Here is a 123,887-nt window from a genome sequence, read left to right on the forward strand (position 1 = left end):
ATGCAGCAACTTAAAAACAAAGCCAGCGAAGAAATAAAACATACAAAGAAAGATGTTAGAGAGATGTAGTGAGCTTCTAATGTAGCTATTGGGGAAGTATTCAATACACACCCATCTTTGCAGAGCTACAGTATGGGACAGCATCAGATGTGCCGAAAGGTGAACAGTTTAAGTTATTAGGTTACATTCTGTGTTAAAGCCAATCCGTAGGGTTTTCATGCATATGAGTTAGGGGGGCATGTTTCTAATAGACTCTTTGTAGAGGCAAAACTAGAGAGCACAATTGTGTTAGTTGCATTTCACACAGCAGGATCTGCCAGGGCATCATGGCACTATAAAGCAGGAAAAGAGGCCCTGTAACCTCTCGCCATGACAACGGTGTATGTTTGGCATGTTGACAAAACAAGGGGAATTGCGTCAGCACGGCAGCACATGAACCCATCAGACAAAAGCATGCTGGACTAAAGAGGAGTAACATTCAAATTTCTGGAATAGATTTCCCCAGGCCTTGTGTAACAAATTAGTTTGGGCCATATGTTTACTTAAGAGATGGGATATATCTGGGGAAAAAAAAAATACATTTCGCAAACTAAATTAGTCTACCCTCACCAGCATCATTCATAATATATTATAGCCATGGGTGTGATTCAATTCCCATTATTATTTGTCTGAGAGAGTCTACATTCAGTGTCAGTGATAGTCTATTATAATTCATTTGTCTTAGCTACACTGAGACACTAATATTAGGACGTTTTTTCACAGCCACAAGTGACCCACTGCAGTTCATGGTGTAATATGGAGATAACTTGGACATGGTAATGGTAGTGGTAATTTGTGACTTGATGAATGCTCATTCTCAATGGGACAATAAAGTGGCACATGTTTGTAACATGGACATGAGATGAGCAGAGACTGATGACCATACCACTGAGGTGGAATATGGTGAGGATGGTCAGTAAAATGTGTTTCAGCCATTAAAAAAAAAAAAAACAAACAAACAAAAAAAAAACACGACAATTCCTTCTCGAAATAATTAATACCTCAACTGAGCTCTGTATGAACACTGTGACTAACTAGTCATGTGGTGCACAAACATGTGAAGAGGGCACGGGGAGTTGAGAGAGAGAGAGAGCATCATTTGCTGTACTGTCCTCCTGTTATGCTTGAATACTACTACAGTAATGCTACTACTACTATTAGAAAAGAGAAAAATGACTAGCATTAAAAAAAATTAAATCGGCAAAACTGTAAAACATATCTTAAACTGTACAAGCCCCTTCAACATAAAAAAAAACAAAAAAACAAACAAACAGAAAAACAAAACACAAATCCTCCACCTCTTAGAGCAGAGCCCACAGGACACACATGTCATTGGAGTACATGAGGTATGAGCACCATTTATTAGCTCCAGGGATATATCATTTGGGCAGGAACAGTGAAAAACCACCCAGATCCTGACACAAAATGCATCAGTGATTCTTCGTGAGGTGATATCCAGGTTCCTACCTGTTTCACTCGTGGCCTCCCAGGAGAAAACTTCCTCTTGGTAATGGCTGGCTTTCCCATTCCAATCTTTGGGGTGAGTGGTATGAGGGTGGTGGTGGTCATCACGCTGCTGTGGTCACCCAGTGAAGGTAGGATATGGGTCTGTGGTGGCTCTCTCGGAGATGTCCCTCGGAGTAGAGGGGAGGAGTGGGAAGAAGAGGAAACCATTTCAGCCAACCTTTCCACAGACGTCTTGAGGGGTTTCTCCTCTGAAGACAGGCTGGGAAATGACAGATTAGGCTTGCTCTCTGGTGTAGTGTCCATCTCCTCTGATGTAGTGGAAGCTGAGGGCTTAACAGTCTCTGCCAGATTCCTGTGAAAAATACCCTCCCTCATCTCCTTGTTAAGTTCTTTTGGAGCAGTTTCCAGAAAAGAAGCCCTGACTACATCCATACTTGAAGGTTGGGGTAGTGAGACTTCCATTGGTTGGTCCGTGAAAGGTACTGATGCAGTACTTGGTTCTTTGGTGGCTGAGATGATGGCCTTAAAATCCTTTGTGCTGGGGTTGGCCATGCCCTGTTCAGAGCAGGCCTCTGTCTTTGCTGGTTTGATTTGTAATGTGGTGTCCGGTGTCTGTAGAGCCTCTGTAGAGAGCTGGGCTGGAACAGACTCCGGCTCCTGGCTGGGAGTCGCTGAAGATGCAGGACTCTCTGTAGATGTGAGCTGGGTTCTTGCTGCTGGTTTTGTTTCTGTTGGAGGAAATACACAGTGGTCAGAAAAAACATATATTGATATATTCACATCATGCACATCATTAACAAATGAAAAATGATAAAGTGGAAACCAACATAATACTAAGCTAATGGACTTCATGTGATCAGCATCGCAACAGAAATGTTTATCTCATTAATGTAAATGACACATGGATTTGGTGGGAAGTGGTCTGGTCTAATAGTAGTTGTAAACAATGTTTACACGGCATTTTAACAGCATGAATAAACTGTGAGCAATATATTTAACACAAACTTTTACAACAGCAATCACTGTTATATTATTACAAATCAACATGAGGTTCGACAATGCAGATTAATTACTAAATACAAGCTGTGAGTACAAACCTGGTTTGAATTCTGTGAGGAGTCTGTTGACAGAAGGTTCAGTAACCTGCCTCTCAACATCTGCTTCCACTGAGACATCTAAAAGAAAGAAGATTCATTTAAAAAGGAGCTTCTGTGAAAAAAAAAAGGAATGCTCGTATGTCAATAGAGAAACTAAAGAATCTAAACTGAAGACACTGGATAGACTTTGAGCACATTAAGATTAAGTGGTAAGGCAATGAAGAAATAAAGAAAGCAGACAGTACAGAAATGTCAGGCTTGGATGCCCAGCAGTAACCCCGATGGAGAAAAAAGATAAAGACATTTCTGCTCGCATCAGTTCTAAACCACCTCTTTAGAGCTGCAGCTAACAATCGTTTTCGTTATCAATTAATCTGCTAATGATTTTTTCCAATTTATCATTTAGTCTTATATAGATAAAAAAAAACGTTGAAAATGGCCATCACAATTTCACAGAGCTGAATGTGACATCTTAAAATGTCTTGTTTTGTCTGACCCAACGTCTGAATACCTCAAAATATTTGGTTTACAATGATGTGTGACAGAGAAAAGCAGAAAATGTGCTCATTTGAGTGACAGTTTCACTATTTTCGGATGAAAAATTACTAAAATGATTAACTGATAATAAAAGTAGTTGATTGTTTTTCTGTCAATTGACTAAATGCTTAATTGACTCTACACAGATATTTCAAAGAAACTTAAACCAAACAAGACTGTACTATGATATGAATCCTGAAGTTGTGGGAAAAAATATTAATGTCATCTGCTTTTAGTAAAATCACAGTTTTTCTGTGAAAAAGGTGAACAATTTTCTTTATAAACTCTCATTTAACAAATAAAACTATTTGTTGCAGATCACCAATTATCTCTTCAACCAAAAAAATAATTTTATATGGTTCTTTACAAGTGCACGTAGAAAAAGATTAGACATTATATAGGGATGTAACATTAATTTTGCTGTTCATACTTAATGAACTGTTGCACAAGCCTTGAAATGGAAGTGACAGAAGTGTTACTGGAAGGGGGGTGGCTTTCCAGTTACAAGCAGTAGAGACGAGCTTGTATCAGGCTACATTTGGTATTAATCTAGGTTCTCCTACTCTCTCTCTCTCTCTCTCTCTCTTTGGCGCTGTAGTGTCTCCTATCCTCTCTCTCCATTTGGTTTTGTATCAAAGACATCAATGCATTTGACTAGTCTGGCATGAATAGAACTAGTCATTCCTGGCTATCAGGCATCCACACATCGAGCCAATATACTGCCAGACAGCCTCTGACAGTACAGATAGCCTAGTCTTAACGAGGCACCCACCATTTCAATCCACAAGTTCCCATGTCACACTGATCCTGACACACACATGCACCTGCTAAGCATCTCTGCCAGGGAAGGGAGTAACCATGACAACCAACATCCCAGGGTCTGTGTGCTCTGGGCTCATGACTGTGCAGCTTGCAGGTGCTCATCCGGTGCCGATGCCAGAAAGTCAATTAGGAGATGGGCTTCCAACCATCTCCAGCCTTCAACTATTGACCAAGCTGAACACACATTCTCATTCATATTAACACCCTGCTTCCTATATCTCCTACTGTGAATACTGTGATGGTTTAGATAAATACTTGGCTTTGATTAATGCAGCAGAGGCCTTAAGTCAGGTCTAACTTGCCCTCACTGAATGGATCTGTCAATTGAGTCACGGTAAGCCTGCTGTTAAACCCTGAGAGGTGGAGAATCCTGGCAGGTAATAACAGCTCTGGTTAATTACTTTAATTACATTACATGTGTGGGCGGGTTGGCAGTAAAGTCATGATCTCACATAACAAAACCAAAATAAATAAATAAATAAATATATATATCAGAAATTTTCAGCACATTATCAAAATAAAGTCCTTTCTCTTATTTGGGGCAGGAATATCAAATACAGTGCAAAAAACACAATGAAAACTTTAACCTTCAATTCGAGAAGCTAGACCCCACATTCCTGAACAACATCTACTACCAGGTGCAGAGAGCATTAAGACATGCATACTGGGAAACAGGTAAAGCTTGACTGAATCTTGTTTTCGCTTAACAAACCTCCAAAAGCTCACCTCAAATCAATACACAGCTCACGTGTACACTCAACACATATTTAAAACCACAGTAGGGGAGGCATTGCATTGACAGCTACATCCAATGATAAAGCAGTTCATGACCACAGGAAAAAGCTAGTAAAATGTGAGCACATGTGTATGGTAAGCAGAGCGAGCAAGCTGTGTGAGCAGCCAAGAATGAGCCAGTGTAGCTCTAAGGCAGGTTTGCAGACGGGGGATCTGATATCATCACCATCATGCTGCTCCAACCCATTTTCTCCTGCCACTGGAGTCTGCTGTCTAGACAAGAGTGGGCAGCCTAGCTACCACTGGCATCCCCAGCCAGATCTCAGACCGCACATGAACGAGAGTGGAGGTGCAGCCCTGAACTTCAGACAAACAAATACCAGCATCATGTAACTCTGTTTGTCTGTACAGCTTGCACTATAACAAATTACAGAAATCCTGTGACCAGCGACTGCGACTAAATACCCTCTATCTAGAGATGCTTAACACTCTGCATTTAAGTTCAAGTCGAATGACAAAGGGTTTTGACTTGAAAACAAGATGGCTATTTCTAGAAATTTCACTGAAGGTGAGTTAAAGAACCATAATTACTGTTACTTTAAACAACACAACTCTTGTGTTCAGCCCAAACCTCAAGTCCCTGAATCCAAAGGCCATAAGTCATAGTCTGAATCTTGTTGAAGCCACTGTATAACAAACAAACCCTGTTGTATCTTGATTTACTGTCACACACCTGGTACTGGCAAGCGCACACACAGCGATGCACGAGAGGATTGTAATGAACAAAAATTAGCTTTGGCAGACATGGCCATAGAGCCTTATCAACCTCTCCCTGTGCTAAGTAGTATCAACAACTCTGGCCTAGTCTGAGAGTCAAATTGAAAGTCAAAAGTAAAGTTAAATTACAGTAGTATGAGCAGGTAACTCAACTGTCCATCTCTGCCTCAAGCTGCACTGTGTAGTTTCAATTCCCTATGAACTAATTTAAAAACCTAAAAAAAATAAGTGTTCAAGTATCAGTTTCTCATTCACATTGATGGGCAGCAAACACTACTTCCCCCAGGAGAAAGACGGGAGAAACAAAGTACTTTCATTTTTGAAAACACAGAATTACAAAGACAATGGAGTCACTTTAATCTGACGCTAGTTGGACACCATCTGCTTATTGGGGAGTCCTCAGAAAATGCTCCAAATAAAAGACTGAGTGATTCTCCCTGGTCCTAGTCCAAAAAACTCTCTTCCCAATCCTTTCATCTGCAACAACTGTGACTTTCAAAACTTTATCAGTGCTGACACTACGGCCCAGTTTGGTGTTGCACAGCCAAAACTTTCAACTGCTTCTGCATGGCTAGAGGCTGAGTCAATGGACCCTCAACTACAAAGATTGTCTTTAATTTCCAATCATATAACCTGGTGCTTCTGTGGATTCTTTCATATACATCAAAAGAGTTACATTCCTTGGCTTGTCCTTGCACTAACAAGACATGATTAATATGGTGATAAAACAGATTAGATTCCCAGGAGGGACACTTGGGAATAAAGGAAAATAAAACTTCAAGATAAAAAATAAAAGACAAGGAAATAGATCAGAGCAGTCATCTTCCTGTGTATAATCTAACCTTTTTGGAACAAAGACCCACCAGGCTTCTGGGCTGACGTGGCCAGCTTCTCCTCCTGGACAGTAGCCTGAACAGGCTCTGGATCTGAGTGCAATGGAACAGCAAGTAATTCCGGTTTGGGGTCATTGTGCATTTCAGGAGGCAGCTGAGTGCCAGGTTCTAGGTCCGTGTGCTTTTGAGCCAGCTGTAGGCTAGTCTCAGTGTCTGTGTGCATGGAGGCAGGCTGAGGGCTGAGCTCTGGGCCAGTATCCATATCCTCTGCCTGTAGCGTCTGCTCTGCAGCGGGAGACCTGCAGTTGGAACAGACATAGTCCTCTCTGGGGTGGATTTCTGCTTGGCCTGAGTTCTGACGCTCGCACTCAAGGTGTAGCCATCTGAAAGGAGTGCAAAGGAATTTAAAGGATTGTTCGACAGAGACCTCTGTGCAATGCTAAAATGTGACATATTTATTACTGCGGTTTTCCTAGTGTTTCCTTAGTGTTACTAGGAAACATGAAAAACAAGATCGTTGCATTCATTATTACATATCAGCGTTATAAACAAGTGTTCATTACCTTTTACAAGTGTGGCAGAATAGTAAGTCTTTGTGATGCTCAGGGTCCAGGATGCAAGAACACGTAGGACAGCATAGAGCAGGGTCCTGGTTTTGGACGCAGTTCTCGCACAGCAGGCTGGTGTGATGCCATTGCCCGCTGGTTCGTGTTCCACATTGGATGCAAACTCTGCAGTTCTGCGGAGCAAAGTAGGCCTTCTCAGTACCATGCCATTTAAAGTCATTCAGACACAATGCAGTATGAATAACAGTGTGTCTGCAATGCAGATTTGGCACTTTCGTCACAGAATGGGAAATAAGCATGAAACCTCTCGAGGCCCATAGTGAGTTTGTGTACATTTAAGACTCTTTCCAACAAAATTTATGAGGCAGTACTGGGGAATAAGACTGAACTAGAACTACCGCCTTGTGGTTGTATGCCTCTGCCAACCAATCAAGTGGCAGGAAATATGGTCACAATCTCCCCTTCTTGAGTTACGGTGTTGAATAATGGTCAGAAGTCATTTTTAAATATATAACAATATGAAGTCAAATGGTCATCACTTCTTCATTTTATCCTATTAGACATTTGTGCTACATTTAGTCATAATTAGAGTATAAATTATGGAGTTATGCCCAAAAATGTGTTTAGTCAGGTCATGGTGACCTTGACCTTTGACCACCGAATGCTGATAAGTTCATCACTGAATCCAAGTGAACGTTTGAGTCAAATTAGAAGAAATTCCCTCCAAGCGTTCCTGGAATATTGTCATACAGACGAATGGACGGACAACCTGAAAACATAATGCCCGCAGCCACGGCTGTCGCGAGTGCAGAGGCATAAAAATAACATCAATATTTTCAGAGCTTCATGGAATGAATTTACAAGGCAATGCTCTAATCAGAAGGTTCATTTAGAGTAGCTGGTTCTGAGTAGATGCCATTAGATTTACACAGAATAGTACAAATAGTCTATTTTTGAACATTAACACTGGTATCAAAATAAATAGGTTTCAACTACATAGCTGCATAAGGGTGTGACATAATGTTACAAATGATCGTCACTTGAAATCTAAGCAAGCTGTCAAAATATGGAGCACATCTATGAACTTTTTCGTTTTCTGCTTCGTCTTAAACCAATTTCATTCTGTTGTTCTTTCGGTAAGCAACTTGACAAAAAAATTTTAAAATACTGCTTTACAAAAAATACTGAACAGTTTTGTTGACCATAGTGCTGTGAGCAACAGAACCACAGAGTGGCACAAGCAAATAAATACCAGCATTTTTTGATGATCCACATTGACAGCATGCGCCAGCAAGCAGAGCTGCTTTGGGTTTAAAAAAAAAAAAAAAAAGTGATCATTTGGTTTCTATCTCAGCCGCATGCCTTATAAGTTTCACTGTTCATTTAAAATGGCACTTGGACTTCAGTATTTTATTCATACTAGAAATAAATAGAAGCTGCCCAAAACACTATATATTTAAAAAAAACAACAACAATAAATGAACAATTAATGTAAGGCTACTAAACATACTCTAAGCAGCTGTATTATGAATGGAAAACATCTCTGTAGTGTCTTTGTCCTCAGCAAGCTTGTGATAAAATAACATAATTTTTAAGATCATAGAATAATTATGAGAATTATCATAGTGCTGGTTGTTTCCAGTTGTTCTCCTTAATTTCCGCAAGAGAAACTCATAAAACTTGCACAGGAAAAATTCTCCAGCCCTTGCTCTCTCTCAGCAAAATAGTGACTTTGCAGTGCAGTAGACTAGCCAGCCACTCAGCTTGAGTAAGCTTTTTTCCCCCTCAAGCAGAGCCTGCCATTCTGGAGCTCATACATGGCAGACGACATGAAGAGGAAGATGACAGAGCATTGAAACTGGAACTATGACTCATTTTCATTGATCTCTACTTCACCAAGACAATTGGACTCAGAACAAAACCACAGTGTGAGTGGGGACAGAGGTTGGGGGCTGGTGCTCAGGAGAGGCAAGTGCCAAAGATGTGTGTGGGCTGTGTTCCTCCTGTGCTGAGTCAGACAGAGAAGCAAAATGTGAAGACCTTTCGTCACCTGCTGCGTCTATTACACTGGCTTCCTCCGACTGCTGCAGAAAATTGGGCGGTGGGTTAACCAGCTGCCTGAGTGACAAGCACGCCATTTACGCTGCTGGAGGATGAAGGGCGGGGCTGCTCTGAGAGATGCGTATGATTAACATGCACCCGCATGTACACACGCACACACACTACATTATCTTACAGCACTGAGGCTGAACTGAAGCCTTTAAAGATCAGCCAGTGTGAGTCATTTCTTAACCACAGGAAGTGCACATATAAACCACCAAAAAGGCATATTCACATGGGTGGTAGACATTTTACTCACACAGAATGAAGATTCATATCTCGAAAATTTTTCCAGTGAATATTATTGTCCACTCACAGCGGGGATTTTGTGTTGCAGTTTGCTGCAAAATCATATCTGATAGAAAGAATCTGGGCATCATGTATCAGTCTGGAAAATTAAGCCTCTTTACATATGAGCCAGAATAACCTTTGTTTTGGTTTGTCTTTAATGAGCCATCCAGCATCATATGAGGTCTTTCCTACCTTACATCTCCATCCATTGGTGGGAAGAGAGTCCATAGCAGGTTGCAGACAGAAGGTATGGTAGCCTTTGTCACACATGTCACACACCAGCATTTTAGTGTCCTCTCCTGGATTCCTACATAGACAGAGAGAGATAGAGGTTGTGTGAAAAGAGACAATAAAGGACTTTGATATACTGCACAAAGCTAGACAGGATTTAATTTACAGTAGTCATAGTTGTATTGTTTCTTTTTTTTGGGATTGTCATATTTAGGTTTCCTAACATCCCAGGCAAAACAACATTAGGTGTATTTATACATATATACATATATATACATATTTATATACTTTTGCCAGAAGAACAAGAAGACTTGCTGAGCACACTGTCTGTCACTTACTAACTGACTACCCATTGTTGATAAACACATACACAAGATGATGCCTGCATGCAACAAGTTGTCCTGATATATTCCATCCTATGTCAGAGTGATTATCTCTGGAGAACATTAAGAAGCCTTGTTATACATTTAACTAGTAAAGATTTATCCATTTCTGTCCCTACATTGCTGATTACATTAGTGTTTCACGTGGCTATGGTAATGGTTTGATGATTATTGTGACAGTAATTTCACACATAATGTCTATCCTCAGTCTGTGATTCTGCTGTTAGTCTAGCAATGCAATTTTTAATAGTCAGTGAAGTTGGCGAACACAGCTGGTTAACAGAATCAATAATCTAACATTCTGATTGTTCTGTATAAGAAAGATAAATGCAAGACTGTAGTGCTTGCTCCTGCAGAAATGTTAGTATGCTAAAATATTAGCCTAGCTGATATGTAGTAGCTCAGGGCATGTAGCGGTGCGTCATGGTGTGCGGGGGTGCTACATCTCTAATTGTAGGGTTGGGAATGAGTAAGGCTGAGGAACTGGTTGAAAAAAGAAAAAAAAAAGAAAAAAAAAAAAAAAAAGAGCGCCTGACTTTTTTTCTGGCCAACACTGGATGTCATTTCCATTATTTTCACTTCCATAAATATTGGTAAGTTTTACCATTGGTGTAACCACAATAAAAGCCATGTTGTGCGTGTTGTCCAACCTAAACCATTTAAAGGAATCAGACAATTTGGAACCAGTCTCTATTCCCATCCATCCATCACAGTTTGTGACAAAATATTGTGAACCCCATCTCATCTTGAAAAATACCATGCTATCCATTAACATCATGCAGTACTAGGGTTTCTATGTAAATATGAAACTGAAAGCTCGATGGACAATGTTCACCTAAAGCAAACAGGCCTGGTTGCTAACAGATCTGTGCTGTTTAAATAAGGTCAGAGGTTATAAGACAGAGCTTCAGGGTACAACATCCAGTTAGCTGCTCACAAACCTCCGAAGTAAACAAACCAGCAGTGATCATCATGCCCGGCAGCTATAGAGAAAATTAGTAGGAAGAACAGAGAAAGATAGAAAACAGTAGAAAAACATTCAGTATGAGATACATTATTTAGGGGTCAGGAAGGTGACTCACTTGCATGTCTGGCAGATTTTGCACTCAGGGCACTGCCAACCTGCCCTCCTTAGAGGGGTCACGGCCATGTCCAGGCACATCCCATGGTAATGCTGACCACAACTGGTGCAGAAGAGCTGGTCCAGTAGGTCCCCCGGGCTATCGCATAGTGCGCAATTTACATCATCTACAACTATGGGCGGGAAAATGAAACAGAGACAGGCTTTGAGTGGGGGAAATATGGGAGATAAACTTATTACAAACAGTGCAGTTGATACAATGAATCAAATCTCTAAGTTATTTTTACCATAGCTTTTAAATTCAATTTAGTGTACCCAATTCCCCCATTCCCCAACCCCATCTCTACCCAACTTACATTTGTGAATGGCCAATTCAATGTGTTCTGGGCAGAGGAGCGAGAGACTCCTGATATCCTGAAAGGTCCCAGCTGCCCCCGCACAGGGGTAATGGTAAAGTTGAGCACATCCTTCAGCACAGCACTTAATGGATGCTCCAAGGCGCTTACAGTATGCACAGTGCTGCAGAAAGAGAGACATCACAAAATAAGTCCAAAATGTCTTTGTCCTCATCTAAAATGAATAATAAAAAAAAAAAAACCCCAAGGGAACAACAAACTCATGCCCACAGCATTTTTTATGAGTGACTTATCTTATGGCAAGTCCTTTATCCTTTAATGTCTCTTTGGAAAAAATAGTCATCTGGTTTCTCAGCTCAGGATGAAGACCCCTGTTTAAACCCCTGTTTTGGTCCCCTGACGATCAGACTGCTGACAGATCCTCATACAGCTCCTATTTCTCTCAGTTCTACGAGTGTGCACTAATAGCCACTCTGGAGATGAAGTAGAAGACTCGCTGATGGGCTACACGACCAATGGGCTGCAAACGCAATCGGAGAGCTGTGAGCTGTGCCACCGCTAACGCTAGGAGCTAAGCTGCCATGAGAGCTCAGCCCTGTTGAGTGGCGTGACCTTTTCCATTTCACAGCTGAGAGATCCACGCTGCCGGGCCGACCTTTACCAGCCAGTCTGATCCATCAGCTTTGCTGTGCCTCACTGAGGCAGACCCTCCCTTCTGCCCCAACACATTAAGATGGTGTTAACACCTATTAGTCCATGGATGTTCTTCCCTGACTCACCTTTGTGCTCCCTGAGTCAATGGCTCTGTCCACATTAAGCAGAGATTGTCCCTCGCCCTCACAAACACCTTCGGACCACAAGGCACAACTCTGATGTGCCCAGCATTGCCCTGAAATTTCAAAACATAAAAGATGTGACGATGAAAGACTCAGAGTCAAATTAATATATCTAAACTCACATCAACATATAAAGCATTTAAAGATGATGCAAACTTATCTAAATGTTAACTCTCCATAAAGGTTTAGTCTGTTGGTATTACCTGACTCAAAGACAGACTGGACTTTAAGATCTTGTGGAAGGCCGACATGAGAAAGCTCATCCCAAAATCGACTGGCTGGGTCTGGTTCTTCCTCGCAGCTTTCAGACCCGCTGAAACAAAGGAGAAGGTTAGCAAAGAAAACAGGGCAGCACAGGTTTTTTTTAAAAGAAGAAGACAGCTAAAAGATTTGCTACGCAAGAGATGGACAGAATGAATCAACTTAAAAATGAATCGAAACCAGAGAAATAAAGGGTAGAGGACGATGTGCAGTTTTTACAAAAGCAGAGAGATGAAGACAGAGAGAATGAGCTGGGGGAAAAATGTTAGAGAGCAAATAAAAAGCTGTGGGGGAGGAGGGAGAGGAGGAGGAGGAAGAGGGCCATCTTGTTTGGCGTGTGCACAAGAGGCTGGCTGTTCTGTCTCATAAAATCTGTTGAAAAGGATGTGTTTCTCTGAGTCCCTGGCTTGAACTAGTGAGCCGCATAGCATGCGGAAAATGTGGAGAGGGAGCATTAGCATTTAAAAAGGACCTAAGTTCCAGTAAACAAACCAACGGCCAAAATCAAGAGACTGGCTTCTGGAAGCATGATGGCACAAACATGACAAATAGCCCTGACAGCTTGTTGTTTAGAGCCAAAGTTTCATCACCAATTATGAAATGATCTTCTCCCACCTCCTCACATTTCCACAGTTTTCCCCTTTGTCCACCATCACTGCTTCTCTGACAAATCAATATATAATTTCTCCCCCTGCCCTGGGCTCCCTACTCTGCCATTGCGTGGCTCAACCGAGGGCTGGCCCCAATGACCAATCGCACAGCAACAACACAACAGCTACTGGTTGGCTTGGCCTGCTGCCAGACCCGTACTGCTCACACTGCCGATTACGTCACTGGGAGCCCAGAGAGACACCCAATTGGTTCCAAAGGACCAAAACAAATTAGGCAGCTGGCCAAAAAGTGTCCGAGGAGGGTCCTTTGTTGGCACAGTGTGCACACATGCAAGCGCTCATGCATGCACGCACGCACACGCAGACACAAACGCAGACATACACACACGCAGACACACAGACACACAGACACACAGACACACACACACACACATAAACACACACACACACACACACACACACACACACACACACACACACACACACACACACACACACACACACACACACACACACACACACACACAGAGGAGAGATTCATGTCACCTGATGTGGCATCCCTGAGCTCAGGGCACTGACAGATAGTATGCCCGCTAACGCAAGGTGATAATTTAGCCTTCAAATGTAGGATGACAACACAACCTGCTAACTGAGGGATGCCCATTGGCTTGTGCAGTCTGTGTAGGTGTGGTAGGTGATTGTGTGAACGGGTGAGTTTGTATGTAAAATTGTGGGCATTTAGTAACAAGTTTATTACCATTTTAAAGAGGATTTTCACCCAACATAAAGCCAAAGTAATTTTTTTGCCACAAGTAAGACTTCCCCATAGCGTCTGCTATTTCCCCACCAGCGTTAAGCTTGTACAGGAACTCAGGACAACCAAACAATCAGTGAAGTGAGGCCATAAGCAAATTCTGATTTCATGCAGCTCATTAACTTCCTACAGGGAGACACCACAGACAACTTTGCTGTCCTGATCAACACTGACAGCCAAACCATTTGTGACAACACTGTCAGCCAAGCCTACTTACTTTGTCTTTTCCCTCGGTCCTGAGGTGGTCTCTCCAGTCATTTTTGGCTGAGTGGTTTTATCACCATCAATGCTATCACTCGTCGAGCCTCCTCCACCCTTGTGGCTGAATAGTGCTTCAAACTGAGGCGTGGTGCAGAATACTTGCAGATCCCCCTGACCCAGTAGGCTACGGCCACCGCAGTAACAGAAGGCACAGAGTCGCTCACTGAAACAAAGAAAATGGGTGGTAGGGGGTGTTTAATTATATATACCTACTGTGACTTAATACAGTGCCATGCATGTCACCATGAATTAAGGCCCCCTTTTTATGGCATTAGGACTGTCTGGGCACAACAGACATATAAACACACAACGCTTATGTGTGTGAGGCAAACGCTTAATTTTAACCACATAAAGCAGTTAATTCAGCATGATTTTTTTGTGAAAGACCTGAGTTGGAAACAAAGACCATCACCTTACACGCATAACTGGTCATGGAAATGTTGCGTATTCCATGTGAGAAAGGCTTTTTAGAGAAGAGTGGTAAACAAAGAATAGTAGTCAAGAGATGGAAAGTTGAGAAATAAAACGTGCGGTAAATATTTATCACATTTGTAAGTGATAAGATGGCCTTGTTAATAGGATCCCCTAGGAAGCTGCTGGTCTGCCCTCTATCACAAACATCAATAGCAGAGACAGGCCAGAAGATTGATTATAACCTTTAACAGAGTGACACCTGGGAAGAGAGTGCTGCCTTAACCAGCTGATGACTCCATTTGAATCCATTCATGCATGTGCACAGAGCAAAGCAAACAGCATGCCACATTGCTGGACACAAATGCATAATTGCATACTAGTGCCTGTGCATGTAGCCATTCATATAAACACTTTTTAAAAGCACTCTCAAGACTCTTCATTTCTCATTTAACTGTGGTCCGGCGGAAGTTTAGTGTTTCTAACCTGCTTTTGACTTCTCTACTTGCTGAGACAGATGGTCCTGCTGAACTCTCGGCTGGAGGGCTCTGGGCCAGAGGGGAAGAGGGCTTGTCCTCCTCTGGCACCTCACTGGCCACCACTTCCACAGTTTCCACTGGCTGGATTTGTGTTTCTGATGACAACAAAAAAATTAAATGATCAGTTTGTCAGTAAACAATTTATGAAGCATTACATCCCCCCCAGTAGATCAGTGAGTATTACAACCCATTCCACACTTGCCTCTATGCCATTAGTTGCTCTTCAATTCATTGCCAATTATTACTGTAAAATCAGCATGCAGCTTCTGGCTGATACAAGCTGTCATAGGGCAGGTTGACTGCATTCTAGTCAGTTTCCTCCAGGTCAAAAACACAGCCTTTATTAGTGAGAAGGATGGTAAAATATGGGGACCATATGCTCAAGCACTGATTACGGTAAACCCACTGGGAACATCAAGCTCTGGTACAGAATAGTAATAACAACAGAGGCATGGAAAAAAAACAAGAATTATGGCTGCCAAAATGTCTCAAGAAGTGAGGTTTAATATTAATGGGGAATATTTTGCCTGAAATACAACTCAACTCAATTTTGTTGCTATCATGAGTGCTTTTGATCTAAATTACAAAAAAGGCCAAGTTCACCATACTAATCAGGCAAAACAACTCCCAAAAGTACCGCTCACTTAGACTTTGGGCAATGTAACAATTTTATTAACGTTACATTGCGATGCAATTAGGCTAATACCGTAATGATTCAGTGTCATCCAGTGGAATTACACAAGGACAAATTCAAGCTCATTACCTCCTAATAACCAAATCTACCTGTGAAAGGCTTCTTACAGTCTTGGCATATGAGTGAGGGATGTAACCTTTGTTTTTATAACCTAATATTTAACAATATTGTGATTAAGCATTTAATATGTCACTACAACTTTCAATGTAAAAATGTGTTTAAATATGTGGTTACCAATAGTTTCAAGATTTTTAAACAGAAAAATCAGAACAGAACACAGATATTTTCTGCTTGACCTCAGCTGCACAAATATCACTTTAGGGACAAGACCATATAGAATCGTAGATTTCATTTTGCCAAAAGCCTGGAGGCAGAGAGAGCCATTGAGGTAACCACTGGGGTTTAAGTGGACAAGGGAGTAGCCTAAAAGACAAAACCCAATAATGGGTTCTTTCATTACAGATTTTTTTTAACCATATGTTTTAAAACTCATAAGAATTGGCTGTTGTTGGTGTAAGGTAAACTACAACTAATAAAAGAAAAGCTAGCCACTGGCAGAATTTGATTCCCCAATATCTCCACCACAGCAACAGGGCAGCACTGAGATGTATGAGAATGGGAGGCATGGTCACATGATGTGAGATGTACACATAAAAAAAAAGCACATAAATGGGTCTGGAGAGACTGATGGGATTTTAAAAAGCTTTTAGAGGGCATTAGCCTTGGGCTCTTTCCCACTGCACCTCAATGCCAATCTCAGAGCAGGAGGAGAGATGGAAGCAGTAAGGGGTGAAAAAAAAAAAAACACACCCACTGCAGCTTCACAGCTCAAGCTAAACCCTTTCAATTATAGCCCTGAAGTAGAAGCATGAGGTGCCAAGAAAAAAGCTCTCATCTATTCTTTTCCAGGAGAGGGAGACTCCTTTACCTTTACCGAAATATCCTCTGAAGCACTCTCTGCATGAGGCTGCCTGGATGTGCAAGTTCAAGTCTTATATCACTCCCAACAGAACCAACATGTACATAATGGATCAAAAAAGAGCATCGCAGAGTCTCACCTGTGTCCTGAGGGCCTACGGACTCTGTTATCTCAGTCCCATCCATGCTGTCCTCCTCATCCACAACAACTCTCCCTCTGGTGCGACCCCTAGGGTGAGGAAGAAAAACAAACAAATAAACAGAGGAAGTGAAAAAGAAAAACACAAGGAAAAGTGTCTGGGTTCGTCTCAAGAGAGGGGGTAGCGATGTGGTCATAAATTAGTTAAATATAGTCACAGCTGTCACTGATTTTTAATGGAGGCACTCAAGCCGCTGGGCAAGGCAGTAGGGCAATAGATTGGGGGTGGGGGTGGGGGTGGGGGGTGGCTCAATACAGACTGGTTGTACATGGATTTTAAAGATGGAAGATGGCCAGTTTGGATAACTCTGCTCTAAACATCCAGGTAACTGGGAGCTAAAATAAAGAGACACTGTGGCATTCATGTAACGCAATCCACAAACCAATCAAAATGTATTGCTGCTCGCAACGCCAAAATTAAGACCCTCATGTTCATCTTCAGCGCAACTTGGAACAAGTACCTTTATCATTTCCCTTGAGGAATAACAACTCATTAGAGTCTAACTGAACATGCTCTTATTGAATTTCAAATCAGAACACAGACATCACTTATTATGTGATAATAGCTCTGTAATTTAGAAGACCACAAACAAATATCTCATCATGAATGTGAATGAGTCATGTTTCAAGTTTTCAATAGTCATATGCTCAGGATTATTTGTGCAATCAAGAGCGGCTGCATGTATATCACATAACAATATAAATGGGCATTATTGATTGAAGCTTTGGATGAAACCAATGACACAGAGGACAACACAATTGTTTAAATCATGTTTCTGACTATGTTTTAGTGTTTTTTGTTATCATTCCGAAACTAAAACTAAAGGGAACAATTGTTTATGAGACTGAAAGCAAATTCCACCAAAATTCATTCTCCTTTCATACTGACACATTTGATTATTATGGTGTTTAAAGGGAAAAAGGGAAGTCCATGGATAGGTAACTACTGTTCTAATGATAAGGAAAGGGAACAGAATTACCATGATTACACATACTTAAGATACATTTCTGAATACATGAAAATATCAGCCAATAAACACACAGACACACACACACACACCCTCTCATTATCATTTGTAATAAACAGCTACTACTTGAGGTATGACAAAAAAAAAACATCACAGCTGGGTTTGTAGATACATCAGTAATACGGTGCTGGTTGTTTTCAGCACTGCAGCTTTGTGAAAAGGTCAGTGCTCTAGTTAATTTTCCACTGACTAATGCAAAGTAATTAATAATAAATAATAATAAATTATATTCAGTCATTTTTAGAAGGGCCAAGCTGAGATTATAAGATACAATTTATCACTGCCCTGCAACCTTGTCTTTAAAGACAAACAATTTATTACTATGATGCACTTTACATGTCTGAAGTAATGATACTGCTTTATATACATAATGGCGTTAAAACAAAGTGAAGACACTGTCATGAAAAGCTTTACCCAACTCGATCACTGTTTTTTTTCAGATTCGTGATCTAATATTTATTCTTTATTAAATAGTTCCTGATATAAATGAAAATGTTTCCAATTATAGACTATTTTATTTGGGCAAAGTTCTTGGGCAGCTAATTGTGTTTAGATAACGTTTCACTTTCTTTTGAGAACTTTAGTGCCTTTTGTTAAAATGAAAACGTCGACATTTCCAACCATATGCCTGTGTGACAACTCGTACAGATGCACATACACCAGTCCATACCCGTACGGAGAGATCTGTCAGCGTCAGCATCCGCCAATGGGAGCTATGTTAACCAAATCTTGGAAGCGCCATGTGGAGGGGATAATTGTCATGGATACAAATTAAATAGCAACGTCAAGTAATGATGTTGTGGGCAAGGGGGGGTGGTGGTAATTTTCAATGCCACTGGAGAGAAAAATCACAAATGGCTGGATGCCAAATCAACCCCTCCCTCTTAATGACTTCCATGTCAAGATAAGGAGCAACCCAAAAACCCAAGAATGATAGAAGAGGCCTCTAACAAACCTTGGCTAAACACATAATTACCTGTAAGCATGAGTCAAACATAAATATGCTAATAAGGTGGAAACAAACGATCAAATCTTAACAGAGAGCTCTTTTCATGTTGTTGAGCCAAATATGGGCTGTCTTGCTGCTTTTGGATCACACTGAGAATTGCACATGACAGAATCTGAATTTACACAATCGTCATGAGGAACAGGATTTTTTTTTCCACAATTAATTATAATTGATGACTGAATGTGATATTAGAAAAATAGACCAAGAAAAACAACTGCGACAAATCAGTTGTGTGAAACATCTGCACTAACAAGCAAAAGAATCAAAAACAACTTATCAATATACAGTTTGTAATAAATCTTAGATGCAAAATTTGACAAAATCAACTCTCATTAAATTTCTCATTAAACTATTGAAAGTCTTTGCTCAATGTGCTACTGATTATGAGACAAGGAGCTTGAACAGTGTAAAAAATAAAATCAATGAAGACTGCAATTATGTACATTTTCAAAACTGTACTGCACCTGATAAGCATATGTAAGCAGGTCAGACAGCTACGTACCAGGACCAAGCTAAAAATGTTTACCACTGCAGCAGAATAACAAACCTTTTACATCTTTCAGCCATATACTTACCACACCTTCTGTATCACAGGCTTTCCTTTACATTTACATAGCAAACACTTTTACTGTCTATAACTAATGACATTTAAGTAACTGTGTGTGACATTTTCATCTATGACCACAATCTAGTGTATACAGACAAAGTAGTTGGTGGTGACCTCTTTACATAGACAGCTACACAACATTCAACTGTAATTACATATAACTACGCTAAAGCCATCAAATTTCAGCACTGAGACAGCCAGTTATTTCACTGACAAATGCTCAAGACTAACATTCAACCCCATACCCTGCACAACTTACCCCCTTCCCCTCCCCTCCCTCCATAGTCCCACCACAGGGAGAGAGAGGAAAAAAAAGAAAAGGTGAAAATAATGCCATGGTAAGTAGTCCCAGCCAGCAGACTGCTGCCTGGAAAACCTGACACGGATCAATGCCATTCTGAAATGGACTGAATAGCAGATGGAGCGTGGGCAAATCGAGTAAATTCCAACAACCAGGTCTAGCAGAGCGATTTATGACACATCTTCCTTTGTCACAAGCAAACTGGCTTTTACAACACTTAACACTGGTAATTTTAATATTTATTTATACATATTGCTTATATCCATTAGAAGAGGCAGCCAGTTTGTCTGAACACAAAACTGAGAGAATGTTGTGATTGAGCATAGTGTGTCACATAATAGTGTAGTTTGGTCCCTAACCTGCCAAACAGGTAGTTTTAAAACAGGGCCATGCATTTGCCTTTTATTTTTATGAGCATTTTTATTAGATATTAGGGTGTACTGAATTAGCTGAAAGCCCACAGGAGGTACAACCTGAGGTCCATCCTCAAAGCTCTGATCATTGTTGAGAGTTGGTGGAGGTAGAGGACTATTGAGCTTTCTGGAGGTGCTGTGTTTCAAATTCAATGAATCTGAGATTAGATAAATATTTGTCGATATGGGCTCAGTAACTGTGATAACCATTTCAGCATTTTAATCTACAGCCTTATCACAAACCTGTTTTTACACAAGCCCCTACAGTCTTAATTCTGACCACGACAACACTGACCATAACAACAACATAAAGAACCACATGAGAAGCTCATTTCTGCTGATGGTTTGTTCTTGACCTGTTCATCAACATGATGCAATTCAAGTCTGTCCCAGGTCATCCTTCCACTGTGGCATTAACGCATCATCTGGATGCTTGCAGATTAAACGATCCATTGGGAGGCAGGGTATTAAGATTGATTGAGAGGACAGACTGAGGAGAGAGTTAAGAACCTTGCGGGCATTTTATAACAGAGCAGCTCTAAGCTGCATTATATGTTGCTATGGGAGTCACAAAGAACCCAGGTATCTTGTACAATGCCTCATAAGAACTTTCTGTTGGTGTTACCTAGAGCTGCAGTGGAACTGTAATAAACCCTATATCAGAAGGACTTTTAACCATAATTCCTACCAAAAAACCTGCTGCCAGCTAAATGACCTGGTCAGGACCAGGCAATGCTAGAAACACCAACAAATATTCTGTATTCCACCAAGAACACCATAAATTTGCCACATACTGTATACTAATCCATGTTACACTAGTTCTCAGAAATGTAGACAATGAGCTGTAGTAATTGAGGGCAGATAAATAAATCTGCCAATAAGAAAAGACACATGATAAGGTGTTCTAAATTTTCTAGATCATAGATTTTGTAAAGCTTGTTTGTAGTCCATTCAACCCATATTTGTTCAGGTTTACTAAGGTTAATTTAATATATGATGCCTCCTGAGCTGATGTAGAATTGTGGCCATAACTTTGTTTGAAATGTTTTGATACATAATTTAAACAGACAGCTGTCCCATACTGGTTTTTGGGTTATGTGCCCGGTTCAATCTTGTTTCACACTCAAGAATGGTGAACTTTTAAGAGGGAATAATTTTAAAATGTCATTCCCAAGGGAGTGTTTTCATGGCTCCATACATGAATGGCAATCTCAATGCGTCAAACGCACTACTGCCTACTTCTATATCAAATGGACAACCCTAAATATGGGGACAAAGTGTAATGGGCCTGACACCTGGCAATGGAAAATTACTGAGATATATATACATATGTCAGTATATATACATATATATTTTTAAATCCACATTATTTTAGCAGCACAACAAAGTCCTACTAATTCAAGGAATGAAAATTCCCTCTGCCATAAAAATACAAAATCATTTCCTTGTTGAGGTAAAAACCTACTTCTTTCTGTTCTTAGGCGTGGATGAGGGTGGTGCCTGGGGTAGGATGGCAGCAGCATCCTTGCGTGGCCTGCCACGTGGTCGCTTGTCTGCGTGGGCAGGACTTCCTGTGGACGTGGCCCCTACACTGCTGGAGGGCGGTGAGGGTCCCTGGTCAGAGGGCTCCACAGTCTTATCCTCTGATGACATTCTAAAAAAAATGGTAAGAAAGATCATGATAGGTGTTTCAATGGCAGGTAACATAAGCTTGGAAAATTAGCTCAACTATTTAAACACGAAGAGAAAAAGTAGGTTCTGATTTTCCCCCCATTTGATTTGATATTCCTAAAAAGAATGAATAGGAAAAAGATGACATTTCATGGGAAAATTCAAACCCTTAATGGTAGGAGAACGAACCTGGGTTGCAACTTCTTTCACTGAGCTATTCAGATGTCAATATATTTTCAAGCATATTTAACTCTTTAACTCTAAGACTCGAACAACCTGGAGTGTCTAAATGAAGAGTTGAGGTAGGCTGTAGCCTGTTCAATGGCTTATATTTGATAATGTGCACTTTGCTGGAAATCATTTCTGATAAATTTTCCCAAAACTTTATACTTTTCTTAGTTCTACTTGATCCTGTGTCACCAGGCTAAAACTCCCTGGGCATCCATCTTGGCAGTGGAGACACTTAGTAGTGATCTCATTCGCTGGGTTTGAAGCATCTTGAATGCTGTTTACATGCCCATGGTGCATTACCTTTTATCCAACCTGCAATTCCTGCATTTCTTGCAGAAAAACCCTGTACACTTAAAGTTGAAAAATGTTCAACTCTGAGCAGAGAAATGTTCATCAGCTTAGCGTTCGACCAATGTGAGCAAAGTGGAGTGGCAGCAATTCCACCTCTTTCTCGAAGCTTTCTGCAATCACTCCACATCCAGCTGCTCCAGGTTTTCTATTTTGCTGCAACCCACCCACTAAAAGAAAACCCACTACAAACCACTCAATGGTACATATGGTGAATGCTACCCTTTAGCTGCATTTTACAATGTGAAGTGAAATTTAGAGGTGGCCCAAGAGTGCACTGGAAAAACAATGGTAAGCTGAAGATTTACTTAAAGTTGTGCAAACCATGGTTGGGTGAAATAACAACATGATAACAAAAATTTGTAAAATGCAAACATTTTCTATACCAGTCGTATCATATCTTTGGCCATTGTGGATAATGTTGCAAAACCAGTAAGAAGGACTGCCATATGACATTGTGATTGAAATTAAGTGAAAATGTCCATTGGCTGCTTGCATCAACACTCCAGCAGGCAAACTCACACAAATAAAGCCAGACAATAAATGTATTTGCATTATACGTCAATACAGTTTTTTCATGGGATGACATACCCACTTTACACTGCTGGCACAATCATGCCACTCTGCACCTCTCACATGCCCCAGTCTGATGTCTAAGTCTATGTCTAAAATAGGGGAAGGCCTTTCTTCCTTTAGGTGTTGGGGGGGGGTATTTTTCTGACTATCCTGTTTTGTCAGTATGATTAGTCAGTATTGTTATTGACCAAATGAGTGAGTTCTTGTGTTCTAAATAGAAAACAAAACTTTATTAAAATCTTATCATTTAGCCACTGAATCTATAGCTGGTGAGGAAACACGTCCTGCAAACCAAGTACTGCAACCACATCCTAATGTTGACCCACTGGCCATTTCCCTTGGATTTCTGACGGTATTTTATGCAATTCAATTGCACTGTGAAAAACTCACCACTGCAACTAAAACCCAACAATAGGTCCCAAATTAAAAGGAAAACTAATATTAACTGCCTTAATAAGGTGTTGGGCCATCAAATGCTGCCATAGCAGCTTCAGTTCATCTTGGCATGGATTCTATGAGTCTCTGTAACTGAACTGGCGCGATTCTTTCATTCTTTCACATTCCTTCATTAAGCAATTTGATGATGGTGTTCGACTGGTTTTAAGTGCGGTAAGTATAAAGGGTACATCGTTTTGTGCCCTACCCTTTGCCCTGTATGAAAGCCTCTTTGTTTGTTATGTTTCTAAACCCATTTACAAAAAGATTTTTCTTTTAATTTGTCACCTGTCTGTATGTTTTCTGTTCATGTGCTGAGCAAGCTGCTATGAAAGGTGTACTTGGTCAGTGTCTTGTGAACATCAACTTTCTCTCAACAAGGCAGCGCAGTTAAGACTTTGTGCTGTAAGCACAAGTATTTTGTTCATCACTGAGAGCTAAACTGTGACATGATAAATAAAAGTTTATATAAATTAAGATTTGCACCAATTTATAGTTTTGGGTGGGGTGTGCCCCAAAACATCAAATTGTAAGTGGTTGTTTCCAGTAAACAAACTCAGAAAAGAAAATTGTGTCCTGCCCAGCCCTTTATGACAAAGGTCCAACACCAAGTTGATGCATTTCAGCTGTGTTTTTTAATTGACCATCTCATGTGCATCTGACAAAACAGACTAGCCACATTTTTGCTCCCATATTGCGTGCAACTGATTGTTTAGGCTTCAAATCTCTTTTTTTGCGACTTATGTGCATGAATCCAATGATTCCATATTGGTCTGCGAGCACTGTCAAAGCGCTAATTTCACATCAGAACCCATTTAGAACAGACAGTGATGATTGCCTGCAGCTGTTGCCGTTGTGCTGCTTTCACTACATAACCACCTTGGTCAAGAACAAAGTTAACAATTGGCTGGTGAAGAAAATTGAGCATCTAGCAAGCTAAAGATTGTGTTTCTTAGAATTCAGTGGAAAAAACAGGTGAAAGGCAAGAGAAGACTGAATGATCAGTACCATCCAATGGTATGCTCATGTTGGTTTGTGTCTATATACGAGTGTCTATGATATGAGCAGGTGACTGTTTGCCAACACATTAGTTATAACTACTTAATAAGCCCAGGTTGTTTCAGTGACTTTGTTTTGCAGTCTTGAAAAAAACTTGCTGAAGGGGCTTTAAAATTAAAATAAACCAAATAGATTATAAAGCTAATTAATATATATATATATAGAGAGAGAGAGAGGGAGAGAGAGAGAGAGTAAATCATAATGATATCTAAAATTGTTCCATTTTTGATTTGACTTCTAATGCATGATTGAATAGTAACATGAGACTTTATGGTTAACCAAGTCTTGTCACCAGGCTGTGATGCAGTATGACAGATGTGAAAGTAAATTATGCTCTAATAAACCTTTTATGATAAAGCTAACTGTGATCCAAACATGTAATTTTCACTTGTTTACCGATAGGCTTAAACCTTAGGGAAAGATAGAAAAAGTACTAATTTTGGCAAAACATCATCCCAGGCACCACCCCTCATCCATCCAGCAGACTAGTTCCAAACAACAAATGCACCATGTATTTACCTACCAGTAATGATTTTTGATGGATCCTCTTTATAAGTAGATGCAAAAATCCAAGACTCTTTCTAACTTGTTTTTCTGTACCAAAGTGTAATTGCATCAGACTACATTGTGACTAATATTTAGAATGAGTCAACTTTCAGTAAACCAGTAAAATAGTAAACCATGGCAAACCTAATTTGCCTCATTACACTGTAACCTTTGCAATGTAGCTTATTGCACATCTGTGGGATGCAGTATAACTGCTGAGGTGATATGTTTGTTCAGCACCACATTACATTAACCTGTTTTTAGCTCATGTTATTGTACTAAACAGTTATTTAAAATCACTAGCACTGGTGGCTAGTCATGAGCTGTGGATTGGAAGGACATTGTGTGGCCTGAACTTATTTCAACAATTAAAGAAGCATTTTTATTCAGAGAGCCAGAAGAGGTCTCAATTTGTAATCTTCGATATTGTGGAAATGACACCATCTTTTGCTGCCGATCTGTGGTAATTCTCTCTCTCTTAATGTCTATATTGGACTCCACCAGCCTCCAGGCTCTGTGCACAGATGGCTGTCCAACAACACCAAACTCCACAAGAAATATTAGTCATTACAACAGTTAGATTGTCAGTGCAATCATCTATAAATTATGAATCTGAGCTTACATCCTTATATCAGAAAGAGGGACTTAGACTGTCCCCGAAACACAAGGTAGAAAATTTAGTGAGATAAGGACAATTTTATAACCAGATTTACAACCAGGTAAGCCTCAATTGAAAGTGATGAGAACAACGATTATTGTTAGGGCATCCGAGGTTAGGATCTGGTGACTACTAGGCAGTCACGACCACCATGGGCACAATTGTAGACATGCTAACGTTAGCTTTTGTTAACTCAAGCCTGGGCACAAAGCAGTTGCATACAGCTAACGATAGCTAGCCTGTTGTGTTGAACTCTGTCGCCTTTTCTTTGACGACCACAGACAAAAGTAACATTGACATCGTCTAGACAGAAAATGCATAAACAAATGGATCCATATTTCATATTTAACTGGCAATGGGAGACTTATTTCGGATTTGAGACACATTTCCCAGTAAACTTTCAAAGAGGTTCACACAGCAAACAGGTTACCCATGGTTGCAGTTAGTTGGCCAACTCATCGCACTGGCTTGTAACGCCTACGCCAAAACACCAAAGATTAATGCTTCAGCCTTTCATTGTCCCACGGCTAACGTTCAATATAATAGTCTTGAGGATGATGGCAAACTTAACTTGTAGCCTTAACCACACTATGCGTTAGCCAACTTCCCACTGGGTACGAGGCAAGATGAGCATTTGTGCCCAACACACACAAAGGCTCGGTCTATTCAACGAAACGGAACTGTTCTGGGGAACTACAATGCTACACAAAAAGTGAAAATGATACGCTATACAATGACGTAAGCTTCAATTTTTGCTTTTTGTTACAAACTAACGATAGTTGTGTGTGACCATTGAGCTCATATATCATGTTTAGCTATTAACATATGATATTATCCTTCTAGTACTGATTATATAGCACCCATGGATCGTTCTATTCAATGTTCCGTTCCGTTTAATAGTCTGAGTCATGAAAGCCAAGGCGGCGACAAACCCCCAACATCAGACTGGAGGTGGATAATGTTGGCTCAGCTTTACTTCAAAAGGTGATTGCCAAACAAATCTAGCTTGCATGAAAAACAATTGAAGTTCTCATTGGTGCTTACCTTCCAGCCCTATGAATAGCGAATTATCCTCTTCATGTCCAAAATACTGGGAGATGAAACGTCGCACTTTTATCACCCAGCTAGCTAGCAAGCTAACTGAGCTAGCTAGCCTCTCTCCAATGAAGCAACACCGCAGTTCTCAGAAATGCATAACGCATATCATTATATTCCAACGTTGCAATGTTATTCCCAACTTTGCCCATTTGATGGAAAGGCGGATGATGTAAATCCAACAGAAAACCGCTTCACTGGCAAACGCATTTGGGGGGATCACTTTCCTTTCTCCAATGACAGCTGTCGTCGCACGAGTTAGGGTTATATAGCTAGTTGGTGTTAGCCACCCAAGTCTACGGCCAACAATTTTACCATTAACGTATGAACAAATCAAAGCCAAAATCCAAGCGGCTGCAAAAGTCAATACTTCGTAAATGAAACTTTAAACGTGAATCCTCAGCGAATGTGCAGCGACGCGCAAAGCAAATGTTGGTTGCCGACCGCTTGGTTGGCAACTGGTTCTATTTTCTTCAGCTGCGACAAGCTGCGGGACCAAGCGGCCAGTTAGGAGACTCTCGCAGCCAGCCTGCCACGCAGTAACAACCGCCTGCCTAGACATGTAAAAACAAACATTAGCTTGCCAAAAACAATATTCCGCCTGCCACACTGGCCGAACTGTGAATTTACTATGAATTATCACAAAATTAAGTTGAAGATGACGCTTCAGCGTACTCTGTAACGGTGGCCATATCTAATGATAAGTGGCACCGAACCACAGCCCCTCTAGGCTCTTCAAAAACTAGATCCACCTCCCACTGCCACAACTACGGCACACAAATCTTTTCAAATCGGTGTGACTCGTCGAGAAAGGGATGTTTCGTGAGTCTGGCAAACGTTTAACAACATCGATAAGACAACATGATAAAAATAATACCACGCAAACCATTTGACAATTTCTTCAAAATACTCTCTGACCCTGCGGAGGGATATGGGCATTTAGTAAATAAAATAATGGCTTGGGAGAGTTCAAAGAGATGGAGCCTGGATTTTGGAGTTGGTGGAGGAGGATTGTCAACCGTTGGTGCTCCAGTTCATGCAAATCTTCGCCGGCAGCAGCAACAGCAGTAGTGACTCCAGCTGTCATCCGCCTCCTCCAGAGCAAGGGGAAACAGAAAAATTATTAACTTTAATATGTACCGTGGTCGTTTAGGACTCATAGAGATACCATGCATTCAGATAGACCACGACCAAATGCATCTTCCAGAGGCTACCCCATCACAACGTCTCCCTCCCTGCTTTGTTTCTCTGTCATACACACTCGTCTGTGCACTGATGCAGGCATTGCATTAAGTGTATGGCAGAGGTAGCCTGCAAACAGGCCGACATACTGTACATGCAGGGGTTAAATTTCGGAAAAGCCCCCAGGGGTCGGCTTCCAGCGGCTGTACATAATATCTTATAGAACCAGTGGGTATCTCGTATTTACGTGTATTTTTCTTTTTTGATCGTTTTTCGTCACGACTTACTGATTCTCTTCGACTGAAGCCCTCAGAAAATTAACTGGAAATAAACATAGCCCTATTCCTTTAAATGGTAAACCTGGTAAACCTTGGCACCTCTTTCCTATAGACTATGGGCTCCCCCTGCTGGCTCATACAACGCAAAACACACAAAGTGTTTGCGTTTTTTTATTATTATATTTTAATTAATAATAATTTGGAGACAATTCAAACAAATCAAATAGTTGTATACAGATGAGTGACAGATTAAAGGAAAATCTGAATAAGTGCAGAAACACAACATATGCAGATGCATCCATAAAGGGCACAAGAGGTCACTGTTTTGATAAGTATAAAAATGAGCATGAATCTCTCCTATGGCCTTCACAGTCATCAGATTAAATCAGATCAGGCAGCGCCAATCAATACATCAATATGAAGATCTTTTGGAAGAATGGTGCTCATCCCTTCAAAGACATTTTTTTTAAAGGAGCACTTTGGTTCTGTAATCAACATTTTAAGCAAAAGTAGAGCAGAAAACAACTATATTTTATGCAAAGAAGTAACGGCGTTCTCAGCAGAGAATGAGGTCACACCTTCATAGTATGTTTTACCTGAATTTCTCTGTTCAGTGTTTTGGTATCTGGTCTGGCAGTGTGTGCATGTTAATGCATGTATGTGTGCATGTTAGTGCACGTGAGCCCCTCTTGTTAAACCCTCCCCAATTTTACAAACACACAGCCACCGTCCACATGCCAGATGACACTGCAGTACACAGCAGTCAGGTGAAAGCTACAAAATTTCTTCCACTGAAGAAAGCACATTTTTCGGCCAAAAGGGCCTCAGACAAAGAAAGAAATAAGACCAGAGCACAGGTGGACTGGCCATTGCTGCTCAATTTCCGGTGGGCTGGTGGCCTATCAAAACATTCATAAAGTTTTTAAAGTTTTTACCGGCTTCATCGGTGTTGATCAGCGGTGCACGACTGAACTTCTTTCCCAGTTCGACTAAGGAGCCAACACTGGTCCGGCTTTATGGAGATGAAGATAGATGAAGAGCCCCATGAGTGTCCAACTTGACTCGAAACAGATCTTTCTTCTCCTTGATATGTGAGTACCTTGATGGCTACACAATGTTACATGTCTGGTTTCATTAGTGACCAGCTACAGAAGGCATGATAAATTAGCTAACTTGCTGTTACCTATATTATGAATGTGTTGGGCGAATGTTGCTAGAGCTAGCTGGCTTATCACGGCAATGCTAGCGTGGGCTAACGTCTGAAGCTAGATTGTTTTTTGTTATGCTTCTTGTTGTGTGTTTAGGGGGAGGGGGGGGGGGGCTATGGTAAGGGGTTAAACAGCACAATTGTCAATGTGTCAGTTTCAAGAAAGGACAACACAAGCTCCACAAGTACAGAGTGGGTACTGTCAGCAGAGTTATTCACCAACATGTTTCCTTTTGAGAAAAGGAAGAAATCCTCACATGTGAGTGAAACTTTACTTTTAGATACATCATAAACATATATATGAAACTATTTGTTTGTCTTTTATAGTAACCACAATTGAGCTTTGGACCCATGGTCAGAATATTTATCTTGTAGTTCAACCCACGGTATAGTTTAGCACTTGGTTTGAACCCTGGGCCTTTCTGTGTGGAGTTTGCATGTTCTCCCTTTGCCTGCGTGGGTTCTCTCCAGGTACTCCGGTGGGTATGTGTGTGTGTTTGTCTCTATATGTCGACCCTGTGATAGACTGGCGACCTGTCCAGGGCGTACCCCGCCCTCAACCAATGTCGGCTGGGATTGGCTCCCACCCACCCCTGTAAAGATAAGCGGTATAGATAATGGACGGATGGATGCAACCCGGAGTTAGTACACTCTTGTGTTATTTTAGTAGAAATTTCAGCTATTTTTGCTTTAAAATTCATGGATTAAGCACAGAAAATGTTTGCTGGAGTTTGGTTTGGATTGTTGTTCATCACCAAATTTTTCATCAGCATTGTGACATGAAATGGAAATAATGCCTGCAGCAACTTTTCAGTCTTGATAGATTTATTTAAGTCAACAATCACAGTTGAGTAAGTAAGAATAGTGTTTGTTGATGTTTCAGGAGTTATGGGTGTTAAAAATACATTCATAAACACTTGACAAATGTCATTACAATAATAATGCTGCTTCTACCTACATTATTGTGTTGCTATTTTTCTGGCGTTTTATGCATTTATTGAGAGAGAGAGAGAGGGAGAGAGAGAGAGAGAGAGACAGTCATCAGTGTTGCCTGATGTCAGCGAAGTGTGAGACACAGTATGGACAGGAGTCCCTTTCTAAAGTATGACCTTTGAGCTGGTGTATGTTTACACCACTAACCACCATTGACCTAATTATCTTGAAACACACCGAGCTGCTGCTTAGTGATGTATCAGTGATACTCTTGTGAGCCTAATTCTGAGCCTAAAGCTGGTGTAGACCTACTGACCTAGACTCAAGACTGTAGTTACTATCAGAGGTGCTCAACACTTAATATTGAGTTGAAGGGACTGAATACTTATGCAATAAATTATCTTATGTTGATACCAGAACTTCATTTAGACAAATTTATAGACTTTGCTTCACTTCACTTCCATGTAGGCTTTTGACATTTTGACATGTCATCATTAGAAAAGCAGAAGTGTTACTAATGACATCATTGATGGCGCTTTTAAAGTGTCCTAGTAAGATGAGTGTGTGACAGTGAGGCAGCATGAACAATACCAGGACTCTCAAACTGAAGCAGCTAAATGGAAATCAGAGATAATTTAATCATTTGCAACTTAGCTTCTCTTTACTGTAAAATGTCAAAATTCATTTTTTAAACTTAAAAAAACCTCCAAAAGGCATTGTACTATGTATTTGTATTTCCACTTAGTATTTGTTGTGGATTTAAACGTCAGTCCTTTACATTATAAGTCACAAATCACCACATGAAATGTATAAACTATGCTGTAAGATTTAACAGCATATCATTTAATTTACATGTAGAAAACAGACTAGAGCAGAGGTTTCTCCTGAAACAATGTCAAAAATGTTCATTTGTTCAGGGTAGAGATGTATTTTGGTAAATTACAGACAGAGGGCAGCATGACTCTGTTTTATACAACACTGGGAATAGTCAAACTGCCAAGTACAGTTCAGCATAAAAAATGCAGTCTGGCTTTTTTCCCTCTCTCTGCCTCACTTTTTTCTGGCCTTTTTTTTTTTTTTTGCCATTGTTTATCTAAATTTTCTGGTGATAAACAATATTCGTAATCAGTTTGTAGTGGTTTTTTTCCTGTACTTGAGAGGCATTCTGTCTATGAGTAAAACATTTCTTTATCGTGAGATATTTGACTGTTAGAGATGAGATGAGCTGCTGGACAAGCAACAATAAGCCATGTGTAAGGTTTTTATGATGTGTCTCACCAAAGCTCCCCATATTCCACAAAGTTTTGCATTTGTTGAATGATGTTCAGGCTTTTTGTACAAGGTAAACTATCGGAACACATTTTACTTATGCACACACTTCTATACGAGACTCTCTGCACCTTTTCATGCTCATCTAAATCTCTACATAAATTTATAATGTAGTTTTATATAATTATAAGTAGACAAATGTGTTTTAATACAGTAAGTCATTTCAGCAAAAATAAAACATAATTACATGCTGAATGGATAAATGCTCGAGGATCTCTTTTCTGGTTGTTGAGCGTAATTGATGCCCTTTGGCTATCAGCATTAAGGACCAATTTTCAAGAGAATACCAAGGTACTGTGTGACTGGGAGATAAAATAGGCGTTTTCAAGGCTAATGACCTACACTTTACTAGCCATGCAAGTCATCATGTGGGTGTAAAGCCTTGAAATGCAATGGATCTGCTATACTGTTCTTTCTAAATAATTGCCTTCTGTTTATGTTGGTGGTTGTTTTCCTTATGGGGATTTGAATTCATGCCATACATGCAATTTGATGATCATTATATGCAAACCCTGACATTTGCAAAGCATTCCATAATGCAAGATAATCAACATGTATAAAAGATGTCTAAAATACACCATTACTGAAAAGTGATGCAAACTACATAGGCAGACTCAAAATTGTCTGGAGAAATATCAGGTCATTATTTTGCTCCTGCAGCAAGAGTGAAACTGCTGATAACATCAGAGTTTCAGATTAACAACTACCTTACTTTTCAGTTCCCTGCATATTTCTTATAGGAGGCTTTTAGAGACAAAGCACTGATGCTGCTTGAGGGAGCGCAAAAGGCAGCTGCAAAGGCAGTTGCAGGATAACAGGACAGACAGCTACCAGGTGAGCAGATGGATCATATTAACATAATAGGAGAGACAAGAAACATGAAACCAGATGCTGGCTGGGCTCTTTGTCTGCAGAAGAACAGGTATCGTAGAATCCAGCTCATATGCTTTCACTGCACACCCAGACAATTATTTCCTATAATTACATGCAGAACACACTTCAAAACTTTAGTATGTTGTAAAAATTAGGCTCAGTGTGAGTGCCAAAAACCACAGAGAGTACACAAACTTCAAAAGGCTCCAGGATAGGGAATCTGTTTTAATCTTTAATTTCAAAGAGATAAAATGTTTAAATATTTCAGAAACAAATCTGCATCATAATTTCTTCTGACAACTGGGAGTTTAAGCTCAGTGTGGAATGACTGTTACTTACCTTTAAAAAGAGAGAGGTTTTCATCACAGCCTAATTAAAGAACAAAAATGTGAACTTTTAAGAACAAAACTTTCAGAGGGACTTTGTTTAATTGGGGTACATTAAACAGGCAAAATTGGGAGAGTGGATGTGAGAGAGAGAGAGAGAGATAGTGAAAGGGGGAAGGAGTGTCTCTTCCTCTGGCCGTATCTCAGAAATCAAGTCTTTGGTCTTGACAAGCTTTGAATAAAGTGGAAAGAAGTCGGAATTGAAAATTTTAGGTCTCAGTGAAATTACAAAGCGTATCAAATGTGCTTAGATGTTATGAACAGATATTATTACTGTACATACTGTATGAGAAGCAATGTATTTATCATCAGCCAATCATTGAAGAGAAACTTGGGGGGGGTTGATGGTGAAGTACTGATTCTCATTTCAGCAGGGTAAGGGTATATTATATAACTAATTGACTGCATTTATTTTTAAATCTGTGACAAATGTATTTCATTACTTTTTACCATAACAGTCTTCTGATTTTGTGTGACTTTGAGTCATACGGTTTAGTTGACCTTTCTTAGTCCTTTTGAACCATGAGGGGAAATTGATTGCACCGCAGAATTATTTGTGAACTGATAAAATATAGGAAAATTAATCCCTGCTTTGCAGAAAAAAAATTAAATTCAGGCAGAGGGGATTTGCGATTCTTCTGACTTTTGCACAAGCTTTAATGTATAAAGGCTTCTGAGTGCAGTCCCTACTTGATGAACAATTCTATTGCCCATGGCTGGAGGAGCTAATTAGAATCTATTTATAATCATAGGGGAATATATCCAAAGAGCTAACAGAGAGAGAGTAAGAGAGGATAGAGAAAGAGAGAAGGGGCTAAAGGGGAGGGTGGGTGTCATAAAATCAGTCTGCACGCTGTGATATCTGAAACCAAGAAGTTCACATCCAAGGAGCCAGACAAAACCAAATTAACAGGTTCTCACAAATAAGACAGGGTTTCTTTTTTTCTGCAGGACCAGAGCAGCAGTTTCCCAGACATTCTTGAGTAGCACAAGGGGCATAAGTGCAGTGATGAAGGGGAATCACTTGATTGCTTTAAAGTTACAAGTTTAAGAAACTTCTTGAGCAGCTTTCAGCTCTCATGTGGGCAGTACAGAGAGACCTTTCTCATGAGGACAAGAAGAGAAAGTGAAGAAATAAAATGTGTTGGCTCTCATTATCATACTATCACAACTCATTTGCCAAGATAATATTATGATACTATTGCATATCAAAAAAGAAATATTGTAATTCTCTACATCTCTCTGACTAACCTTCATTTGCACTCTGCAGTTGCATCATCAAAGAGCCAGGAACAGGCTCAGCTTCACTGCTTTGTGCAAAAAACCTGACCGAGCTGTCGGCTCTCTGCAGCCAGCCACTTATGTTTATGCAATGATATGACCCACAGCAGATGCAAAGCAGCGAGTTCAATGTGGCCCACCCATCATCCACTTATATGGAGGCATTAATAGTCTGACTGGACTTGTGAATCGCTAAAACACCCGGTCACATGTGTGCAGACAAAGTGGGACAAAAGCATGAGCAGACAGGTCAATACACTATGCTTTAGTTGCTGTCATATGAGTTGTGTATGTCACATCAACATAGATGAAAAACACATAGGTCCTTTTCTCAGCCAGTTTTTATTTAACCCTCATTTTTAATGTTGTTTTAATTACAGTAACACAACTTTATCTATATATCTAACACAACTTTATCTATATATCTATATCTATATCTATATCTATATCTATATCTATATACACACACACACATATATATATATATGTGTGTGTGTGTGTGTGTATATATGTGTGTGTATCATATGCTGTTGTGGGGCTTTTACACAGTATGTCATTAATATCTATAGACAATGATTTATGAGCATACGGTCAATGAAAAGGGCACAAATCACTTTAAATCTTTCTTTCTTCCATCTTTCTGCTGAATTTGTGTGTATAAATAGTGAAACAATATTTTTTTACACCCAGAACTCTTCTATAATAATATTTGAAAGATTATGACTAAAGATTTTTAGATTTTACAGACACCTGGGAGCTTTATACTTTGATAAATTGACAAAATGCGAAGTCAGAATAAGTTCGGGCTGAAAAAAGAATGCCATGCATGTGGGGTGAGAACAGTTTAAAAGGTGCAAAACTAAAAAAGTCAGCAAAAATGAACCAAAGTCTATTTAGAGGGTTTATTTAAAGGTAAGGATACACAAATAGTACAAAGTGAAATAGCCTCTGATCCACTTATAACATCCTGATTCGCTCCGGCAATCATTCATTGATGTGACAGAGTGAAAATATCTTGGCAGCATATGAAACGTGACTTTTTTTTCTGTCAAACAAAAGTTCTTCACCATTCCTCCCTGTCACATCATCTCCATGTTTCCATCTTCTCTCTCTTCCTTGAAGTGGCCCTCTATTCCACTGAGGAGAGACTCAGCCCCTGTCCACTTTCTCTTTTGGAAAAGAACCAAAGAGTTGTTAGACAGTGGGCTCCCTTGCAGGCACACCCAAGAGGCCTTATTATAGCCAAGGTTAAATCCCACTCTGCTCTGTCTTACACTTCATACCAGTACCCACTCAAAGAGTTCTCTAATATCCTGGATTCTCTGCCGCACTTGAACTCCTCAGAGACACAGAGGGCACTGTACAGGATGATACAGTAATCCTGGTGGTGTTGCAATGAGCTGAGGTGAGATGCTTCTCTGTTTTTGCTTTGAATACCCAGTGGAGAGGAAAACAATAGGAATCTTAAACTTGTCTGGCTTGGGTCGGAGATTATTTCACCTAATTGTGCGTTATTAGAAGTTGTTTTCAGAGGAAGGGGGCAAACGATGTTCTCGCAATCCCAGACGAGCCTTCAAAATTGTCACCTTTCCTGTAGAGATTTGCTCGCTCATAAAAAACTGCTACAGAAATCTTCCTTGTGAAATTCTTTTGTCCCAGCATTATCTCATGTACTGTATCTCAGAAAATTTCATTAGGTCATATGGCTCCATAAAGCAGCCTCTGTGCTGCATAAATCAGTTGTCTGACTCAGATAATGCCTTATGGAATTTCTCGAGCCAGCAGAGATGAATTCACAGGGCTCAAGCTCCCATATAAACCCGGGAGAAAGGGTAGTGGGCCGTGAGACACCAGAACTGATGCTCTGTCCTCAAGCCGAGTGAATGTGACAGAGAATATTGAAGTGGGCTTTGCTCTGAGATCCAAGGCCTGTTGACAGTACAGGGCTCTCACTCACTTATCAAAGGAGTGTAGAGGGTGGGGGTGAGGAGGGGTGAGGGTGGGGCTTTGTTTGGGGCACCAGATAGTATCCTATTATTCACCCTTTTACTTCTATTAGATGCAGAGTATTTTTACGCATCAGCATATACAAGTACATTCATTTTTGTTTGTTTTTGTTTTGTTTTATGTGTTAATTCTCAGCACCAGTACAGTCAGTGGGTCTTAATGCTAAGCTAGGCTTACTGCCTCCATAGTTATGCATAGCCGTGAGAGTGGTACCAATCTTCTCATCTCACGCTTGGTAAGAAAGTGAATAAGCATATGTACCTAAATGTTGATGGACTATAGATAAGGAAGTGATCTGTATAGATCAATAAGAACGTATTTGTTCATTATAATAATCAAACATGACTTGAACTGTAATTTTGCTCTTTGCAGTCATTCCTTTTTGTGCATGTTTTCTTAGTGGGCTTGATAGGAAGAGTTTGATTGCAATATTATTCCCCAGTCTGGTAAGATAAATGGGATCCACACACTCTATACTTAATTATTCTTCTTATAAGACAAAGTGATGGCAGGTTTATGGATTGAATTTTTCAAAGTTTAAGATCATGGATGATGAACCTGTTAAATTGCTTTATTGATTTTTGGAATTCAACTTTTCATGCAATTTTTCATATACTTAGATTTAAGGATTGTTGATGTGTGTGAATAGGCTATAAGTCACTTGGTCAGTGCACTTGGTCCACTTTCTTTCCATCTTTCTCTTCTCTTCTCTTTTTTTTTTTTTTTTTTCTTTTTACCATTGAGCTGTCATGAACTTCTCACACATACTGTTCACAAGATCAAGAATGAACATCTGTGCTCTTCAGGCTTACTTTTAAAAATTTAGTTAAAGTTCTAAACGACGTCCCTGCCTGTTGAAATTTTAGATAATTTCATTCCTTGTAGCCTGTTATGACAGCCACCTGACATGTTTTCATAAATAACCAAAGACATCAAAGGGAAATTGGATGTATCTGTGTTTACAGTGTCTTTTTTTTTTCCACGATGAGAGTCCAAATGCATTGAATATTCACTGCACTGATGCTTGTCAAACCTTTTGGAACAATGCTATAACATTACAGCACAGATCACACTTACGCTTATATCAGTGTGCCAAAAAATGTCACACCATCCCTTCTGTTTTTTGCTTCTGTTATATTCATTTTTTTCCCTCTGCCCAGAAATATGAATCCTGGTAATAGGCTTGTCCTGAAGGGAGAAATCTATGACAGTTTGTTGCAAGTGATTGTGAATACCTGACAGGAAATACAGCAACTCACCCTTTGTGTTATCAAGCTGTCATGTTGTTTGTTGACATAGCAATGAACTATGATGAAGTGTGGGTATTGTTTTGGAAGTGATTTACCGACATTCGTATTTCTCCTCATTACTGGTATAGACTTAGAACAGCATCAGAAATCATGGATAAAAGATTGATAACTCTTAAAACAGGGGAGGACAGAGAAAACCGAGGTGTTTGATATATGTGGCTTTGTCCTATTCTCCTGTACCTTATACTGTAATTATCGTGTTGTGCATATAACTGATAGGTTAACATGACTTGTGTCTAATAGATTTTGGTATTGTGTAGAGAAAGTTTAAATTTTGTGGAAAGGACAAGCAGCCTGAAAGAAGATCCCAGTATCCATCCAGCCATCTGCTTATGGAGCCTTTCCAAGCACACACTGGGTGAGAGATGGGGTACATCCTGGGCAGGTTGCCAGTCTACCACAGGGCTAACACAGACCTCAGTACAGCCAATTAAATGCTGTGTGTTTCAGTGGTTTACCAAATCTCCATTGAGAGTAGTAGCCAGAGTATTAGATGATGGCCTTTTTGCATTTGAATAATCTGCAATTGTCCACACAGCTTTGGTTTCATTCTTTTATTTGATGAAGTGCTTTTCTTGAATTATGGGTTGTAATAAACTCTGACTGAATGTTCCAAGTAATAAAATACCAGATACCTATTGATGCATTAACAGCATTCAGCTAGAGAATGTAGGCAGTAATAATGGTTCACATTGCACTGAGATACATAAAACCAAGCAATGATATGACTCCTATATGTTAACAACAGCTTGAAGGCTACAGGGATAGGGAAAAACATGTCATGGACCATCATGGTTTTTACCCATGCAAACAACAGGGAGGTCTGTCTGTTGATCACCACTTCAGCCCAGATTGAAATATGTCAACAACTGCTGAATGGGTTGCAATTTGTACAGACATTCATGGTGCTAGGAGGAATCCTTCTTTGCTGATCCCCGACTTTTCATTTATGTCCCTCTCAGGATGAAATGTAAATTAACAAATGTTAGTACGCATGCACGCTAAATCAAGATAGTGAAATCTATAAACACAACACCAGCTTAGGCATTTAGCTCAAAGTACCATTCTGCATACAATTGTGGCCTTGCAGAGCTGCTAGCATGGCTGTTGTCTCTCTTCATGTCTTTTCATACACTACAGCAAGGTCGGCAAATAGTTCCCCTTGTTGTTGAAAGTGTGCCGATCAGTGAACGATTTCAGTTGCACACAGATCCACAGACCCTCACATAGCAATAGAATGACTCGCTGTCCTTCCTGCAGGTTATTGGCGCAGCTTGTGTATGATCAAACGTTTCAGTTTGTGGCAGCAAACCGAGGAAAGGCATACATTTTGAGGGCATTTCATTAAGTTTTGATATCGGTGCTCAGTCTAGCCAGCTAGTAAATGACATCCCTATTCCTGTTCGACTGTGGGTCAGAGCACTCTAATTAATCCAACCTTTCAATGACAAGCTGACAGTTGTAGGACCATTAGGGTCATGAGTGTTAGATTATGTTTTCATCAATCTCCATCTTGTTAAATTTGCCTTCCCTTTACTGTCTGATCTAAGGGTCCAAATGGATTATTTCCAAGGGGAACAAAGCCACCTTTGAAAATAGGCCAGTTTCTTGAACCAGTAGATGCATCTGTCCTAGATATCTCAGCTGGGAAAGAGTGTGCAGGAGTCCATCTGTCAATAATGAAGCGTGTACTCATAAGAAATGAAGTTTGCAGGTAGTATTTAGGTTACGCAAGGGTTGAAAACATCCTTGCTGTTACTGTAATGTGTGTGAAAAAAATCACAGGCCATTCAATTCATGCATCACCAAAAATAATTTAGCAAGTTTAGTGAACTCCCAGCCAACTATTAAGCAATAGGGAGAAATGTTAAGGTCTGCAGCCCAACTCAGAAATCTTTATGAAAAGGAATAGGCACTGCTTTATCATTTCTGCTGGCTCCTAGATATAAATCATAAATCAGTGTCTGTATTTGTTTTAAAATTAATATCTAAATACGTCTGTGAAGGTAAATGGAATTATCAAAGAGACTAATTTGGATAGTGTACAAGCTGTCTAAATGAGGTCACTTGGGTTATTTGCACAACCCCTCCAGAAAACTGTCAGAAGTCCATGCTACAAACCTACATGTTTTCATGTATTTTAGAACAGGCTCTTTCACAGTCCAGGGAAAGATGCAGTGAACCAACATGAAATGGGTGAAAACTATCCCAAATTCAGGTGCTGGGCTGAATGTGAGACTGCTGAATAAGTGATGGTGTCCAAGTCCATTAGGGAATTGCCAGAATTCTCTTTGCTGGCAACCAAGGGATCACTTCAAAGTTTGATGAGGCAGGTGATGAGACTGCATACGTCACAAACCTGACAAAAGGTTTTTTCAGGTGTTTTGAAGCTATCTGAGGTGGCAAGTAAAAATGTGTGATGATTGTTTTCAGTTCTGCTTTTATAAACATATTCATCTCTTGCATTGACTAACATAGCTAGAGTTAGATGTAATAAAGAAGGTGATGAAGACAGTTTGGTGCCTATGTGTACGGCAGCAACACACAGACAGAAAGAGATAGACAGAGAAAGAGAGAGACACTTTCAGATTTTCCTGCTAAGGTTCTGCATGATGTCTGCAAACAGCCAAAAAGAAAAAGCCCTGCAGTTTGGCAACTCACGGGCTCTTTGAAATGTTAAATATAATCTCAGACATAAAACAGTAATGGTCTTCTCTAATCCTCAGACAAACAGAGTGGTTATCAGGCCAAAAATAGTGCAAGAACAGTGTAAGAAACAAACTGTCAGCAGCTGAGGCATATGCAAAACCCCAACTGATTCAAACGAAATTTTCCTCAACCAGCCATTATTTTATGTTTGAACAGAGGAAGTGTGGTTTCCAACCTTTTTCTCTCATGGCCGCCGAAAGCAAAACTACATCTGCATGCAACCCCTTGTGACTGGTTCAGTCAAAGAGTGATTATGCTAGCAGCTTGGCTCCATGGATGTCAGTGTTGGTCTGTCTGTTGGTTGGCCAGCTGGTCAGTCCATTGGTTTGGGCTGAAATAGCTCAACAATTTTTGCATGGATTTCCATGAAGGTGATCCCATGACCTATTTCCTAGTGCCACCAGCAAGTAAAATATTTCACGTATTCTGTGAAATATGTAAACATCTACTGGATAGACTGGCACGAAATGTTGTACAGACATTCCCAGACAATGACAAGCTCCATAAACCTCTCATTTGTGGTTTTGGATCAAATGTTTTGACAACTATTGGATGGACTGCCATGAAACATTCATGAAGACATTCATGTCCCTCTCAGGATAAAATGTTATTACTTACTTTGACCAAATACTTGCAAAAGTATTAACAATCCTGTTAGCCTCTGCTGTACTTTTGTTTAGGGCTAATTAGCAAATGTTAGTGTGCTAACATGCTAAACTAAGATGTTGAACATGGTAAACAAGATATAGTAGTTGTAGTTGTAGTTATTTTTATACTTCTTTGTAGTTAGCAGTGCCCTTGTAGTAGTGGCCATGTGGACACAACGAATTGGAGGGTACGCTGACATCCACAGAGAGCCTTGCATACACCCACTGACAGAAATTTACATCACATGGACCCTCGCATACTTGCAGATGCGGAAAGTAAAATACTAGCTCTACTCAAACTTTGTTGTACAATGTCATCTAAATTCCACCTTTGCTCCTGTCATAATTACTATGGCTGCTAGAGGTCACCTACCAATAAAGTGTTACTATGGGTCGTAATAAGCTGCTTGCACAGACAAGAGGACACTTCTAACTTCTTCTGTTCATGTTAATCATCTCAAGACCCATCAGATTTATTTTTTGCAACCCCTTGTGGTGTTTCGATTGTGACGATAGTATTGTAACAGGAGTAATCTGAATAGCTACCGACCTGGTGTGGTGCCCCTGACCTGTTCAACTTACCTCAGTGAACACAATTAGAGAGTACCAACTTTTTTTAAGAGTGAAATATTTACACATGCAGGACAGACTTGTTTTCCAATCCCAAAGAATCATAAATCATAAACCACAAATCACCACCGTCAAGCCAAAGATGCAGCAGCACTGACAGTGGCTGAATATGCTGAAGTACTGTACAGTAAAAATTCAGTGTCTCCCTCCATTCATGGTGATGAATGGTCCCCCTCTTTTTGTCAAAACAACAAAGCACACAGAGACAAAAGGTTTTGATGATGAGTAATTGTTTTTGAGCTGGTATATGACCTTTGTGTAGGCAGCATATTTCTGTCCGCGTGAGATATTTGGCTCCCTTTTCCCTTTTATAATTCCGCTTTATAAAGCACACAAAGCTTAATGTGCTGCCAAAGTGATGCATGAAGATGGGTGTCCACAGAATAATGTGATAGAGCTATAGTTTCAGGGTGATGCTTTCCTGTCTCGAGGATCTGATTGGAGTGTAGCTACCATCTTGACCTCCTGACGCCTGTAATTGAGAGCATTTTAGAAGTATTGTAGCAATGGCAAATAACTGGGAACGCAGCTCAGACGGGAAAATGGAGAGATTTATCCGTGCTGCATGTACCTTACATGACAGCCACTTACTCAGTGTGTGTGTGTGTGTGTGCACATAATGTTGTTTGCTTAGCTCTTTGGTACAGAACACAATGCTGTGATCCCACACAAATGTGTCCAAATCAAATCTCTTGCAGGCTCATTTTGTGTACTATCTGTCCCTTCTCATCCTCATGTTGACAAATTCTATAATAAAATATGACAGTTTGCACATAGACCATGGAGATTATTGAATTGTTGGCTCATTCTGAAGATTAATCTGGGCCAACATATTCCTTGTGGCGTTGTGAAACAGCATAGCCACTAATGGAATGATTTATCCCTCTAATACAACCACAACACTGACTCTGGGTCGAGAATTCCTCACACCAATGTGAGATTGTCATATTAAACACTATTTGATGAATGTTTACCATACAGGGCAACCACGAAAACTCTGACCAAATCCCATAAACAAATTTGACTGTGCCTCACAACAAATGGCCATATTGCATGCAATTGAGCATCACGAATATCCCCCGGTGGCACAGAAACAGTTCCACAGAAGCTTTAGCATCTCCTACTCTAGAGTGTTTGTAGCATAGGCGACGGGTGCTTATTTTAATACAGAAAGTCACACTTTGTATCTCCCATCGGCCAATCTTCCCATCTACTCTGCAACCAACAGCTCAGGAGAAGAAGTTTCACTATCCGCCAGGCGCCAGGGAAAGATGAAGATGCACATTTCAATTTAAATATACAGACAAGATATATGGACTAGTTCCTGCACAGCCTGCATGCAGTCTGTACACTTTATGTAAATTCTGAGATTGTTGCCTTTTTGGGGTCAGTTGTAATTACTGTGTGGATGTCAGTGGAGTGGTAAACAGGAGCTGTGTGTAACTGCACGACTGAAAGGAAATACGACAAGAAGGCTTTATGTTGCTCTTGACCACAACCGGAGATAAAGTGGCTGGAAGTCTGAGACCTGGCCCTGAAAGCTGATGCAGGCTGTGGGTCTTTGTAATGCTGTGTGTGTGTGTGTGTGTCTCGTGTGGTAGTGTGGGTGATGTGGGTGAGATAGTGTGTGTGTGTGTGTGTGTGTGTGCGCTCCTGTATGTCTATCTTTGTGAGTCCTTTAAAGGACTGTTAGAATTAGGTTGAAAATAAGTAAAGGGTAAGAGTTGGTTTGTCATTTAAATGTGATATTTAAGGTTAGCAGTTACTTAGCAGACTCGTTTTTTTAATTACTGATTAAAGGAATTGTTCGGAATTTTGGGAGACATGAGTATTTGCTTTCTTGTCAGAGGACAATGACTTTCTGGAGTCTTAGCGTCACCGCAAAGTTGCCAGGGTACAAAGAGAGACTCTTGGAAGTCACTGCTAGCTTCCAAGAGGTAGTTCAGCACAGAACCAGCTGTAAAAGCACAACTTGCTGTTTTTACACTTTAATGTACAAATTGAACAAACAAGATTGTTAATTATTGAGCTTTAGAGGTGCTGGTAGCTGGATTTTGTTCCATACAGACAGAGCCAGGCTAATCGTTTCCTGCTGTTTCCAGTCTTTATGCTAAGCTAAGCTAACTATTTCTTGGCTCCAGCTTTCCGCTGAACATGGAGATTCCTATGATCAACTTAAGTTTAAAGGATAATTCTGGTGATATTTCATGAAAAGACCAAAATCAACAATGAATTTATCATACTAACAAGTGTTACCTATACTTGCAAAACCCAATATATCATATTCCTTTGTGCTATTGAGCTCCATTTTTTTTCCAGAAACCATAAAAACAGATCAATGACTATAGTGTCCAGCTGTTTTAGGAAATTATTCAGCCTTTTTTATAAAATATGTGTGACCTATTTTTTTTTTATAGATTTATGTCTTCAGTAGGAACAAAGGCGCTTGTTGCTGAGAGTATTGAGAGGCTGTCATGTTTTTGGTTTTGGTTTTTCCTGCTGACAGTAAAAAGTAGATGGAACCTTTTTTTTCTACAAGTAGAGGACATTTGAACTTTTACATTAATACAGCTCTTTTGTCTTTTTAGTTGTTCTTCCCCGCTTTTACAAGTAGATTTTTGGAAAGTGGTTCACCCTGTAAAGTGCTCCTCACCAAGTCATGCGCTACAAATGGATTTTAGTGGCTTCATATGACCCATGTTCCTGCAGGCAAATGTATTAAGTAATTTCAGGCAAAGTGGAGGAGTGGAAATGAATGTTAAGGGCAGGGGTGTTGGTACTGCTGCCTGTATTCAGCCTTGTGTTGGTCCAACCTCATGTCAGCCCTTCAGCAGCCCACACATCATTAAGTGGAGGAGCTTTTTAAGCTGATAGCGCTGCTTCCCCTGGTCATTCAGGTCATTATCACTATAGGGCCTGGCTTTCCACATGCCGCCAGTGATCCCCAAAACGTACACTTCCAACCCCTGAGGTCTTCAGGTCCATTAAATCAGCGGTGCTCAGAACAGAGATTTATGTATCGCCCCACAGCTCATGTGGTCAACTTGTTGATATTCTAATGAGGACAGGGGAAGGCCAACTGGGAGAAAGAATGGATTTCCAGCAAGAAGTCTTATGATTTACTCTGCGTCTAGACCACTGTTTCAGAGGTGATGATGGAATAAATAATAAAGTTATATGCAAATCCATGAAGCCCATTTTGAAATCAACTGTCTTAGCAGACATTTTGGTTTCTTTCTCTTGCCAGTATCAAAACTATAGGAACTTTGGATGTGTCTTCCAAAAGATGAAATCCCAAAATGTTAAATCATGTCAAAGATTTTCAAATTTTTAACTTTTTTGAGCTGAGCTGATAAAAACTGCAGATTGTTTTTAAAAGAATCCAAGGGATGACCTATATCTTGCTGTGTTAGAAGTCTTTTTTTTTTTTTTATGTCCGAAGCATATTTGGCTTCATCAAATGCTTATAGACCACAGGGACTGAAACAAGATCTGAAAATGCAGCACAGGATCCACAGCACTCTGACAGGAAATGTCTTATTGATAACAGGATCTTGGGAACACTGATACTTTGTAATAGTCAGCTTATTTCTTGATGTAAAGATGTAATTCAGTACAGATAATCCTTCAGCTGACATGATGTGCACAGGGAACAGAGAGTAATTATAAATGAAGTCTTCTTAGAGGATGTAGTGATTATTCCTATCATTATCACCACATTCACATTTTGTGAGTTTTTTCACATGAAGTATGAAAACAAACACACGAACAATGACTCTAAAAATGGAGGGTTACGTTAGTGATTTCAACAAGGTTACTCTTAAGTAGAAAGTGAATCATAAAACTACTTTGAATGAGCTTTTGCTCCAACCTTAGATATTACATTAGATTACATAAATTCTTGAGCATTTTATGGTCATCCAAAGTATTTGCCCCAAGTTTTGATTACTAAGGTAATACTGGGCTTTAATGAATTTACTTTGAAACCTTCATTCATACTGTAGGGTGTTAATCTGTTGGTGATAAAACTACAAAGCTGGTCCATACACACAGACGGAGAAAGACAAAACGAGAGGAGCGTTGTAAGGCACGATTTCCTTCATTCAACAACAACCCCCCTGATTTTTTTGGCTGATTTCCAGTTTATCTGGATTCAGTGTGTAATTCAGTTCCTGGTCTAAAACCTCCTCTCCACTCGAACATTTCCACAACAGTATAACAACTGTAATTGGTCTCCTGTGGCTTTAGAGCCCCTTGCCTGTTCTTCCATTAACACCACCACAGAGCTGCCTGGCTGCTGTCCATGGTGGTGATCTGTAAACGATGGCTTTGTGATGGAGGATGCCTCCATGCTGTTCAGCCCTCTGTCACACACACTTCTTCATACTTTCTCCTGTCTCATGCATGGTTGTTATAATATGTTTTGCCAGGTTATAACAGCATCATGAAATGTGGTTTGGTTTTGTGCTGATATGGTTTCCATATTTGAATAAAAAATAAATAATGTACAATTTAAATGATTTTAACATGAAATTTGAATTTGAATTAATTTGCAACTGGCACTTCAAGGTTACCACTAACATCATAGCTGCCTGAACGAGACCACAAATTGTGCATTTGTTGTTTCTTCCTTAAGACACATGAGTGCTTGTTGATGCCTTGTTGCTATTTCGCCAACGCAGCCCAATTGGGATTTGTCATACCTACACAATGTCTTTGGGTATTATATACGACATTTCACTGTTCAATTATTTATGGTCCAACATCAGTGCAATGCGGCAAAGAAATAACAGAAAGAAAGTTGAGGGTTGCTGCACAGACTTTATTGTTCTCTCTACATTTCTTCAAAGCTCCACAGAGAGCAGTATCAAGGTTGTCTTCACTGGCCACCCACTGTAATCAGTCATGTGCCTCAGTGTGATTTCAGCATGGATATATGTGATGGCAGGTCTGTGGAGGGAAAAAGAAGACAAAAAAATAGGCCTACTCTGTGCTGGGTTCACACAAATACCCTTAACTAAATATCAATCATATATTTCTTGTTAACAAAAGCAAACTCTGTCCTTTGTTCCCTTTAATTAGCTGCAGCAGAAATTGGAGGAAATTCCCCAGACCTGGATCATTAGTATCTGCAGAGTGCTCTGCCACTTAGCTCCCTGTGGTTTCACTAAATTCACACTTTACTCTCTGTAATGAACCCCTTTGCATCCCTTTCCTCATCAGGCCTTTTGGTTTAAAAAAATAAATAAATAAATAACCGCAGAGGGAGCTAAAGGGTGCCATATTGTCGCCTTTCACCACCACCCACCGCTAAAAGCTTCTAATCGCCGGCTTGCAGTGGAAGTTTGTGCAGAGGACGTGCAGGGTTACGCTGTTCATCCAGCTCATAACTGGATCAGAGAAACCAACAATTCAGAAACGAGATGTGAGAGCAGAGTCAGAACCTCTCCAGATAAACAGCAGCCATAGATGCTGGTCTGAGTTGATTATACAATTCGCCCCACAAAAGCACCCAAAGATGTTATGACAGTCCTAGACGGGGCGTGAACATTTCAAAAAAGGAGGTGATGAGATGGCCAATAAAGACTCCTATTCAGCTAAGTGGATTCAGACCGCACAGTTAAACGTGGATACTTTGAGGTTTGCAGTGGATCCTCACTCCTTGGAATAGAAACGCATATGCAATTCGCTGATAAAGCGGCTGCTCCTCTTCTCATCTTCTCCTTTTTTCCTCTGTAAATGCATACCCTGATCAGGAGCACCAAAACTGGCCGTGGATCAGCTCATTAAGAGCAACACATCTGCACGTAACTACAAAGGAAACTTCAGTTGCTGAGTTGAAATCGCAGTGACTTGTCATCGCGCGGAAACTTTCTGCTAAACGCCTGTCTCACTGCTGCAGGCAGACACAGCGCAGCACAGTGTACAGCCGGTATACAGTAGACTGTCTCTGGAGAGAGGCTGCGCCTATAGCGCTTTGATTACACACCGGACAACTCTTTTTGAATAGCATTACCACAGGTGGGTGGCGTTTAATCTGGCTGGAATAGCTGGAGCTCAACTGCATGCAATTTTCAGTGAGCGATTATCTACACGTGAGGCTATTCAACTTGCAGGTTGCGAGAAAAAAAAGACGCAGATATACTCCTGGTTATTACCAGTGTGTGTGTGTGCGCGCGCGCGTGTGTATGTGCGCGCGCCCGTTCTTACTTGCATGAGTATGTGTGTGTGTGTGAGAGAGAGAGAGAGATCAAAGTTGCTTGTTCGGGCGGCTTCAGGTGAATATTCTTGTATTGCAGACTATTGCTGTATGGGACCATGAACTCATCTGCAGGTGCGGGAAACTACCGTAGGGGATCCGCCAAGGGAGAAAAGGTAAAATAAAATGTATTTTAAACCTACTCTTTGCACTTCTTGTTCACATGTAGCCGGCATTTCTTTTTTTTTTCCTTTTTTTTTCTTTTTTTTTTGTCACCAGGCTTAAAATGCACAAAATGGCACAGCGTTGTTGGAGTGCTAGTTTGATGCGCAAGGAGACAGTTTGATTTCCTCATGTGGACTCTCTTTCAGCAGTAAAAGAAGATCACAGTCGTGTGACGTGTTGTTGAGATGTCGAGGTGTTCCTGTCCGCTGTCTTTTGTTTTATCTTGATATTAACTTTAGACACTTTTCAGATCAAATCCAGAGTTTCCATGTGTCAAAGTGGCGATGTCTCGATGCGTAAATGTTAGTTTTAAGTGTCATTTCAGTATCATACGTGACACAAATTTATTTCCAGTGTATAGGATCATTTGTAAAAATTAGTTTTTATGGACGTATGAACAGTACGTGTCAGTATTGTGAAACAAACCCATCTGCTGGTATCAAGGCTGGTAGTTTCACTGGTACTTTCACACTTGCTTTTAGACTCAACTGGAAAAAAAAAAGATTTGATGAGATACTTGTTTGTAAAGTTCATGGCCTAAATGGAGTGACTGTTCACAGCTTCTCCATGTGCAAACAAAATTAGGTTGTCCTGATTAGAGTCTGCCTATCATTTTCTATTCCCTTACAGCTCTGATTTGCTTTGTACATCTGCCAGATTGTGTGCTGCCTACTTTGTTTAGCTGAAGAGATTGGTCCTTTTTTATGTTCCCACAAAGAAAACATCAGAAGCCCAACACACAGGGGGGGGGGGAGAAAACATCTTTTTTATCTAGTCTGCTCAGTAATACCCCAGCAATAGCATTCCCATAATGCCATTTCTGAGCAACACTCACAGAAAGGATCCAAAGTTAACTTGAATTACACAGGGGGTGGGGGGGTATCGATTGTGGCTTCAGTAAGGGACAAAAATATGTTGAGGCGTGAATCAGTTTCTCCCCATGTGTGACTCTGTGGAGGAGCTGTGAAATATTTAGATTGTGACAAATCTGTCTGCCTCTAGGGGGCATGTCATCCCAAAAAATGTTTTCTAATCACAGGCTATTTTTAGATATTTCTAAAAGGTGAGTCAGACTTAAAGCGCCACAAACCAGACATTATTTGTTTGAAGATATATAGTCTTTTAAGCTTTAGACTAGTTTTTCTAAGACGTCACTGATGCAGTCCACATACAATGAGTCAGTGTATTAATGTAATGTAATTGTAATGTAATGTAATTGTAATATAATGTAATTTCTGCATGCTGTGTTATAATAGTGTGTAATTCAGTGTTCAGTCTGCTTTTTGTGAGCATTGACTCATTTGTCAGGGCTGCTGGATTGCCATAGATTAGACTGACTGATATTCGATGTGTTCAGGTCAACTCATGCTGGAGTTAGTTTGCCCTCTGCTGGAAGCACAAAGTCACATATTCACTCAAGATCAGATTTCCTTGCCAAGCTTTTCCAATTTGTCGGCATCTTGACAGATTTTTTTTTTCTTATTGCTTTACAGGCTTTACAAGCCTCTAGTCAGTTCCTTTCAAACAAATTTTCACCACTGAGAAGAGAAGCCCTCCCGCTGTATGTGACACGTTTCCGCTGACACCGTATACTGTACGGATGAGTATTATAAAAGCTTGCACCCTAAAGTCATGAAGTCTTAAGTTTCTGTGACCAAATTTTTGACTCTTTATGGACTCCCAGGCACAGCCTATTAAATTCTACCATAATCTGTGGTCAATTTGCATAGAAAAGAAATCATTAAGTCAGGCTGTGGATATCCGAGCTTCCTCCCCTTTTCTAGGGGCAGAACAAATTTGGAGGAAATGCAGACATGTCTTCACTAAAACTCATTACATCTGATGTGGTTGTTATGATCCTGCCCTTAGAATGAGAGAGCACTGAATCATAGTTTTCTTCTTCTTCCTTTTTTCCTTTTGCTCCCCTTTTTTTTCTCCCTTTAGTTTTTTTTTTCTTTGATAGATGTATTGAGTAATTGCAGCAATCATCAGCATTATAGTCACAACCAAGCTGCTCTTGACAGAGAAGTGTCAAAATCTCAGGTCATCAGTCACTTAGTTACAAGCTTTTAATCCCATCAGTTCTTTTATGTTATTACATCACTTGTAATCGTACCCTTTCAGTAAGTTAAAAGTTTTTGCAATTTATATAAGAGATACGATGTTGCGGTTGGTGGGAATTGACCTTAGCAGAACACAAAAGTAAATTGTTCTTACTATAATATTGTGATTAGTGGCTTTTATCATGCAACATGTGCTAATATGCAAAATATTTCTACGGCTTAATTTTGAGCCATTTGAATGTCCCAAATTGATTCCTTTGGATTTTAAATTAAGTTGTTTATAACCTCGTCACTTTAAGCTTTTTGCAGTGTTTGTTGTCAGTTTTTAAGTTGCAGTCAAGTGTTTTTGATGTTTTCTGTGGCAATTATGTGCCTGGCATCTTCCATAATGAAACGTTACCCAAGAGGATACACAAATCCAAAATAGCTAAAAAATGCTTCGTGGAAACTAGGCTGTCACATGAACCTTTGCATCAGCAGATTCTAGTATCTTGTAGTGTTTTAGGACATCACACACACACATTGCTGTTGTAATGCCACAGAATCCGATTAACAACCAGATTTCAAAGTGCATCTTAGAGCCACAATTTGAAATGCATTAAAATCAGATGGAAAGGTTACACAGCATCATTTAATCATATTGAGACCTGGCCTTGATTGAATCATTGGCATTCATTTGTACTTCAGATGCCATCGAGCTGAAAATACGCTTCATATTTTGCCTCACGGTGTCTTGTCTCATCTGTTGTGCTGGCTGCTTCTGGTGTTGCCTGATGCCTGATGTTTTCGAGGCCAGTACCTTTCTCCAGAGTCTAGACTTCCATCATTTGCATTTACTGAGAGGCAGTCAGTCAGCTGACAGTGCTCTCTGTTTCCAAGATACGAATGGCATTGTTTCAGTCTCTGCAAAAAAACATTCAGGTTTGCCGTACTGTTTCAAATGTTCAGGCACACAAGAGTTTGTAAAATGTTTTTATAGATTTATTTGTACGGTCATGTTGTATTGCATTATTGAGTTTATTTAAGTTTAGTTTTTTTTTTTTTTTTTTTGTGGAGAACATGATGATAGCTTGAATCTGTTTGATCAGGTTAGTTTGGAGTGAATCTGTATCGGAGCTGCATGAGAGTGTGTGTCAAGGATTTAGTGGTACCTTGAGCTGGAGCTGAATGTTAAGGTTCCCCGGAGTAGAATCACATAGGCAAACTTTCACAGGAACAATTTGTATGCAGCAGGAATATGTACGGATGAAATGCCTTTCAAAAGCATTCTGTATTCATCTAGTGAGCCCTCTGTATTTCTGCACTGAACCATTGCACTTTGAATCGCCTGCTTAAAATGTTTGTATTGCTGCCCACAGCCACTATTAGCTGTTACAAAATGACTTTCATTTTCCTGATCTGCACATACGCACGATACTCCGTCCACATTTTGATACCATCTGTTTATTTTATCCAATGACCGTATTGAGAGTGATAATGCAGTGGCGAACAATAGCACATTGTTCAACGAAATGAAATTCGGAGACAGAGAAACAACCGGAGACGCCCGGCAGCCAGGGACAACACCATTCAACAGCAGTCGTTTGTCACCGCTAACTGCTGTGCTGAGGTTTGGCTCTCCGGGGAAGGTTTGCTGTAGATGAGAACCATGTTTATGAAAGCTGCACAGGTTTTGCAGCTCCTGGCCACCCTTGAGCACCTAAAGCTCTTCATCCTGGACCCAATCATGCTCTTGCATTGCTCCCTGGGGTGCAGGGTTCATCTGTACCTGTCACCTGTAACAGATGACCTGATAGAGCTCTGTCTGTTGTAAACCCCGCTTGCATCTCGCTGATAAAGACACATAGTCGCCCGATATGCACGTATTCCTGGACTCATTCCTATTCTGACAAACAGCGTTGTGTTCTCTATTCATATCCTTGCACCACTGCCCTTCCCTGAGCTCAAAGAGGAGCTGTTCTGAGAAGCATACCAAGTACAACGGTATGCATCTATGGGATCCACAGGGAGGGGTGCTGGAGGAGGAATGTTGGGGCCCTTTGAGTCACTTTGCCGGGGACAGGTAGTGTCGTCTGGCTGAAGGTCAAGATCAGAGCCGGGGGTGGGTGGGCTGAGGACATGAAGGTTTGATGCCATCATGGGACAAGGTTGTGAACTGTGTTTAGATTACACGCTCAAACTGCACAGAAGCACACACAAAGAAATACTAATACACGTCTTCACGTGTACTCTCATGCACATCGTCACATAAATCCTGTGAATGTGTCCATTTGGGTTTAGACCTCTGTTTTATGAGGTTGTCAAGCCTAATCTTTCCTGCAATGTGCGTCTCACAGAAAAAAAGCAATAGGAACACACTATCTGGGATTATTTGCTCTTTGCAATCCACATAGAGTTGTCTGGGATTTAACAGCCTTATTTATTGATCAGTTTATGATTGATCAATTTAATTCAGCAGGTAGAGACACTGGTTAGGCAGGTGCTCTTAGATAAGCCAGAACCTGAACTGATGCTTTAATTATCCCCACCGTATTGAATAATAAATCCAGCTTTCTCTTTGGATCTAGAGAACCATATATGCTTTAGGCGTTTACCTTGAAAATGCTGATGTGTCTGATTTGGAAAGAACAAAATGCACACAATCATTGGGATATTTAAGTTGTGGTATTAACCAATACGTCTCCCTCACTTTGTCTGTGCCATCGATCATAGACTTAATTAATGATTTTGTTTTGACAACAGCCCTTGAAATGCTTTAATGGCGGCTCACGTTCTGCCAAATCAGCAGGAGGTGACAAATGGAGGAAATTAGTAAATGGATGTAAACGGTGCTCTACAGGAAAGTAAATAAGTAAGGAAATTCTAGCCGTGCATTGTTAATCTTCTGTCAGTATGATAAAACACTGCATCACCTCTGTGCTCTACAGCAATAACAGCGCTGACCTTTTACACTAATTGCAATTATCGTGACTTACTGTGAGCCAGCAATGTCCATGATCACAGGAGTGTATGTCATGGCTGTTAATGTGACAAAAATGAATGTGGAAGATGACCAATCAGGGGCCTGTTTAACGGACCCTGGGGAAATGTCATGGCACAAAATCGGCTTGTTAACAGCAGTGGCTATAACTACAACCAGCATGTATTGCATTAACTCAAAAGACTTTATTATTCCCTGGTATAGTCCCCAAAGCAATTATTCTCTCAGATGAAACCTTATCTCCTGTGGTGTGCATGCAAATATGAAATATACTTATCTCTAACCTCACTGTAGAGTATGGCTTCACATGTTGGCCCGATTAACACAGTAAAACCCTGTATGTGCAGCTGTCCTCTTTTGTTCTTGTATTTATTAATTAGATTTTTTATTTTTTATCATCTCATGTTCTGCGACTTTACTGCCTGCCTTTTAACAAAGTGCAGCTCTTTATCAACTCTTGCTGTCACCATGGGTTTGTTGTCTGCGTGCAAATCAAACATGTAAAATATGAGCTAAGCCTGGCAGCCATTAGTAATAAACTGCTGCAGCTGCAGGGGGGAAAGACTTACTTTAAACGGGTCCATGAGTCACAGTTGAAAAGAAATTCTGCTGACTTTAAATATAAGTATTTATGAACCACTGTGAAACCTCAAACCAGTTCCTTCCACAGGGTATAAAACATACCGCTGTCCATGAAATAATAGGCATCCTAACTTTACTTTATTCACTTTCCCCATGAATAATTGGCAAGGTCATATTGAAATAGTGCACATTTTGCTCATGAATCTTAAATTAAATCCCAACTTCCATATCTGTGAAGTGTAAAATGTGAGGCGCTGTTCTGCAATATGATAGCGCCTTGATGACCTTGCACCACATATGTCTTCCATGCTCGCACCGCCTGAGCATCTTGATTTCACACACAAGCCAAAAGCTGGACAGCAGCATCAATACAAGCCATGATTCAGCCCCTGAGTCCATAACTGACCGGGGATTGACTGTGGCTCGGCTTGTGATTCACTGCTCTTGGAGCTCTCCGCGAACCATTTTTAATGAATGAGTTATGAATGTTTTGCTGTTCATGCTGTCTGTGCAGGTCTTCTCGAGGTGCGGTGCTTCTTTCCTCCGGCTTGTGTTGTATCCAGTTGAGCAGATGAGATTACCGAAGGAAAAATATCACTACTCCTAGTTTTATGAAAAAAAAAAAAAAAAAAAGGCCATTTCATTTCTCTTTCTCATGACTCCATGCTGTGGGTTGGTTAAACAAACTGGTTACTCAGTTCCAGCCCTGGGGTTCAATACACAAGGCACAAACCGTACATAAATAAAGCAGCACTGTTGCCCGTGCCAGGCTTCTGTCCTGTTAGCATGGCTTGATGGGCGTGCGTGTGTGTAGCAGGGGGGTTATATTTTATGATGTGGAGGACAGGCAGCATAAATATTACTTGTGCTTAATCACAACCCAGCTGCAAAGTCGACTTGAATTGATCCATTTCTCTGTAATATGTGCACACACTCAGATTGGGAAAACACACGCACCCGCACCCGCACACGCACACGCACATGCACACACATTGAAGGAAAAAATGCCTAACAAGCAGTATGTGCACTGATGTGCCGAGGAGCATTTTGTATTTGTTGTTTATACAGTATGTGTGTGTGCGCGCGCGCGTGTGTCTAATTTACTTACACTATTGGACTCTTCACCTTCGCTGGGAAAACTCTTATTGAGAGAGTTTACGTGTGTGTGAGAGAGGGAGTAAGTGAGCGAGCCAGGGAGGGAGGGATAAGGAGCGGTTGGAGCAGCCTGAGCGGAGGAGATGCCCCCCCCCCACCCAATACACACACACACACACACACACACACACACACACACACTCCCACTCCCGCACTCCCATCCCACCCAGTTGCCCCCTGTGGAGGCGATGCCAGTGTCTGTGTGATTGATTCACCCTGGAGAAGAGAGAGGGAGGCGTTCTGGTCGGGCTCCTGGACCCCCAGTTCATCCTCTCCCTTAGCTGTGAGGGGAGGGAGGGAGAGGAGAGGAGGAGGGAGAAGAGGGGGAGGGTGGGGGGAGAACTTCTCAGACACCTCCAGCAGCCCCAACTTCACGGCACAAAGGTGTGAGCACAGCGAAGGGGGGGAAAGGCAAGTGGCACTTTTCAACATGTCTGTACTCATAGCCACCCAGCTGAAGATAGACACCAGCACTCCTTCCAGAAGGGTAAGGGCCCCTTTTTAGCATGCATGGCACGCTGTAGGGGGATGTCTGTGTTTATGGGTGAGTCTCCTGCTCCTGACAGAAAAGGCTGCTGGCTGTTTCTGATAGCAGCTGGACAGGCAGGAAGGGAGCGGCGGGTCCTGATGTCCCCTCTGAGGATCTTGATGGACAAACGCCTCGCCCGTTTAATTTTCTTTCAAGCGCTGACTTCCAGTGAATGGTTGGTAACATATGCTGTGGAGAATGCTTAGTGCCTCATTGTAATTCTTTGTGATGTGTTGCCATCTAATGACTTCAGTGAGAACTGGCCATCGTGGGGGAAAAGTTGGATAGAAGTACATGCATTGTTGTGTAAGAGATTTGGATGTTTTTTTTTAATGAATGATTTGTGTTCCTCGCTGGCATGTTCTGAATTTAAACACTTTGTTCATTCTTTGTTCATGTGAAAATCCATTTGATGGCTTTGAAGTTGGCTAATTGCTCAGCTTTGACTAAATGCTGACTTTATGCTGTTCTCATGCTTACATGCAAATGGACTGCAAGGGGCAACTGATGAATTGAATAGAATAGAAGTTTAGAATAACTTTTGTTGTTCTCAAGCAATTAAAGTGATATAAAATGTAAAACCACAATCTTTTTATTTTTATTTCTTGTTGTTATTAGATAAAGGAATGGCTAAATCAATCTCCAGCAGAGAAACACTTACATGTGCAAGGTAATAATTTCTCCGCGCCCGAGAGGGTCAAATCTGCACTTGAGATCACAAGAATGCATGTGAATGATGAATGTAGAGCCGTAAGGAATATTAATGGCTAAGGGGATGTTACAGTACATTCTGAGGCAACAGGAAAACCATGCAAGCAATCATTGGGGGAAAAAAAAACAGCAGGAGAGGCAGAGTGGTTTAGATTACTTTTCATGTGATAAGCTCTTATTTCATTCATCACATCCTCTTCTCAGCTCTTGTTTTGCCCCACACACTTTCCATTTCCACACGGAAACACACATGCGACAGTACATTTTTTTTGTTTGGCGTATCCGCTGCCTGTCTCCCTCCTTCCTTCTTCCTCTTCCTCCTCTTCCTCGTCATCTGCTGCACCCACAGTCCACAATTGTATTCTGCTGCTCCCCTCAAACATAGCCACAGTCTATTCTACCACATCAGCTGACATTAAACTCCATTTCCTCAGTGACTTATCTGCTGCCATTTCAATTACTGCTCACTACATGGCTTCCCTTCATCTGTAATTTACTGGAAGATTCAGCACTCATTTTCTGTAGAAGATAATATGCCAATAGGAAACATGCCCAGCTAGTTTCAGTCATGGAAAGTGTACCATTTTATTTTATTAACATTTATGTGAATTTATGGAAGGGTTTTCATAACTATCTATCTATCTATCTATCTATCTATCTATCTATCTATCTATCTATCTATCTATCTATCTATCTATCTATCTATCTATCTATCTATCTATCTATCTAAAGTTCATATTAATGGATTTTGTCTCTCCTTTTTATTCCCTTTCTTACCTTTTCTCTAGCTATGTGAAGTATAATTTTGCTCTACGTTTTGGAAGTACAGTCCCCATAATTTTAGGCGGATGTAAAAGGGAAGTAGTCTACAGTATAATATCACCAGTTAGTCAGATGTGGGTCACAATTTCAGCCACATTTTTTAGCCTACATATATTTTTGCACTTAGGTAAATTGGCACCATTCAACTGGATTAGCTTGTAGCACTTTCCCCGGGATGTACAGACAACTATCAACTAAATATTTCTCAGGATTCTCAGGCAAGTTCTGTAGTATTGAAGAGCATCTTTTTTCTCAATTTTTCTTTTTTCGCTCAATGGACATTGGAGATGACACCACATCTGAAATCATGTCTGAGTGTTCAGATTTGACTGAGTTATGACTCGGAGGAGAAGTGAGATTTTGGACGCTAAGTGCGGCAGACGAGCACAACTGGATGTAAAGTAGCCTAACTGCCTCCATGAATTATGTGCTTCACAGCGACTGCTGCTGGGGTTGATCATGTTGGTAAGTGGGACAAATCAATGGGACAAACTAAGATAACTAAAATCCCTTTGTTTTTAGAACATAGCATGCATCTGTCTCTTTCACCTCATGCAGTATCTTTGCCTCACGTCTCTTCCCCCTTGGGGAGGCGCACATCACACTTTGAAAACCTCTGATATAGAAGTATTATGATGATGTGTAATTCCTGCTTGAAGACTAGTTCTGATAATTAGACAAATTGAACGCACATAATTCATTTTAAATGGCCTTGTGATTATTGTTATTCAATATGAGAGCAAAATACTTACAGCTCAGTAATGGATGACTTGAGGACAGCCTTAAGATAATATACATGTTTCACGTCCGCAGTAAAGCCGAGCATGTAATCCGACACAGGCAGCAGGATGATAAAGAAACTTGTTGCCATGGTTGGCTATGCTCAGCATCAAGGGAAATCATTAATGTCCGGCTAATACCAAATGGAAAATTGTGCAAAAATGCGATTATGGTGGGCTGTAACTAAATCCATTCTGTTACATGTATGTAGAGAGGCGCAGTCATTACCTTGTTCAGCTGAGTGATGTTTGGAGGAAATTAGATATTACTGCGCTCCCACTACACATTGATTGATCTGTTTACTCTTCCATCCAATTAATTTTGTTGTGGTGTGTAGCATGCTGATGGAAACAAGTTGGCTTGCAGTGACATTTCAGTTAATGCAAATGCATTAATGTGTGCATTTAAAGTGAATTACAATATATATGATATTATGAATCATGCATAAGTGCGGCTGTGGTGTGACACTGAACTGCACCTCAAGCTATTCACCCCAATCATGCCTCAGTTTTACATATTCTTAAAGAAGAAAATACTATAAATGGGTTTAATATACAGTTTTCACAAGGTGTGATAGTAACTGTTCAAGCTTAAGCCGAAAACATTACAAAAAGCTTTATTTGTTACAATACCACTTTCTTTTCCATGTTGGATGACAACTTTCTTGGTTCCAGTTTAGTATTTTCTGTGAACAAAACTGGTATAAAGTTGCTGTATTTTTTACGCAGAGGTGGGATTTTACCTGCAGTCTGCCTCGGAGTATTCCAGCTTTCCATGGAGCACGTGGTCACTAGTATTTTGGCATTATTTCATTTCCGCAACGAGGGAAAAGTAAATGGCTTCCCTCTGGTCCTTGTATAATAAAAATAACAACCGTGCATTTTCAGGTTGTAAATTTTCCGGTAACTTTTGTGCATAAACCCCTCACGGAAATCAAAAGTAAACTCACCCGCGGGATTTCATTGCATAGCAGAGCCTAATGGCCATCATGTCAGTCGGATTAAAATGCAGCTGTCATGTCCCATATCACAGTTGAAGTAAGTTTTAACTTGTACTGGCTCCAGCAGCTCCATCAGCTACCCGCAGAGGTATTATGTATGCTCCAACTATCATCACCATTATGGCTGTTATTACACGCCGCTCCAAATTTGTACCACCTATAATGCAGGGCTTGACTGCAGTGATGTTTGCGAGAGCAGGGGAAAGGCATAGCTCCAGTCAGCTGCTGTATCTGCTTGGAAGCGATATGAGGAGTCAAGCTGAGCCCAGGCTCCCCGGCATGGTCCTGGGGGGAGCGTTAAAGCAGCCAGGCAGTTCACAATAGCTCCCCAACAAGGTGAGGGAGATTAGAAAACATCTATCAGAGAGGCTGAGATGGATGTCAAGTGACTCGGACCTATTTCCCCGCGGGTGCGCAGACCCAGGAAAGGCATTTATGAACTAGGGAAACAAATGATGACAGGGACCGAAGTGAGCCACTGTGGAAGAGGAGGCCGCTGGAAACCCAGATGTTCAGCTCCCCAACATAAATCTCTGCTGAAACTCCAATTAACGAGCACGCAAAAGCATCAAACCAAGTTGTGATTGAATTAATTTATGAATCGTACTCACAGTCAAAGGAAAATTGATTTTAAAACGAAAAGCAAGAGAAGGATGGGGATTAACTTTAATTAGGCAAAGGCGGTGATGTCCTATGTCCTTGTTTTTGAATAAATGACCAAACCTTTGAAATCGATACTCTGTATTCCAAATACATATCCTATTATAAAGGTTACATTCATAATTCAGGCCATGAATCAATGAGCCTCCGGCGGCTCTTTCAGAGTTTGAGATGACTCACCATTTGGAAGAAAATTTAATTGAAACTTACTCTTTGTTCAGACTTGAATACAGAATATTTCCATTTGCACTGTTGTAGTCAGTGTGCCTTAATTACTCTTACTCTGCAAACCTTTACGAAATGAACTTGATTTCACCAAATGGGGGGCTGTTTTGAGCTGTGCTTTAGTACTGCTTTGAAGTTGTACTACCCCTGTGAAGATGACCTATTTCCCAGAAATACAGCTCCGAGTGATAGTTTGAGCTGTCACGGTGGGAGGCTGAGGGGTGTTCGCCTGTGGCATTCATGACAGGGATGGCACTTTGACTCAAGACCCCCCCCCACCACCACCACCACCACCATATATAAACCAATATTCTGCATTTACAAGAGAGCAGCGTTGCTGTGGCCTCTATGAGCATTTCAAGCTTGAAATCACTTGCATTGGGTAGTGTATGAGCTGAATACCACTTTTGAGTGTGAACTGACTGATAATGTATGATAGAAGGAGGGAAACTGCATAAATTAAGGGGAGGAACAGACTCTGTGATGGTTTGGATTATTTCTCTAAAATGGGATTTAAAGAAAAGTATTTTTGAGATTTGAAAATGCTGAGGGTGGGGGGGGGTGTTATGTCATTTGGAATAAACACAATAAATTCCTTTTTGCCTGTTGTAGGAGAAAAATATTTGACAGTGCAATTTCTGGATGTTTTAGAAAAATGGGAACAATCTATAGGATTATTGATCTTCACTTAAGCTTCACACCATCCACTCGATTTGTGAGAGCTGGATTTTTTTCTTTTTTTCTTTTTTTTTTTTTGAGCAACAAGAGCAAAAACATAAGAACATTTGTTGTTTTACAAGCGGAGCAGACTTCCTCTGGAGGTGGTGTGTGGTCAGCCTGCCCTAATGCAGTGCGCCACGGAGAGGCACTCGAGATCCGTCCTGGGACCGTGTGCAACCATTTGGGAGAAAAATGTATGACCCCGTTCATCAAATCATAAACGAGTGCGATTTGTCAGTCCAGAGGTTCTAGATGAAGGTACATCCAGGTGAAAGCCTTGCAGCGATGGCCCATGTTTGTGCGTAAAGCGGCACGCACACGCGCGCGCACACACACACACACACACACACACACACACACACACATACACACACATACACAGGCATAGAGAGAGGTGCTGCATGACAGTAAGCGCTACAGTAAAGCTGCTCTCAGTGCTGGTCACTTCTCATGCAGCGCGCGTCTGCGGAGAGTACACCGCCGGGCTCCCTGCGTCTTCCACACTCTCTGTGCTCGAGGAGGATTTTTTTTTAAAAAAAACAACAAAAAAAAAACCAACACGCAGAGCCGAAAGTGTGGACACATTATCTCTCGCTCTTTTGTTTTGTGGACAATCACTGCGGGAGGGAGTCTGGTGGGGGAATCGAATATCTTGATCGGAAACTCGGCGCATCCGCCTGCTATCTCGCTGTGAGGAGGCATCAGGAAACTGAAGAGGGCAGACAACGTGTTGTGAATACAGAAGAGAGCAACTATTGACACCTACAGCCCACCAGTCTGCTGCGCGCCTGGACAAAGCTAAAAGGACATCGGCGAGAAGGATTTAGCGTTATATCGGTCTATCACTTCAGGCTGTGTCTCATCCACTATCTATAGAGGTTTATTTACTAAGTATCTTATCTTTTTTTTTTTTTTGCTCCATCCCGGAGGTGAAAACTGGCTGCCTGCCATCGGTTTTGCTCGAAGCGCACAGAAAACCAATAGATCTGACAAAAAAAAAAAAAAAACGAAACAGGCGAGATCCATTTGTGGCTCTGACATGCTGTAAGTTGTTTTACCTGGACTGGACCTATATTATGGCTTCGCTGTATCAGAGATTCACTGGGAAGATCAATACGACCAATTCCTTCCCGCACCCACCTGAGGCCAGCCATCTCCTCGGTGGACAGGTTGCAGACGAGGAAAACGCAGCGAAGACCACTCAGCAACTCGTCGATGGCAGACCTCACGTCCAGTACCGCAAAAAATGCTTGCGGGAGGATGAGGATGTAAGACACTTATGCTTTACTTGCCAACATAACACCCCCCACCCCCCCCGCCCCTTATGAAAAATCTCCAGATGTATAGTTTAGATAATTCCCTTTGAAAGGTACTCCACACACTCTCAGACAAATATGCACGTGCACAGGCCATTATAGTCTATCCCTGGAGATGTGGAAGCTCTCTCATTGGTTCCACTTTTACAGGCTGTCCAAGAAAGTTTTAAAAGGCTGATTTTTATTCTGTGGCAGCTGCATGTTTGCTCGAATTGATGTTGTGTTTGGTTCCATTTCACTGTTTTGTTTTTTTTTTGTTTTTTTTCTGACAATGTGTCTTTAGACAAAAAAAAAAAAAGAGGGGCTTGGCATGGTCGCTGTCTGTGCGTTTTGTCCAACATGAAACCAAAACTAGGAAATATCATCAGATATTTTTTCAGAGCTGATGATGTGAAGCTCATCACCGCCTGATTCTCTGGAGTTTTTGTGTGTCTGTCTGCAGGGAGACTGTTGCTTTCACTCTGGCGCTGTCTGTGGTGCTGAAATTGCAAAGAGCAGGGTGTTTTGGTCACACAAACACTGTGGTAAAATCACTCAGAGGTTCGAAAAGTGATCTTTTGTAGCATTGATTTGGGTTTGATGCTGGTCACTATCGTGGCCGCGACTGTACCGGAGCCAGAAAATCAAAAACGTTGTTGAAACGGGGGGAAGAAGCCTGTGTGGCAGATTAGGCCTCTTGGATGAGTGCTAACATCCTCAAGACCAAACACCAACTCCAGAAGCCTTTGTCTTGTTATTTCTGGGAGTCTGGTGTCTTTTTTCTTTTTTTGGTTTTAGAATCAAGCAACAATCAGATGACTGGGCGTTTCCACTTAGCCCTGCTGGATTGTGTTCGTCTTTTGTCCGGATTACTTCTGTACATCATTGCTGTTGTAATTTTTCTCATTTTGCATGAGGCACAAATGTAATTTATGCTTGAAATTTAATACTTTAGATCAGCCAGCAGCAGATTTATATTATCTGGACCAAAGAGAAACAACGAACAAGGGAAAACAGTTGCTTTTGTGTTTGGTTTGCCTGAACACTTGTATCCTCTCTGTGCCTCCACCCGGGCCTGGGGAAGCGACTTGTTAACACGTGTGTTGCTTGTTGCAGATGACACCAGTTCTAACCTCCAGCAAACACCAGTACACTTCTCTGGCCTTTCATCTTCAAATGGCTGCCAACACTGCGATCCTCCTCTGAATTATTGATATCTGCCACATTGAGAATCAAGTGATAAGGTTGGCATCAGCCTGAACGCTGACACTGCTGTCAACAACAACCCTAACCCTCCCAACATCAAGCTTCTTATGTTATGAGGAAAGATTTTGAAATCATGACAGTTAAACCTTGGGATTGCATTTTTAGAGTGTGACCAGCTGTTGTTGTACTGCCGGATTTCCAACATATTTGTTAGCTTTTCACTGTTAACCTTGAGGTCACCTTTCGTCCCGATGTCCCCCTGAGTCGTGCTGAAGCATGAAATTGCCTTTTGCCTCAGGAGAAGGGCCAGTCCATTTCAAGGAGTGCTATTTCCAACCCCTCCCTCCTCCAGTAAAAGTTTGAATGAGCTATTGTTGTTTCCTTTTATTTTGCAGAGGTGAAGGGTAAAAAAATTGACTTGGAAATGTCATGTGCTTATTTTCATTTATCCAGATGTTTAGCTGCACAGTCCTTCAGTATGTTTCTATAATCCCGCAGTTCCAGGTGCAGGTTGAGCTGTTCGAGGCAGCGTTTTGCTCAAAACTGGGGAAAAAAATAGAAAGAATTCTTTTGTAAAACAGTTTTTATAAACAACTGTTTAATTTGTTTACTGCGGCATTTTTCCGAGCTCACAAAATGCAGGCACTGCATCTTTGTTTGTGGGAGAGGTGAGTGTGTTGTAGGATTGATTAATTGTTGTTGTGCTCTGTGTGTAAGCATCAGTATTGTGTGGTAGAGTTTGAGTCACAGAGGGAGATATCAGCAGTAGTCCTTTCTCCTCCTCGCCACTCTTTACTGCAAATAGAATCCTGGATTTTCTTAATTCATTGCTGTTTCATGTAAATGTGAATTACGGTGAGATTTTGCCTTCAGACTGGCGCCCAGCGACACCTTCATGATCCCTCCTGTATTGACCTTTCCTGTGTGGACGGATCACAACAGGGAAAATGTAAACACTTCTCTTTGTGTTTAACTTTGGAGTAATGAAAGATGACACATGCGTCTGCGGGAGTCATAGTCAACACATTGTCTGTCGAGTGACACATATTGATTCATGCAGTTTTTCTTTGAACATTGCAGCTCAACGCTCGCTCGTGAATATCTGCCAACTTCCCACTGAAATAGTTTGATTCAATCTTTTTGTAATTTTTTTTTAGCAACTTTTCCAACAGACTGTGATGCAACACCAGACAACATCTTACAGTAAATCATAAAAGATCAAATCTGTGTACAAAGCAGCTAGTATCAATAAATTAATATAGACCAATAAACATAAAAAATAGAAATGTAATGATGTAGTGATATAAGTACAAGAAATGGAGCAGCACTATTTACAGTAAAGCAGCAGGAATATTACCTTCTGTTGCATTTCCTTCCGTATTTCAATTAATTCCCTATAAAATTATTAGTCCTTATACAATGAGAGATTCAAAAGAGGCAATGTCTGTCATTCATTTTAACCACCCGGCAAAAATAGTCTTTGTCTGATTCTTCCAACGGAAGAGAACAATACAGAAAATAATGATAAAAAAATCCATTAAAAAAACTTTGACACCTTGCTTTTCAGTCAAACTTCCCTCATGTCAAAGTGAAATTCCTCATTATCCTCCATTGTGGAGTTATATTTTTAGGATTTGGTGATCTAAACAAACATCTGCTAAGGGAGACTGTTTTTTGAGTTATGGGATTTATGACCTTGTCAGTTTTTTTTAATGAGTTTAACATTTTACTGCTTATAGCTAATTAAGGCAGATCACAGATTCTTCCCTCAAGCTACATCTCAAAGCTTTTAACACCTTCTTTACTTTTAATCACTGATTTCAGCTACTGACTCATATCAGTAGATACATTTATATTTGATTATGTTATATTGGTTTTTATGTCATTTATCATCACAGACATTTAGCATATATTAGAAGCAAACATAACATTTTTAATCAATATAACTAATAGCTGCTGCTTGCTTATTATGATGCATGTGAGGGCAACTGTGAATTCATATGTAACTATAAGCACCAGACAGTACAGATAAGCTCATTTCCCACTGGGTTACCTTAATCTGAAACATGCATGCTGCTCTTTAATGTAGTAGTCTTTTTTTTCTGCTCCTAGGCCACAGATTTGATTAAAAGTTCACTGGAAAAGTGTTTTAATTTTACTGTTGAATGGCTGCTCCTGCATAAAAATTTCCAAACCCTATACACCAGTGTCCTTATAACATAGAGAGAGTGCGATATTCTCCCTGAGGATGCCGGTGGCAAAGAAGAGGTTTTGAAATGGTGAGGTTACACAAGCTTCATCTCTGGGGACGAACACAAAGAGCTATGAGCTCTATGATTTCTTTTAAGAGATTACTGGATTGTTTTTGTAGTGTAACCATTGCATTTTTACGATGCATTTCCAGCCTTTAAAGCATTATTATACCAGCATGGTTGTCATCGTTTAATTAACTTAAGTTTCATGTTGGTAAAACTGTACTTCATCAAAGGTAAATTCCCTGTCTGCATAATTTTGTTATCCTGGTTTGGATCTCAGGGAATTGGAGTTCAAAAGAAGTAAATCATAAATCACCCAGACTGCGTGACTTCAGTGTAAAATTTAATTCACATTGGTTATACTTCTGCCCAGGGCAGACACACACATACACACACGCACTGTCTGTGCTCATACGCACTTAACTGTGCCTTCTACTTAGAGATACTCCAGATCTGAGTTAGACAGTTTGGCTCGGTTCCCAAGTCTTAGTTTAGCTCTGTGCTCCAGCCTTTGTCTGTAAGGTCCGGTGCTTGTATAAATCAGCCAGATGGAGCTCAACAAGAACAGCCAGATAAAAGAAAGAGAACAGCGAGATGATATAGGCTGTTCTCATTATCTCTGTGGCCACACTAATTGTGTGCTTCAGGTGATGACTGCTTACTGAAGGCGGCCACTGGTTTTATTACCTGCTGCAATCATCATCAAAATGACTATTTGTCCCGAGATTACCCTCCTCTTATAACACAGGCGGGGCCAAAAGCCAGAATGTGAATTTTAAGATACTGTTTCTGTTTTTTGTGGCTTGGTTAGCAGTTGAGCGATCACAGGAAATGAGGGGAAAGACAGATGAGCAGTGACGTACAACAAATTTCCCTAGTAAGTTTCAAACCACATGCGTAGCAGTTCAAGGTAGTCGTAACATAAAGGTCTTGTGGTCACATTTTACCTGTTGTTTCATCTGACAGTTACTCTTGTGACAACTTATTATACTGACACAGTTGTAGAACATAGTACATACAGTGGATGGTAAATTTGACATGATCTGTGTTCAAAACAAACCTCTTTAGTTAAGAAAACACACACAGCAGTGAAACCAAGCTGCGAACACAACATTAGCATACCATCACTTTAAATTGATATGTTGATGTTGCTAGCGAACAGTTGCCTATTTACACATCCAGCAGTTACAGAGTAGAACATCACAATTTATTTTGAGTTGTATTTGTGTTCATATGATGCACATGAGTCTAATATTCACTCTCCTTTTAGCTCTGTTTTAGTCTTCACCAACTCCTGAGGGAAATATCTGGTTCTTTAGCTATTTGATATACCCCACTGTTTTCACCAGCAAGTTGCTAACTGTGTGTATGCTAATGGTTCTGGGCAGGTTGCATGACGAGAGCTGCGAGACTGAACCATAACAGTAAAGTTGCAGGCCATAAAACCTAAGCAATCAGCTGAAAGACGGTGAACCGCTTTATAGAGCTAAGAGGAGCTGTAGAGTCAAGTTATAATTCTCTGTGGGTTCGTTACTATGAGCTAACCCTTTCCCATAACATATAGTCGTCTGATTCATTGTTAATAAAAACATATAGGCTGCAGCAGGTTGAAGGACCTGGATCATAAAGCTGATCTCAAAACCTCATTGATCATTTGGGCTGAAATGCAAGATGCAAATGATGCTCCACACAAATTAAAAACCAAATATTAAAACCTATTTACAGGTTGATAGAAGATAAAATGGATAACATTAAACATAAAATAAGTTGAAACAAATGACGATTAAAGACAATTAAAGAAAAAATACAGCTCAGTTTAAGGTCACTGACCATTCAAACTAATATACAGCAAAGGCCCCACACGGCAATTCTGCTGTCACCCAGTGCAGCTCCTCCCCTCAGGACAGCACAGCATCCTCAGCAGGACCTCTTGCTCAGCGTTGCCATGGTTGCAAAGGTGGAGAGGGTAAGGCTGTAAGCTCTGGGAACACACACACACACACACACACACACACACACACACTGCTGCTGCTGCTGCTGCTTGCTGGTGGCTCTGACTGCCATCTGGAGATGACGCAGGTCTCACACTGCACACTGGGCGTCCTCAGTCAGCTGTGTCACGCAGCACACTACGTCCACCGTAACGAGCATGACGTGTTTATTTCCCCCTTTCAGTCTGAATAACAGTTGTTCCCCTCTGGCTCCTGATGAATATAAGCTTCCACTCCTGTTTCTGAGGTTGCTGTTGACAGACTTATTCACTATCGACCTGTTTTTTTGGGGGTTTTTTTCTTCTCCAGGTCATCCATCCCCCGCCCAGCACCTCAACCCTCTGTTGACACACCATCGATCATCCCTCTCGCCACACTGCCCCCCCCCAGCCCCCACCCCCCCCCACCCATGCACCTCCACGGACCTGTCAACAGCACATCAGCAGGCCGCTCCGCCTCTGCTGCCTTGCTTCGAGACTGTCCCTCTTCCTCTTGGTGATTTACTGTATTATTACACAAGCTGACAGTGGTATTAGTCAGTGCTTAAATACAGAGAGTCTTTGTTACCTCATGATGAGATGCGGATCCTGCTGAACGGCTGATGCCGAGCTTCAGTCTCTTGTGGTAGCTTTATTTGCTCTGAAGATTCAAAGACATCAGCTGTCATTAAGCCTCCATTTGCACTTTTAATCTTTTCACAGATATTTTCATTTTAACAGCAACTGTAATCATTGTGGTCGAAATTTAGCCAATTAAATATTCATGCAGCCAAAAGAAAAAAAAAATCCACCCCTTTTGTCAGCCTTTGTTTTTGATCTTCTGCTTCGGGATGGCAGTCACATCCTCACTAGCTCAACAGCAACACTCCACAGACGTAACTTCACTGTGGATCTTAAAGATTTCTGCTGCTTTTAAACAACTTTATGAGTGTGCAGCTAAATATAACTGTCTTTTAACCCAGCTTGTTCCCTTTTCCTTTTCTCCTGGTGTTTGTGTCTCTGTTTTTTTTTCTTATTTATAACTTCAGGCGATGTTCTCAGTGTTTTCCTTTTGAGAATTAGCTTTAGTAGTTGCGTGGTTGATTATTAGCAGTGCAGCTCCTTTTAAGAGAGGAGGAAAGAGCATGTATGGTACATCAAGCATTGGTTTAGTTCTCTGTCCCCTATTTGTTAAAGCTACAGAGTTTTTATTCAGTGGCATTTCATTGATGTTTTAAATACCAAAGATGCAGGAAAACTTCCCATGCATTGTGTCTGTTTTGCCACTAGAGACTGTGGTGTTCCAGTCATTGCACCACCTCTACACTGTACAGTACACATAGGTGAGCTCAGGCTTTAGTTGGTGTGAGCATACCACATTAATGAAAGACTGTGCATCAGTACTATTTAGGCAGAAAAAAAAATCAAATCTTCTTGTACCAAAAAGCAAAAAAAGAACAAAAAAATTCAAGTTGCTTTCCTACACAGCTTCTGTGTAGGAAAGCAACTTGAATTTGAAACCAACCAACTGGCACAGCTAAAAATGTCTCATCCACGTCGAAGAAGAGGAAGATAATGTCACCTCTCATTAGGATTGGAAAGGTTACACGGTCACCTAGCAACGTCTGCCACATTGAGGGATTGCTCTGACCTGTGAAGACCTTTGTCTGACCAAGAAAGATAAAGAAAAGAATCATCAGTGGCGTTGCTTAATTGCAACATTTCATTCAAGAGTGGGGGGAAAGATCAAATTATCATATTGGTTGCAGAGGTAATGTAGTGAAACGACAGCGTGCATTTCAGCTGCCAGCAGCCGCAGTGTCCTTCGTTGATGTGTCTTTGAGCAAGGCACTGGATCCTCCCCTTTACACTTCTATGTGTTAAAACCAAGACTCTCATCGTCTGTTACTGTGCAGCAACACTTCACGCTCACAGATGTTAGTTCCTCTAATCAAAGAAGAAAATGAATCGAAAATAAATCATCAATAATGAAGACAGATCTTTAAAGCAAGTGAAGGAAACTTTTGCTACGACATTTTCTGTCAGCTGGAATTAGAGCAACAGAGTGGAGCTACCATCTCTCCCGAGTCCTCTCACAGCCTTTTTCTGGGCTGAGACCAGGCAGCAGTAATCTGTTGTGTCACACGGGCAGATTCTCTTATCGACCCTGCCATGATACAGCAGCGACACACCCGCGGGAGACACATGCACGCAGACACACAACCACGTAAGATGCACGCAGAATTTGAAAAAGAAAGGCGACGCTGCAAAGTCAAATGGGGTCATAGTACGGCGTAGTGAATCCTGGACGGAGGCAACAACAAAAGCAACAAGTTAGCTTTTGTACATTTGCTGCAACTGCATCGCTTCAGAGAAAAAATAAAGTTCATGATCCTTGTTAGATCTCTGTTCTGATGCAGTGGGAGTGGGAGTTGAATTCAAGAGAATGTGCTGGTTAGCTCTGTCGTCATTGTGTTGTCTTTGCAGCAACACCCATGGCCCTGTTGGCTCATGCAGATAGACAGATAGTGGTACTGCAAAAAAACAAAACAAAAAAAAAAACACAAGCTAAGCTAACAAGCTGCTGGTAGTAGTTTTATATTAACTGTACAGACATGAGACTTGCATTTATCTCCTCGTCTAACTCTTGGCAAGAAAACAAATACACATACGTATGTCTGAACATGTCTAACTATTCTTTTAAGCACAGCTCTCGGAATTATTTAAATGACAAATTTTAGCGACTGCTCCACAGAGGAGTCAGAGTAAAATAAGGACTATACACTGAATATAATTTTAAATAAATGCAACCTGCACAGTCAAACGTTGTACACTTGTGGTGCAGCTCTTGTAGATACCGCATGTTGATATCTTTTTCACATCAGGCATCTGACTTGTCACTACATGAAAGGCCCAGATGTAACTAATAACATTAGCAAGGGCTGTGTTGCATCAAGGCATGCCAGTGATCCATGCCATTGACTCAACAGGCATAATACCAGGGCCCTGGAGCTTTAACGCCTAAATGAAACGCAGCCATTATGAATGTAGTTAGTTACACCTGTGTTTGACAAGCCAGAATGTCTGCTGTGACAGAGCTCTGCTGGTATTGGTTCGCTCTCAAAATGATGCCACGACTAAGCTGGCCTTCTGCTGCCTCCAGGCTCTGGTTTAGTCTTCGGATGAATAACACATGAGATAGGTTTTCACGTTGCAACCTCGCCAGACCTCTTGTGCGCATTGTAGTCTGACAACCGGTGACAGGAGAGAAAAGTTTTGTCCCTCCAGTCATGAAGGTGGGTTTTCTAGCTTGTTACTTCTGCTAGGAAGCTCAGCGGGAAGTTGGCTCCAGCACAGAGTAACAAGTTGTTTGCTGCATCTCAGCTCTTAATTAGTAGTGTGTTGTGTGTGCGAGTGTGTACATCCGCTGACTTACCTCTTTGTGTGCAGGCACATGTAGGTCATTGTCACTGTAGAAGTGCTTTCTCTGTCAGGCGCATTTCGGTATGGTGGAGCTTTCGCTGCATGTACATCATCATCTCCAGTCAATATTTCTTGCCTGTTCCTCTAAGCCAGGAGTCAGGAGTCTGAATGAACCCGGAGCTCTGGGAACGCGGGGAAGAACATTGCTTTTCCCCGAGCTGGGAGTCGAGCACTGACTTCTGTGATGATGTTCAGTGTGGAGCTCACATGGAGCAGAACAGAGATGGGGGAGATAATGATTGTTTGATGTAGCAGAGGTGGAGAGAACGGGGAGCGCTATTGAGTGATTCGCTATTCTGAAGCTGGCAGCCTGTCAAATCGCACATCACCAAAGACGGGAAAGCCAAAGCGTGATGATTGATGTTACTCCCCTCACCAGATTGGCTGTTGCATCATGGGAATACAGAGACTTTATTGCTGGATGTGTTTAGGAAGGCATCTTGCTGCGCTCACAATATGGTTTGAGTGCATGAGACAAACATATTCGTGGTATTAGTGTCAACCTGAATAACAGCTGATTCGATTTTGGTGAGGATCCAAATCTGGACATTGTTTGTTTGACCTCTTGATTTTTGAGTAAAAATAATGGTTTTTTTTTTATTCCACTGGCCTATTTACATGTCCAGCAGACATGGAGCAACATTTGGAGTCCTATTTCTGCCCATCTGATGAATGTTAAGTGCATTATTCATCCCCCTTTTAGCTCTGTTTACGTCTCGACCAACTCCTGAGGGACATATCTGGCTCTTTAGCAGCTAAATGCTCCACTATGTTCACCTGCTGCTACCTGCTAATTTTGTTTGTCACTTGGTGCTGGCCAAGTAGCATACAGTGGGTTTTAGAGCTTTTTTTTTTTTTTTTTGCTGTAGCTGGAAACAATTTTGATAAGAGTGGTGGAATTGAACCAAAACAGCAGCCTAAATTGTGGGCTGTAAAGCCAAAACAATGAGCTAAAAGATGCTAAAATTGATGATTGAATGATTATTCACTACGAGCGACAACTTTCACATTACACAAAGGATGTTTCTATTGTAAATCTAAAAATATTGATTTGTGCAGCTCTAAGTTATAGGCATGACATCTGTGAATGTAGTATAATTCATTCAGTTCATGCTGACTGAGGGATTTTTCGTTTAGAAGCCAGTAATTTTCTGCCTGCATTATTTTTTAATCATTCACAAGCAAAAGAAACTCAACATGGGGAGAATAGAGCAGCTGTCGCATCTGACATTTCATTTAGCATTCCCGCAAAGCCTCAGGGGCACAGATAGTATGTGCACTTAATGAAACCTTACAGGTATTAGCTTCACTGGGTCACTGCCTTCGTCCATTTGACGGCCCAAAACTTGAAGAAATTCAAGCCTGCATCAGCCTGTAGCTGTATGTGCAGCACTTTTATCAATCCAGAAAGGTGGTGTTGTGAACAAATTGCTCCTGGGAGAAAAGTAGAAGGAAGACAGGATAAACAACCCTGGGTAAAAAGCGCCATAAAGTGGCCCAGCTCTGCATGCGGTGTGTAATGCTGATCTGTGCTGAACGGCGAGATTGCAGCTAATGGCCCAGGTAAGTGGTTCAGTGCTGATTGTTGTGAAGGGGGCCGATCACTTTGGCTTCATCCCTTCTCACTCTCCTGTGGTGTTGTTTTTCAGAGATTAGTGCTGCCGTCAGTGGCCGTCAGACACCGTGTTCCGTCCCATTCTCCCTCAGTGATCTGAGCTGACCTCCACTGGTGTGATGGCAGCGGTGTCAGGTTCTCTGAGGGCATTCTAGGGGTCTCCTTGATGGACGTGGTCTTTACTTGAGAAAGCAGGGCAGTCTTTCAAGTTGGAAAATGTCAATGCCAGCATCCACAGCCCCACGCACACGCAGCTACACACACTCTCTCTCTCTCACACACACACACACACACACACACACACACACCGCATACTCACGAGGGCGTTCGCTTCAACTTAATGTGAGGAACTTAGTGCGGAGATGCTGACCAGGGGATTATTCCTACAGAGAGCAGAGGTGTGTCTCTTTTATGACCAGGTCATTATTCACCATCTCTCTCTGCAGCCACATCACTCCTCGCTCTCTTCCTAACATTGACACTCATATGCAGCCGCCCCGGCACAATGAAAACACGCAAGTTGTCCCGGGTGGAGAGACTGTGGAAGGTGAGTGTGTCAACTCTTTTCAGGGACACACATAACTTATGTTTGCATTTGTTTAATCTTTGCCATGTGAGGCATGTAAGCGTCGCTCTTCTTTCTAATTATGCCTTTAATCAATCTGTTACTGAGCACTTGAAGGACATTTTCAAAAGAAATTGCAAGCTGTTTCTCAGCTTTAGGAAGTGTCAGCGCTGGTTATTTATTTATTTAGCTTTCAAACTCTCTGACGAGCACTTCAGATGACAGCCACTGTTGTAAGTTGTTATTGTTTAGAGTTTGCGGCAAAATCATAGTGATTATATATAGAAACCTGTCAGTTGGTAAACTTAATCACCAGGCTGTCTCAAGGGACACGCTGAAGGGCAATTTGGTATTATAAACATATATTAAGTAGCACTGCATTACAGTTTATATAAAATTTTATGCAGTGAAATTAATCTTTGATTAAGTCAGTATCACACTCAGTTTGTTTGTACTTCATATGCATCTCTACCTGTGTGTATGAATGGTATTTAACATACCTATTTTCTTATATGTTTTTCTTGACTGCTGCAGTGAGATGTCAAATCTAAAACCAAACAAGCAGGATCCAGCATAGAAACACTTTAATGCACATTCCTTAAAGGCATTAACTGTGGTTAAGCAAAGGTTGCTGTGTAATGCACAGAGTGCTTCCTCATTCCGATCATGCATCATCAGCTTTTTTACTAAGATACATATTTAATATACACCCCATGAGACAAAGATGGACTGCAGCTTGACAAAGATGGATCTCAACCGCACAAACATTTAGTATGAAACAACAATTGATGGGATGAGGTAATTAGACTTACTGATGTTTTAAATAAAGATAAACCTTTCTCACAAGTTTTGTTGAATCTTAAAGCATCTGTTTCTTCCTTGTGGCAAGCTGCGCCTCAGTTCAGGATACAATGAATCTAAAATCTGAATACACTTGTGTAACTCAAGTGGGAAAAAGCTGAATTATTTCACCAAAATGCAGACCTTTTGTACTTCAAGTACATTTTGTTGAGTCTTGGTTGCCTAGTGGTTTAAGATGCTGATGTGCAATTACAACATTCCTAGTTTGAGTCTGACCAGGGACCCTTACAGCATGTTATTACCCATCCCTTTCTCTTTGTTTACTGTCACCTCTATAGTGTTCTCTCTCTAACAACGGAGGAAATCCCTCCCCTAATTTTCCATAAAAGTAAAAATTAAAACAAATGTCAGCTTATTTTTGCTTACAGATTAGATATTTTTTGTAGTGCATTTGTGGCACATTTAGCATTCCTTGGTGTTGGCACACACACTTTGGAGCTCAGCAGGGCAAGATGTTTCACTTGATGCTATCAGCGTCACACAGGGAGCGGGAGGCAATATAATGTAACACTGTCTGGCTTTGATAGACTAAGGCTACAGCTTAGCAGCTGATACTGATCTAGTTGGGCGTTGTGTCCTGGGGTTTTGTTTTTGTGGCTGCCTTGATGCCTGAAATATGCATTTGCTTTGACATGATACGGGTTTGACACGAGTGTTTCAAAACTGCATCCAAATCCCCTGAGAGGCAAAGCTCTGGCAGAGAGTTGACAGTGTACAAGCTGTCACAATATTTTCTTATTTTCTGTGTTTCATGGATATTGCTATTACTATCACTATTACTGCTACTACCACTACAACTACTGCTGCTAAGAATAATATAATATGCACATTTGCAGTTTGTAGCCACTCTAGTGTAGTGGCCACAGAGATGGCGACGTCAGTCTGTTGGTGCACCACTTTGGTACGGACTGAAATATCCCAACAACTACCGGATGTATTGTTATGAAATTTTGTACATATATCTATGTTGCTCCAATGACATTTCATACTGACTATAATAACCTCCTGGTTTTCCTTCTTTCCGATCATGAGGTTGACGTTTGTGGTTTCAGGTGAAATGTCTCAACAGCTACTGCACGGATAGTTTCAGATGTTCATGTCCCTCTCACAATGAAATTGAATAACTTTGATGGACCCATGACTTTTTATCTACATCCATCATCAGGTCAAAATTAAATTTCTCCAATAACTTGGCTCATGACCAAATACCTGTAAAGCTAATGACAGTGCATTTTGTTTGGTGCTAGTAAGCAAATGTTAGCATACTAACACACCAAACTAACATGGTGAACATCGTACCTGTTAAACATCCCGATGTTAGCATTGTCATGGTTAGCATGTTAGCATGCTGGCGTTAACATTTAGCAAAGTAACAGACATTAGTATCGCTGTCGACTCTAGTTACAACATTCTTTGATGATCGAGTGAAAAGGTTGTTTCTTTCTAACAGAGATTCAAGTAGCAAATCGTTTTTGGTTTTGTTTGACCAGACATACATCTTCAGTATCCTCCATTCCGACCTATACTATGGTACAATGGTGGTGACAGTAATTTTCTTTTTTGTTTTTTGTTTTTTATCAAAAAGTAAATTTAAAAGAATTAGCATCTTATATTTCTTAATTCGTGAGCACCACAAACGAAATTTGACCTCCTTTTACCTCCCTAGTTTTGTGGCAGAAATCTGAGAGGCAGATTTCAAAAAACCTGGGCTAAGAAGATCAAAACTATCTGTGTGGTTACCTCTAGAGATCAGTGAGAAAACATGTTTTTTCTTTTTTTTTTTCATCAGGGTGAACCAAAGTTGATGATGTTGATGATGCCGAATGACAGTAATCACACTAGATGGCCTTGCTTATTTCTTATTCTCGCTGGTTACCTTATTGGATTTGTCTTTATCACTGTAATTGCATGTGTATGAATGTGAGACAGAGATACAGTTGTATGTGTTTGTGTGCGTGTGCGTGTGCATGCGCATATAAAATGCCACATTTAGGTCTGAAGCACTAATAAAGAGAGATAGTGAGAATAATTAAACATAAACTAGATTGGAAATTTTTAGTTAGTTGGCAGCGGTCCTTGGAGACGTGGAGTAGCCTGATGATGAAAACCTTTTCAAACCTGCAGTGAATGAAGCAGTATTCATTCAGATGCTTCTAATTTGCTTTTAATCACTCCCCTCGGTATCTCTACGACACCTATTCTCAAGAAGAATAGAAGAACAGCACTGATATATTAATTACCCTACCATGTATGTGATTCATTATCATTTCTTTCGGCCCACTGAATCACATTTTTACACCTGTGACTTTTGTTTATTTGATGATTTATAACTCCCTGATCTGAATATACAGCACACGTTGCTGCTAATCCCTTCTTTATTGCCCTTGTGGCTGTTATTCAGCTCCAACAAATTTCCATAACTACTTGCAGTGTTAACTTTTTTCTTCTTTTCATTTTATAACCCTCTTGTAAGTCATTGATGAGCACACATAAAGTTCATGAGGCTCGTAAGTCTGCTTTATGAGGACTGGATCAGCAGATGGGTTAATGCTCTGTAAATGCATGCTGACTCACCCTGCTTGTCTCTTTCTGTATATATATGTATATGCCAGCTGCCCATGTGCTATACTTAATGAACAACTTTACTGTTTCCTTGTTGACATAATTTTCACGCTGCTGTGTTTTATTATCCGAGCCGTATCCGCTCGGAGAACCTGCACTCAACTTTTGTCTGCTCAATTTCTTTTAGTTCACAGTTGCATAAAGGTGCCTTTGGGTGTTTTGGTGAATTACTGCAATCTTCAAAAGACGCTCTGATGAAAAGAACTCATGAAAGACACTAAGGTGTTTTTTCAGTTGCTGTAATTTTCCGCACATTGGGTTCAGATGATTTACACGGCCGATGTGCAGATATTGATGCTAGAGGGCTGTTTCCACATTCATTTGCTGAATTTGCTTCTCTGTGCTCATCTGAAACCTGAGTTTAACACGTACATAAAAGCAGGATTTTGTGACGTCACAACTACTTTGGAAGTCAATCATAGTCCAGTATGTGACTTGTACTAAGAAAGGACTCTTCTGTGAAGCAAAAGAAATCTTATTCAGTAGTTAAACTTTCCAAATCAGCAGTATTTTCAGATTCATTGACTCTTTTTTTTAAAGAGGGAGAAGAAGTACATACGATTTTAAGAATTTTTGATGAAGTAACTGAACATTTTTGTGGAAAATACAAAATATCATTCAAAAGTGAGCATTTTTCTATCTTATAACAATTCTGGAGTGTATCATTATGGAGAATTCATACAAACAGAATCTGGTTCTTTGAAAACTGCCGCCAAACCCAATAAAACCTGTGGGTGCAGGGAAAAAATAAGCACTGAGACTCCTTGAGTTCTTGCCTGATCTTTCTGAGTAGACTCCTGTATCCTGGAGATACTGGGCTCTACATTTTAACAGCGTCTGGTTTTGTGTCTGGTACATTTAAGGAAAATTAGGCTCCAGCAGCCCTCAGATGAGAATATAAATACATGGGAACCAAATGTAACACTAGCAGTAAATGATGGGTTGGGGGTCTGGATGTCCTGGACTATTTACATCTAGCGTGGAGACCAAACTGGGACCACAGTGTGAGCCTCCATTATTGGCAACTGTAATACTGTTTCCCTCACACTTATTTTCTCGGGGGGTGCATTTTTCCCTTGGCAGGGTCCCATTTTGATCCCTGAGGCTGCTGTTTTTGTCACACAATGTGTATGGATCTTTTATTTCCGCTTGAGTTTGGAGGCATTCGCTGAAAAACCGCCACGCTGCTCTGTGTCGTGTTGTGCAGACGAGATAATCTTGTTCCTCTGGAGAGAGTCTCGGGTTGAAAGTTGTGATGTGTGGGTAGCGCTGATAGAGCTGGTGGGATCGTGTTGTTCAGGGTTCACAGGAGCGAAATATTGTGGGTTACTGCATATGAGATTATTTCTATGGGGCACACAGCAACGCAGTAGACTGTGGAGTGTAAAAAGAAACTATAGTCATGAACCTGAGTCAGTCAAAGGAGGGATGTGAAACTGCCATAATGTAAGCTGGGGGAAAAAGTAAATAAATGAATGAATAAATAAATAAATAGCTCCTTTTTTTCTCCAGACATTATACAATACTTTTCAAATAACAGAGAATATTTTGTGCTTATAAAATGCAGTTCAAGTAGTGATTAAAACAGTGAATGAACATTTAGCATTTGCATTAAACAGGGAATTTAAAGGGTAAACTGACAAGTACTTAATGATTAAACGGAAAAAAGTTACATTTTCAAAAACAGAAATCCCTTTACTTTTTGTGTAGAAATGCTCTGCTTCCTTGTAAGATTTTTTTTAATCACCAGATGGGAATCAGGATGGCATTGGGAGGATGTTATTGCCTCGTTCACATCATATTGAATTTAGTGTAAATGTCAGAAACCAACTGAGGAAAAAGAACATGTCGGCCTGTGGAGGAAATTACAAGATGGAGGCAATAAACAAATAAACAACACAAAAAATCAGAAATAAGAAATATATATATAATATAGAAATAAATCCATATAACAATATCAATTTTATGATTATGAATGTAAAGTTTTACTTTGAGAATGTACAGTGTGTCATACAAAAACCCTACAGGATTAGTGTTATTAAGTAAGGTGAACCTACTGGTACTGCTGTTATTTCTTCAAGAGTAAATTGACCAGTGGGGCAGCCTTCCCAGAAAAACAGTTAAGTATTGATGAGGGTTGAGGAGTGAGGCTCAGAGGCTAAGGAATGATTCAAAGTTAAAGTAATTTTTTATAGCGTGTGTGTGTGTGTATGTGTGTCCAAACAATCCAGATGAGACAATGGTAGATTAATTGTTTCCCCCTGAAAGTCCTCTCTTGGTAAAAGACCAATAATGAGTCTGATTAAAGACTTGTGGACTTGTTAATTACCCTGCTGTAATGTCCAGACAGTGAAGAACTGCCTCTGCCTGCAGTCTGAAAACTTCTCTGCCTTTCATCACTCCGCGACATACGGAGGCGTGTTTTCTCAGGGCCAGAGTGATGACCTTTAAATACAGTAATGATCTGTGATGAACCATGAAGCGCACGCAGGGGCTCTATCCTTAACCTGTGATTTACAGCTGCAGCTGAGCGGACAGCGAGTACAAATGCAAACGGCAGTATTTACATTCAGTGAGGAAGGTATGCTGCCAGTTGGACAGCTGAAGGGAGTCATGGCAGGCCAGAGGGCGAAGGGGACATGACTGATGATTGAGTTGGCCCGGGCTGACAGCTGGCAGCACGGCTGAATGGAAACAGCTTGTTCCTAAATCAGCAACTATTGTTGATTGATAGGATTGTATTGGCATTGTGCATGAGAACAATTTAAATTTACTCTCATGCTGATTTATTTATTTATTTGCATTTTAATGTTTTATTCAATTTTTTTTGCATTCCAGCAGATGACGGGGGTCACCCTGCCTCAGAGAGCAGGTTACATTTAAAGTTTCATTGGCATCAGTTTCAGAGGTCCAAACACTGAGGCAGGGCTTTAAATTCAAGTCCCTTCAACACATCCTCCACCCCTCAGAACATTGTGAAAAGCTCTCAAATGTTTTATTTGTGTTGTCCTCTAGCCGAGGACAGTCACTAAAATAAAATTATTTTTAACGGCTGCAGCTCCTGAGGAAGTCGTCCAGGCCTTTATAACTTCTCACATGCATTACTTTAATGCGCTTTACTCCGGCCTCAGCCATAAGTCAGTTGCTCACCCCCAGCTCACACAAACTGCTGCAGCTAGGCTTTTAACAAACTCTAGGACATCAGATCACATTCACATCACTCCCATCCGTGCATCTTTATACTGACTCCCTATGAGTTTTACAGTTGATTTTAAGATTGTGCTTATAACTTTCATAGCTTTGCATGGTCAGGCTCCTAGTTATATTGCTATCGGCAGTATGAGCTACAGAACAGCCTGAGGTCCTCGGGCAGGTTACCCGAGGTGAGCAGGCCTTCTCAATCTGAGGCCCTCCCTGCCTGAGTATCTCAGGCTAGCCCACCTCACTTTTATCAGAAAGCCTTTTCTTAAAATTCACTCTGCTTTTTATCCTGTTTTGGTTTTATTTTCGTTTGCTCCTCATGGTTTTACTCTCTATTATTCTTTTCAATTCTTCTTGTAATCGAATTATTTTAGTATTTTTACTGATTATTTTGTTTGTTTTACTGTTAAACTCTTTGTTAATCCTTTTAGAAAAATGCTTAATTATTATTTTATTATTATTATTTGTTACTGTCATATCATTTAGATGGATAAACAGTCTTTATTGTCCCAGGAGGGAAATATGTTTTCACAGCCTGAACATTTTTTGTGTCTGCAACACACAGTACATACAGGCTGTAGCCATGACCCTTTGGTCGTGCTGAGCTTTCATTGATGAAAACTCTTCTTCTTTATTGCATGGCCTCAAAATAGTCCCAAAATTTTAAAGTATATATATGCTGGATCTAAAAATAGGCTACTGGAATCTATCTACAATATAAATACAAGAAAAATACTGAGGGTGTGACCCCAGTGCTAGCTGCAGCTCTGCCAAGAATAAAATTCACTAAATACTGCTATAAAAAGGTCCAGTTTCAAAATATTGACTGTCAGTACACAATAGCCAAATCCAAAAAAGTGGGTTGCTGATTAATAATGTATGAAACATTATCACAACAACAACAGCAAAAACTATCACACAGATGACTTTTATTGCAAAGCTGTTGTATTGCATTAGATTGCACAGGTGATGATGATATATGATGATGATATAATGTGCATCCCCTGTTTATCACAGTAGCGGTATTGTGTTGTCTCTACACTGGAAAAACCCCCCAGGCATGCATTTATACAAAAGCATGGAAGATAATGGTTTGCTGCCTGGCATTGTTGGTTTGAAGTGGCTGTGTCTGTGTGAGGCTTTCTGCTCTGCTCTTTGGTCTGTGGAGAGAGCACAGCTGATAACGATCGGTTATCAAACAAAACTGTCCCGGCCTTTGTCAGGTGTCCTCATCTCTCTCTCGCTTTTTTCTCTTTCTCTTTGGTCTAGAACTGACAGACTGATGGCCACGAGCATCAGGGATTCAGACTTTTATATCCACTAGTCACAATCTCTATCATAAAAACACTTCCTCTTTCATTCATAAAGTGAAATGATTTGCATTTTTACTAACTGTATGTATAACTGCCAACCTAGACGTTAATATCTTTACATTAAAACCTAATTTGTGTCTGTGTTTCTGTAATAAACACAAGCCCCGGAGAAAAAAAAGAGGAACTGTGTATTTATTTATTTTTGACCAACATAAAGATGTCAGACAGCTAGTGATCACTGGGGGGAGCTAGCATGCAGTTGAAGACTTTTACACTGTTTACTGACAGTTAAATAAATGGCTGTTTGTTGGTCCCCAAGAAAGAAAGAAAAAAGTCACTGCCAATAACTTCAACAACACTTTGCATTCATTGCTTGCGTGCAAAGTACTTGTTTAAGGCTTTGTAAGACAGGGTTCCTTTGACAAGTGTCGCCTGGAGATGTTGCTCAGGCAGCACATAAACCATTACATTGCAAAGCAGAATATAAATTAAATTATGTCAATTAGCTGATGGAAATGTGGTTTGATGGAGAGCATGTGTTGTAAAAACAAAGTCTCTGCTGGCAGGCTCTGACCCCACATGGCGGCATTTTCTTTTGCTCCTCCAATTAAGCCTGATTGTCTGTTGTTGCCAGGAACCTAAGTGTAATGTGTTGTGATGATCAGTCTTTGTACCCCTCGCTGTGTTCTGGCTTCTTCACTTGTTTATTAGAACTTGGCTGGTCTCTTGGCACATTCTTGTAAATACTGTCCTATTGGCTTTCATCTCCCTTGAAAACTTTGTTCAAATGTTTGTGCGTCTAATTGTCACGAGTTTGTATCCTCTGACAGCGAGGTGAGTTTAATCTTTCACTGAGCACATTAGTGTGAGTGAAAACAGATAATAAGGGGAGGGAGAGAGGCTGTCACAGATTGGAGGATTAAACTGTAATCGTCAGTTGCGAAATTTATTTAATACAATGCAGTTTTCTGATATATTGTGCTGTCTATGCAAAACAGAACCAATTACATGTGATTTATATCCAAATTAGATGATCTGAATGTGTTTTGGTGAGAGGTAAACAAACAGGCTTCCTGCTCATGTCTCAGTGGAGCTGTCCACAGCCGTGGTGCTGAAATCAGTCTTGGCAGTGAGCTGGTGGAGCAGCTCCCTCAGGCCATGTGTGTAGCTGCACATCGACAGCACAGCCAACTGTGTGTTTGGTACGATACATGACCTTTTAAGGTTGACTGTCTGAATCGTCCTGCCACCGAAATATGTGTTTCACCTGCCACATTATGAAATTTTATCTTTGTATCCAACCTCAGTCTTAATATTTTTTGTACTGATCTGATACCAGTGCTCTCATTTTCCCTAATTTTAAATCTGTAAAACTCATGTAACTGATGGTGGAAACTGAATTTTTTTAATGACATGAGGCAGAGGCAACTATATCTAATCGACATGATTCACAGCAATACCAGATTCTCTTAATAAGGTCAGTATTGGTTGGATCGGTGTATCTGTACTTACATGGGCCTCTGCAGTTAGGGCATCTCTTCATGTCACTACTTTTAAATTTAATGACAAATTGGACAGAAAATAGAGAGTAACATTACATTCACAAGTCTACTTTATAGAAGATTTAAGAGACCCTGCAAGACTGTATTGACGGAGGATGATGAAACCACATGGTTCTCTTAGTTATGGTGCCAAGTACATGTTATGTGGTGATGATGATGATCAGAGAATGAGAGCACAGAAATTTTAAACAAGTGAATCTTTATAAAGATTTTAGTCTCACATCCTGAAGACATTTTCTAAAAACTGAGCAACAAAATCTTCAAAACGTGACTATAATAAACTTGCTTCTTTCCCAAGTATAACCTCGGTCGATAACAGATACTTTTTCCTAATCTCACTATATGATCTGGCAGCACCTCCTATCCTCATGTTCCGAATTCCCAAGTAAGTAATGAACAAAGATGTAATCTGAGACTGCAAAGTTTAATTTCCTGGAGCAATGAAAACATTTCATGATTCACTCTATCATATTTTATAATTGTCACGCACTTGTATGGTTTTAAGATAAATGGATAATTTTGTCTTTCGTTTAGAGTTGGCTCTAGTTGTTTTTGTCAACTTTTAGATCCACAAATGGCAGAGAGAGAAGGCAACATCTCGTCGCTGTCTGTAAAAACAATTATGAGCCCTTTGGGTGAAAATAAAAGCACTGCTACACATCACACTGACGACATAATGTTAACAAAGCCATCTTTCCCTTGCAGTGAAACATATCCTCCTCTCTGACGGTAAATCACATCACAGACTTCATTTATTTCTTTCTTATATGAGATTGTTCAGTTCTTTTCCCTCCAACAGATGACTAGTTCAAGAGGCCAGGAGCTGTGCAGAAACTGTGCATGACTTCTGATCTGAAGAAACTCTCTCAAGCACGAGAGCTGTGTGTGTGTGTGTGTGTGTGTGTGTGTGTGTGTGTGTGTGTGTGTGTGTGTGTAGCACAAATAGGCAGACAAGCTGTGCTAACAAGAATGTGGATTTTGTGTGTGTATGTGTGTGTGCATACAGAGATGTGACACACGGTGAGAGAGAGTTACAGCACAAACAATGTTTTGTTAGGAACTGGAACTATTTCTGCTCTATGTGGGAGGACGGTAGCACTGCTTCTCAAGAGCCAGGCCAGCAGCAACCCTTTGTTTTATTGGCAGACAATACAGCAGCACTGGCATACAGTATAGTGGAATGAATATGATTTTTATGAGTATGGACACACTATGCAAATCTTTTCTCTCCTACTCCTTAAACTGCAGTGCACAGAACATTGTCAATCATGAACGTAGTCTATCTCCAGCAAGATTAAGACTAAAAATCCCTTCGGAAAAGAACTCCGCTGATACCTGAAAGTATTTTGTTCTTCTTGCATTGATTCCTGTTTCCATTTCCCGTGTAATGGACTTGCCAGTAATGAGTGCGCACAGTGATCTGATCCAAACTGACGGGTCTCCATATTATCAGTTGCTGCGAGCTCGGAGCCGAGTGGTGGAGCCGGGTAAACTAAATATAGGTCCAGGTGGAAGGACAAAACCTTGAACTTTACTTTATATTGTGGTGGGGAAGGAGTAAAAAAAAAAAGAAAAAGCAAAGCAAAGAAATTAAATGGAAAAGCTTTGCAGTTTCAGACCAGACTGCAGAGGAGTGTGAGGAGACTTATACTCTACCTGGAGCTGCTAAGTTTTTTAAATTAAGTGATTTTACTTCAGTTGTTGGCTTCAGTTTCCTTAAATTAAATCAGAATTGTGTGGTTTCACTCTGTTGTAAAAATGGAACACACCTTTTTGGAGATGATGATGACAAAAAAAACTTAATATTTGACGTGCAGTTGCCTCTGACATTTTTTTTTGTATTGCTGAAAGGATATCTAATCCTCCATTAGCTGAAAAGGGTTTGCTCCACCTCACTGTCTCTCTGAATGAATACGTCTCAGTCGACTAAATGCTGAAACAAAAAAATAATCAAAATATAGAGTTGAGTTGTGGAAGGTGTGGGTGATGACACTGTCACTCTGAAAGGTGATCTGAACCTCCCTCATCTCAGCGGTGCACAGTTTTCTGCACATCAGTTGCTGATCCCCGCGCTGTCTGCACCCACCCACGGTCTCTTCTTTATTTTAGCAAATCACTGGATACCCTTGAACACTTTGTACGCCTCTCTCTCCCTCTCTCTCTTTCTCTCTCTCTCTCTCTGCATCTCACTCCGCTTCATTATTCTGCACCTGTCAGCAGCAGCGGACGCCGGCGCGCTCTCTCTCTCCTCTTCCTCTCCTTTTTATTTACCATCATGACTTCTACCAAAGAGGCGAACGGGCCGGTGAAAGCAGCCCAGCAGCAGGATCAGGTAGGACTTCAGACGAACTGTTTCCTTTTGTTTCATATTATTCCGTGCGTTTCCTGCGCTCGTTATCTCCTACAGGGACGTTCGGGTGTTTTTTGCCCCCTCCGGTAAAGGCGGGTTCGTACCAAACAAATGAATCGAGTATTTCGAGTTTTCGAGTAATGGGTGTTTCACCTTTCAGACCACAGGCCACGCTCACATGATATGTCGATATCAAGTGGAAATTAAACAATCTGCTTTATTATCCTCCCAAAATATTATATATATATCAGTAGGCTGCATAAAGGCGACTTATGAAATCAAGAACTTATTGTGTTAATTGTGTTTATGCTACATGAGTATTTTTTACAATAAATAAACAAAACTCTACCAATTCCCATAGTTGTATCATGATAGTAGCAGGAGACAATGTAAAAATTCAAATCAAAATGCAAAACTGTTGTTAACAATGAAAAACACACACAAAAAAAGTTGCGTAGCCTAACTTAACTAATGGTCTCACCAAACTCCACAAGCAGCAGGAATCAGGGGTAGGCTACCGTCCACAGACTAACAAGTTACTCCGGTCTACCAAGCGGTCTCACGGGCTGTAGTTGAGCATGCATGAGAAGTGTTGAAGGCGGTGAGTCTGTAGGACAGCTGGTATCAACATTAGCCATATCTTTTGCTGCCGGTTTGCGGTTTCAGCAGCGACAAGCATACAGCTACGGTAAGCCCCGAGGGTAAAGTCAGGTAATGTCAGTGTCCACCTGCGCTGCTTAAAACAAGCTAAACTTTGTCACGAGGCAACGAGGTGTCATTTCAACACTCTTTTGGGGTTGTAATGCAATTTAATGAAGACGAGAACTGTTGTCAGTGTAAACAACCGTGTATAGAAGCAATGGAGTAAACAGCTGATTTTAACAAGATAATCCAAAATATTGATAAGAAATTTGAGAATTTAGTCACTGTTTGAATTTTCTGTCTGGTAATGGTTGAGTGCAGCAGTTTTGAATGTGTGCACCAACAAGGCACAACTTCTAAACTTCTGCCTAAATATTTAATTATCTGCTATTGTAACCTCAGCCCAAAGGTGTAGCCTCTACCAATAACAGCCTGCGTGGTGTCCTGTTTTCATGAACAATTTGAGTCTGTGAAAACAGCTCCTAGGCCCAACAGTGGTGCATTTAGAAGACTTTTGGTTTTAGGGTAAAATCTTTTTTTGGGCCTGAACCAAAGATAAGTTTCCAGAGCCAAAAAGCAAATATATGTGCATGTGTCCATGCATTTGTGCATTTTTATGTGCAGGAGGGAAATAGTGGGAGAGAGGAGGAAAGACAAAGAGGGGGTGTTAATTGCTCTGTATTGTTCTGTCAACTCATTGGGTTTAAATTGTGCTCTGTGTGACGCCATAGGAAACACTGTGAAGTGATATAACGACACATAGACACACAGTCCTCTTCTGGGTTTACATAACTGAGCTCCTAGCACTGATATCATAAGTTAGGTTGAAAGGTGCTTCACCGAAATAAACTCGTGTTTACTCAGATGGAATGAGAACATCTTGACAATACATTTAGTTGCATAACAGTTGTTGATTTTTGAGTTTTTGGCTCTTACAGTGCATTTTCAAAGGCTGCACTGAATATGTAAGAATCTAAAAAAGGTTTAATGGTTGAGGTGAAGGCTCTGCACTGAACATAGGCTACTTGTTGCCCAGGCAGGATATGATTAATTTTGATGTTTATCAAAGTGGAAGATGTTTTGCTGTGAAATTTTCAGAACCTCACTTGCATTTTAGTGTTTCTCGCTTCTTAATGCCCTTTCTCAAGATGTGCTTTTTGTGTCTTGAATGCAGTCAACACCTTTGAATATTTTTGGTTTACAGTCTTTATTTTGTGTATTCATACATTTATCATTTATGAAAGCTGGAGTGCAGCTTCCACAGCAGTACAGCAGATCTTTAACCATGTTCTGATATAAAAAAAAAAGAAAGAAAAGGGGGGGGGCTGAGCTTTTGAGAGAAAATAGGATGTCAGACTAGCAGAGAGTGAAATTCACATGCTCATCTGCAACACAAAATAATACATAATAACCATTATGCACATGCAGCTATCATTTCACCTTTGCCAGTGAACAGAAGGATGCATTTTTTTTTGCTCCAAGTGATTTTCATATGTGAGACTTCCTTTCTTCCTTTCTCTCCTTTCTTTCTTCCTTTCATATGCGAGAACCCCCCCCAAAAAAAAAAAAAAAAAAAAAAACTGACACTGTAGCTTCGGCAATGACCTTGCTCAGTGGTAATATCAGTTTCAAATGCGAACAACCAGCCTGTGCGTCAACTCCTTACTGGTGCAGATACAGAGGCAGAGAGATGAAGATATCATAGCACAGGAAATACTATGCAGCTAAGAGGCACATCTGAGATTTGAACCCCAGCCCTCTGGACTGCAACATCACTGCTGCTGATGGTGGAGGTTTTAATGCATTCGGGCAATGTGTTGCACTTGCTGTATCGAGCTTTAATCTGAAATATAAGTAAATTAGTAAACGGAAAACTCAAGATATCCTCTTCTCCATTTAAAACGCTGCTGTCTTTATTAGTGAAGTCATTACAGGCTCAGGAAATGCATCTCCATATTTTTTATCTGATACGCCATCACTGTCTCACGCTTTTGTTGAGCACCACTGCAAACAGCCCTCACATTGTTGCTGATCATGATGCTTTAAAAGCGCATAGAAATTGCCACCACACAATGCTTTGTTGCTTTCAGTTCATGATCCACCATCGCTGTACTCACTGCTTTGCAACTTCAGGTCATTATCTTGTTCAAGGTAGAATACACTTTTACTGCATTTCATTTCCTACAGCAGGGTAGTCATATGGTTACAGTGCTGTCATTGAAAACAAAATCCAGACTGAAGGGAACAAAGGTGACTAATGCAGTATAAAGAGACCTGGTCTAAAATGGATGAGATGGGTACACCTACAGCACACCAAGGTTCTCAAAAATTTAGCTGTGATTAAATTCAATTTTAATGTTTTGGGGATTTTTTTTCATCATGCTATATCCATTTATTCTGCACGTAATTATTCTGAAAGGATAGTGGGTTTCTTATCTTTCATTAAACTCAGAATGGATTTTAATTTTCAGGGACATTTTGAGGGAAACATTTGATTTAGAAGAAAAAAAAAGAAAAACAGCAAGGGTTACTTCAAATTGATCCATTCTTCAGTGATTTAACTTGAGTCACGTTGTTGTGCGCTATGGTTTATCTGATGATTAAAAGATACTGTGTCAGTTTTGTCCAGAGGCAGGCGGTAATTCATATCCTCTGAGAAAACACTTCTTTTTCCGCAGTCTTGCCTTTTTCCTGTCAATAGAGTCGGCAGGAGCTAACACCACCTCATTCTTACTTTCTGTATTTCCATCCCAGTTTCACATACTCAGTACGACATGTTATTAGTTCTTACAAAGACCAATGAAAAGCTACACAAAACCCAGACAATATCTGCTCATATCTCCATGTTCTGTCATCTTTTATTAATTCACATCCTACTTGTATGCATCTCTTCCCGAATCTTCTCACTTTTAATCTCTGAAGCATCTACTCAAATATTTATTTATTCTACACAGATTGGGTTGGATTTCATCCTGATCTGTTTAGTGGATTCTTTCAAACCATTAACTTCAGGACAGGTCACCAAGGAAATTTACACACTTTCAATTATAGCAACACACTAAGCCTCTGTACTTACTCTGTAACAAATACACCATGCCACCTTGTTATGGTTTTCTTTGTTGGAATAACATTACAGATGGAAATTTAGCAACACTCACTCTTGAATGTCTGGTGTGTGTGTGTGTGTGCGTGTGTGCGTGCGTGCGTGTGTTGACTCATCACCCCCCCACCTGCTGCAAAATGTTGGAGGATGGTGTTGCTGCCCCAAAAGAGCAACAGACTTTGTGAAACATTTTGTTCCATTGCCAAAATAGAAACTGACAGAACTGTATTATTATTAAATTTTATCAAATTATTTTCTGTAGTGCCCTGTGAACATTAACTAATGGGTTTTCCTGGCTCTCTGCTGTAAGTGCTGGATTAGTCCTGATGTTTTTGATGTCATACACAGAACGTTTTTCAGCTGACGCTTTTTTTTTTAACCATAGTATTAGCTTGCATGTGTACGGGTTACAGTAAGTAGTTTTTTTTTTATAGTGTGTGTGTGTGTGTGTGTGGTGTGTGACTGTAGTGAGTGTGTTAGGGATGGACGATTGACTTTTTGTTTGAAAGTTAGTGAAAGGTCTCAAACTATTGGATTGCTGTTAATTCTATACAGACTTCATGTTCCCCACAGGATGAGTTATAGTGACTTTGACGATCCTGTACATTTCATCTAGCGTGATCATCAGGTCAAAATTATTCTAATTTGGTTCATTACCAGAAACCTGCAAAACTTTTAGTGTTGATTAGCAAATGCTAGCATGTGGACACACTGAAATAAGATGGTGAACATGGTAAACATTGAACATGCTAAACATCAGCATGTTAGCTCTGTCATGGTAAGCATGTTAGAATGCTGACATTAGCAGTTAGCTCAAAGCACAGTCGTGCCTAAGTACAGCCACACAGAGCTACTAGAGTGTTTCTATGTTTTTTACTGTTTGTACAGTGTGTACACTTAATTACATGAAATGTTCCTGTTTTTAACTCAAACACAATTTAAAAAAATGTCAGCTTTTAAAATCTTCCCTGCAAAATATCAGAATAGGAATAATCCAGCAATTACAGCAGAGAGCCAGGAAAAACCATTAGTTACATGATCACAGAGCACTCCAGAAAATCATTTAAATGACAGAAAAAATTCAAATAATATTTATTCATAAAATTTATTTTAAAAATAATTAAAAAATAAAATTTAATAATAATACAGTTTCATTTTGTATTTGGCATTACAACAAAACAATAACAAAAAAAAGTCCATTGCTCTTTTAGGCAGCAGCAGCACAGCAACATTTCTCAGCGGGTGGGGGTGAGGAGGCAACACATATATATATATATATATATATACACACACACACACACATACACACAGATACTGCATAGAATAGATCCCTTGGAGCGCTGCATTTATGGTATTTTTAAATGAGACATGCCGACTGGGTGTAATTTGATTTAATATTGTCAACATTCAGATTACTGAAGCTGACTGAAAGAATTAAAGTGTCTACGCCATGGAGGAGCAAAAAGCATCTCATCACATGGTGAATAATTTATTCCCAGGTGAAATCAGATAATGGTATAAAAGGCAGTGCTCTAAATCATTTAATGTTATTTTGACTCATTGTGAATGAACAACACAATGCACTCATCTTCTTCTCACTTACCTCACCAGTATATGAATGGTGCCACTAGTAGTACTACTGCAACCACCACCACCACCACCACTACTACTATTACTAGTACCATTTATCAAATAAAGTACATACCTTTTAGGGTATGTTGTATGGTTAAAGCTGCTAATCAATATTTTTATATTAACAGTATGGCTATGTACAATGAAAAGATGTTTTTCCTTTCCTCTCATTCTTATGGCCACAACTTGACTTGTCTTGGTTCAGTCTCATTGCTCTCATTAGTGTTGTTTACAGTAGCTGTTTTCAGGTAATAAACCTCTGATAAATCAAGCGTACTCTGCCTGTGCTGCACAAAACGGCAGACAGACAAAGTTAGCGACTAGCTGGTGAACATAATGGTGAATTTAGCGGCCTGACATCTCCCTTACAGTGCACCGTAGACCTACATCAGGGGAGACTCCCAACCGGACCACTATACCATGCAAGTTGTGCAAGGTCATGTTACAGATGGAGACATGCTGAAGGTATCAGTAGGCTAACTTAATTTTCGAAGCACACAGAACAAAAGTTAGAAAAACTTCAAAGGAAAAAACACTAGAGAGGGTTCAGAGAGTTTCTTTATTCTTTCACCTCTATATAGTGTTGATAAATTCTGATTCAAACAGAGCAGCAATTTTCAAATGTAAAATTGATGATCAGGAGAGACACAAACCAAAAACTTGTAGCAACACAACCTCCCTCCAAATTATTACATTACACCCATGGCATACTTCTAGATAATCAGATTTTGAAGGACACATTTAATAATCCATTACTTTCCCATTTCTGTATTTAAATTGTTCAATTTTCCCTTAATTTTTTTATTATGTGGGTCTGTCACTCAGCCAAAGACTTTCACCATGAATGTAGAATGGATAAACGTCCTGAAATGAAGGCAACCCAGCTCAGTGCCAAAGATGAATTAGGAAATATGTCTGCGTGACCCTTGTTTTTTATTACAGTTTCACTCATAATCAGATTAGAGGTTGATACTTAGCTTCTTGTTAGCTAGTGATGGCGCTGTAACAGTGTTACAAGTAATGATAATGTTCCTCAGCTCTGAGTACACTGTACAGTCACCACAGAGTCGAGTCAGATGAGCTTTTATGTAACTTCATGTATTCTCAACTTACACCTTACATGAGCAGCAGTGATTACACTCTCTGTCTCCTCTTCTCTTTGTCAATTTTTCCCTTTCCTTCAGTTTCTCCATTATGACAAGAGACTTGGTTAAATGTCAAAGAGAATACATCCCACACTTCTATTTCCCATTTTAAAGTTTTACAGTACTGTTCTTCGATGTTAGTCATTCGTCAGATGTGTTTATCTATGTGATGCAGTTTACAGCTGTATGGCTCGAACTCCCAGTTTTGTGCTTCCCTCTCTTTATCGGAGCTGGTCCCTTATCAACGCATGTGTCTGCAGGTTACAATATTTCATCTAAAGAACATTTTGTTTTTCTTTGTCCTGCCTCAGTTGAGTGTAACCCACACACTCAACATTTTCCAGAGTGGACAAAGACAAGCTGGAGAAACAGCCTGATGCTCGACTATCTATGAACCAAAAGCCAGTTGGCATGAATTCTTAATCTCACTCATGAATGCCCATGATTTATTGATGCTGTTCCAGAGGAAAAGTTTACCCCCATGTCCAAAGGCTACTGCACACTCTTCGAGTTTGGCTGCTCTCAAACAGCGACTACATTACACTGAGTGATATATCGTGTGTCGAGTGTCCAATGTCTTTACACACCCGAAGTTTGCTTTCGTTTCAAATGTCTACATTCCCTCGTGTTATATTCGAGAGTGTCTTGTTTTCTGAGTCCTGAGTTAATTTCATGAGGGACCCCCCCCCCCAAGGCAAAATTTCCCACAAGACACTCACAGCCGTAATATTAGTCCCCGCTGTACTGTACAGCAGCCAGCACCGTCTTCACTGCAAATGTGACTCAAATGGCTCTCTTGGTTCCCTTGGAAACCAGGTGCTCAGAGATCAGGAAAGATCCATTTCACACTTCAGCTGCAAGCAGAGAGACAAAGAGATGGTTAGACAAAGGGAAAGTGGAAGGGAGAGAGGATTAGAGAGAGAAAGTAGGGGGTTGGGGGGGGGGGTAAAGGAAGCTTGACCTTAAAAGATGCTTTATTCTTATAGCCCCTTTGTCTCAAAATAAAATAGTGGCAAATGGATTGAAAAATGTTGCTGCTTCCCCTCATGGGATTTTCTACCCTTTAGAGTTGCCGGCACTGAAATGCACAGGGTTTGTTTAGATTTGATGTTTGTAGCGGAGTGGGTGAAAATAGCTGCAGTTGTCATTTATTGATGCAGCTTTTATTGTTATCAGCTGTAAGGCATGCATGCCTGCTCTTCACACAAGCTAACAGAAAGAGATGGCTTAATGCAAACAGCCAGTTACCACGTCTCACCACGCCTGACAACGCTGCCAAAGATCGAGCTCTCCTATCGCACACGGATGCACTTTTTTGCCTTGTTAAGAGCTCTTCAGGAAGGTCAACATCCAGAGAATACTAAAGTTTACAGCTTCACAGTTTATTATATACTAAAACATGAGCTCAGCATCAGGGAAATCAAATCAGAAGTTAGATTTTGTATAGTGCGTCTCTTAAGGGTTTTCATTTGCAGGAAACAAAGGGGGTGCTGATGATTTTCATACATTTTATGAGAGTGAATTCAGCCTGAGTTTGGAGCTTTCTGTTCGTTTGCGGTTGAGTAGGTGCATGAACGGTTCCAGAGGGATAAAGCAGTCTGCAGGGATAAAGCAATCAGAGCTAAGACACTTTAATAACGGCGGATTGTATTAGAGGGCTGTGCTGTTTTAAAACAGATAATGCTACTTTTGAGGCTAGGTTTTAAACACATTGTTCTGGTGTCTTTAACAAGAAAGACAATAATTGAATTAATAAATAAGAGGCAAGCCTCTACATACAGTGGTATGGCCAAAGCAACTCTTTTATTTGTGTCATTAAAGAAAGCTTGATGCTTGGTTGTTGTTTTTATGTGAAGAAAAAAAATTCACAAATATCATTAGACTTATACATTGACACTTTTAGTCTTGTGTGTTTCATATTGGAAAATTTTTCTCCATGGACACACTTTTCCAAGACTCTGTGATCCCTTTTCTCAAATTGGTTTTCACTCTTCAGACAGTTCAACCATTTCTATGTAGCCACTAATGGGGGTTTCAAACTGTCTGATTTAGCAGTGTAAGGGTCAGTGAAGAACCTAATCTGCAGGCGTTTTACTTGTAGAACATGGAAACTACTCTCAAACCTCTCTTGGAGAAAAAGTAGTGTGACTTACAAGGCAGTTTACCTCCTACATCTTTAACTGTGACTTCTTTTTGGTGGAAACGTGTCCACGTAACACCAGAAAGGAATTGAGGTGATTGGCAATGACATAACTGAATTTCAATGTATTTTTTTCATTAAAAAAATCTTGCATAGCAAATCTTTAAGGTCCAAAAAACTCCTGATGCTTGTTCTTAATCTTGTACTCTACAAAAGCTTTTGTTAGCTGAGTATGTGGTTTAAACAGCAGTGACAGCTGTTTTAACGGCTCTGTTGACCACTGCTTAGCCTGTCACAGGAAGTACAATAATCAATGATCAAATCGTTCTCAAGTCGGTGTTGAAATACAGTATCCAGGCATATTGACAGTGAAGGTTAATAGTCATATCCATTTCAACCAGTTGCTCCTTCATTGAGAACCTCACAGTGAGAAAAGGCAAACGTCCAACAGTATTTGACTGTCCATTGAGAGCTCCCTGACTTCTTATTGAATAATTGGGTGTCTGTTTACAGAAATGCCAAGCACCGGAGGGAAGCTCGTCAAGTTGTCTGCATCCTACTTTTTCACAGCCTGAATTAGCCCACAGGGCCTGTGGGAGATGTATTTAAGATTCAAAAAGTAGGCTCTCTGAAATAATTTCACCTTGTGCCTTTTGTGCTCTGGCAACAATGAGTGTGCTGGATTTGTCATGGGTGGCAAAATGACTGGAACTAAATATTTACTCACTTGCCTCCTAGGCTGGTATCAAAGTACTGAGAGATACTTTTGCTCTGTCATGTGGCATGAATCCAGCTGTCACATTTATAGATCTGCACCTCTCAGTCAGGTACAGGCTGCACTGAACTGGATAACGGGATGCATTTAAATCACCTGCCCGCACTAAATGGTTTGCCATTTTCAACGCAGGCATATACAAAAAAAAAAAAAAAAAACAAGTGAGCATATGCAGACACAAGGCTGTTATCTATATGCCTGTCAAAGCATCTGATTATTTTATTTCTGCCTTGGTCAGAGGTCTGAAGTGATTGTTGATATCAATGGCAACTTCAACAGCGTCTTTCCTTTTAGAGTATGATAACGCAGGGAGATTAATATCTTGTGAATCCAGTACCGTAAGTCTGTACGCGTTATCGTGAAAATCCTTACCTCTGCAGCAATAAATCAGCTTATTGATGTTCCTGCTGTTTTTCTATGTGTACTCACTACCTACAGTATTGATTTGCTTTGTTGTGAGACAAACTGTGAAGAGATAGTAGGTGCACAGGTTACATGAATACACACACACACACACACACACACACACACCTTACCCTAACCCTAACCCCAAGTACATTTAAATTGAAAGTCACTTGCAATGTGGCCATTTAAAGTGTTGAAGGATATAAAAAGCATCAACTATGCCCAAGAGCTGAGCCGTCTGTTTCGCTCTCACATTTACAGGCGCATGCATACTCACACAGACAGACACACCCCTCATTAACTTGTAGATGGTTCACTGAGCTGATGCATGCTGTATAGACCAGGTCTAATTGGTTACAAGGGTATCAACAGCTGGACTGATGCGGGTGGCTGGAGCTGCTCAGTTTCCTCACCAAGTGTGACCAGAGATATTAATATGTGTGTGTGTGTGCGCACACATCTGTCTTTGCACACACACACAGTCTGAGAGGTTAAATTAGATAGGAATGACATCTGATGCCTAAATACTGAGTTTCCGAACTTAACTCCTTCAACTCCTTAAGGGCAAATTTCATTAATTTGTAAAAGGTATCCCAGTGCAGTGATCTGGAGCTGCTCTCCAACCAGGGGTTCACAGGTTGTACACCTGCAGTTACCAGGAGATATGTGGAAAGATTTTGGAGTGGCTCAAACTAACTTGAAAAAAGAGAAATTATGTTTTTGATAAACTGTAAGCTGTAATTCATACACCAAGTCTAAACTGCAATGAATAAATGATTGAAACAGATAGCAAAAAGTATTCGATAAACAGGTGAGTTAGCTGAAGTACTGGACAAATGGTTGAAATAGCTAAAACTAATGAAATAGATAAGTAAAAGTAATGGGTAAATGATTGAAACAGAATACACAAAGTATTTTATGGGTAAGGTGAAGTGGTTAGCTGAAAGTACTAGATAAACAGCTGAAATATTTGGCATAGTGAGTAAGAGATGGATAAATGGTTCAAATAGTTTGCTAAAAGCATGGATAACTGACTATCTTAAAATAATGAATGAATGGTTGAAATATTTAACCAAAAGTAATGACTAAAAACTTGAAGAAAATAGCTAAAAGGCATTGATGAGCAGTTGAATAACGTGTTGAAAGGTTTGGCTAAAAGTAATAAATAAATGGTTGAGCTAATATCCACCAAACCTGAGCTAAACATTGACAGTTTCCTTGTATCAAAAAAAATCATACAGTTAATAACCAGTTTGAATCATAGACTGTGTATAAGGAGGTTCAAATGAACAACAGGTGGTACAGGAGACACTTCATCTCCCAGTGCTGTGGGGTTAAAATAAAAAAGGTTCAGGAGCCACTGACATCTGTAGCGCCACTCGCATGCCGAGTGATAGTGTTTCTGAATAGCCTAACCTGTATTGAAAATGACAATATGACTCGTGTGGCTGAGAAATGTAGCGACAACACCACAAGGAAGCGATTCAAGAAAGAAAGAAAAACAGTCTGTTTGCTTGTTGCTTTGGTACAGACACTGTGTGTCAAGGAGTGGATGATGGTGGGTGTTTGTGCGTTTATGCCAGAGAAATCACACAGTAAAAACCCCTCTAAGGAGCTTTTAGATCAAAAAGTTTAAGATAAGCGTTTTTGAGTATCGGGCAGTCTTCAAGGGCACCTGATTGCTGCCTTCCCAACTTCTGTTTTGTATGTCCTGTGGATTTTTTGCAGTATATGTGTTTGGAATAGAGCTGATTAGCTATCTACCATCTGCTGGGCTGAGTGAAGAGAGCAGCTCATTATTCTGCCTTTTGTTGTCTGAATTGAAGCCATAGCTCCTCTTCAGCTATCAGGCAAAGCTGCAGGGACTCTTCGTATGCGAGCAGCGGGGAGCAGCTCGAGGATGCAGTGTTACTGCACACAAGTGGCTGAGTTGTCGGCATCTGTCTGACAGAGAATGAGCTGTCCTCTGGCCAATCTCTGCTTCCGACTGTGATAGTACAAAATACATCTGTCTTATGTAGGATGAGATGAGCTCCAAAACGCTGTGTATCCATTTTGAGATCAAGCCTACAAGGAGGGAAATCATTTTATCTATTATCACTGAAAAGCTGATATTTTTAAGTGTAATGTATGTAATGTATATGTTTTCAGGACCTTGTGGGCAGCGCTCCACCTCAGAGGAACTGGAAGGGAATAGCCATCGCCCTGCTGGTCATCCTGATCATCTGTTCCCTGATTGTCACCTCCGTCATCCTGCTGACTCCTCGTATGTGCAGTACACACACATTCACAAACACATATATCAGCAATCAGCTTGTTTATATCATTCCAGGTATGTTTGGGGGGGGGGTTCCATGCAGGAAACCAGAATTTACTGCCCGACACAGACCTGGAATTAATGTTCACCTTGATATTAACTATAAACACAATCGTTTCTCTAAATTTATCCAAGGGTTTTAGTTGCCTTACCCTACCCACACCTTAACCATTGTATATCTACCACAACCACCATCTTACCTTAATAATACTGTAGGTGCCCTGCATGCCCTAGCATTTGATTATTGGAGGTAAAAAAATTCACGGTCTTGTTTGACAATAGGGTTGCCAAATATTGAAGGTTATAGACAGTTATGGGTAATGTTGTGCCATTGCCAGATTTAGCACCGTTGACTCATGGGAAAATAGTTTTAATGTTCAAAAATAAGAAAGAAAGAAAGAAAAAAAAAAAAAAATTTCAGGATTCTAACCAACAACAAATCATTGTTTCTCAGGCCACGACCTTATGTTCCATCAAATTGCACTGCAGTTCTCGACACATTCTGGTAACAAACAGACAAACAGATGAGATACAAATCACGGTTTCCCTGATGGAGGCAACAAAACACACAGTATTCAGTCTCTCTCACTTGCACTTGTTCTCTGCCTTTGCCCACATGTAGTCCACACGGCCTTGACGTGAAAAAACGTTTTACACCTCGGATTGAACTGAGAGACAACATACCTCTGCCAGGAATCTCAAGTGATTAATTTAATAGTAAAAAATGTTCTGAATATTTTTTTTTTAATGTGCATCTGGAACTGAACATGCATCAAAACAAACAAAGTGCTAAGCAGTCATGGGATACAATGTGCCAGATGTTGCAAATGATGCAAAGAATTTGTAAACGAAAACTGAATTCTCATCGTAAGCTAATCGTTGTTGCTCTTGGGCCTAATGTTGCACCAAATTCCATTAAAATCTGTCTTTTTAGATTTCCTGCTAAGTAACCAGAGCCAGTAGAGAAAAGAGTATTCACACGCACCTGCTTAGATGTTTGCTGCCTCGGTGCACACATATCCTACACACATGCTCGGCTTTAAATTCAGTATTGCAGACACACCTCCGATGAAATCCCTTTCTTTCTCCTCTTGGCAGTAGTGTTCGGCTTTCTTTGCGCCAAGCAGGCAGCTATTTTAATTTGATAACCTTGTTTCGATAGGTTCAAGGTTTTACAGATGACATGGTTTCTCCAGGTTGGTGATTGTATAACAGTTTTATATAGAGGCAGGGTCATCGTCTCACTAGGTAATGGGCCTTTTAATGTGTGATGCCATTCAGGCCTGTTTAATGGAGATGATTATGCAGTAATAGCTTCAGCCATTTGTCAGATTGGAACAGCATCAGAGATACCATTTGCATCGTGTTGGAAATTAGTTCTCTCCCCTCACCCTGCAGCTTCTTGCCAGACAAGAGAATTTCTGCGAGTTTTCAAGTCGATAAACACTTGACAATGTCTGACATGGTATTTACACACTCAGATCCCTCCACTCAGTCACACTGTGAAGCCTGCCGAAGAATCTGTCAACTTACCGTTTTATACAGTAAGACTGGGCTGTCAGCCATCGTGACAACTTGTCTCTAACGGTTGTTTCCTGACTAAAGGTGTGGTAGAAGACAGTTAAAGGGCTCACACTCGCTGCGTCTCTTTCCTCACATCCACACTAACTCATTTGCGTTCCCCTGGCGTCTGCTCCACCTGCAGTTCAGCTGTCAGCTTCAGATCTCATCTTGAGTTTTGGGGATGGAAAGAGTTGCCCACCCGCTGCTGAAAAATGAAGAAGGCAGATGTGATCTGATGCTCTCAGATCAATAGAGCAATACCAGGGGCCCCTTTCTTGTTTGTGCCTTGTTCCAAATTGCTCTACCTATAGTGGGGAATAGTTGTCGGAGGTGCTATCTCAAGAGATAGAAAAGGAGTATATTGTAGTGAAATGGTGACAGTCTCTGGTATGAGGCTGCAGCTCCCTTTACTGATGAAAAAGTCAAAAGATTTTCTTCATTTCTTTCTCAGACACTAGTAAACTTACTTGCTTGAAATGCTAATAAAGCTCACAATACCGAAAGACAGCTTCTTGACGTTTTCTTCAAAAATCAACAAGACATTTATGAATATATATGTGAGCTTCTCTATATCGTATTTAATTTATCCGTGTTTATTTGTCTTTTCTTGATGCACTTGACAGGTGAAGATGACAGCCTTGCCCTTAAGAAGAAAGTGACTATAGAGGATGTCTTTGGTCCAAGCCTTCACATCCATGACCCACATGCCAAATGGCTCAGCGGTGAGTGAACAGTTTGTGTTTGACATTTAGGATCTGACTCTCATGTCAAAACACAAAACACTTCCAGGCGAATTATGACAGGCATCGAAGTTGTCCATATTTCCTCAGAATATACAATTGTTTGCACAAGTTTGGGCTCTCCTGGACAAATTCCATGAAGAGAAAAGAAATAAATACAACCCCTGCAGCAAACAGACATTAAAGAATGAGCTTTTCTTTGAATGTTACTGCACTGTTACCTTTTATTTAATGAACCGTTGCGTATGCAAAAGTTTTACTGTTTACATGTAAAATCTCAGAGCTATCATCAGAAATTATCAGCTGATGATAAATTCTCTGACTCTTCAAACCTTCTGGTAACACTCAACAACCACAGGCTGAGGAACTGAGTGAAGCTAATTGATGCTACAAAGCAGGAGCAGGCTATAAAAAGATATCAAAGTGTTTCCAGCTTGAAATTTCCGCTGAAGAAATTGCAGTTACCGGGGAACTGTGGAAGTCACGACAAGGTCTGGAAGACCAAGAAAACCTAAAGGTAAAACTGCATGTTGTCAGAGTTGATGCACAAACAGGGTCTACAGGGAACCTTACCTGCAACTTCATCAGAAAAGTCAACATCTGAAGTATGCAAAGAAACATCTGGATGAGCCAGAGCTGTTTTAGAAGTATAGACAGGTATAGACAAGATGTGTTTGGAGAAAAAAAAGAGCAGTATTTGACGAAAAGAACATCTTGTCAAGTGTTTAGCACCAGGGTGGAAATATTCTGCTTCGGGGTTTTATGTCTGTTTGTTGCAGGGGTTGTATTCACTTCTTTTCATGTCAAAAGTCAACCAAATATGGAATCTGCCCAGGGGTGTCCAAACTTTTGCATACAACTGCACCACTGGTATTAAAATCTGAAGTATTTTCATGGTTTGTCCTCACAGTAGTCGACGGGAACTTAATAAGCACCGAAAAGCGATGTAGTGCTGAAATAATACTGATGTATAACATTACATTGCAAACAAAGAACTCTGCCTCCTTTCTGAAGCTCTGGCAACAAAATTGGCACGAAAATAATTCCCTTGCTAGAACACAACTAGTTGAATAACACAGAAGTTTTTTTTTCTAATCATACAACCAGAAGAATTAAATCGAGCAACAAAATAAAAATATGTTTTATAAAGAATATCAGGTAATAACGCTTTAAAATCTCCAAGGGGAAGGAAAGAATCAGTCTCAGGGTTGTTTGCAGTTCATTCCATTTAAAAGGTGCACAGTTCCTGAAACTAGTTCTGCTAAGGTTGATGCACAGCCTATGTGGGATATCTAAGGATGAATAGCTATTGGGCTCAAGATTTAAATGAGCGAAGAGATGTGAGGTCTTAGGAAAATGAGCAAGAAAATACTTTGTCTTCAGTCTCACTTAAATCGCATAACAAACAAAGCCTTTCCTCTGCAGGGAGATCATTAAACCTGTCTTTTTCTGTAGCTAATGCTACTATACCTGAACTGTGCGCACAGATCTTTGACTGTTAGTTACTCTCTATCTATCCTTTTATCTATCCTGATAAAAAAACATCATGGTAGTAAAAGACAAAAAAAATCATAGCTCGGTTGGGACTTTTTGTTTTTGTTTTTTTACAATAACTGTGATCCTCTTTCCTAAAGACACAGATGTTATGCAACATTATGTAGATTCGCATTAACTCATTCTGGCTATGATTTTTATCCGTCCACATAGACAACAAATACACCAGTTTTCCAGCTCATTTAGCATGTTCTACAAATTCAGCATGCTGTGTACTAGGCGAACAGTAAGATGGTCTAAACTGAACAGATGTTCAGTAGGATGGATTTGCTGTGGCCTCTCTAACCTTGACAAGGTAGCAAGTAGGAAGCTCCTGGCTGAGCTCATACATGTTGGATCAGCTGGCTCAGTGCCCCCTGGTGTTTGACAGGAAAAGTACTTGAAATCATTCTCAGCTTCAGTGATCAGAGATGCTTCATTGTTAGGACGATTATGAGTTTTTACTGTTCATTGTGAGTACTTGTGAGTACAACTACTACCAATGAACAATATGTTCTTGTTAACATTTTTTTAGTAAGGGATATTAATAACTGTATTTGCTTGTAGAGTACTTACAATGTTTTCAATCAGCTCAGGGGAAATATTGACATTTGGTCTGGTTGTCACAGTACAGCACCCAGGGCTGAGGATCTCTGGAACAGCTGTACAAATCATCTGTGAACGAAAAAAAAGTACTTCATCTAGAAAATCAAAAAAATCTGAATCAAAAATTAAAGATGTGGATGAACAGTTTGTGACTGCCTGAACAGAGTATTGATGTCTGTCAAATGAATAGTAATAATAGTAAGAGTTTTTTGGTGATTTTCATGAGAATGTTAAAAATGGTCTATACAATAGATATACCTTGTAACATCTGGATTTGACATATCCTTAGGTTTGGGGTTCTCAGAATTAAATGAACAAAGCAGACATTGTCAACCAAGTGCATTTTGTCATTTGATAGTAATTTTTTATTTTAACCCACTGTCCACTTCAGAGCTTTTTCAATAGCTTTCCATTCAGTCTTTTTCGGTGGATGAATTTTGCTTAGGGCAAAAGTAAAAGCTCCAGAAAAAATAGTGAGAAAACCTTAAGTGAAGTGATTTTTTTTTTTTTTGTCAAATTTTGTTTCCAAAGTTGAAAATGAACTTTCATGTTTAGTATTCTTTCAGACTAACCAATTTTGGATTTGTCTTTTATCTTAGTAACAAGGACAGACTTTGTTGTAATGAATTCACCTGATTTTTTTTATACGTAATTACACGTATCTAATCTAAAAAGTTGCTCAGTGTCCAGATTTAAACTTCTTTCTTCACATTATAAAGCAATTGATTTTATAGAGTTTTTTCATATTGTATTCTGTAAAGAGTTTTTGACTGAAACTGTGTTTCAAGACAAGCAAATGACGAAAATTAAAACTATATTACCGAAATCAGATGGTTCACACATTCAGAGACAAACAGCTTATGCATAAACATACTTGGTGTCTCACATGTATACGTTTGAATATAGCTGTTATAATAAATTCACATTATCATCTGTACATATGCGAACTCACAGCTCCTCAGTGCTGACAGACACATTACGACCTTACATCTGTCCTTCTGTTCTACGGCGCAGACTGTTCCCCTGATTACTTACATTACAGGCTTATTAACATATAATTAGTTAAGTTCTTGGGTTTCTGTGCCCTTCATTCACAGCAATGATGAAAACGTCCTTAGCACCTGACGAAACCCTGGCAATCAATTGTGTGACATTGCATCTTGTCAGTTAAGTTAATGCAGTCAGCTCCCATTTGGTGCTAATGACCTTCTGATAAGAAGCCCAATGGGACAACTTCACACTTCAGTAGTCCTCATCAATATTTTGTGGGCTTCATTCACAGCAGTGCGTAATTGATCCCCGTTGCTCTTTGATCACCGTTCGCCTCTGTAGTCTTTGGACTCACCTCTGAGTTTCTCACACAGACTCGGATCCAAAGACACAGGATTCGACCTTCAGACTGAGCTGATGCATTCATATTTTTGAGATGCAACAGAATATGATATTGCCCAACAATGAACACAGGCCATAAACATGAAGCATCTGTGGATAAATCTACTCATGAAACAAAACACCAACTTTGGCAACTGAATTACCATCACTTCTCTTTATGACTCCCGGCTCAGATCTTATGAAATTGGTTTGGCTCTATCACAGTTTCCACTGTAGACTCAATATCCACCAACATTACCAACTCTTGTTTGGTACTAAAAAATGGTAATAAAGTGAAACTGCATCCACAAGATGAAAATTTCTACTGTCACAAACAGGCGTCACCAAATTCGTTTGGTCAGTGTGTCATGGCCTGAGCCAGACACTTTAACTGTCTCGTTTGCTGAGCAGTTGTTTTGCCATTTCTCTCTCTGAATGCGCATGTTTTATCACAAGGCAACAAATTTGAGACATTTCTGAGAAAATCAACCTGTCAAGGAAAAAAAAGAGAATTTGTGTTTGAGAAAGTTTAGTTTGAACCCAAGCTTTAAATGATTGCACAACATGCACAACAGAATTAAATCTTGTGCCTTCATTTTCAAAACACTGTCTTTTAGTGCTAAGGTAACCAGAGAAAGCAATTGGCAAACTGGCATTTAACCAACTTCTTCTCCTATCTTAACTGTTTTTGGCTCTCTGAAGCACTTTGTGACTCATGTCTGTGAAGGGTGTTGTATAAATAAGCTTTACTTACCCACTTACTTTACTTACTATAGAAGATGAGACGGTTTTGCTGTTCTCAGAGCAGGATGGTTAGGACAGCAGCATTACAGCAGTCCACAGGGCAGATACCCTGTGCTGAGTGCTGTCAAGGACGTATATCACACACTCACAGCCTTTTTTTAAGTCTGTCTTCCAATGACAGATGTTTTGAAGAAAAAAGACTTTATTCTACCTGCCCAGCACCGAACAACAGAAAGACAAAGTTAGCAAGTGACTGGTGAACATAGTGGAGCATTTAACAGCTAAAGAGCCAGATGTTTACTCTGGGAGTTGGTGGGGACCAAAAACTGAGCTAAAAAAGGGTGAATATTGTACTTATATTTTCCAGGTGGTTAGAAACGCGTCTCTAAATGAATGATAATGTTGCTCTGTAACTGCTGGATGTGTAAATAAGAGACTGTTTGCTAACAAGTTAGCCATATCACTTTAAACAGGGATTTTGATGAAGGTGCAGGAGGAGGACAAGACACTATAAAGACACTATAAACAGAAACCTGGGAGAAACTATATACCAGTGCAGTTCCTACCATCTCCATCTCTGATGGTTGTTTTTTTTTTGTCATTTACAGACAATGAGCTCCTGTATCGTACAAGGAAAGGGGATGTTGTTAAGCTTAATGCTGACACGAAGAACAGTGTGGTTATCGTGCCGAACCAGTTGTTTGTGAGTATCATCTTGCCTATAATTTACTCCAAAAGCAGTAAGTATACTTTCTGATACTGTAATGTGTGCATTACTACTGTGAGTGTGTGTGTTTTTTTTATCCCATATAGGACAGATCCAGAGCCGCCATGTACCAAGTATCTCCAGACATGGAACATGTGTTGTTTGCCTTTGAAGTAAAACCGGTGGGAAACCCTGTACTACCTCGAACTGCACCACATAATTTTCCCAGACTTTGTCCTTCTTTGACTGTGATGCTGTTTGTTTCCACAGATCTATCAACACTCCTATGTGGCCAAGTACATTATTTACAGCCTCACGACACAGTAAGACTCATCTCTGTTGTGTCTTCCTTTATTTTCTGTTGTGTTTTGGTGCCTTGTGTGTCCTCTTCCTCTCACACATCTTGGACTGGGCAATATGCCCTCAGCCTGACCTCATGTAGACAGTCCACTGATGCCAGCCCCATTTACCTGCTTTGGCCGCTACGCTGTGGGAATGCATTTAAGTTCAATTTAGTTTTGTGTGCTGCATTCAGCCCGGCCTGTTTTTAGCCTTTCATCCATCTATGTCTGTTTATTTCCCCACTGTTCTGTATTTGCAGTGAGCCAAGCAAAGTCAGCTTGAGCTAAAAAAAGGACATGGATGATTGATGAAGCCTACAGTGAGGGATCAAGCCAAAAAACACACAAAACTTCTCTGCTCTGACTGTGCATTTGTATTGACTTATTCAGCATACATTGTGGATGTAGTGTACATACAGACAAAAACTGAATGTATTCTTTAATATGTCATCTCCACAGGGAGACCTGGCCTCTGAACCCTCCTGAGGTGCATGAAGCTGCCCTGCAGTTTGCTGGATGGGGACCCCGAGGCCAGCAGCTGGTAAGGAGGCCGTACCCTTGAGATAACACTCACTAAATGCTGGCACACTAGTGGACATCTGTCAGAATCAGCCTGGCATGGCAGAGGAGGCTGAGTAGTGATTTATAGTCTGTCACAGCAAAACAGACAAATGCCGTGGTGATAAGAGGTGTATGTACACTGTAATGACTACATTAAGGGTCCAAGGGTGAACTGTCTTTACGTTGACCTGCGTCAATGTCACCGTGAAACCAAAATGTTGGGTTTTTTTTCATTTCACAACTTCACGACAACGTGAGCTGGTGAGAGCCACAGTGGCAGATGGCATCTCGGCGGCACAACCCATGGCTTGGACAGTGTGGGGTTTCTGCGGGGGAGCAAACACATGGCACTGACGTGGAGAGGGGATAGACTTTGAAAAACAGACCAGCTGATTGGAGACAGTTTGCCCAATTGTGCAAACAAAATTGATGTCTTGAATTTGATTTTACTGCAGCTCTATTTGGCTTTTCCATTCATTCGTTTTTTCATTGTCCATTGGTATTAAGGAATAAAATGTTTTTGTTGCTTTGAAAAGTTTAAAGAGTGCAGAAATATTTTTAGAAGAAAGCCCCACAAACAATTTTGCTGGCATCCTTGGATTCAACACACCTTTCTTCTCTCCACCAAAAAAGTGACTACTTTTTTTTGTTTATTTTCAAACCCTCATCCCTGACTGTGTTTGTTATGAGCTGCGCAGGAAGCTTATTTAGAATAATGCAAGCTATTATAAACTCAACAGTAGCAGTGGAGAGAACTGTTTTTGGTAAACTCAATAAAACATGATTTAATGAAGTATTTAAAGTCAATCAGAGATGGAAAAAAAAGCAATTTTGCAACTGATTATACATAAACATGAAAATGTTTCACTGTTGTATTTGAAGATTTGTTATCTAGCATTATTTCATGTATTAAAGGACATGTCAGTCAGTTTGGCAGTGAGAGCAGGTTTCATGTTTCAAGTGACAACCTCCAGCAGCCACTGGAATTATGACTCTTGTTCATCAGGAGCAAAGGAGGAAGTGGAGTTATATTGTTGTTGAGTTGCCTGACCTAACTAAACCTCAACCATAGCATTGTCAGATCAAAAACACTGTTACTTGTGATGGTTTCAGAAAGCGCTGATAAACTGTCATTCTGCTGCGAGGGCTGTCAGATCAAAACCACATATTATATGTGTCTTTATGTACATGTGTTGTCCTGGCAGTTACAAATTGTGTATTTTGTTGTTTTAATTTGAGGACTTTTTTTTTGTCAACAAATCCAAAGAAAAGACCAAAATCATCATTACATTTATCCTGTTGTCCTAAAACTCTTAAAAACACATCATTGAGCCACACTATTGCACTGGTGGCATGTTTTTTGGGGCTACAATAGTGCACCAAATGTGTATTAATCTGCAACTGAAAATAGTCCCAGAATATGTGCTATTTCATCCTGTCTGAGTAGAGTTGGCTAATAGACCCAGTGCCCAGCTGTTTTAGGAAATTATTGTACCTTTTTAAAAAAAAAAAAAAAACTATACTACACTAAACTATATATTTGTTACCCATTTTTGAGTATTAGAAGTGACATGTTGTTGGTTTTGGTCTTTTTATGGGATTTGTTGACAGTGAGAAAAATATAGAATTATGCCTTATCCTTTAACAAGCTTAAAAGTGCCAGTGATTGAATCTGAAAATCTTTTAGCTTTTTCTCCTGCCTAATCCAATACTTCCCTTTTGTTTTACCTTGTTGACTTTAGTAGTTTTTGTTTGGATTGCTTTGTTTAGACAACAGTTTCATCAGCTGTTACTTAAAAGCTTTCTGTACCTCCATAATTGCTCTTATTGTATCATTTGCTTAAATTACAGATACACTGCTGTGAGAAAATATTAACATTTCAAGTATGTGGTGAGACTTTGCCTGCTGAGGGAAGAAAGCAGATTAATTTGCATATGGTAATATTGTACCTGATTGTTCCTTTCACAATGCTGTTACTGTAGCTTCGCGTTTGATTTAATGAACAGCAGAGGTTATGCGAGAAAAATGAGATAAGCTTTCGTCTTTTGTCTTTGTCTGACCTGGCAATGTTGGACATGTTTTCTTTTTTTCACTCAGGGTTTGTAAAAATAATGATTTCCCATTAAGTTTATCAGAACTGGAGCAATTTATCATCAAGTGTTTCATCAGCACGTATAAATGAAAGGTGTGTATGAGTGTTTGTGGCAGTATGGCTGTGTGCATTGAAGCATCCGATGTACAGTGAGAGGAGCAGGGAGATGAATCCTGCAATGCTCCCCTCATTAAACTGCAAGCAATTACTCTGCTGTGACAGAGCAATCAGTGAGGCTGAGTCGACACACACACATACACCTTCACACACACATACACACACCTAAGAAAGAGGTTATATTGAGACAAAAACAGGAGGGGGAGGAAACAGAGAGGGGTGAGTTTAAGAAAAAGAAATTAAAACAAATGAACATATCGTTGTATTTCACATCAAAAAACACCCATGCACATGGAGACACGCTCAAATACAAATAAGCAACCCTGCTCTTTAAGCTCCACAGGTATCTTTGTTGTTGCTACTTTCATTTTGCCACCCTTTTGAAATGGCTCTTTTTTAGCCTTTTGCTCATTCTCTCTTTTCTCTCTCAACTTAATCATCTGAAAATTTTTAAGTCAAGCAATTGCCACCTCCTTTACAAATTATTCTAGTTTTCAGGGGCCATTCAGGATCATTTATGACTAAATGCTATGGGTTCTGTGCTGACAATGAGTCCTTTGAACTTGAAGTCTTGAGGCAGCTTTTGCCAAGGTATTATTCATAATAATTAAAATACTGAGAATTGAATTTTTATGTAGCTCTTTGAAAGCTGCCTATGATTTTCTTTATGTCCCATGGCGGTTTTGCAACATTCGCCACCCACCAGCTTCCTTTGCTTTACACAGCCCTGCATTGATCTGTTTTCCTCAGATGTTGATCCCACAGTATAAAACTTTGATTTTCTCAACAGTAGCCATAGATCAGCGTGAAAGGAGCCATGTCTTTCTCTTTTCTGATTCTCGTGATGGCGATTTGAGGCTTAGATTAAACTGAAGAGGTTTCAGCTGACAGCCCAGCTACGCCAAAAGAAACGCCAGAGCTTCAGATACCAATCAATCCCACATTCATCTCCCTCATAATGGCACCAGGCGAAGCAGCGAAAACACTGGAGTGGATTGACAGAGGGTTATAAGTGTCACACACTCATCTGCTAGCGATGTGTCTTAATTCTTTCAGCCGATGCCATCGTTGGTGCTGAGGGCTTAAATCAGCAGTCTTACCCGCTATTTAGCTCAGCCATCTTCCACCCCCAGAAGACAGCATAATGTCTCAATAAACACTGGGGGAAAATGGTGTGTTTGTGCTTGGGTATGTCTTCAGTTATATGTGTGTGCCTGCAGGGTCGCAGCCAGCTCCAGCGCCTTGATTAGCAACAGAACAAGTTTCATACTGCTTTGGAGAGGAATCCAGCTTGAACCATAATGAGGAAAATATTCGTTAATACAGTGCTTAAGGCAGGTGTTGACTGAGACTATATTAGCCTGTAAGTGTTATTGAGTGGGAAGCTGTGTTTCTATCTGGATTAGGTCATGCTGTGAAAAAAGCCACAAGTGGGTTTGGCATAAGGGCTCGTACTGTACATAGCAGAATGTGAGATGCAGCGGCTGAGGAAAAATGTTCCCAGCTTTGCACTACAGGAAATTAAAATTTAGGTGTGAATCAATGGGAGCAATACACATGACCATTTACATTACACGTGATACACATTAACGATAGCCACTGGTCTGAATTTCTCTGTCCAGATCTTCATATTTGAAAATAACATCTACTACAAAACAACGATAGAGAGCCGAGCGATCCGCCTGGTTTCCACTGGCCAAGAGGGAGTTGTCTTCAATGGCCTTGCTGACTGGCTGTATGAAGGTAAGACAACTACAAACAGTTTCACCAAAACACAACAAAACCCAGGTTAATATCATATCCATCATTTCTGTGTTTCAAAGACAGAGTATAGATTACTGAACATCTCATTTCAAACCCATGGGCATGCATGTGCTGTTAGAACAGCCTCCACCCCTCTGGGAAAGCTTTCTACAAGAATTCGGACACAGGCTGCAGGGATTTGCTCCCTTTCAGCAACAAGAGCATTAGTGAGGTCAGAGACTGATGTTGGGCGATGAGGCCTGTCTCACAGTCTGCATTTTAATTCATCTCAAGGTTGCTGGATAGGGTTTAGGTTAGGGCTCTTTGCAAGTTCTTCCACACCCAACTAGGAAAACCATTTGGACTTGCTTTTTGCATGGGAGCATTGTCATGTTGAAGCAGAGAAGAGCCTTCTCCAAACTACTGCCACAAAGTTGGAATAACGTAAACAATATAAATGTATATTGTCGCCTTTCAAATTAATATGGTGAACGTATTATCAAACAGTTGTGTATTTGTATATCCCACAGACACAAAACACAATTAAAATTAATGTGGAGGCATGTTTCCTGTCACCTATTTACTGTTCAATGTTCACTCCTCTTTTAATTGTTGCTTTCTACCCACCTACAAGGAAAATATGTGGCTTCACTATGTTCACCAGTTAGGTGCTATCTCAATCTGCCTGCTATTTGGTGCTGAGCAAGTAGCCTACAATTTGTTTTTGGAGCCATTTTGAAGTACAGCTGAGCATTAAAAGCAAATCAAAGAGTAAATTTTGCAAATCTGAAAACCAAAACAATGAGCAGAGAGATGCTACAATGCTCCATAGAGCATTGGGGAACTGCAGCATTGGATGATAATTCTCTGTGGGTTCAACACTCCAAGCGACAACTTTCACATCAAAGTAGTTACGTGTTCCATTGTTAAAATAAAAATATGTATTAAAGCGGCTTTAATTGGAACTAACAGTCTCAGTAAACAAAAATATGTGTTTACCGCTGGTGGGAGGTGTCCACAAACTTTTGGACATATAGTGTATTCAACCAACCAAATTTGAAGACCATTATAATCCAGTCTTGTGACACCTGCCCTGCACTTCCCCGTCCCCGAGGCGTGGTTGTTTGTTTGTGTGCATGATTCCATCTGAGAGAGCACAGCTGGCTACGTTTCAGTGCCCCTCCTTCACGAGACTTCCCATAGCTTGTCTTTGTGTTCAGGCAGTTTTTAATTAATTCATGTTTGCAGTGCTGCAATCTCACTCAGCAGATGTTCAAGTTTGCTTGTAATTGAGTATGAAACATTTTTCTGCATGTGAGACGACATTCCAATTACATACCACTTGGATATGGCTTTGTTTACGGCTTCACTGTCTTATTTGAGACTAGTGCGACTAGTGCGACTAGTCATTTATAATGCAGTTTATAGGTAAGTTGTTGTTTAGTAAGTGAAGACTTCAATTTCTGTTATTATTTTATTCATTCTGCTTTTATTCAGAGGGCGGTTTGAGATAATAATCACAGTGTAATTGTATAATGTAATTGTAAAATGCTGGTTATTATGAGAGAAATTCTGTAACAGTGCATGAACTGCTTCAGGGTCGCCTCTAATCGGTTTTTCATTAATGGGATTATTTCTTTGTTGCAGACACAGAACATGACATGAAAGAAGTAATCCATTTTCAATGCTACAGAAAGATTTGCCTTGCCATATTTTCCCACTGTATTTCACGGATTTATCAGTGGATAACAGACTGTCTCACAAAAACAGAGATCATGCAGCATACAGCTGTTACAGACGTCGCTTACAGTGTTAGCAGTATGAACTGTATTGTTCTGGCGAGATTTTGGCAGAAGTTGTTAGAATGTGGTTCAAGGTGAGGCTGCCTCTTCTCTCAGGTATTTAGTGCAGTACAGCCAAATATCCTCATCTTTGAATGAGAAAAGTTAAACTTTGTTTCCATCACAGAATTGGTAGTGGTTTGTTTTAAAGAGGTAAAACAGATGATTTCAGGTCAGTTGCATTCAAACATTTCATTTAAAAAAAATAAATTTTTCAAAAATATTTTCAATCATTTTTTTTTAAATTAAACTTATAATTTAATTCATTCTGAGCCTATAAAACTGTACTGTATGTAAATTCACAATCTGTTTGTTCCAGAGTTCATTGAAGTTACAGTTTTATATATTATATTAAGTGAAATATTCAAACAAATAGTGCCATTGTTATAGCTGCGTCATTGCATCAAACAGAATATCTTAGATGACTGACTGACGGCTTCTGAATCAAAGGATTCACATTTTCATAAAATATTTAGATGCTAACAAAATTTTCAAATCCACAGTCCTGTGGGTTTAAACAATGTTTTGCCAACATATATATATATATATATAATATATATATATATGTATATAATATATATATATATGTATGTATATATATATATATATATTATATATTATATATTATATATATATTAATACTTATTCCCCAGTTGTCATAATGAAGCATCAACAAACATGTGAACTGTAACTTTGATCAAGAGATTGAAGATAGTGAAGTCATGGGAAAGGCTTTCACAAAGTATCCTGTAGAGCCGTAGGTTTGGGAGATGAGAGAGATGAGATGAGATGAGCTCTCCCAAGAATCCAGTGTGTAGGTTTTGTCTTTTCAGTTGCAGTCATCTGTTCATACAGTATGAAGCTCTGGAGGTTTTGGTCTGTGCATGTGGTCCCTCCCCTGCTGATGGAGGTTTAGACAGCTGTAAGCTTGCAAAGAAGACAGAGTGTCACAGTGGATGTGCGAGGACAAGCAATGCAAAACCATCCCATTCTTCTGTGGAGCTGTGACATGAAATATGGGTGTTTTGTTGTCTTCTTTAAGCTGCAGATTCAGTGTGTAGCCTGTGGTTGATGTAAATGTCAACAAAGGCAGCATATTTTAAGAACAGCACACCAGGAATCTTACCAAATGCTCCAACCTTCAGAAAATAATGGATAAAATGTTATGTTGTGCTGCTCCTATTCTTCTAGAAGAATTAGAAAGGTAGTTGCCTTAGAAATAGTGATGGCTCATGTTCCTTGGGCACAGGCCTTGAAAATTCTGGTGAAATAAAATAGTTAGCCTTAGAGCAAGGACTAAATCACCTGTTGAGAATGCAAACACTGAAAAGCCTCCTTTGACCACTCTGACCCTGTTATAACACACTTCACCCTCAATAAAATGATTATTGCCTGACATCATCAATGGTAACAAAATCACAAAGTCCTCATCAAGGTTGAGCTGATCATTTTTGCCCGGAAAAGGCTTTTGTTTGGATCTCCACATGTAGGTGCAGTCAAGTGTGTACTCTGAGTGCGTTTCATAGAGTTCTTCTGCCCCCTGCTGGATGAAAGTCACTCGTCAGGAAACAGCTGGGAAAGAAAGTAATCAGTGAGGGAAAGTGATTTTACACTGAAATGCCAAGGACAACCTTTCAAAATAATCCAATTTACCTTTTTGAGTTGGTGTTTGAGATGTTTTTGCACCTTTTGTCTTGATTTCTTCCAAAATGTCAGCTCCCTCAGTTATAGTATGTCCATCAATCGATCAAAGTCCAGTTTTGTTTTCCACCGCCACCAACAAAACCTTAAAGAGTAGAATTAGGCAAAGGCAAAGAAAGCTTCAGCCACAGAAGGAGAACGCTTGATTAAAAGATTATGAAGGGAAGAAAGAAGAGGGGAAAAGCCGCCCCTGTTCTTGATTAATGAAAATTGCAGTCATAACATAACAGGTGTAGTAATCATATATTTATGATGATTCATATTAATTTCTCATTATTTGATTCATAAGCATTAAATCTGCATCAACATAGTGTGTTTAACACCCAGCGTCTGGTTCATGTGGTTGGATTTCAAACTGTCTTAATATGATAAGAGTAATTGATTTATTTTTCCTCAGTGACACGACAGGGATTGGGCATCATAAATCACACAGGCTGCAAATATTAAAGTAGTGTCTGTTCAAATGGTGACATATTGGAAATGTTTTTATCAGTGTCAGACTATTAAGTACATAAACACCAACTGATAGACACACAGCAGACAGAGCAAAGCAAACTTTTTATCTGAAGCATTGCATTGCAGTGACTTTGCAGGAGCATCAGGAGTCAAACATTATATTTTTAGATGGATTGTCATGTGGATTTGACTATTTTTTTCCACCTGTCTGCACAGTCAGTCTGAAAACATTAGGTCAGGGTCAAGGTAGAATTTATTGTCATTCGCTCCATGTACAGTACTCAGTATACAGGGGAACCAAATTGCATTCCTTCAGTGCACTAGTGTACACAATATAGAAATAAACAGGTACCCAGAAAAATAAAAGACAGTTAAATACACAACATATTTTGTTCCACATCTTCAAAAATGTGTTCTGATTTTCAGTATCACACATTTTTCACAGTCTGTGTGTGTATGTGTGTGTGTGTGTGTGTGTGTTTTATCTGTTTGTTTTGTATTTTAGAGGAGATCCTGCAGACCCAAATAGCCCACTGGTGGTCTCCAGACGGGCTGCGCCTGGCCTACATGACCATCAATGACTCGCTGGTACCGAAGATGGAAGTCCCATTTTTCACGGGAACGCCATACCCCACTAACCTGGAGTATCACTATCCAAAGGCAAGTTGAATTCAGCCACACTCTCACTCCTGCTCTTCGTTTGATGCTATCATGTTGATGTTATTGTACACAGAAAGTTGTGGAAGAAGTGCTGTAGCACTGCCACAAAGAAAAAAAATACTACATTACAGGTGAAAGTTTTACATACAAAATCTTTCGCCCAGAAGTATTTTCAGCAAAATGTACTTCAAGTATAAAAATTAAAAGTAGTAGTAGTCGTGTATTTATAATATATGGTTTGCATGATTGGACCATTACTGATTCAGCCTTTTAATGCTGTCAAGATAGAGCTAAATATAACAACTTTAGTTTAATCTGTAACAGGCAATAGTGGATTAGATGTATAAATGATCATAAAACTGGAAAACACAAGTACCTCAAGGTGTACTTCATCACTGTACATAAGTAAATGTAGTTAGTTACATTCTACCACTGTACACAGAAGACTTTCATGGAGCTTGTTTACCTCAGAACAGAAAGACAATTCGTCACTGTCTTGACCTGAAATCCAGTCTGACCTATCTAATTTCCTCTTGGCCCCTGCAGGCTGGGGAGGAAAACCCTGTAGTGCACCTGTCTGTGGTGAGCCTCAATGGTCCCCTGCACACCGTGGTGATGAAGAAACCTGATGACCCCCGAATAGGGTGAGTGACAGCTCAACGATGCCTCATTGAAAGCACCGAAAATAGCCCTGGAGCGTTTTCTTAAGGTAGTCGAGACAGAGGTGGTCAGTGGTGGTGATGTGTTTCCACCTTCTGGTTTTTCCAGGAGGGAATATTATATCACCATGGTGAAATGGGCCACCAGCACCAAACTGGCTGTAAACTGGCTGAACAGAGCGCAAAACAACTCCATCCTGACACTGTGTGAGGCTACGACTGGAGTCTGCATTAAGGTGAAACAAAGTGTGAAATCTGCTGCCACTGTGTTTTTTGTGTCTGTATAACAAAACCAACTATGAATTTAACCTACTTACAAATAACAACTTGTGTAGCCTTTTATAGCTTATTCCTCTCATTTAGTCAAACCTACTCTCACCAAATCTGCAGCTCAAAATAGTCCCCAACAAGTGCACTATTTGGTCCTGTTTGTGTAATGTTGGCTGAAAACTACATTGGTCTGCTGTTTTAGGAAATTTATTTGCTTTCTTTTTAAAATTAAAGTATATTTTTGCTACCAGTTTTTAAGGGAATTGTTCAACACTTTGAGAAATAGTAGTAAGACTAAGAAAGATTGATACCACTCTCGTACTGTCCATTAATGGTCATAACCACTCATTTAACAGACACATATAAGGCATTAATCTTCTCATGAAACTCACTGCCAGAAAGTAAATAAGCATATTTATCTAAGTGTCAAAGAGATGGACTAACACACTCTTATTTTGTATCTTTTGTTGACAATAACAAACAATAAAGAATACTGACAGATTTATCATTTTTTAAGTGATTTGTTGGCTTTCAACTCATGCCCTCTTATTATTTTCAGAAACATGAAGATGAGAGTGACAGTTGGTTGCACAGACAGGTACGTGATCAAAACGCTGCCGCCCCGTTGCTGAGCAGTTGGTTAAAAAACAGACAGCGTTTTCTCCGTGTGTCTGAGTTTGAACAATTAAATAACAGGAGATACAACAAAAAAAAAGGCCCTGCAGGGACGTTTTGGACACAAACTTCATATCTACATGCAGGTGTTTTGTTTTTTTCTCCTCTCTGCAGAATGAAGTGCCACTCTTTTCCCAAGACGGACACAAGTTCTTCTTCACCCGAGCAATACCTCAGGGTGGGAGAGGAAAGTTTTTTCACATCTCTATGTCCACCTCGATGGTAGGTAATGACAAAATTATCCTCATAATACGTGTCCTCTGAGGCTTGGTACAGAGTGTTTAGTGTTCCCCCCTGTGTTATTCTCACCCAGCCTAACACTAGCACAGACATACTTCAGTCCCTGACGTCTGGGGACTGGGACATCACCAGCATCTTGGCATACAATCATCAAAGGAACCTCATGTAAGATGTTTTGATATTTTTACATATTTTTATCAGCCGCTGCTGAGTCGAGGGTGTTTTGTTGTTTGGTGATGATGTTTGGCTGTTTTTCCAGATACTTTCTGAGCACAGAGGACAACCCCAAACGACGACACTTGTATAGGTATGGTTTTATTGGAAGTTAAAAGTGCTTCTATGTTTTCTATGAGTGCTTTTTAGGGTATATAATGATACTCACTCAGTGCCATCCCACAGCGCCGACACAATCCCTCCATTCAACCGCTGCTGCCTCTCTTGCGAGTTCAAGTGTGGCTATGTGGACGTTTCATTCAGCCACAATATGCAGTACTTCTTACTCAACTGTAAAGGTGAGTACGTCGACCTTGAATGTCTCGAGTCGTGACTTTTTTTCTTTTTTTTTTTTGTAGCAGCGGACTGAGTGTGTTTTACATCCCAGCACTCCCGAGAATGGAAGTCTACTCGGGGACGTAGAGAGCCGTGTTCGGTGGAAAGTGTAATTGAATTAGTGCTCTGTGTCAGGTTGAGAGCTTATATCGAACTGGACATTAGCAGATAACCTCAAACCACTGCTGGATCCTTCTGATTAGCCACAGAAATAAATGTCTTGTCTGACTGCAGTGATGTGAGTACTGCTGAGCTGCTGGCGAAGAGAGTGTGGCTTTCTGCTTTTAGTATTTGATAAATGGAAAGGAGAGCAAGCCCAGTGGTTAGCATTGTGTGGTTGTTTACGAGATGTAGTCCTTGTGTTCCTCTGAGACATTCTGTTACTGTTTTTTGTTTTTTTTTTCCTTGTGGCTTCAGCACTGGGGCACAACAACGCAGTTTCCATGGAAGCTGATTTGTTTAGGGCGCTCACTCCAGAGAGGAAAAGTGCCAGTGGCTTTCTGCATTAATTGGATCTTTGGAGACTAGCTCCATTGTGAAATAATAAGCTACTTCCTCATGGGACGGAAGTAGATTAACTGTGGAGCTGGCTGAGAGGCCTGTTTCTGAAGTCTGTTTAAGATAAGACAGAGATGATTCCTTTGCAGTGGAGGTTTGTGTTTCACAGTTGTGATTACTGGTTTGTCGGAGGCATTTTAGCCTATTGTCAGGGTCTTCTTACATGATATTTTATCATGCTAATCAACTTAACTTCTATAATTACATTCTTGCTAATTGTTTTTCCCTGAATTGTTCTTTATAGGCCCAGATATACCAAGTGTGGCTATTTATAGCACTAAGGACAAACTGAGTGAGTGTTGTCTCCGTTCTGTTGTCCTTCTACATCATCATGTACAATAATCTGCACTGAATTCACTGCAAATATGTTTTCATTGATAGATTTCTCATTGAGTTTCTTCTTTCGCTGCAGAGGTGTTCGACGTGGAGATGAATGAGAAAGTAAATGAGACGTATAATAGCATGCAGATGCCCAGGGTGGAATACAAGACCATCACCATAGACGACTATAGTATGTGTCCACTTTACCAAATACAAGATTACTTGCCAGTCACCTTGTATTATAAGACTGAACGTTAACCCTCTGTTGTCTGTTGTAGTTCTGACGATGCAGATTCTGAAGCCAGCTGGATTCGTAGAGACTGCCCATTACCCCTTACTGCTGCTAGTGTACGTAGGAACGAGGATGACTGCAACTACCATCATCGTTTAGAAGGAGTACCCCAGCTATCACTTCCCTAGATTTGGGGTCTCACAAGAGTCAGATTAAAAACAGAACAGTCAAAAAAGTTACTTTTAGTCCCCAAGTATGGGTTAAAATCCAAAAATGCTAGAGCCTGCATTTCCCATAATGCAACTCAATAGGGTGTTTTGAAGAGTCACTCGACTAATGGCATCAGGAATTGTTTCAGCACTACGATATAATGGTAAAATATAATATAAACTAGAATTGCATTAAATGCTACAGATATGAAAAATACTGTTCAAAATTTGAGACAGGACTCTACAAATTTATGTTTGACTTCATTCATTTGCAAGGTGTTGTTGTTATTTTGTCCACTCTTTTTCGCAAATTCTGACTTTGGAGACCTTTTTTTCTAATAGTCAATTTTAGGTGTTAAACCCTCCCATTTGACCAATTATGAAATTGAACATACATCTCTGAGAGGTGAGTTATTCCTTATCATCATCCTGTCATATATTTTCCACAGGGACGGTACGCCTGGTGGGCAGATGGTGACAGAGCAGTTCCAGGTGGACTGGGCCACGGTTCTGGTCAGTAGCTTCAGTACCATCGTGATCCGCTTCGACGGCCACGGCAGCGGCTTTCGGGGCACCAACCTTCTCCACAAAGTCAGGAGAAAGCTGGGAAAGTTGGAGGAGAGGGATCAGCTGGAGGCCCTCAGGTCAGACTTCTCCTACAACTGTGAGCACGACCGTAGCAAAAGGCTGAGCAGTTTGACTCATTTTCTTTCATTTTCAGGTTCATATCCAAAGAGCCTTACATCGATAAGAATCGAATGGGAGTCTATGGAAGGGTAAGAAGAACACGTGATCAAAGAGGCTTCTGTAATTTTGATTTCAACTGAATGCCTTCATAAATACAACAGATGCCATACATGTTAATTATTTTCACAAGGTGTAATTAATTTATTTTTGTTTTCTTGATGTGTTTCTGTGTCTCCTCTACCTTTGTACAGGCCTATGGAGGATATTTAGCCACAATGCTTTTGAGCTCTGAAGAGTTTACCCAACTTAAATGTGGAACAGCAGTCTCACCCATCACGGACTTTGAGCTATATGGTATAACTGTCTTGATATTATTCTTTTGTGGATGTCTTAAAGACATCTTGGGACAGCGTCTAAAGGCACCTGATCTTTCTAAACCGTTTTTTTTTTATTTGTCAAATTGCAGCATCTGCATTTTCAGAACGATACCTCGGTTTAAAGACAGATTCCCGAGTATATACGGTAAAGTTCCAACACTTCTGTCTCTTTATCCAAATCATGCAACAAGATGTTTTGCTGAATTGAATGGGGATGAATTACAGGGTCAAGAGGATGTTGATGACATGGTGGATTTTCTGCTTCCTCTTTTCCTTCAGATGACGAATTTAGCACACAGAGCGGGTCAGCTTCTGGAGAAACAGTACTTGATAATTCACCCAACTGCAGACGGTAAGGGACATAGTGTTGGATATATCTTTTACTCAGCAGAGAGTGAAAAAGTTTTTGTTTCACTTCATAGTTTGTGTGATTGGTCACTAATGTGCCTCTCCAATCTCGTCTTCACTACCACCTCCACAGAAAAGGTTCACTTCCAGCACACGGCCAAGTTTATCAACCATTTAATCAGCGAGAAGGCCAACTACACTCTACAGGTGAGCTAAAATCACTGGTTGATGTACAATGAAACGGTTGCTGAAAATGTTCCCCCTCTTTATGCTGTGTCAAGAGCTCACTTCCTAAAATGAAAACAATATAAGAGAGCAAATGTTAGATTCCAGCGCACAGGTATAGGCTAAGATAGCTGGTTATAAGTAGGGTAAGGTTGGGATCAGGTTAAGGGAAGTTGAAAAAGAATCTACTCAGAATCTAAATACCAACCAACATAAGAGATGGGGGACAAAATAACACATTTTATGGCCACTTGAGGGCAGCAAAAACAAGTTAGGAACACAACATTCACCTTTTAAGTTAATATGCTGAATGGACATCTACATTTGCTCCTTTTAGCTCTGTTTTGATCTCAACAAACTCTTGAGGAAAATAGTCGAGCCTTTTTCATTGATGAACAGAAAGACGATATACAGCTCCACAGAGCTGAGGGGAACTAGTGTGGTTGTTTTTCAAGTGAGTAGTCATAACCACATGAAATTGAATTTCTTACCAGAATGAAATTCAGTTTTTGTTACATTACTTTCCCTCTGCTCCAACTCAAGAAGTAAATTGAGTGAATTTTGTACTAAAAACAGAAGATACCCAACTGGTTTGTCTACTTCAGACTGCTGAAGTCTGTTAGTTTCTGCACATTTTCACAGAACCACAACTGTGGATTTTGTTCTCATCTCTTAAATTGGAATTGCATTAAGATGTTTCAGTGTACAAGAGCTGGCAAACCAATATAACCACAAAGTCCATGGAACTTAAAACTGTGTGATACAATTGAAAGCTCCAGAACACCTACTAATGGACTTTGTGGTGAGAAATTGTTTTGCCCACTGCTGTTTCAAAGGTCCTTTCAATCTTAATGTTTAGATATCGCATGGACAAGTGAGTAATGTTTTAGTATAAAATTAAATAAAAAAGTGAACTTATCTATTGTTGTTTAAGTCTCCTTTGATTTGCTGTGTTTTTCTATTTTATATTATTAAAAAATGTATAACTTTTGGTTTTTCAATGATGGCAAATAAAGTGATAAAAAAAGGTGCAGAAAACAGTGATGGGAAATTTTACCCTATTTTCTCTGATTTTATAGCCTACATGAGTAAAAAAAAAAAAAAAAAAAAATTAAAGGATTTATTGATAATGAAAGAATTATTAGTTGCAGCTCTATCATATAAATCCGCCATTGCTGTGTATTAACCTACAGATCTATCCAGATGAAGGACATTTCCTACACAGTGATGGGACACAGCAGCACCTGAGCCAGTCTCTGGTCAACTTCTTTGAGGAGTGTTTCCGGGTGCCAGAGGTACTGACGGACGACCAGCAAGACGACGAGGACGACAGTTAAGCCTGCTCCTGTGAGCAGCCACCCCTCCACCCACCCCCCACCCCCCTCGGCCAGCTACTACAGCACAATATGCAACAGATCTTTCAACCCAATCAATCCACGACCCCTGCACCTGTCCAATCTGATTTTAGCTCTACTCTGAAGCGCAGCACCTGCATGTGCAAAAGGGGCCTCGGCCTATTTTCCCTCTCCTCACCTTGTGCTGACCAGGAAACCAGTCAGAAAGACGTTGAATAAATCTCAGATGTGGACAGTCATATCTCTCTGCAATTGGAATAAGTGGACTAGTACTCCCTCTGGTGGACAAATAGAGGATCAACATAATGTACATTGAGAAGTGTCTCCATTCCAAACCAGGTACATTAACAGAGCGCTTTGCAGCACAAATTGTCCCCCCCGTGAAGATCAGTTCATTATGTTGAGATTTAACTTTTGGGCTGCCACTCTCTGATAACCTTTGCCAACTGACTTACTGATTATTGTGTTCATGAGTATGATTACTGCTACTTGTTTCTCAGAAATTTCTCTGTTCAGTGTCTTACAATAGTACTGTGTCTATGAGTGGATGTCTGGCTGCATCAGTCCTTAGTTGCTTTACAAAACAAGGGCACAATGTTTAACTTTGTGTTGTACTCCAGAAAAAAAGGTGTCTATACAAAAATGGTATTTTCCCTCGTCATATATCTGGATTGACCTCTTCTTTTAGTCACTGTGCCTTACTGTGGGTGAAATGTTCATGTTAGGAGCCCACATGATGCTGAAAATGAGTAAATATGGGTAGGCCTTGTCTGAACTGTGCATTCCGTTGATAACTCGAACACAGATCATGATTTCATTTTCCTGAAAGGATAAAGTTTTTAAAAAAAAAAAAAAAGGAGGTAATGGCACATTGATCTCGGAACAGGGAAAGAACTGAATACAAAATAAGGTGGCATTATACTGATGAAAATATAAAGAATATTTAGTTTGCAAATACAGTTCTTGATATTTACCTTCCATACTGGTGAATTAACTATGCTGATTTTTTTTCATTATTTTGTGAATTTCTTTGACTTGTGTTCTAAATGGCTTGACTCTCTCCCCATGTCACTTCTGTTAGTATTGTCAGTGGTTTCTAGTCAGCTGATGTACAAAGTGTATAAATCTTATATTGTTTAAGTCTTCATGTTGTATGTGCAACTTGTATATAAAGCATTTTGAAATGTATCATTTGTTGGCTTTGTCACTTTACATCACTTAAGTGTGTATACTATGGAGGTAGATTTGTTTCAATATTATGAATGAACAGTGTGAACAGATCAACAATCCGGGTGTAATTGTATAATCTATAAATATAAAACACGTTCCACAAATACAAAAAGTACATTTGCAAATTCACAAAAATATTTTAAAAATATAAAACAGATTTTTCGAATTCCACAAATAAAAAAAAATATCTGAATACATTCAATTTATTTACAAATAAATGAAAAACATTTGTGAATCAATTTTCTATTTGTGAAGCAAAAAGGCATTTGTCGATCTGAATTCTACGTTTCGTTTGTGGCTTTCACGTACCGAGTTTTGAAGCTTTCTGACTGACTGTCTTAACCAAAATCAATCTGAGTAACTAGGCCACTTTCTTAAAACACGTGATCACCTGCTGATGATGCCATTTCTGCTTTTTTAAGTAACGTGCACTACATTAACGGTTGTAAGATATGAAGTGACAGGACCGGGTTAAGGTCTTTGATAGTATGGGTGTTGGTGTTGATATTTGTTTTGTTAAGAAATGACGTATTGCAATTTTATTGTTCATCGATAATATGTGGTCTAAGCTACCGTTAACTACTAAACCGGCACCTGTTCCCATGGCGACAGTAAACATGCATGTTGCGGACTGAGGAAATGGAAGCAGTGTACTGGATTATTTTACACTGTGATGATGATGACGATATAATGTAAATAGACCACATTTCATACCCACCCAACCTGTAAAGAGATAACTGGTGTCATTTGTTTACCATTGAGTTTATTGTAATCATTCAGTCCATTTGCTATTTACAGCATAATTGGTATTTTCTACATGTAGGCTATAATCAGTTGGCAATTATCGTCAAAGTCCTGTGCAGTCAGTGGACCTGCCAACTCATCTCTTACAAGTGGTAATAGCAAGGCTGGCACAAGGCTTAAGCGAAATAAGCGAACTTACTATACTATGATGCTTTTATGCCTTACAATACTATAATGTTATCATGCCTTACTATAGATAGACTGGGACGGTTGTACAGTGATTAGAACTGTTGCCTTACACTTAGAATTCTTAGGATTCGAACCCCAGGCCTAAAGCGTTTCTGTGTGAAGTTTGCATGTTGACCCTATACCTGCATGGGTTCCATCCAGGTACTCCGACTTACTCCTTGAAGTTTTTATGCCTTAATATACAATGTCGTTTTTATGACTTTTTATGCCTTACTATACTATGACATTTTTTTGACATTTTTATGCTTTATTATACTATGACGTTTTGAAAACTTTTTATGCCTTACTACACTATGACATTTTTATGTTCAACTATACAATGACGTTTTATGCCTAACTATACAAGGACTTTTTTTATGACATTTTTAAGCCGTATTATACTATTACGTTTTTATCACTTTTAATCCCTTACTATACTATGTCATTTTTATCACTTTTTATGCCGTACCATACTTTGATGTTTTTATGACTTTATATGCCTTACTATACTATGACTTTTTATGACTTTTTATGCCTTACTATACTATGCCCTTTTTACACCTTACTATACTAGGACTTTTTATACCTGATTATACTATAACGTTTTTATGACTTTTCATGCCTTACTATACTATTATGTTTTTATGCCTTACTATACTTTAACTTTTTATCGCTTTGAATGCCTTACTATGCTATGTCGTTTTTATGACTTTTCATGCCTTACTATACTATGATGTTTTTATGACTTTTTATGCTTTTCTATACAATGACTTTTTATACCTTACTATACCATGACTCTTTATGCCTTAATATACAATGTCGTTTTTATGAATTTTTATGCCTTACTGTACTATGACTTTTTATACCTTACTATACTATGTCGTTTTTATGACTTTTTATGCCTTACTATAGTATGACATTTTTATGACATCTCATGCCTAACTATACTATGACTTTTTATGACTTTTCATGCCTTATTATACCATGATGTTTTTATGAATTTTTATGCCTAACCACAGCATGACGTTTTTATGACATCTCATGCCTCACTATACTATGACATTTTTATGCCTTATTATACTGACGTTTTTATGACTTTTTATGCCTTACTATACTGTGTCGTTTTTATGACTTTTTATGCCTTACTATACTATGACTTTTTATGCCTTACTATACTATGACGTTTTTATGACTTTTTATGCTTTTCTATACAATGACTTTTTATACCTTACTATACTATGACTTTTTATGCCTTAATATACTATGTCGTTTTTATGACTTTTTATGCCTTACTATACTATGACGTTTTTATGACTTTTTATGCCTTACCATAGTATGACCTTTTTATGACATCTCATGCCTTATTATACTATGACGTTTTTATGACTATTTATGCCTTACTATACTATGACTTTTTCTGCTTTAATATACTATGTCGTTTTTATGACTTTTTATGCCTTACTATACTATGACTTTTTATGCGTTACTA

At 40.1% G+C, this 123,887-nt stretch overlaps 2 protein-coding genes across 2 annotated transcripts in view; one reads left to right on the forward strand and one right to left on the reverse strand.

The window, feature by feature from the left end:
* The window catches only part of LOC111238975 (histone-lysine N-methyltransferase 2C-like), a 59,611-nt gene extending 32,585 nt beyond the window's left edge, over positions 1-27,026 (reverse strand). Inside the window, exons 1-14 of the mRNA XM_022768719.1 lie at positions 26,786-27,026; positions 21,683-21,871; positions 16,801-16,889; positions 14,996-15,143; positions 14,134-14,261; positions 14,055-14,085; positions 12,355-12,464; positions 12,095-12,204; positions 11,316-11,478; positions 10,961-11,132; positions 9,457-9,571; positions 6,871-7,046; positions 6,338-6,690; positions 1,507-2,234 (exon numbers count right to left, since the gene is read on the reverse strand). Coding sequence (XP_022624440.1) covers positions 1,507-2,234; positions 6,338-6,690; positions 6,871-7,046; positions 9,457-9,571; positions 10,961-11,132; positions 11,316-11,478; positions 12,095-12,204; positions 12,355-12,464; positions 14,055-14,085; positions 14,134-14,261; positions 14,996-15,143; positions 16,801-16,889; positions 21,683-21,870 — 2,511 coding nt within the window. The 5' untranslated portion in view covers position 21,871; positions 26,786-27,026. The remainder of the gene's footprint in view (positions 1-1,506; positions 2,235-6,337; positions 6,691-6,870; positions 7,047-9,456; positions 9,572-10,960; positions 11,133-11,315; positions 11,479-12,094; positions 12,205-12,354; positions 12,465-14,054; positions 14,086-14,133; positions 14,262-14,995; positions 15,144-16,800; positions 16,890-21,682; positions 21,872-26,785) is intronic.
* A 34,230-nt stretch (positions 27,027-61,256) lies between these two features.
* On the forward strand, positions 61,257-121,052 carry LOC111238979 (dipeptidyl aminopeptidase-like protein 6). Its single transcript, XM_022768731.1, has 26 exons — positions 61,257-61,527; positions 96,550-96,664; positions 98,902-99,000; positions 103,881-103,975; positions 104,086-104,160; positions 104,249-104,301; positions 104,779-104,860; positions 108,713-108,833; positions 113,337-113,491; positions 114,038-114,135; positions 114,260-114,386; positions 114,980-115,018; positions 115,210-115,317; positions 115,409-115,500; positions 115,595-115,642; positions 115,735-115,847; positions 116,687-116,734; positions 116,855-116,953; positions 117,042-117,111; positions 117,654-117,848; positions 117,926-117,980; positions 118,143-118,245; positions 118,358-118,413; positions 118,548-118,620; positions 118,750-118,823; positions 120,035-121,052. The coding sequence occupies exons 1-26, from the start codon at positions 61,336-61,338 to the stop codon at positions 120,176-120,178; spliced, it is 2,529 nt and encodes an 842-aa protein (XP_022624452.1). The 5' UTR covers positions 61,257-61,335; the 3' UTR covers positions 120,179-121,052.
* Positions 121,053-123,887: the final 2,835 nt, after the last annotated feature.

The sequence above is a fragment of the Seriola dumerili genome, unplaced genomic scaffold (genome assembly GCF_002260705.1).
Source record: "Seriola dumerili isolate Sdu_G_001 unplaced genomic scaffold, Sdu_1.0 BDQW01001821.1, whole genome shotgun sequence".
Lineage (NCBI taxonomy): Eukaryota > Metazoa > Chordata > Actinopteri > Carangiformes > Carangidae > Seriola > Seriola dumerili.

Excerpts from the sequence above, each read along its gene's own strand:
- LOC111238979 (XM_022768731.1), top strand. The coding sequence starts at position 61,336 with ATGGCTTCGCTGTATCAGAGATTCACTGGGAAGATCAATACGACCAAT. Across the intron at positions 113,492-114,037 it reads TGGAGTATCACTATCCAAAG|GCTGGGGAGGAAAACCCTGT; the intron begins GCAAGTTGAATT and ends TGGCCCCTGCAG. Across the intron at positions 115,019-115,209 it reads ACAGTTGGTTGCACAGACAG|AATGAAGTGCCACTCTTTTC; the intron begins GTACGTGATCAA and ends TCCTCTCTGCAG.